Source organism: Acinonyx jubatus, chromosome C2 (genome assembly GCF_027475565.1).
Source record: "Acinonyx jubatus isolate Ajub_Pintada_27869175 chromosome C2, VMU_Ajub_asm_v1.0, whole genome shotgun sequence".
Lineage (NCBI taxonomy): Eukaryota > Metazoa > Chordata > Mammalia > Carnivora > Felidae > Acinonyx > Acinonyx jubatus.
This window is the reverse complement of record NC_069384.1, coordinates 153,255,014-153,399,192: the sequence shown is the minus strand read 5'-3', so window position 1 is coordinate 153,399,192 and position 144,179 is coordinate 153,255,014. Positions and strand designations below refer to the sequence as shown.

Sequence of the window (144,179 nt, the reverse complement as noted above, 5' to 3'; positions counted from 1 at the left end):
TATTTAAAAATGCTACTTGCTCATCGTAAAACATTCAAGCAATGGAGAAAGGATCATGGAGGGGTAAGAATTCTTCCAAATTCCAGTCGCCAGAGACAAAACAAAAAACAAAAACCAGAGATAATAACATTCTGGTAAAAATCACTTCTGATATCTCTCTATGCATATATAGAGAAAACTAGGTATGCAGGTAGAAGTTTAGAAGAATTGCCTAAAAATACGACATAAATTGTAATTAAAAGGGTTATACTTAACGTAATTATTCCTTTATTACAAAATATATGAATCTTCAAAGATTCTTTATGAAAACATTTAGGAGTTTGGAATAATGTTTGAACCATATAATTTAACTTTGGAAGATTTCTTTGGAAATCTTTACTATAAAAGGTAAAGAATTAGCAAACATACCTTTTCCTCTTACTTCCTTGACACTGCTGATTTTATTAGTACCTTATTTTAATGTTGCCAAGCTTTATAACCTTCACAGCCTTTTCTCTAACTGTGATTCCCACCGTGGTCAATTTTTTTTCTATTTTAAAACACACCATCAGCATTTCTTTTCCCTTGGCATTGCATTTATATTTGCTTTACTTTGGTTTATTGCTATTTATATTCGTTTTATTATTCTAATAATTTTCTTCATGAAGGACTCACAGTGTTAGATTTCCTGAATTCTTGCATCTTTCAAAATATTTCTTGGTTGCGTGTGTACCTGGAGAATGCCTTGGCCAGGCATCCAATTAATGAATATGCCATGTTCTCCCTCAGAACTTTATAGGTACCGCACTATTGTCTACGAGTATGAAATGTTGCTTGGGTAATGCTGAGCTCAACAAGAACCTCCCTGAATCCCTCCCAAGCACACAATTACACACTCCATAAGCCTGTCTGTAACTTTCTCTTCTGCCTCGATGCCCACCTGAGTTTTCCCTTTTGAAATACTTATAGTCTGATGATTACTCTGGAGATTACAGCATCTGTCTTTGACTTATCAAAGTCTGATGTTATTTGAAACTTATCCTTTTCCTGGACAATGTTAAAAAAATGTGCCTCCATTTCACCTTCTTTCGGTTTGTATGCGATCGTTGTGCATTTTAATTGACTCTATGTTTTAAACACAATACTAATAATCATTACAAATAAAACACAGCTAACAATACTGATTATTTTTATTGTTATTGTTATCATCAATGTTTATTCATTTTGAGGACAGAGGCAGAGAGTAAGAGAGAGAGAATCCCAAGCTGGCTCTGTCAGCCCAGAGCCTGATGTGGGGCTCGAACTCAAGAACGATGAGACCATGACCTGAGCTGAAATCAAGAGCCGAGCACTTAACTGACAGAACCACCCAGGTACCCTTGTTACCATTATTTTATACAGAGAGTATTCATTTTGGTTGGTTTCCATTGATTATTTCTATTTTTAAAAAATATTTATCTATTTTTGAGAGAGAGAGACAGACAGACAAAGAATGAGTGGTGGGGAGGGGCAGAGAGAGCGGGAGACACAGAATCCAAAGCAGGCTCCAGGCTCTGAGCCGTCAGCACAGAGCCCAACATGGGGCTTGAACCCATGAACAGTGAGATCATGACCTGGGCTGAAGTCAGATGCGTAACTGACTGAGCCACTCTGGCGCCCCAGACTGCTGATAGGGTTTTGAGCCTCCTCCTTCTCTCTTTCCTTTCAGCCCACATCTGGAGAAGATGATAAGAAAGCCTCAGGGCTCCCTCCTTGGGTGACAGTGGGACATCCAAACCACAGGAGTCCCTGCCCACAGGAGGGGACCCTCACCCGCGCTCTACCTCCTCGCCACGGTGGCACTGTGGCTCTCTGATGTCTTCTCAGGCTTGCTGGAGAAGCCTGTCGTGCTTTCCGCGGACACCTCGATTAGGTCAGCAGTCCACCTTCCCACAGCCTCTGGGTATCTTCGGTCCCCACATCTGAACTGTACCTTGGCTGCGGGCCCATATGGCCCTTCAGAGGACCATAACACTGACTTCATCAAGTTCACCATGGGGTATTTGATTGTTCTTTTTATTTATCTTTTATTTTTTTTGCTCTGCGTAGGCCATTTTTGAACCTATAGCTCGATGCTTTTATCATCAGTTTTGAAAACTTCTCAGCCATCATCTTGCCAAGTATCGCTCCTTGCAAATTCCCTGTAACCTCTCCTTTGGGATTTCATCACGTGTCAGTCTTCCTCACTTCTGTTTGACTCTTTCTCTGTATTTTCGTCCTTTTCTCTCCCATGTTTCACTTCAGACATTTCTTCTGATCTCGTTTCCAGTTCAATAATTCTTTTTTCACCAGTGTCTAAACCTGAACGTTAAGTTCTCGATTTTGCCAAATGAATTTTTCAGTGTAAGAATTTTGATTTAGTTCTGTTTAATCACTTCTAGTTTTCTTCCCCGACCCTCAATCTTGTGTTTTATCTCCTTGAATATCTCGGGATGGTTATTTTGAAGTTCCTGTGTGGGAACTTGATGGCCGTAAACCCCTGTCGGCTGTTTCGAGTACTTCTTGTTTCTCTTGGTTTCTGTTTAGCTTTCTTGCTTCATTTCTGTGTGCTTTAAATTCGCGTGTGCCCAGTGGGAGAACTGGCCCAAATTACCTAGTCTGCAGAAGTGGAATGCCGAGTCTCTGATTTATTTTATCTTCATCCCTAATGCTCAGTGACTTCATCAGAATTGAACTTGCTGATAAATATTTGCAGTCAATGCCCTCACCCCAATATTCCTCAGGATGTAATATTTCTTTATTCCAAGCAGGTTTACTTCACTATTATTATATACCATTCAATATACACACACACACAAAGGTATAAAATGGTTCTATTATATATTATCTATATTATAATTGTTAATAATATTACTCAATAATATATATTAATACTAGTGGAAGTGTACTCTATATAAAGCATACGTGGAAAGTAAATTGATAAATATTTCGTTTATTTTTTTCTTTCTCAGAATGTTAATTATGTATATATTGATTCTTCTTTGTTTTTTATTTTATCATCCCCTTAATGATCCTTTAAATATCTGCTGTTTTTCTTACTGTTTGAACGATTACCCAAGGGTAATTACCCTTGTCACCCAGGGACCTGGCTATGTTTTTTTTTTTAATTTTATTTTTTTATTTTTTAAAATTTACATCCAAATTAGTTAGCATATAGCACAACAATGATTTCAGGAGTAGATTCCTTAGTGCCCCTGACCCATTTAGCCCATCCCCCCTCCCACAACCCCTCCAGGAACCCTCAGTTTGTTCTCCATATTTATGAGTCTCTTCTGTTTTGTCCCCCTTCCTGTTTTTATATTATTTTTGTTTCCCTTCCCTTATGTTCATCTGTTTTGTCTCTTAAAGTCCTCATGTGAGTGAAGTCATATGATATTTGTCTTTCTCTGACTAATTTCACATAGCATAATACCCTCCAGTTCCATCCACGTAGTTGCAAATGGCAAGATTTCATTCTTTTTGATTGCCGAGTAATACTGCATTGTATATGTATACCACATCTTCTTTATCCATGCATCCATCAATGGACATTTGGGCTCTTTTCATACTTTGGCTATTATTGAAAGTGCTGCCATAAACATTGGGATGCATGTGTCTCTTTGAAACAGCACACCTGTATCCCTTGGATAAATGCCTAGTAGTGCAATTGCTTGGTCGTAGGTTAGTTCTATTTTTAGTTGTTTGAAGAACCTCCACACTGTTTTCCAGAGTGGCTGCACCACCTTGCATTCCCATATGTTTTTAGTTATAGATATTCAATAGCTTTCTGCTTCTGATAGGACTTGAATCTCTGTACTGTTTTCATTTCTCCTTTCCATTTCTATTGGTGTTTTACCAGCTCACTTTATCACTCCTTCTATTATCTTACAATCTCTTTTGATGCTTTAAAAAAAATTTTTTTTTAATGTTCATTCATCTTTGAGAGAGAGAGAGAAAGAGCGCAAGCGGTTGAGAGTCAGAGAGAAAGGGAGACACAGAATCAGAACCAGACTCCAGGCTCCGAGTTGTCAGCATAGAGCCCAATGTGGGGCTCCAACCCACGAACCTGAGATCATGACCTGAGCTGATGTTAGACACATAGCTGACTAAGCCACCCAGGCACCCCTGTTTTGATGCTTTTTGAACACTTAGTTTTCTTTTTGAGATCCTTTTCCATTTATTAAAACATTTTTTAAATGTTTATTTATTTTTGAGAGAGAGAGAACAAGCTGGGGAGGGGCAGAGAGAGAGGGAGACACAGAATCCGAAGCAGGCTTCAAGCACTGAGCTGTCGGCACAGAGCCCATTATGGGGCTTGAACCCATGAACCATGAGATCATGATCTGAGCTGAAGTTGGACGCTTAACCGACTGAGCCGCCCAAGCACCCCTTGAGATCCTTTGTAAAAAGAAAGTTCCATGTAATTCTTTGAGACTCTGAAGAATCATTTGCATGGCTCTTCTCTTTTTTTATGTATACTTTTGTGTTGTGTTGTCCCCCCCCCCCCTTTTTTTCTAGTTTGTTTGTTTGTTTTATGTGTGAATCTAGTCCCTTTTCATTTATGGCTCATCTTTTTGTGAGGTCACCTAGTTCTTGTATGATCAGAAACTTGTAGTAAGAGTTGAGCCAAAGATGTCTATGGCTTAGATTCAGGATTTGTGGCTTTGAACATGATGTAATTTAATCTGTCCTCTGCATTCTCCTGGGTTTAAATTTTTTTATATTTATTTATTTTTGAGAGACAGAGTGAGACAAAGTGAGAGTGAGGGAAGAGCAGAGAGAGAGCGAGACACAGGATCAGAAGCAGGCTCCAGGCTCTGAGCCATCAGCACAGAGCCGATGCGGGGCTCAAACCCACAGACCGTGAGATCATGACCTGAGCCAAAGTTGGACACTCAACTGATTGAGCTACCCAGGCGCCCCTGCATTCCCCTGGGTTTAGTTCTTCCCTTGGTTGTTGGAGGTCAATAGCTAGTGTGGAACAGAGCAAGTCCCTTTCATTCACTGATTTTCTGGGACATCATCTGGCCGTTGTTTTCTTCCTACCTGCTTTCTCTCTTGTTCTCTCTCTCAATTACTTACTTACTAATCCATTAATTACTGAAATATAGTTGACACACAGTGTTATATTAGTTTCAGGTGTACAACACAGTGATTCAACAGTTGTATACATTACTCAGTGCTCATCAGGATAAGTGTCGTCACCATCTGTCACCATACAATGTTATTGTAATATTATTGACTATATTCCCTATGCTGTACTTTTCATCCCTGTGGCTTGCTTACTTTAAACCTGGAAGTTGAATTCTCTTAACCCTCTTCACCTATTTTTTTTCCACCCTGCCCGCCCACCCTTCTGGTAACCACCAGTTTGTTCTCTGTATTTAAGAGTCTGTTTGTTTTGTTTTTTAAATTCTGTGTATAAGTGAAGTCATATGATATTCATCTTTCTCTGACTTATTTCACTCAGCAAAATACCTTCTGGGTCCATTGATGTTGTTGCAAATGGCAAGATTCCATTCCTTTTTATGGATAAGTAATTATCTATCTATCTATCTATCATCATCATCATCATCATCATCTATCTAATCTATATAGTTGATTCATCTATTGATAAACACTTGGGTTGTTTCTATATCTTGGCTACTGTAGATAATGCTGCAATAACCATAGGGGGCATATATCTTTTCGAATTAGCATTTTCATTTTTTTTTTTATAAATACTCAGCAGTGAAATTACTGGATCAATGTTATTTCTATTTTTAGTTATGTGGAGGACCTCCTTACTTTTTTCCACAGTGGTTGCACCAATTTGTATTGCCACCAGCAGTGTGTGAGTTTTCGTTTTTCTCCTTTCTCCCTTTTCACCACATCTTTGCCCACATTTATTATTTCTTTTCTTTAAAAAAAATTTTTTTTAATGTTTCTATATTTTTGAGAGAGACAGAGCATGGGCAGGGGAGGGGCAGAGAGAGAGGGAGACACAGAATCCAAAGCAGGCTCCAGGCTCTGAGCTATCAGCCCAAGCCTGATGAGGGGCTCAAACTCATAAACCACGAGATCATGACCTGAGCTGAAGTTGGACGCTCAACTCACTGAGCCACCCAGGCACCCATCTTTTCTTTTTAATACTAGCTAGCCATTTTGACTGATGTGAGGGGCTATCTCATTGTGGTTTTTAAATTTATTTAATTTTATTAAAATTTATTTTGGGGGTGCCTGGGTGGCTCAGTCAGTTAAGCGTCCAACTTCACCTGGAGTCATGATCTCATGGTTCGTTCAAGTCCCACATCTGGCTGTCTGTTGTCAGTGCAGAGCCTGCTTCAGATCTTCTGTCCCCCTCTCTGTCTGCCCCTCCTTTGCTCGTGCTCTCTCTCACTCTCTCAAAATAAATAAACATTAATTTTTTTTTTTTTTTTTGGTGGGGGGCACCTGGGTGGTTCAGTTGGTTAAGCATCTGCCTCTTGATTTTGGCTCAGGGTTGTGAGACTGACTCCCGGGTCAGGCTCCATGCTGGGTGTGGGGCCTGCTTAAGCTCCTCTCTCTCTCCCTCTTCCTCTCATGCTCTCGCTCTCCAGAAACCCCAAAATTATTATTTATTTTTATTGTTTTTTAAGTTTTTATTTTAATCGCTCTGTGCTCATCACTACAAGTGCACTCTTTAATTCCCATTACCTATTTAACCTGTCCTCCCAACCACCTCCCCTCTGGTAACCATCAGTTGGTTCTCTGTAGTTAAGAGTCTGGTTCTCTCTCTCTCTCTTTTTCCCCTTTGCTCATTGGTTTTGTTTCTTAAATTCCACATATAAGTGAAATCATATGGTATTTGTCTTTCTCTGACTGAATTATTTCACTTAGCATAATATTCTTTAGCTCCATCCACGTTGTTGCAAGTGGCAAGATTTCACTCTTTTCTATGGATGAATAATGTTCCATTATATATATATTCCATTATATATATATATATATGTGTGTATATATATATATATATATATATATATATATATAGTCCATTATACACACACACACACACACACCCCACCACACCCCACGTCTTTATCCATTTATCAGTTGATGGACACTTGGGCTGCTTTCATATCTTGGCTATTGTAAATAATGTTGCAATAAACATAAGGGTACATGTGTCCCTTTGAATTAGTATTTTTGTATCCTTTGGGTAAATACCCAGTAGTTCGATTGCTGGATTATAAGGTTGTTCTATTTTTAAGTTTTTGAGGAACCTCCATACCATTTTCCACAATGACTGCCCCAGCTTGCAATCCCATCAACAGTGCACAAGGGTTCTTTCTCTCCACATCCTGGCCAACATTTGTTGTTTCTTGTGCTTTTGATTTTAGCCATTCTGACGGGTGTGAGGTGATATCTCATTGTAGTTTTGATTTGCATTTCCCTGATGATGAATGATACTGAGCATCTCTCTGTGTGTCTGTTGGCCATCTGGATGTCTTCTTTGGAAAAGTGTCTACCCAGGTTCTCTGCCCATTTTTTAATTGTATTATTTGTGTTTTGGGGTTTTGGGTTGGATAAATTCTTTATATATTTTGGGTATAAATCCCTTATTGGGTATGCCATTTGCATATATCTTCTTCTCCCCATCAGTAGATTGTCTTTTTGTTTTCTTGGTGGTTCCAGCTGCCTACTCTTTGCTTTACCCCCGGATCTCTCATTGGGTTAGGAGTCTCAGGAAGCACAGTGGCCAGGCTTGAAAAGAGAGAATCGGTGTGCTGTTGCTGCAATGTCTAGGATTACAATTTAGGCAGCATCTAGGGTCTAGGCAGGAGCGTAGTCCAAATCTAAAGGCAGAGGTTTATTTCCTGGGCTGGTGACCAGGTGCAACTGATGGGTGTTCTATCACAGGCCTCGGCCAGTATCTCAGGGTTGGGTTTATGCTGGAGTTCTGCACGACACAGGAGCTCCTTCTGAGGGTTGAGGACCCTTGGGAAAATTCTTATTCAGGGCCAAATCAGCTCCTTGAGCTGACTTTTTCCTTACACCAGTCCTTCAAGGACCTATCCAGATTTTTTTTCTCAATAATAGCCACTTCCTACTGCAGCTTTGGGTCTTCCTATTCCCAAAGATAGGTTGTGTGACATCAGTCTCTCTAGCTGCCCTGAACAAATGCTCAAACCTTTCTGTGTTAAGAGGCTTATTGTTTATTCCTCTGGAAAGAAGGTATCTCAGCCTTAAGAGAATAAGGGAGTGATAAAGCCTATAGAACTTGAGGTTCTGATTACAGGGTTATAATGTCTAACTTCTTTCTGAGGCAGAATAATGGAAGGCCTCTGGCCTTATTGTATGTTAGTGTATTGGGTAAGAAGCTGGGATCTAGGTTCTATTACTTACCAATCGTATGAATCAGGCAGAGTATTTAGCCTTGGCTCTTTGTTTTCATCCTTGTTAAATGGGTGTGATAATAGTACCTACATCCTGGGATTATTGTAAGGATTAAATGAGCTTGTATTGTAAAGGAGGTCAGTCTTGCCTGGTACATAATAGGTGTTCAATGTACATTTGCTATTATTAGGTTTCTGGCTTTTCTTCTTACACATGGAATCCTCACATCTCCCACTCTTGTTAGAAAGGTCATCATGGAGAAGAGTCCTGGTAGAGGAATAGTTCTCATATGGGCTCTTCACTGAGGGAACGCTCCCCCATGAGGGTACTTCTCCTATGGGGATCCTAAAACAAGGAGAACTCCTCCTCCCCCAAACCCTTTCCTATCAGGATCCTTCCCTATGAGGACATTTATTCATGAGGACCTTTTCCCTTTAAGGACCCTTGCTTCATGAGGATTCTTCACATGAGGACCTTTCTTCCATGAGGGTCGTACCCCTAAAAAGGCCCTTTTCCCACGAGGACCTGTTCCATACGAGTACTAATCCTCCTAAGAGGACATATTCCCCGTTAAATATTGCCTCCATGAGGACCTTTCTCCATGAGGATCTTTACCTTAAGAAGACTGTTCCTCTCTCAGAACTCTTGCTTCTCAAAGACTCTTACCCTGAAGTGGCCTCAAGAGACCCCTTGGAAAAATTAGCACCTAACTTTTGAACAATTTCTCTTCCTGAGACCCTCTGGCCCCGTTATTAGAACTCAGTCCTTGGCCAAAAATGGCCTCTCTTGACATTGTGCACAACTGGCTGAGGGCCTTCTCTTTGTTTTGGTTATACATCTCGCTTTTGGGAGAGGACCAGTGGTGGCAGGTTGGCATGGACCAGGCCCTTAGTATGTTGATGACCCTGATTATTTTCCTCCAGCTCAGTGCACAGTGACAGGAAATGGGGTGTGTAGGCCACATGCCTATTAGCTCGGGATGCTCTGACAGCAGACTTGCTTGTGGGACATCACAGTGGTAGGGCAATAACAGGCTAAGCATTCTTCTACAGGAAGGTACATGGCATGGGTTCTATGATCTTTGTTCTCACGGAACGAATCATCTAGGGGAACCAGAAGAGTAAATTACGGAATATAAACAAAGTGGAATGAACAGGTACTGAATTCAATTCAACATTGCCTTGTTCAGTTGCACTCAATTTACTCTATTGCTTCAAATTGTGGTAATTTTAAAAGAAAAGCATAGCATCCCAAAGAGAGAAACCAGCATCTCTCAAGACCCAGGGCATTGAAAGAAGGCCAGCATGCAGGCCTTTATTTCTGGAAAAATCTGGCAGGCCCTAGTGCCAGGAATACATAATTGGTAAAGAGAAATCATGGGAGATGAGGTTAGAGAAGCATTTTAGTCTCAGATGCTGAGAGCCTGTGCTAAGGACTTTTGATGAGATTCTGTAAGCAGTGAGAATCCAGAACAGGTCCTCAGGAAGAGACTGATCCAAATCCCTTGGGAGAAAGAGAAATCTATTGGCCGTGTGCAGAATTAGAAATGTGAGAGGCTGAAAGAAAGGAGTGCATCAAAGTGCCATTGTAGGAAGCCAGGTCCCAAATGCTAAAGGCCTGATGTAGGGGTAGGAATGGAGGAGACAGATATGGAACCTTGATTAATTCCTCCTTGGTGATTAGAAGAACGAGACAGAGGCAAATCAAAGATGGCTCAACATTTCCAGCACCGGTGATTTGGAAATTAAGAATGAGTCTTACCAAATGAAGTCTCACATGGCTACCAAGACCATCAGGGGCGAACATCTTTGATCGTAGAATAATGTGAAGGGTGTGTAGGGTGGTGATGAGAACACTGGGTGGGAAATGGAACATGCACGTCCTACTTGTGCCTCTTCCACAAACTGGCTACACAACTGAGAATACAGCTGTTAGCCTCTTTTGGCTTCAGTCTCTTCAATGTTAGTGTGCATGGCTTGCTGAGTTTTTCAAGTGGCGATAGTCTGCTTTGAAGATCTGCACATTTCTCTGTCCTCCTGAAAGTGCACATTACACTTTGTTTTTCTTCTGATTGCTTGCATGTCCAGAACAGAGGAAAGACACCTGGATGAGGCATATTCACAGACTTCGCCATTCCTGTAAGGGGATCCCAGAGCCCTGAAGCTTCTCCCAGGTTCCTTTGAGGTCTCTCAGCCCAGGGACTGCCATCACATGTCTTCTCTCTTGTCCACACTTTCAGCAGGTGTGTGTGGGTGGAGCTCAAAGTTAAAAGAAACTCAAGTAAACATCTTTTTTTGCCACTTGCTGTTCAGTTGAAGCGCTTAAATTGTCAGTATTTTTCTTAGTGGTTAAACAGAACTAAAAACAAAGACAGCAGCCATTAATAACCACACTATGCCTCCTGCTTTCACCTCTAAATCAACCTCCCAACAGACATAGCAGCAATGTGGTAAGAATTACCTATATACGTAAAGTACCCCGAGTGTAATGTTCACAGTGTAATCCTCACTGGCAGGGATTCCAAAGTTGCATCACATGCAAACAAAGGGGTTATAACACAGATGAGCTGTTTTGAGCACGCATTCCAACACTTGTAGCTTCAATACCTTAAATAAAAAAAGACTTGCTTCCAGAGCCAGGACAAGACGTAGAGAGGAGTACTCAATACTGTCACATTGGGAAAGTCAATTCATTGAGTGTTATCTACTTACAATATTCCATAGTTATTGAGTTGCTGGTGACCTTGGAGATACAAAGCAGCACTCTAGAAAGAAAGGATGTCTGTTTACCAAAAGTCTCAGATAAGAGATCATTTTGCCACCCCATGTGATTGAGGAATTTTCTGTTGCATTGCATTGGAACTCACAGAAATGTCTGCATACCGGAGTGTATTGAACCCATGATAATGAAACAGAATAATGAATTTCTCCCAGTGTCTGTGCTAGATATCTATCTGAGTCCACATGACTGATTCTTGCAGTTTTCCACATTTCCATGGATATGACCCAATAACGAAGAAATCCCTATGTCATGACTGTGAAGTAGGAAATGGCGTTATCTTAAAACTTTAAGGATTTTTGACAAGAAATGGTAGAGATTAGAAGGAAGAACTGGTAAGTTCTCATTCTCTCTATTGAGAGGAATAACCTGTCTAAGAAGTTAAGAAGACCTCTGGCAACAAAATGAAACAAACAACTCAGTAAATTCCTCTTGTCTGAACTGTTAGGTCCGCAGATGAGAACTGGTTATTGGCAATTGGTGTGGGGGTGGGAAGGGAAATCTATGATCATATTAGATTTTCCAACCAACCTTGTGAGGAACAATCCAAAGAGGGCACCCCGAATGACCTGGAATGTAGATGATAAGCTGAAGGTCATGGAGACACTAGACTGGGGTTGGAGGTAGATATATGCCTGGGGGTGGGCCTCCTTGTTTGATTAGGTGGAAGGAGGGGGGAAGAGAGAAAGCTCTCCAGGGATGGAGAGAATGTTTAGCCCAAAAGATATTTCTTCCCAAGTCTACCTTGTTTTGTCCATATTCACCAAAATACCCCATACAAAAGACTGTTGTTTCTCAATAAGTTAAAACCTTTCCTTTTTCTCTTGCTATTTTCGTAAAGGTTTGAACACTAATATATTTGAACCATATAACCTTCAGCAGCACCTCAATCAACTCCTAAAGCTAAACATAGACTTCCTACTACCACATAAGAATGAGTAAACATTTTAAAACCTTCCCAATATATGTATATATAGAATCTGCAACTATTTCTAAATCTCTATCTATCTATCTATCTATCTATCATCTGTCTGTTTATAAAGTCAGTAATAAACAATGTAGGATACCAATATGGACAAATAGTTCTTTTTAAATAAATTTACTACTATTAATAGATAAATCAAAATAAAATTCAATGAAATCCAAGGGGGGTTAAGTCAATAAAATGTAAGCAGAGAATCATGAAAGAATTATCTTTCATGGACATAGGAGAGTTCTTAGAAGTAAAAAAAAAATCGGAATATTTTAAAAATCCTTAAAGAAGGATATCACATTATGACTTCTAGACTAACCCAAATAACTTACTGACTGCATATTTCATTTCCCACGAGCCTTCCTGAAAACTTGTCCAGATAACTTAGATAAAATATATACAATAAAAGGAAAAGGACTTCAGTGTTGTGAACACAGAAGGAAGATGTGTCCCAGTCCCTGGCCAGACAAATACCACAGAAGGTGAATGCTTGCTGTACCGATGGGATGGATGTGGTTTGATGATGTATCTATCTGCTCCATGAGAACTCTGCTCTCTCTAGTCTGCAGAAACCAGGGAAGTGTGGATGCATTAACCAAATGCAGCAACCCCATTCTTGGTCTGCAGATTAGCCCTTTTTGTAAGACTTTCCTTCTCTGCTCTTGTGCATCAAAACAGGTCCAGATCTGCACTGGTTTTTTTGGCCTTAAGGATGTAACATCAGAAGCGAGAAATTGTTTTTTAACGACTTAGATCCTCCTAAGGATAATCGGAGGGGTGGGGTCTAATTATTCTTAACTTCTTTGTTTTTATAAGAAGACAAAGGTTGACTAATGATTAATATGATCATATAATTTATATTCCAAACCTGGACCCTTCTGGGAACGAAAATAGGAGCTATTAATAATTGTCCTAGGACAATGGGCAAAATGGGATTAAAGGGTCCCGTCTTGTGATCAAAATAAAAACATAAATGTAGCTGGGGTTCAGTGATTTATTGCACGTTTAAAACTAAAACACGCTTAATAGCTAACACAGACATGGTCATATGATTTTTATTTTAATTCCCCCTGAGGGGGGGAAAGTACAATAGTCCATTGAAAAATGCCCAATACAGTCTTTTTATTTCTTTTTTTCTGATCCTCCCACGGTAAGATAATCATAAATAGAACTTAAATAAATCTATTATATAAAACAGTGAACACTAATGACCTTCACTGAAAGTCGATTTAGGACCCTGGTAGCTGTTGGAGGAATAATCCCGGAGCTTAGAGGAAAATGAATATATTCAAACAGTCTGAGAAGAGATCAGCTAGGTGGGGAACAGACACAGGCTATGAACTACACTTGTAACAAGACTTAAAAGAAAGACAAAAAAAAGGTAGAGTGTAAAAACAAAAATAAGGGGAAAAAAAGGATAGATGAACGTTTCCCTAAGATGGAAAACAAAACAAAAAATCCCACCAAAAAACATGAGTCGAGAGATAAGAAAATATTCACTAAGGGCCAGACTAGGTGAATGAATAGAGATCCATTCCCGAGATATGATCTAATGATATATTGGATTTTTAGGAGTAAAAAAAAAAAAAAAAATCCCAGTAAGTGTCCATGCAGAAAAAAAAAATTATTCAACAAGTATTTGTCAATTTCGGTGATGTGTTATTGTTCCAAATTTGCCCCCCTGCCTATAAGAGGATTAATACGTTCCTGCTTGTTCTATATGACTTGACACACTTCCCTGTGGGAGCAATATGCCTCCCCATTGAAGTCAGCCTTGATCAGGTGACTTTCTTTGGCTAATGGAATATAAGCTGAGGTGTTATGTGCTGTATCTGAGTAAAATATTTAAAAGTGAGATTTATATGTGGCTCTGCCATTGTCTTTTCCTGTCTCCTGAGGGGGGGAAAAGTGTTCTGGATAGGATCTGCTCTATCAACTTGGATTCTGGATAAAAAAGATATAAAGAGAGCTGTGGCTGTGGGTAGGGCCTCAGCCTAACTGCAGCTGACATGTAATGTGATTGAGAAGTCGACTTTCATTGTTTAGAGCCATTAGGTTTATTTGTTCCAGCAACATAACCAAACAAAAGCTGACTGATAAAAGTGCCTATCCTATTCAGTTTCTCTGCTTTGTGCTTGAAAGTTAGCCCCCCCCCCCCCATCCTTTCCTTCATGGAACTTACAGTTTAGTAGGTCATCCTATGAAACTTTAGATACCCAAAGATAATGGATCAATATTTACTGGGTTTTACGACAAAGGAAAAATGAATATATTCTCAAATATGTAATAACTCAGAGAATATACCATTCCTATGTTCTTATGGAAAAGCATTTAGAGACATTCATAAGAGAGCCAAAATATGAATCAAGTGTGCTCTAAAGAATGGAGAAATTTGGTTTCAATAGGACTGGTGATGAGCACTGAAAATACAGAGCCAAGTCAGTTGACTAATTCATTCAATAGATACTTATTAAATTCAGATGACCTTATTTTCCCAAAGATTTTAAGAAAATCAACCCCAAAATTATTAGAACTAATAAAAGAGTTTCCTACAGTGGCTAATTACAAAAATATCCATACAAGACATCATTTGGCTTTTTGGTATCCTTGTGGATATGATTAGGAACAAGATCTCTGTCATCAAAGTAGCAAAATTATGTAATACCCAGGAATCCAGTTAACAAGAAATGCGATACAAAGAGAACCTTACTAAGGGATATAAAGTGAATGCGAAGATTTAGTACTTCCAGGGTATTCATTTTCCCCATATTAGCCTATGCATTTAATATAAGGAAGAAATTGAGGTTCAGAGTCCTGAGTAACTTGCCTGAGGCTGCGATGCCCACAGAACGGAAGTCAGAATCTGAAGCTTGGTCTCTCAAACTGTGTTCCCCTCATGACTTTATACAGCACCAAACTACTAACAAGCAAAACATTTAAAATTTTTTTTTTCCTTTTGGAGAGAGTCGGCAGGGGAGGGGCAGAGGGAGAGGGGTGGGTGGAGAGAGAATCTTAAGCAGGTTCCACACTCAGCACGGAGCCCGACTTGGAGCTCCATCCCACGACCTTGAGAGCATGACCTGAGCAGAAATCAAGAGTAGGACGCTTAACTGACTGAGCCTCCCCAGTGCCCCCAAATCTATGGTTTTGAGTAAACATAACTTGGGACACTCAAATTCTACCAGGAACGTTGGTGTGTATGTCCCGGTGATGTGGGAGAATCATTAGCACAATTCGGGCTTTCTCAATGGTTTCTTCTCCAATAGCTGCTTCTTGTACCGATAATCTGAAGTGCGCCATCCACCTGGGTGTCGGCAGCTTTGCTAAATAAATCAATGAAAAGGATCCTTAATCAAAGTTCCAAGTGGTACTTTGACTGGATCTCCAGACTCTAATGCCCCCTCCCTGATGGATCCCAGGGCAACCACCACCTCCTCGAGGGCTTTTGCTGAATTTTTGCCCTAGTTCTTAGCATTGCTGTTTGTCATATAGCTTCAGCAGCCCCTGCAGGTGGTGAGCCATCATCCTTGCCCGCTCTTGCCTGTGGTTGCTCTTGATCTTGTGGGCTAACCTTGTCCTAATCTACATGCTCACTCTCTGCATGGTCTCTGTGTATCTAAGTGGCCTTGGTTGTGTTCCAGTACTTTTTGATATTCTGGCCCCAGAGATCAGGGTTCTGGACGCCTGGTGTTAGAAATCTGTTTTGTGCTTCTCAAACTGGAGAGCTTAGTTTTCACTGGTTTCATCTTGAGTTGAATGTAGCTCTCCCCTCACTCAATGTGGAGGCGGAGTTAGAAGAAAATATAAGTGAATATCTTTATCTCTCCCCTTCTTCTCCAATAGTTTTTTAACTGGACACATGTCCCCACTTCCCTTGCATCTAAGTTTGCCTGCGTAATTAAGTGTTGGTGCATCGTGTAGACCTAGCTCATTCACGCCCAGCACTGTCTGCTCAAGGTAAGATTCCTTCCCTTCTGAAACACTGCCTTGGAAGTAAACGTTGGTGTACTGGATCCTTTCGGGCTGGAGAGCTGGCACCACAGCGTCCACCTGTCCATTCTTTGCTGACATGTCGAGTCCGCCCTCTCCGAGATGAGCGTGTGCAGGAGCCGCTTCCTTGTCTGTCTGGGGCTTGTGCTACGTGAGTGTCTACCCTCTGATTTCTTTATTGGCTGTAGCCTTTGTGTCGACCACACTGCCCGGCTTCAGCGGACACTCAGGAGTTGTGTGCTGAGGTGCGATCACAATAGAGGACACCTTGGCAAAACTTGTCATGCTCACTCCGTCTCTTTTCTTCATGTTATATTGGTTCACAGAGACCTGCACTGGGGTCTAAATCTCGGGTCAGGGCAAGTGTCATTGCCACTTCCTGGCTGGCTTGAAAAACCCTCCATGCTGTAGCTAACGATGGGGGCAAGGTCAGAATTCATCTTCAGACCATGAAAAAAGCAGCAACAGCCACATTTTGACCATATCCTACTGGGCTCAGTAAAGGAGCTCTTTATTATGGCTTCATTAACATAGAGTCTGGCTTTGTGATTAGTAAATCATTCTCTGTATAATCCCATGCCATGCTGAATCTGATAAGTGTATCCCCCACTGAATAATAATGGTTGAGTGAGTTCTAAATTTTGAGACCTTTTAGAACATACGGTTTATTAACAAAGCAGCATAACCAAAGCTTACTTAATAATTAAAAACAGGTGGGGGCGCCTGGATGGCTCAGTGGGTTGGGCATCCGACTTCAGCTCAGGTCACGATCTCGCGGTCCGTGAGTTCGGGCCCCGCGTCGGGCTCTGGGCTGACGGCTCAGAGCCTGGAGCCTGCTTCCGATTCTGTGTCTCCCTCTCTCTCTGCCCCCCCCCCCCCCCGTTCATGCTCTGTGTCTCTCTGTCTCAAAAATAAATAAATGTTAAAAAAAATTAAAAAAAAATTAAAAACAGGCGTCTGTATTTCAAATAAAAATTTAGCTGTTTTTAAGTACCCCTAGATCAGTGCTTCCTCACTGGGTGAAACCCTAAATCTTTAAAATGCTGTTCCCTACAACAGCTATCAAAACTTCTAGTTAAATGTAAAAGCCTGAGTCTTAGTCACTCTTGGGCACAGCTTAAGCACCTAAAATTTGTGCACATGTAATTTCTTCTGTTCAAAGATCCACAGCTTTCATCAGATTCTAGAGGTCATTGACTTTAGCCAGCCTGGCAACTGCTGTGGTGTTTACCAGAGCCACAGACCTGAACAGAGCCTCACCCTGCCCCCCAGGACTCCTTCGGCAAAGGTCTCAGAAATCAGAGAAATGAAATTTTGGGGTCAGGTGATCTGGCTTTAATGACTTCTGGGGTTAGTCATTTATATCGACAAGTCCTCCCGAGAGAGAATTGGACCAAAAAGACCACGTCCAAAAAGTAAGGAGTTAAGGCCCCTATCATTTTTCAACGGGTTTATGATGACACTTTCTAATGGCTTTTCTGCCTTCAGACTCCTCCCTTACTGTGGGGACTCTGCAGTCTTGCCAGAATGAACGTTTCAAAAGTCAACACCAAAAATGTTTCTGGGACTTAACATTTGGTTTTCCCGCCCTTTTTCAGGTACACCCTGTGGTCAAGGTGGTCTGTGTTCGCCTGTCAAACTCTTGAGCATGGACTTGAGTGCCCTCCAGCACTGGCCTGCCTGAGAAACCCATTCATCCTTCCACTCCCTGCCTAGTTCCTATCTTCCTTGGACACCTTTCAGCATACCCACAGACAGATGTAGGATGCATCAGCCCGGATCCCACAGTGCCTTGTACAAGTCTTAATTAGAGCTCTCATCAGGTTTCTGTTATGGTTCATTGTCTGTCTCCCTTAGGACTCTATGACTGTTTTCTGTGCATCATTGTATCTTGAGCACATGAATGAGTGGAAAGATCACGGGGTAGTGAACTACACCTTGTTTTGATTTCATTAAATCAGGATTTGTGGAATTTTGGGGGATTGACTAAATAGAGCTCCAGGAGGGGTGGGGCCTTTTCCCTTTTCCCCAGGGACAATTGCCATGCTTGAAACATCATAGGTACCTGAAAAAGAGCATGGTTCTCTGTCAGAATTGATGGAAGACATAAAATTGTAGTAAGATTCTTTGAGTACCAAAGATGAAAGTGTTTTCAAGCACTTCTATCCTTCTAAGACCTTAATTTTCTTAGTTACATCACTATTTGATCACATACAATACATATCAGTTCATTACAATACGTCTACAAGGCTTTATCGACATTCGTTTGATTCTTTTTCATAATTGGAAGTGATGCTTTATTATGTCTTGAAAAATGGTCTATATCTCAAGGGTTTTTTTTTTTAACGTATTTAGTTTTCTTTCATTATCTCCCTTATTCATTCGGAAATGACGCGGGCCTATGCTTCCCTGAAAAAAATTTTGAATCTGCCCTAAACCTTCACAAACTACTTTTAACTAAACTTCTCATATTCAGCTAAACACTAGTGTTGTATGATCATAGTTTAAAATCCTCTTTGCCCAATCAGGGCAGCTTTTGTGATAAGAATCATTTAGGGACACGAGCACGCACGTTGAGTTGAACGTGGCCTATGAAGGAGCCACAAGAGTAAGTCACATGCTTCCTTAGTATTTTCTCCTACCCCTCCTCATTATCGTCGTGAGTGATACGCTCAGGCTGTGCAGTGGTATCCACCAATCGGCTGCAAAATGAGAAAACTGTTTTCATTTATTCTGAAGGGACTTATACTTTAATTGAGAAACCGCTGACAATTGTAAGCAAGGGAGTGAGAAAACCCAGAGTTACATTTCTGGAATGGTTATCTGGCCGTGACGTCAGGTGGACTCCCATCAGGGCCGGCCGGAATCTGTTGTGCCTCCATAATGTGGCACAGGTCTCGCTCTGGCGCAACAGCCAACACCACCTCCCCTGTCTCCTCTCTCCATTTCTCTTCTTGAACACGTCAGCGTTAAATGAACAGTTCGATATTTCCCCCAAACATGTCATACCCTCTCTTCCTGGAGTGCCCTTTTCTGCACTTGGCAATCATGTTTCAGGTTTATTTCACCTGTCACCTCTTGAGGGAGACCCCCGCTGACTTCCCCAGCCTGGACGATATCCACCGCGAAGGTGGTCGCTTTCGTCTATTCTGTCACACCATGTCACAGGCGTCTCTTGCTTGCCCTTCTCCGTGGGGGACTGTAGCCCAGCTGAGGGCAGGAGACTCGTTCATGTGGCCAGCTCAGGGCTCGCTCACGGTAGGTTCCATAAGCTGACTAGAGAATGAATGTCATGAGAGTCCAGGGAAGGCAGCCTGTCTGGATGCTAGAGAATTCGGACTTGACTTTGGAGACAGTGGGCATGTATGGACCACAGGCTGTCTGATTGTTCAGGGGTGGAGTCATGATGGCCACCACTGACTAGATGTCATGCGCAATGTGGAAAAGAACATCAAAAGTGCCAGAGGCTTTGGCCTGCTTCAGAAGACTGCATGGGCTAGGAGTGGAAATAAGGGGGGGGAAATAACTTTAGGTAGAAAACAGTGCTTTTCGAGAAGTGGAATTGAATAAATAGTGCCGCAACCATTTAAGGTAGGTTTGACTTTTTGCTACCCGAAGCTTCTTTCTTCTGTTGAACCTAAATTTTCAATGTGTAATTTTAAACACAGTTTGATACAAATTTTTCTTCTTTTCTGATTGTAGACTCCTGAATAAATGTGTTTGCTTTAAAGGGAGAAATAAAAATTTAAGAGAGTAAACAGTTGAAAAATTAAAATATGAATAATTTACATGCTGACTGTCAGTTATTTTGTTGATTGCTAAATTATGTGTTCATCGAATGCTGACTATGTTTAAAGATCTCCTTCAGTGTTATTAAGGGAAACACACTTTCGTACCTGACTTCTGTGTATAGACTTTATTTTTGTTTATATTGTTCCCACTATATTTTTTATTTTGTGAAAGAATAATGACTCTTATTTTATAAACATATATGTTTATTTCGAAAAATAAAAATGCAGTAAAATGGGGCATACGAAAAGGAAAAAATAATGATCTGAAACCCCATTACCTATGAACAACTGTTTTTAACACTTCGTAAACATAATTTCAGATATCGATATACATATAGATGGAAGGAGAGATAGAGAAAGAGATGGAGAGAGAGAGAGAGAGAGCGCTAAAAGATTAGGTTCATAAAACACATGCTATTTTTACTGAGAACATTAAGACATAATCCTTCTTTAATTTAGTAGAGATAAATTCACAACGAAATTAAAGGAACCAGTGATCTTACAATTCTCAAGTTCCTTAGACTGAGGTTTGTTTTTTTTTTTTTTACATTTTATTTATTTTTGATAGAGACAGAGCACAAGTGGGGGAGGGGCAGAGAGAGACGGAGACACAGAATCTGAAGCAGGCTCCAGGCTCTGAGCTGTCAGCACAGAGCCCGACTCGGGGCTCGAACTCACAAACCTCGAGATTATGACCTGAGCCCAAGTCAGACACTTAGCCGAAGGAGCCACCCAGGCGCCCCTAGACTGAGTTTTATGTTTAAATGAATTCGGCACCAACCACCAGTCCTTGTTTTATGCTTCTTTTCTTTTGAGTGTATTGATTGATTTCTTTGCTAGCAGAAATCTAGCCTACAGTAATTTTTGTAAGAGAGGCTCACAAGTGCTGAATTCTCTGAGTTACTGCATACTATAGCATGTCTGATTATTGCTTTTATACTTTCTACTTGAAGGTATACTTGTAGAGTATTTTTCTCTCAGAACATTTGAAGTACTTGTCCTCTGTTTTCTGGCTTTGATAGTATTGCTTTGCATAAATCTGAGATCAACTCTTGTTTTTGTTGTTGTGGTTTTGTTTTCCTACTGCAATGCTGGTTTGATATTTCCCTTTTAGCTATCATGTTTTGAACTACAACTCACATATAGAAAAATTCACAACATACAAAAGGAGACCTTATGTGCCCCTTACCCAGGTCAAGAAATAGAACATTGCTAGCATTCTCCACCGCCTTCTCTGGTTTTGCAAAATTTTTAAAAGAAAAGTGTCTTCTCAAGGAGGACTCACCTACATGTATTTTCTTAAATTTAATTAATTAATTTATTTTGAGAGAGAGAGAGAGAGAGAGACAGAGACAGAGAGAATCCAAGTAGGCGTTGTCAGCACAGAGCCCATAGCGGGGCTCAATCCCACAAACCATGAGATCGTGACCTGAGCTGAATTCGAGTCAGATGCTTAACCGACTGAGCCACTCAGGCACCCCTCTCAACTCCATGTATTTTTTACTTTTCCCAGAATTTGTGATAGTAATTCTTTACTGCCATACTGCTTTTCAATGGCTACCAGAATATTTTTGAAAAGTATTATGTCCAGCTCTTCTACTGTGAGTTGCCTTCAATGGAAGGGTTCTGAATTACATAGACCCCCATTACCAGAAGCTAACCTCCTCAAGATGACTCTGTAACCTTGTATTTCAATGATCTTGGATATGATTATGGTGTTCCTTGTTATTTCTTTGTATGTTTGTTTGTTTGTTTTGAGGGGAGGGAAAGTCATTGTGCTTTTCACTTGGAAATTCAGTTCTTTATGTCTGGAAATGTTTCTTTCTTCTTCTGTTTCTTTAGTATCTATCACCATCTCTACAATGAATGTTAAAAATCAACATCTTATAGAAGTGTTGCACATATACAGAACAGTTATCAACTTTTAAGTGTATAATGTGATGAATTTTCACAAAATGAACACATCCATGTAACAAATACTCAGTTTAAGAAATTCAACCTTTCGGAAAGCCCGGCTTGTGACTCTACCTACTCCCCACCCTCTCTAAAATTAGCCACTATTTTAACTTCTAACATGATGGATTAGCTATATTTGATTGTAAACTTTGTACAAATGGAATTACATAGTATACGGTTTTTTGTTTTACCTTATTGGACTCAACAGTACGTAAGCGAGTTCCATTCATGTTGCCGTTGTGTAGTTGTTTATTATGGGTACAGCATGGTACTCCATTGTGTGAGTATATTACAATTTATTAGCCTCTGTTTAATGGACTTTGGAATGTTTCAGGTTTGGGGCTATTGTGAGTGATGCTATTACAAACACTCTTGCCCATGTCCTCTAGTGAACATGTTTATATGTTTCTTTTGTGTGCTTTCCTAAGAGTGGGGTTGCTAGGTCATAGAATAGACCTGCATGCAACTTTACACATACTGTGAAGCAGTTTTCTAAAGTGTTCCAATTTACGCCCCCACCAAGAGCATATGCTATGAGATTTCCGGTTTTCCCACCACGTTACCTGCATGTGGTGGTCGTTCTTTTTCTCATTTTAGCCATTCTGGTGAATGGGTGTTCAACCAACTTTATTCATTTCTTTCCAGTTTGTGTTCTGGGTTTCTAAGGACATGAAGTCTGTATCCCTTAGTACAAGACCTCTTTTTTTTCTGGATCTCTGTTCTTCCATCCGTAACTTAAGCACTCCAGCCTGAATGCTGAAACAGTGGCTTATGCATTTCTAAGTGGCATGTTTCCCCTTTTCCCTCTATATCTAAAATTTTCTTTATAGGTTTCTCGAATAGTTGTGTGTGTGTGTGTGTGTGTGTGTGTGTGTGTGTATGATGATTAAGGATAATGATGTAGATTCCCTTCCAAGGAAACTCAACCTGTAGTTTCTGACTTCTTTTCTGAGACAACCTGGGGAAAACGGCAAGCAGCACCGTAGGTGGCACAGAGCACACAGAGCATTTTATTGGATCATTCTGGAAACACTAGAATCACACAGTATCATTAAATGAACTTTAGGTGAAATATTTTCTTTGATTCAAATTTGACCTGAAAAAAATTGCTGGTAAGAGCAGAGTGTCAATGTTAGAGTTTGAATCCACACTGCTGTGAATGCCTCTCGTTTTCTTTCTATGCCTCTTATAACATTGAGCACTTTGATTTTCCGAATACTGAGGTGTATAGGGCTGTGCGCAGTGTCATTTTATACCTTCTTGTTAACCTTCGCTGAGGAGCTGTGTATACAAAACACAACTAAGCTATAGAGAGAGCCCATCTGAGGCTCCAAAGAACTGTATAAAGATTATCCTACAGCTCTTTCTCAAATGGAAAGAATGCTTCCCAAAGGTAAGCAATCAATTTTCTCCTTGGCACATCGGGGAGCCCTGGGGTTGCACAATGTCTGGAGATTGCTGTTTGATTGTTCCTTGGCTGAAAATGGCTCTGGCTATTTATATTTTCCTGCATTCATGTTACTTTCAAAGCTCAATCATTTCTGCTACTGCTACTGATCAGAGTAACAACAGAGTCTACCAAGTTTTTGCTTTTTTTTTTTTTTTTACTTTTTTTTCTAAGTAGCAAAAGTTATATAGTGATCTAATTCATGCCAGTAACAAGGATTATTAGAGACTCAAGATTTCAGTAACAAGGATTATTAGTGACTCAAGATTTCATTCACAGAGGTTCCCTTTGAAGGTAATTTTGAATGATGGACTTTAAAGATGGGGAGGGCCCAGATCATAAATTGTCACTATCTTGATCTCTGTATGAAGGAAATGTCCCATTGTCTAGGACCAGAAAGGAGGTAAAACTTTTTATTAGCTATTTAGTTACTTGGATTCTAGTTCACTTTTACTTGACCTACTTATGTTGCTCTATCTTGGCCCATTAGCCAAGATGAAGAGTGGGCTCCACAGAGAGATTGATGGGTTCACTGTAGACGTGTGCATTGGTAGCATCCTCATTGCAGGGCATTGAGGTCGAAGTATCTGAGCCCTCTAACTGACGTGGGAATGTTCCCCTGAAGTATCTATGCTAAATACCCACATGAGGATTTCTTATAAGTCTTAGAGACCTGAACCAGCAGTCTTTCTTCACACCCCTCAGAGGTGGGAATGGGGCGCCCATTGGCCTGGCACTCTAACCAGTCACAGGCGGCAGAATGGATGAGGAACGTGGCCAGGCGCATTTCCTATGTAGGCCCTTCTTCATCAGGTGATATCTGTGTGTCCCATGAGTATCTCGGAAACTGACCCACATGTTTCAAAGCTGAGAGAAAGTTGCATGTCAGGATTGCCCAGACGCTGGAGTTCAAGGAAGCAAGGAGGGCTTTGTCTAGCTTTGAGTGAGCTCTGTGCGGCTTCAGGAGAGGGATGAGAACACAAACACCGGCAGCAGATCAGGCTTTGTGTGAAACATTTGTCGTGCCATCGTCTGCATTTTTGATATATGGGGTTATTGTTCACGACCTCACTGGGGGAAGCACAAAAGACAGTGCGTCTTTGGCTACTTTCCCGGAAAAACACAACCCCTTCTTCCTCCAGGGCCTGTTAACCAGGCAGCATTAGGGCTCACACATGTGACTTCCCATTCCTCTCTATTTTGTGAATGTGGGTGTAGGGGAGCCATAAAAATCTGCTGAGGGAGAAAGTATGCATCTAAACCTCTTTAATGGGTTGGTTTTATTGTGCTTTGATGAGACCTGCATGGAGCACCTGTGCCTCATTCAGTCTTTGTTTATCATATTTCTTAGTTTTCATGTTGACTACATTGTGTCTATAATAGAACAGTTAAGAAAAAAGAGACTGATATGTGACGTAGTTCTTGATAGAGTACTTGGGGGCCTTTTGGAACTGGGCCCTAGCGGAATGATAACATCCTCAGGCTGTCAAGAGCATGAAGCAGGTGAGATGGACCAGTGCCAATGTGGATCCTCTCTTAGATTGTCAGGCCACCTGTCAACAAGGTCATAGCAGACTCCAGGGGGGCATTGGCCCTCAGGAGGCCACAGGTGTGTGAGGATGGCTCTTTACTTGTGATGCTCTCTCCCTAGATGCCCATTTCCATCTGAAATGTATTTAAGCATTTTTTCCCCCTGATACCCACGACCACAGGCTGATTGAGCAGGTGAGCCCAACTTGCAGACCATAAAAAGCAGAAGAGAGGGTGCCTAAGAAATGCAAACGCCTCCTAATGAGGGCAGTGAATTAAACTCACTTTCAAAAGCCTGTGTGAATATCCCAGGGCTGTATTAAAATGTCGTCCTGTAAAAGAGACATATTTTTATACTTGGCCGAAGAAAGAAAATCTCATAGTTCTTGTGGATCTATTTTTGAATAAGTGAGTGGAGAGCAAGTGTGTTGTAGCTTCTAGCCTCTCTACTGTCACGGGTAACTGGCCTCCTTCTCTCAGGAAGGAGACAGAATTCCTTCACGGAATAGTGAATTCCCAAACAGCATGTTTCAGCAACACGTTTCAGAGAGCCCAGATCTTGCCTCTTCCCTTTGGCAGGGCACGATCTTTGCCACTCTTTCTAAAAGTAGAAGATTGATCCAGCTCAGTCATCAGGGGCAGGCGGTGGGCCAGGACCCTCTTGGGTCCCCAGCCCCGATGAATTAGGTAGCTCATTTGGAACAGCTGACAGTGGTACATGGAGAAGGGGGGGCTATGTGGGGTTCAGGCAGTCCAGACAGGTAGCCAGCGTGAGCCTCTAAGTGTGAGGAAGTTATAATGAGATCCTGAAAGGAGTTGATAGGAATATCACAGCACTGTTACAAATTTGATTATTCAACGACTCAGGCAAGCTGTAATTGTTTACTCAGATATTACCATAGAGACCTATACGGACAAGGATATAAAGCAACACTGCAGTTTATGGAAGCGTTACCCTGTCATTAAGTCTCACTTTCATCCTTTTATTTAAATTAGCTTTCACCTGTCCTTCTGAATCTTTCGAGCTTGTCTCCCCGTGCTGCCCAGATACTTCTGCCTTCAGGGGAGGTATGATAGCACACCAGACTTTATGGGTTCTGGCTACAGATGTGGACTCTGTTGGTCTGCTGTGGTCACCTTTTGGTCTCCTCAGCTTCAGATGCACACATGTCACGTGCACATGCGCAACCACCATGTGTGGGCATTCACGCACACAAAGACTCGTGTGTGCATTCCCATTCTGATTTTATTTTATTTTATTTTTAAAAAATTTTTAACGTTTATTTATTATTGAGACACAGAGATGAGCATGAGCGGGGGAGGGGCAGAGAGAGAGGGAGACACAGAATCTGAAATAGGCTCCAGGCTCTGAGCTGTCAGCACAGAGCCTGACGTGGGGCTCAAACTCGTGAACCGCAAGATCATGAGCTGAGCTGAAGTTGGATGCTTAACTGACTGAGCCACCCAGGTTGCCCCCCACCCCCCATTCTGATTTTAATTGGTATTTCCCACATTGTAAAAATGACTTGCAGGATTAGAAAGGGAAAAGATAGGCACATTAGACCTGTGTGTCATGTACATGTGAAATACACTAGAATGACATGAAATCCAGCTCTAAGAGTTTACCCATAGGCACCCCTAAACAAAATTAAAGAATAAAGCTTACACACCTGTCAGAATGGCTAATGTAAAAAAGACCAGAAGCAACAAGTGTTACAGAGGATGTGGACAAAAGGGAACCCCTGTGCACTGTTGTTGGGAATGTAAATTGGTGCAGCCACTGTGGAAGACAGTATGGAGGTTTCTCAAAAAATTAAAAATAGAACTACCCTACGATCCAGTAATTCCACTATTGGGTATGTAGTCCAAGAAAATGAAAACACTAATTTGAAAAGATATATGAATGTCTATGTTTATTGCAGCATTATTTACAATAGCCAAGGCATGGGAGTAACCAAGTGTCCATCAATGAACAAATGGCTACAGATGTGGTATACATACATAATGGAATATTGATTAGATAGAAGAATGAATCTTACCATTCACTACAACGCAGATGGACCTAGAGGGTATTATGCCAGGTGAAATAAGTCGGAGAAAGACAAATACCATACGATTTCACTTAGGTGTAGAATCTAAAAAGCAAGCAAAACAAACAAGCAAACAAAATAGGAACAGACTCATAAATACAGAAAACAAACTGGTGTGGTTTCCCCAGTGGAGGCTGGGGGGATGGGCAAACTGAGTGAAGGGGATTAAGAGGTACAGACTTCCAGTTATAAAATAAATAAGTCACAGAGATGAAAAGTATAGCCTGAGAAATGTAGTCAGTAATATGGTGATAACTTTGTATGGTTATGATTGTCACTACACTTTTCATGGTGAACATTGTGTGATGTATAGAATTGTCAAATCACTACGTTGTATACCTAAAGCTAATATAATGTTGCATGACAACTATAATTCAATTAAAAGCAAAACAAAGCAGGGGGCACCTGGGTGGCTCAGTCGGTTAGGAGTCCAACTTCGGCTCAGGTCATGATCTCGCGGTTTGTGAGTTCGAGCCCCGTGTCGGGCTCTGTGCTGATGGCTCAGAGCCGGAGCCTGCTTCGGATTCTGTGTCTCCCTCTCTCTCTGCCCCTCCCCTGCTCACGCTCTGTCTCTCTCTGTCTCAAAAATAAATAAAACATTAAAAAAACACACCAAAAAAAACCAAAGCAAAAGCTTAAAAAATGAAGGGATGAAGATATTCTTACATGTAACTTTATTTTATTGTTATTTTTTAAAATGCTTACTTATTTATTTTTCAGAGAAATAGCACAAGCGGGGAGAGGGGCAGAGAGAGAGGGAGCTCTGAGCCCAAAGCGGGACTTGATCCCATGAACCATAAGACCATGACCTGAGCCGAAATCAAGATTCTGTCGCTTAACCGACTGAGCCACCCAGGCACCCCACTTACATGCAATTTTAAACAGAAGGAATCAGTGTTGCTATCAGGAGAAGTAAAATTACATGAAAATATTGAATGTGCCAAAGGAAAAAGCTTAAATTGCTAATGGTAAAGTACAAATAAAAATATAATAATCATAAAACTTTAGGTAAAGAATTACAAAATGTACAAATTAAAAAAGGGAGAGGTTAAAAACTCAAGGAAATAGCAGGAAGCAATATTTTAAATATTGAGTAGGTAACAGAATGTAGAAAAAAATCAATAAGGAGGTTGTTGGACTCTATGTTGCATTTAGAATTGTGTCCTATCCAAGGTAAAAGTGAATGAAAATATGAATAGAAATTAATATGTATGAAAATAGTATAAGTGATAAACACTAGATCTATCTATCTATCTTTCTTTCGAATCAAACTCAATAAGAGACAAAGCTCTCATAAAGGTGATCAGGGAATTAAAAAGAAATAACTATATACTTTAAAAGGAATGATCAAAGAAATGCAATTAATAGTTATTTATGTATGTTCATATACATCTATCAGAAAAAGTAGAATTCTATAGCAATACATACCAATACAGATAAATACATGGATGAAAGAATAATTTTATGGGACAATATAAAAAGCAACAGATTATAGGAGAAATATGGAAAAACTGAATAGAACCTGAAAGACATTATGAAAAACATCTAAAAATAACCCCTGGAAAGATGTCAGACCCATATGGTTTGAGGAGTGAGCTCTTTCAAACAATTTTAGAACAAAAATTCTTGTGCCACTTGAAAATTTAAGCACAAAAAGACAAGTTTCTCCTTTCTTTTACTTATAACAACACAAGACGAATCTCTCTTAGAAATAGAAATGCAAAATGCTAACCACATGATGGCTGCATGAAATCAAATATATTACAGAAATCATGTTCTTTGAATAAGTAGGTTTTATTCCAGGAATATAATGCTGGCTCATTGATAAAAATATATGTTACGATAATCCATTACATTAGTAACAGAGAAAGGTATGACTATTCTTGATTTAAAGTTATAGTAAAATTTGGGCACTGGGGCGGCTCAGTCTGTTGAGCATCTGACTCATGATTTTGGCTTATTCCAGGGTCATGAGATCCAGCCCCGTGTAAGGCTCTATGCTGAGTGGAGAGCCTGCTTGGGATATTCTGTCTCTCTCTCTCTCTCTCTCTCTCACTCTTTCTCTGCCTCTCCCCCATTTGTGCTTTCTCTCTCAAAAACAAAACAAAACAAAATAAAGTTATAGTGACATAGGACTCGTAGAATAGTTCTTGAATGTAATAAATACATATGTGATCAAAACATATGCATCATGCTTAAAATGCAAACTTTAGAGCCATTCTCATTCCAAGTGAAGATTGTCTGCTCTCACTGCTTTAGTTGATCCAATATATAAGAAAGTGCTTTAAATTAACAGGATAAAGCATAGACATTTGTTAATATTATCTGGAAAACTGACTGTGAAGAAAAAAAGTCCCAGGGAACGAAATTATGGAGGATCAAAAGCCTTTTGTAAGCATAACTTGTAAGAAGACAAAGGATGTCAAGGTGAAAAAAATTAAACTGTTAGCATACATGGAAAATATAATCACATATTTATGTTGGTTTGGAGTAAAGAACAGACCCAGCGTCTTCAACATGATACAGTTGCTCTGTGGACTTTTTGGAACCCTCTTCAGAGTTTCTTCCGTTGTAGTATCAAACTCACTCCTCTGTTTTCGTAAGATATTGTCGATCTGGAATAATGTTAACGATAATAGTAGTAGGGACAATAATAATACCAGAGCATATCTGCATTCTAGATCAGAGTATTAACAAAAAGAAAAAGTCTGCTTTCCGATTGTTGTCTAAAGGTTACTTGAAATAGGGAGTATATGGAAATGGGTATGTGGGAGTTCTTGAAAATTTTATAATTCTTGGATCAAGCAAGACAAAATACATGCTCTGTAGAGCCTCTGTATTATTTTCTCCTCTACCCCTTCATTACCTCTCTCTCTCTCTCCCTTCCCCTCCCCCCCCCCCCCCAGACTGTTTTGAGAGGACTGCCCTTGGGTTTCATGCCCGAGGGTCCTAATGAAACCAATCACTGCATATGTAATTGGGTTACTATGCACACTCTCTCTCAGTGGTCCATATGTGGAACTTTAAGTGAGAAATTGCTTTCAATACTGAGTTAAAAAAAATTTTTTTAACATTTATTTTTGAGAGACAGAGCATGAGTAGGGGTGGTGCAGAGAGAGAGGAAGATACAGAATGCGAAGCAGGCTCCAGGCTCTGAGCTGTCAGCACAGAGCCTGACCTGTGGCTCAAACTTGTGAACCCCAAGATCATGACCTGAGCTGAAGTTGGACGCTTAAACTGACTGAGCCACCCAGGCTCCCCCAATACTGAGTTTTAAGAAAAGCTTGACTTATTTTGAAGGATGCTGTATTTTATTCATTTATTTCTTTTTCTTCCTGCTTTATCTTTTGCTTTGACAACTAGGAAGCTCAAATTGTTGGTTCGACTAGCACAACTAGGACATTAAGGACTACAAATTACTGCACCACCCTCTCTCCCATGCCGGTCTTTTATTTAGATATGTTTCTGAGTTCTGAATTTTTGTTTTTATTTCTCTTTTAGTATTGTGATATAGGTTTTAAAGTCACCTTGAATCCTAGTGCTAACTTTGCCCTGGGGAATCAGCTAGCCCAGGAACTTCCAGGGATGATTTTTAGAAGAGCATTTTTGATATAGGAAGTTGGGGCACATTTGCTTATGAGGTCAAACTTTACAGAAAAGCATCAATTTCTTGGGTGTTCTCATGTGCATATTTTATTAAAGAACAGGCTTGGAAGATAGGATGTTTATGGGAAGTAAGGAGAAATATGACAGCCAATTTAATAAGGAACAAAAATAAATTATAGAAAGTCCTTTCAGGACTCACAAAAGGCTTTTGTGTTCTGTTCTAGAGGACATACTTCATGTCTCGTTTATGTATTGCTTCACTAATAGGTGGGGAGATAAAGTACCTTGACTGGACTGTTGATATCTCTATAAAGATAATATTCATGAGTGAAGCAAATCGGATTTGCCCATTTCTCAGAATGTAGAATGTTACAGATAGAGCAATATTAGATCATAGACCATGACCTGGTCTCCAAGGCAACAGCATTCATTACCTCATTCTTTTCCTAAGTTACCCAATTTAACTGCCCTGTCCCTTTGATCACACCTCCCCCTCATTAAACACTTACCAGATCCTTTTCTGTTGCTATGTAGGCAGTATAATAGCTTTCACAGCTGCTTGCTGAATGAAATGGGGAAACACACACACACACACACACACACACACACACAGTTTGGGAGTGTGTGTGGGGAGAGAAATTTCCACAGTGTTTCAGGATCAAGGGATGCTCGTGGCAGGTATGTGTTCTATATATACACACACAGTGCATCCCCCTGGCACATTTTACCCAGAAACATGCCCTGTTTTGGCGCCCAGAGCTGCCACGTGCATCGGTTTGACGGAGTCTGGGTTCTCCTGACAGCGTGACAGGCTATTAATCACATGTGACCAAAATAGCACACAGAGGAGGGCACTACTCTTTCTTTCCTTCCCTGACTGGGGGTGGGTAATTTGCTGAAACTCCTCGTTTTTGCATCCGCTCCGGTTTCTTTGTCCTTGTGTCATCCTTCATCCTTATTGGAGGCCTTCTCGTTTACAAGCGCATCGTCTTGGGCGGGTGAGGTCACGTGGACCAACTCAGTGGAACAGAGACAACATAAAAAACAGATGCTTGTTTCACATCGACTTGTTTCCTCCTAAGACCCACTGAGAAAATCATATGGCTTCATAATTATTATCTTAACGGCTTTGTCTTACTTAGGAGGATAAAGTAGGTATTTAAGTTTTAAATTTAAGTAGGTATGTAAGTTTTACAACATTTTTAATGGCCAGGTCGTGCTGATAGTTAATACTTATCTTTGTGTGGTTTATAGATACGTGATATTGTGTACGTGCTATGTTATCGCATGCTCTATTTTGAAGTGATCGTGGATTGTTCTGTTGGAAATTTCTAATATGAGGCAGTGAGACCTTAGGGTCAAAGTCTGCTGTCACATGCTTTGCCTTGGTCAGAAATGGCTTGGGTACTTCATGTGTGCAATCTTCCGCCCATGGTGGGAGATAGCCAACCAAGGGTAGAGTTGACTTCGGGTCCCTTTAGCCCAAGGATGTAAGATTATGTTGGCTTCACCAGCCACTGTGCCTGGGGTTGGAGTACAGATATCTGGAAACGGGTCTGTGGTAGGGAGGTTATGGAAGTGGAGGCGAGATAAGGAGAGCGGAGTTCAACCGTATTCTTCAGGAGGAGTCAGCATACATTTTCTGTAAAAGGCCAGATAGGCTTTGCGGGTAATACAGCTTCTGTCGCGACTCTTCAACTCTGTTGTTGTGGTACAGAGGCAGTCACGGATCATAGGGAAACGCACGGACGTGGCTGTGCTCCAATAACATATTAGTTATAAAAATAGGCAGTTGGCCTTAAAAACCAACTGTTTTTAAGGACGGTGCCACGTAGATAGTAGTTACTAAGATGTGCGTTCAAACAAGAGGGATGGGTTGATCGACAGGTACCAAGAGGAAAAATGAGCAGAAATGGTAACAATTGACAATCAAGTGATCTTCACTGTATGCCAGTCAGTCTCCTGAGTATTTTATGTGTGTTAACTCCTTGCATTTTCATACCAGCACATCGTGAGATAAGTACTAACTTACTGGCTGCAATACATGAGGTTTTATGCCATGCTCCCAAGATCACATGGGTAATGAGTGGCAGGACTAGGATTCAAACCCAGGTTCTGAAACTCAAATCAGGCTTCAAAATTCAACTCCATTTCCAAAGGTCCATGCTCTACACCATCTCAGTTTATTACTCTGCATTATGGAGCTGGCAAGTGAGACGTGTTCAGGAGGAATTCTGGGGATGGAACGCATATGCCTACAGGACGCTGTACGTCAGCTCAGAGCAGGGGAGGTTGCATTTGAGAGACCAGAGAGGGATGGACAGGCCACACACTGACTACCCCTAGTACCCAATGGTAGTTGGGTGGGGCTGCAGAGAGACCAGTGGACAGAAGATCCCCACCATGACATCCACTTGCTTTACATAAGAGTGTAAACAACATATCTGATGTAGCGTAAGGAGTAGTAATCAATACCCTTGGACCCACCGTCCCTCTTAGAAACATGTCATTTTCAAGACCATAGAAACCCCATTGAGCCCCATTGATTTTATTCCATTGCTGTCTCCCTCTAAAAAAGCCCATTATTCTCCATTTTGATTAATATTTACCTTCCTTGTCTTTGTAGTTTTATGACAGAATGCACGCAAGCCCCACGGTACATTATGTAGTTTTATCTTTTATAAGAATGGGATTATCCCGCTTCGGTGACTTAATATTTTCTGTCAGCATGAAAACTTTGAAGTTCATACGTCTCGCTAAATGTACTTGTGATTCATTTGTTTCCATTGCTCTATAATATTCCACCGTATGACTACAATGCAGTAGCATTTTTATGCGTAGCATTCCTTGCTCAAAAATCATGAGCACCCTTAACTTTAAGAGGTCATGCTAAAACATTTTTCAAAGTGGTTGTACCAATTTACACGTCTACGGGCAGGGTCTGAGAGGTGGTGAGGCTCTCCCTCCCGGCCAGCCCTTTGCGTTGCTGCACCGGTGGATGCGAAAGAGGGTCTCGCTGTGGTTTTAACTCGCATTCCCTGCGAAGACTTGAGATTTTTGCAAGTTTTAATATCACTGCCTTAGATCCCTCCTAATTCCTCTGGGTGAACATCAAATAGACTCTTACCTAGAACCTCACCACTGGGCGTCCTTTCTCTCTCTCTGGCCGGCATTGGTTGGTGGGCACACAGCAATCCATGCACAGAAATGTCCTCTCAGGATTCAGGTGGACAAGTTGATGTCCCCACGTCCATCAGAATTCCGTTTGTCCTTCTGGGTTCTGGAGGCAGAGAGACTCCGGCTTATTCACACGCTGTTCGTACTGCAGCTCGGCAGCGGGAACTTAGGCAAAGTTACTCTGCTTCTTGGAATCGCAGTTGCTTTAGTTATAAGATGAGCACAATAGTACCTCTCTACGCAGGACGTTGCCTGTTGATTCTAGGTTTTTCCTTGTCTTGTGGGGTCTCGGGGGCTGAAAACTGTATTTTCCAGGCCCCTCTGGTTTGGATCATGCAGACCCAGAGGGCAGAGAAGCCTTTCTGCCCTCTGACTTGGCCATAGCCATGCAAACATGTAATGGGCATGATATTTGCAGTGGCTTCGTGGTAAAGGCCTGGGACCCCCTACTCCAGCGTGGTATGCGGGTGAGATCACTGGCAGGGGTTTCCTGTTATCCAAGTATTTTCTGATTTCTTCAAAGCTGGAAGTGGCTCTCACAGACCTTCACACCCCTGTCCTGCATTTAATAATCTCTGTACTAACCCCCTCTCTGCCGAAGAACCTGGAGTCCTGTCTCTGCTCCTGAGCGGTCTTTGATGGATAGACTGTACCTTCCACTGCTTTTCCACTTCGGGCCGCTGAGAAGGTTACATGAAGTTATTCACGTGGTGTGAACCTGGCACGTAGTGGGCACCTTCTAAGCACCCCCCTTTTCCTAGCTCCTTTAAGGAAGAGGAACATCTCCCACTTTGGAATAGAGACGTAGACGCATGGAAAGGGCTGGAGAAGGGTGAAAGGCCTTGCTTGGCGCAGTAGGTCAGGAGGCTGTGGATGAGCCTTCACAGAACACTGTTTCCATGACAGCCGGGCCAGGGCTGTCACACGGCTGCCTAGCACTGCGGGATCTGTGGTAAGACGCCCGCATGTCCGCAAGCCAGCTTTGTGTGCCGCTGGCCAGGCTGAGTTTCCAACAGGTGTTGTGGAATGCCACCATCCCTCCCTGGCTGTGATGATGACCTTCTTTACGGTGTTAACTCCGAAGCACATCAAAACATCCCTTCCTGGGGTTATCCTTAGATCAGACCCCTGCTAATAATTGCCAGGAAATTTCCTAAACGATTTTTTTTGAAGTTTATTTATTGATTTGAGAGAGAGAGAGAGAGAGCGCGTGCACACGCGAGTCGGGGAGAGGCGGAGAAAGAGGGAGGGAGAGAATCCCAGGCAGGCTCCGCACCGGCAGCGTGGAGCCCGACTCGGAGCTCGAACCCACAAACCGTGGGCTCGTGACCTGAGCCAAAGGCAAAAGTCAGGCGCTTAACCAACTGAGCCATCCAGGTGCCCTTGAAGAGTTTTCTAAGCTGAGTCAGTGAGTGGAAACCACCTCCCTCCACACTGTGGAAGTTTCATCTGGAAGGTACCCAGTGTGGCTCTGACCGTCTGTTCAGTTTTCTCCACTGGCTTCAAACAGGCTTCAAATAAACCACACGGTGACTGGTTGTCAATGAGAAATGCCGCCAGGAAGCTCATTTCTAAAGCTCCTTTGCTACCGTGTGTTGGCATTTTCAGAGTCCTTCATGGACAACCTCAGAAAAGCTAGGCTGCGAGTCAAATGCTGCCTGACTTCAGGGTTCTTAATCTTTGTAACTATAGGAGAAATGCTCTGCTCAGCGGTGTCATATTCTGTCCTTTAGCACTATCCAAGTGGATTCTGCTCTGCACCCCTCTCTTCCCCCAGGCTAAGCTATGTGAATCAAGCAAAGCATGCCTTGGGTGTTCTCAGGTGCCTCTCCTCCTTCGGGAGCCCCCTTCTTTTACACTTCGGAGACTCGGTGTTCTTGGGCGAATTTATGTCACTGCATCCCCTTTCCAGGGGGGTACCTACAGGTTAAGATCCATGCCCCCGGTGCGGAAAGCTACGCCTTATGTGTCATCGGCACCGTGGCCAGCAGTGGGGACAGGAATGAACCAGCTTTCCTGTTCTTGAGTCCGGTAGGAAAGTCTTTGCCGTGTGGTGTCAACTTGGTGTGGGAGGCTTGGGGAGGGTAGTGGGTTGCAGGAAATGGGCTTGACGGGTGATTTGGGAAAGCAGGGAGGCAGTCCACAGTGAAGGTGAAGAGCAGCGGGCTTTCTGTGAGATACGTGAGACTTTCCTCATCACTGGCCACGTTGGCAGCAAAAGTAGGGTGGTTCTGTCTGAGTCCAGCTGCAAGAAGGCGTCGCCCTGCAAATGCGGAGGGTTGGGTTCTGTGGAAGTCCTTGGGGCACTGTGGGGGCAGGGTCTCATGTAGGGAGGCTACATGAAGAGGAACTGGGAACACCTGGGTGGGGGAGCCATGTGTGGCCAGTCTCTCTGCTCTGGAACAAAGCGGGTTCCTCTTAGATGCATGCTATACTGACAGAGGGCAACCAGTGGCCAGAGGCCCGTTGGTGGGTCCATCTGCTTGTCTGAAGTTCCAGAAAAGCGTATTACCAGAGCCAGTTCGCGGACGTCCCCACGGGCTATCAGATCCCAGGCCAGGCAGCTCCATAGCCTCTAAGCGGCTCGAAGACCGACTCTGGGGCTGCAGACATGTTGGAGATGTGTGAGTGCCGGGCAGAGGGGGATGAAATGATTCGCCAGTTGTCACTGAACACCTGCTTTTTTCTGGGGTTGCTCTGGAGGCATGACAGAATCCCCACTGTAGGCCACCTGAGGACACAAAGTGTAAACAGTTGCGACCCAGAGGAGGGAGCGATGGTCTCCTCTGGAACTGGCTGGGAAAGAGGGCCCTGGGCATCTGGCAAGGCAGGCAGAGAGATGTCAGGGATTGGACACTTGGTTTGGAGGCATTAGAATTGGGGAACTTTTTTAGTGTGGGTCCCCTATGAGAACACCCAGAAATAGGGATTTGGGTAAGGAGTTTTCTCAGTCAATGGCCTCAGGCAGCAAAGTAAGGAAGTGGGGAAGTGAGATGGGCTGGGTGGGAAAGTCAGTAGGGGGCACGTTGATTAGGAGGCCCCTGCTGTGGGTGACTAGGGCCCAACCCTGATGAGAGGCTGTGCAAAGCACACCCAGATCTTGTCCCGTGAGGGTGAGGAAGCTGGGGTGTTTGTCCACTAACTCCAACACATTCAGCGTTGAGCTAGCTCTTAAGGCGTTAACCCCTGGCACTTCTGACCCGTTCTGAGCCTGGGCTGAACACACTCCTCTGACCAGGGGGCACCCGACATGGGAGCTGCCTGCAGATGACCAAAGAGGACTGAGAGGATGTGGGGGGAAGGCTGGGGGGGCACTTCCTGCCATGGAAGCCAATAGAAGAAATAGGGTGGGTCCTGAAGCTCCCGGTTCAGGGATGGTGGCCATGAAATGCTGTATATCCAGGGCCTCTCTTCTCTTTTCCAATCCTGTTTGCTCTCTTCAATGGAGGGAGAGAGGGTCAGATTATCCAAAGCACCCTCCTCAATTTCTTACTGATGGCAACTACACCAGAATAAAGCAGAACAGCAACAACAAAAAGTAGTCTGGTTTGTGTTAATTGGGGTATATGTGTGTGTAAAGGTATATGTTCATATGCATATAAATGGTGGGCATACATGTGTTTGTGCAACTTATGTATTTAAATATGTATAAGTTATGAGGCGCTTGGGTAGCTCAGTCAGTTGAGTGTCAACTCTTGATTTTGGCTCAGGTCATGGTTCAAGGTTTGTGGCTTCAAGCCCCGCGTCAGGCTTTGCACCAACGGTGTGGAGACTGCTTGGAATTCTCTCTCTCTCTCTCTCTCTCTCTCTCTCTCTCCACCCCCCCGCCCCTCCCACACTCTCTCTCAAAAATAAATAAATAAATAAATAAATAAATAAATAAATAAATAAATATTTAGATAACCTAAAAATCATGTGTCAGTTATGTAGTTTCTCGGTAAAAAAAAAAAAAAAAAAACACATGCTAACCAAAAAGGAGGAGTGTCATCTTTCAACATGCGTTAGGGCCCTGCTCTTTCACTTGGTAACCCTGGGCCCAGTTTACTTCTATTAAGTACAAGTCAAAAGCAATGACACCTGCTATACCTTCTGTGTTTTATCTCTGGAATTTGTTGTTTATTGCCTAGTGTTTTGAGATTACCTACTTTATGGAGTATTTACGGGGGAAACTAGTTGCATGATTTTTTTTTTTTTTTAAAGAGCCATCTTATTTCCGGGCAAAATACTTACTTCTTTTCCTCCTACCTTTTAAGGTAACAACTAATGGTGGCCTGTTTTGTATACCAGGAAGAAGATTCAAATTGTAGTAAAAGAAATAGAATACATTTGGCCTCACCTTTCAAATCCCTTTGTGGTTTTCATCATCTGTAAAATGGGGATGATACCGTCTACCTCAGAGGGCAATTGTCAATACCTAATGAGATCTAGACTCAGTCCTGAGAGGACTTCTAGACTCCAAGGTCAGTCTGGCTTCAAGGAGAGACTGAGAAGTGCCCTGATTCCAGAAACAGGCAAGAACTTTGTCCAGTGGGTGTGTTGGAGCAGGGTGTTAAGGCACTCAATAGCTTTACTCCAACTGACACAGAGCCCAAGGACACCCTAGTGCAAAGTAAAAGCACCCTGAAAGCAGTCCAAATATGTCAATTATATGACCAAAGTGTGTTCTCGAAAGAGGGAGAAAGAAGTAGGCCTGACAGAGGGTGGAAGTTGCTAGGATTGTTGGGAAGGCCCGATGCCAGAGGCCATCTTGTCTCATTCCCCTTCATCAGCATGCTGTTTTCTATGGTACTCATTGTTAATCTCGTTCTAGAAAAACTGTGGCTTCCAGAGCTACTTGCCCAGTAGTGGTGGAATAAGCATTTGAGGCCTGGTATGTTTGATGCTCAACAACACCCCCCTCTTCTTCCGTGTGGTGCTGCAGTGGGAGAAGAGAGCCTTGCATTGCCACATGCAGCGGTGGTCATTGGCACGGTGATGCCTTCTGTCCCGAATGCAGGAAACTTAGGAGGTCTGGCTTATTGGCTGAGGGTTGCAAGCACCTGCCTCACATATTTGACCACACCCTGGCAAGGACTCTGGTTTCTAGCACCCCATTACCATAGCCCTGAAATTTTCCTCTCAACCTCAGGGTTGGGTCCCACTCACCCTAATCTCTCCTTCCTGCACCCCCCATGCACACATGCCCTGGACATGCCAAATTTGGTAAAGTCTGCAAATTTGCTGTGTGATTTCATGCATCCATGCCTCTGCCTGAAAACGCCCCTCTTCACTCCTTCATTATCTTGCTCTTACTCCCTTTCTAGGACCCATATCAGTTGTCTCCTTTTCCATGAAACTTTTCTAAACCTGCTCAAACAGAATTTATAACTCCCTTCACCGCGCTGCTACGAAAACTATGCCATAAACCAAAACTATACCGTAAATCAAGTGCCATAAATGTAATTCATTGTGTTGCCTTAATTTGTCTGTCTGTCTATGGTGGAGATTATTAATACTCAGCAAATGTCTGTGTGCTCCTCTGGATTTCCCAGCCACCATTGCAGTTAGACTGGGGCCATGTGCCTGGGTCCTGCCCAGAGTGTGCCACTTCTAGGCTTGCACTTGAAATCATCCCATGTGACCCTCCTGCCGTCTCTCTGACCTTGAAGTTCATTGTCACTACAGACTTTGTAACTGCAGTGTCAAGGAAGTCCACCTAACCCACGTTTGGATGTGATGGGCACACGAAATAAACGTATTAAACCACTGAAATGCTGGGTCTGTTGGGGAAGCTGGCACTAATGACTTTGATTAATATAGCATCTGTTTTTCCTGTTACTTGTGAGGTCTTGCAGCTAAGGACCATTTTTCTATACATCTTGGCATTCTTGACATCTAGTGAAAGTAGAGTGGCTGAGAAGGGCAAGCGAGGGCATCTCATGTAAGGGTAGCTCTTCTACAGCCACAGCCTTCAAGGGACTTGGCACCATTTTGTCTTGGCTGACAGTGGGGTGAAAGGGTCCTTATGCACCTGGTGCTTGACCACCTGGGTAGGCCCTGAAGTCAGTCACTCAGGCATTGGTTGACAATTTTATCTGGTGCTTTCTGCTTCAGTTTTCAACTCCCTTCTTAGAAGGTTTTCTGCTGTGGAAAGATATTGGCAGAACACTCGGCTTTTGTGTCCAAAGTTAAAATGTAATCATTCCTGCTTCATGTTCCTTCCTTAGCTCCATCACTCTGGTTGTGAGCAGGAAAAAGGAGGCCAGTGGCCCTGTCTCCCTGCTGAGGAATATGGTCTGATGACAACCTAATGATAGGCATACAGCACAGTGTTTGTCACTAGTTTATGGCTAGAAACAGTGAGCTCATGGATGTGTGGCTGTGTGTTCTCATGGATTACAAATATCATTGACTTTGACTATATATTTTTTTATAAACCTTGAGAATTTCTCTAAAACTTTTAATTTCATAGGGCAATGGCCAAAGGATATACTATGGATGGGAGAGACAAGCAACAGTCATCTCAACTATGTGTCAAGTGTTTTATGAACACAATTTCATCACAGAGCAATCTTAGAGAGCTGTGAGTCCATTTGTTAGATGAAATACAGAGATTCAGATAGGCTTGTTAAGCATGTGCAAAAGGCCAGAGTTGGCACACATCACAGGTTGTCTAGCTGCCATGTTCTTTTCTGCCACGGTCTGTGACCTCACTGAGCTCCATTTCACTGTATGGTATCCCAGAGCATAGCCTCGGCTCCTCATTTCCTTCTGGAAGGGGTGAGCACATGTTACTTCCCTTCTCTGACCTCCATGCCTTTCCTCTTAGAAGGCTGCCCTCAGGACTGAAATGGAAGACTCGGGCCATAGAGAAAGCATTTTGTCTTTCTCCCTCCTCTCTCACTACAGCAGGGTCTGATCACCTTAGGAATCTTCTACTGCTATTCTGGATAGAAGGTGGGAAATGGAGTCTTCTGTATATTTCTCATCCCACCTAGACCAAAAATAAGTTATTTCAAGTTAACTGAAGCTCCATAGTGATTGGTCAACCAGGAGGTACCAGGTCCCTCCTACAACAGAGTCCTTACCTCTTTTCTTTGGAAAAGGAAAGTCTAAGTCCCTGGAGTTTTATCTAGGAAGAATAGTTTAGGCTTCTTTAAGATGCTGACCCATTATTGGAAAGAGTCACATTGGCTCCTGCAACAGAGCCCATGTGAAGGAAAATGAGGGAGTAAGAACCTATCCACAGCAGGAGTACTCTGGCTTCCTGTCCACCAGATTTGTGATTTTCCTATAGTCAAAATTTCTACTTGGCATGGTTGTGAAGCAAAATAAAAGGTTTCAGAGTCTGGAAGACTTGATTTCCCATCCCAGCTCAGTCACTGCCTAGCTTACTATTTGTGTATGTTGGGTAAGTCACTTTCCTTCTGTCGTCCCAGTTGTCTTACATGTGCATAACCAGTACTTTGAACAATCATGATGCTTTCAGGGTGACTTTTGTCCCCCTCCTACTTCTTTGTCTTTGTCCTCATCTTTGTTTTCTTCTTGGCTCCCATTTGTCCTTTAAAACTTTATTCATTGGGGAAAGTCTTTTCCCTACCACTTGATGAAAGCTCAGGAGTCCCCATGACTTTTGTGATCACTCTGAGGAAAGTTGCAGCTACTTTAAGTACTTTAAAGAAGAAAAAACAAATGAAAAACTACAATTGTAATTTGTGGAAAAAATATCCAGTCCTAGGTGTCGATCAATACTTCAATTCTCATGCAAATGTGAGACTTCTCTCACCTTGCTAAGACCTATTTTTGGTGGCCACCTGCCTTTTGGGAAGGAGGGTGTGATGGCCTGATTCTTCTTTCCTGTATTCACATCTTCCCTTTCCCTAGCTAATACACATGTTTTGCCCTTGCCAGGTTCAAGCTGAAAGAGAGTGGAGGGAAAAGAGTTTACGAGAAAGTTCCCCTATAACTGACAAGAGGTGCCATCCTTTCTGGCTTCTTGCTCTCTGCACCTTGCCAGAGTTTAAAGCCTACTCTCACTCTCAGATGACACTTTCATGAGCTCTTTGGAAATTGTTTTCTTGGATTCCTCTTTTCAAAATTCTTGACCCCCAAAAGATGATCTATAGCTATCTGACACTCATTTTCATCTCCCACCTGCTGGGGTCCCCTCTGGTTTTTGGACAGGATCTCTGGTGGGCAGAACCCTAAAATGACCCTCAGTGACCTTCACCCCCGTGTAATTCCTTCCCCTTTAATGTGGGTGGAGTCTGAGAATATGATGTGTGGGACTTCTATGATTGTTACATGACATGGCAAGATGAATTTGTACATGCAGTTAATGTTACCTAATCAGTTGACTTTGTACTTAGGTGCTGATTACTCAAGAAATCGGTTGACTTTGAGTTCATCAAAAGGAAGATTATTCAGGTTGGCCTGACCTAATCCCACATGCCCTCTAAATCTGGGTCAAGAGGTCAGAGACTGAGGAAGCCAAAGACAACATGTTAGAGGGGTTCTTCATTGCTGGCTTTTGAGGTGGATGAGGCCATGTGGTAAGGAATGTGGGGACCCTCTCATTGCTGACAGTGGCCCTAGCTGACAACCAGCAAGGAAATGGGGGCCGGAGTACTGGAGTAGGACTTAGAAACTGGATTTGGCCAACAACCTGAATGAGCTTGAAAGCAAACTCTTCCCCAGAGCCTCAGGAAATGAATGTAGCCCTGAGTAGAGAACCCAGTCATACCATTCCTGGACTTCTGACCTACAGAACAGTGAGCTAACACGCGAGTGATGTTTTAAGCCACTAAGTTTGTTATAATTTCTTACACAGCATTAGGCAACTCATACAGATCCTAAGAGGAGTTATGCTGGCTTTTTTAATACAGGTCATATACCTTGGGCCCATGGAAAACATTCACACATCCTTTCTCTGAGCACATCTAGGAGTACACACCTATACCATTGCACTAAACTTTAAAGGGCACTAAATCAGCTTGCCAGATCATGTTTCCTGCCCTCCATAATTTGGGGGACAAGGGTCATATTTCAGTCCACTGAGTTTCACAAACCCCAAGAGATACATATTAGACTGAGTGATCCAAGCAAAGCCATTCCTCATCAGTGAACTTGAGACTGCAGGCTTGAGTGATGGAGGGAAACCAATGTGTGATTTTATTTTCTCAGGCCATTTCAGGGACTTCTCCAGGAAGTCCCTGGTTTTACAGGGACTATAAAGTGTTGGTGTGGCCAGCTCTATCAGAGCATAGACATGAGGGAGGTTGGTTTAGGATCTTGAATTTTCCCTAGTCTAAGTGTCTTTAGTAAATTAAGAATCAGAAGGTTTTTTGTTTGTTGGTTGGTTGTTTGTTTGCAAACAGCCTGGTCTTATTTCTGTCTTCCCTAAATTTCCTGCCTTGGGGAACGGTGGCCCCCAAGTGCCTTGGAAGTTGGCTGGCAGTGAGGCATGCCCTGGTTAAATTGATGCTGATGCCCTAGAGAGTCTCAAAGAATGTTCTTGGCAGTCTAGGGAAGTTTCCTGGGGTGTTTAGAACGTAGCTTTATCTGAAGCAGTGGTTCTCAAACTTTGACCTGCAGCAGAATCACCTGAAGGCTTGTGAAACCAGAGATTACTGGACCCTGCCCACTCCCAGAGGTTCTGATTCAGTGGGCCTGGGGCAGAGCCTGATAATCTATATTTCTAAATTCCCAAGTTGCTGATGCTGCTAGTCTGGAGACCATATTTTGAATATTATTGCTCTGAAGACATATTTCTCCTGAAATCCTCTTTTCTTCCCATATCTTAACCCCTTTTTCACATCTGTGGTTTTCTGTTGGAGCCAAGCAGTGCGGAAATGATTCTCAAGAATTTCTTTAAAAAATATATAGCATTTTGTCTGGTATCTAACTTTGGCAGGCACACCTGTTGTATCTTGGTGACTTACTCACAATTTAATTTTACCATCTTGTTTTATGTTAAAAAGCAGAAAACATTAACTCCTGTTCAGGGATATTGTGATCACTGAAGAAGTTGCTATATGCAGAATAGAAAAAAAATGCATGTGGGTGTTTTTCACTGTGCTCCCCAGCCCCACCACTTGCTACAGATATTTTGGGTGGGATCTGAGAATTTGAAAACCACATGAAACACAAATTAGGAAAAATTTTTGAAAAGATTGACACTGGGGAGGTTCAATGATTGACTTCTTTGAGAAGGCATTGAGAAGACATCAGAAGATGTCAGTGAGGTTGCCATGGCACTTAGCCCGTGAAATCACCAACCTGGTATTGAGGAATGACTGCAAAGTTCCAGGAGGTCTTTTGGATTCTATATCATCAACTCCAAAGAGATCTCCCAAGACATACTCTCAAAGGGCCTTACTTCATCCTTGCACTGTCCCCCGCTGAGCTCACAGGATTCTTCTGTGGCAGATGAAAATCAAGCACTTACTTGAGCCCCCAGAAGCCATGACTTGGCTTCAAGGCAACCAGCCATCTGCAAAATGTCTAGAAAGGTAAGTGCATGCCGCCTTCTTTCTTTCTGGCCTCTAATTTATTGGCAGAGAAATGTTAAGTGGATTTTTTTAGAGAGTCACCATATTGCAGAAACAGATTGAAGCAAGATGGATTTGGGAGAATAAAGTTTGCTGTAGGACAGAATCGGGTCCTGAAAGGGAAGGCATATGGCTGATCCCCCAGCCCATACAGCCTCCCCGAGTAAAGTGAAAGCTTCTTAATTGTGAAGAGCCACAGCACTAGCAATATTTATTGAGCACTTACTTTGTGCTTGCTCTGTAGGAATAGTTTCATTCAATTTTTGACAAACATGCAGGTTAATTGCTGTAATTGTTTCATTGTTTGCAAGCGAGCAAATACAGGTAACCTTCCCAAAGTTGCACAGTTATTGAGTGGTCGAGTCGGAATTTGAAATCATGGTCAGTCAGGCTCCCAGTTACAGAAGATCTTAAAATGAGACCAGGCATTATTGATCATAAAAATTCACGAATCCTGTGTTAGGGATTTCATTGTGTCCACCCCCAAATCCATATGTTGAAGCCCTAACCCCCAACGTGATCTATTTGAAGATAGGATCTTTAAGGAGGGAATTAAGTCAGATGAGGCCATAAAAGTGGGGCCCTAATATAATAGGACTCGTGTCCCTGTAAGAAGAGGAGGAGACACAAAGGGTGTGCATGTGTGGAAGAAAGGTCAGGTGAGGACTCAGTGAGAAGGTGGCCATCTGTAAGCCAAGGAGAGAGGCCTCAGGAGAAACCAGACCAGCCCACATTTTGATCTTGGACTTTCAGCCGCCAGAACTGTGAGGAAACAATTTTCAGTTGTTTAAGCCACTCAGTCTGTGGCATTACGTCATGGCCGCCCAAGCAAACCAATACCCGCCCCCTGCCCCCCGCCCCCTTCAAAGTGGGGTATACTTTGCCATCCCTCGATTTTGGGTTTATCCAGAGGATTCACTTTGGTCGATGGAAGGCCAGCAGACCTGATGTGAGTAGAGGCTTAAACAGCATGTGGGTATTTGGGCTTGCTGCCTTGTGCCTGCACTGGTGCCGTGACAAGGACGGGTTCCATCTAGCTAGTCCTATGGGGGCAGGGGTGGGGGGAGGACATGTGGAGTAGGGCCTTGCAGCTTGAAGCAGAGCCAGCTGGCTGAAGTTGGTCTAAGCCAGGCAATGCCAACCTGCTCTAGTTTGAAGCCAAGCCACCCTAACTGACCCCTAGAGCCATGACAGTAGATGATAACTGTTTTAAGCTCCTGCATCTTGTTGGGCAGCACTACTGTCATCAAAGGCCACATGTCAATACTATGCAAAGCAGTCTACACATTCAATGCCATCCCAATCAAAATTGCACTTGCATTCTTCTCAGAGCTGGAACAAGCGATCCTAAAATTTGTATGGAACCACAAAAGACCCCAAATACCTAAAGTGGTTTGGTTTGAAGAAGAGAACCAAAGCTGGAGGCATCACAATCCAGGACTTCAGCGTCTACTACAAAGCTATAATCATCAAGACAGCATGGTACTGGCACAAAAACAGACACATAGACCAATGGAATAGAATAGAGAACCCAGAACTGGACCCACAAATTATGGCCAACTAATCCTTGACAAAGGACAAGAAAGAGTATCCTTGACAAGAGTATCCTTGACAAGAAAGAGTATCCAATGGAAAAAAGACAGTCTCTTGAGCAAATGGTGCTGGGAGAACTGGACAGCAACATGCAGAAGAATGAAAGTGGACCACTTTCTTACACCAGACACAAAAAGAAACTCAAAATGGATGAAAGACCTAAATGTGAGACAGGAAACCATCAAAACCCTACAGGAGAAAATAGGCAGCAACCTCTTTGACCTTGACCACAGCAATTTCTTACTTGACATGTTTCAGGATGCAAGGGAAATAAAAGCAAAAATGAACTACTGAGACCTCATCAAGATAAAAAGCTTCTGCACAGCAAAGGAAACAATCAGCAAAACCAAAAGGCAACTGACGAAATGGGAGAAGATATTTGCAAATGACATATTCGATAAAGGGTTAGTATCAAAAATCTGTAAAGAACTTAACCAAACTCAACACCCAAGAAACAAATAATTCAGTGAAGAAATGGGCAGAAGATATGAATAGACACTTTTCCAAAGAAGACATCCAGACGGCAAACAGACATGTGAAAAGACGCTTAACATCATTATCATCAGGGAAATACAAATCAAAGCCACACTGAGATCCTACCTCACACCAGTCAGAGTGGCTAAAATGAACAACTCAGGAAGCAATAGATGTTGGTGAGGATGTGGAGAAACAGGAACCCTCTTGCACTGTTGGTGGGGATGCAAACTGGTGCAGCCACTCTGGAAAACAGTGTGGAGGTTCCTCAAAAAATTAAACATAGATCTACCCTACGACACAGCAATAACACTACTAGGAATTTATCCAAAGGATACAGGAGTGCTGATGCATAAGGGCACATGCACCCCAATGTTTATAGCAGCACTTTCAACAATAGCCAAATTATGGAAAGAGCCCAAATGTCCATCCACTGATGAATGGATAAAGAAGATGTGGTTTATACAAACAAACAGGGTTGACAGAGGCGGTTGGGGGGAGGGAAAGATGGGTGATGGGCATTGAGGAGGGCACTTGTTAGGATGAGCACTGGGAGTTGTATGTAAGCGATGAATCACGGAATCTACTCCTGAAACCAAGAGCACACTGTATACAGTGTTAGCTAACCTGACAATAAATTATATTTAGAAAAAGGAAAAGATCAGGATAGGGAACTTGACATAATTTCTGCACAATAATTTCTCTGGCCATTTTTCAGGGGTAGGCGTGGAAGGATATTTGGTGAGAAGGTAGACAAATGATTGCTCTCATAGTTTTCTCAGCTTCCAAATTAAGAAGATCAACTACATTCCTGTAAAAATATGCACAGGGTGGAATTGAACCATTACTTTCTTGCAAGACAATATTTAAATGGAGAAAAACAAAGAGATATGCATACAGAGACAGGTATACAGAGAATGGCCTTCTTGGACTGAGTTACACTGAGCTCACATGTCCTGACTTTGTCACTAGCTATGGGTGATCTAGCACAAGTTATACAAGCTCATTGTACTTCGGCTTTTCTGTCTGTAAAATGGGAATGATAATATTATCCTTTCCACCCACAAACAATTATGTCCCCCATACATAATGTGGTCCTGCCTGCCTGAGTGGAAAAGTCTGACTCAGAGCAGGTACTGTTTATTGTGCTTCTTTATAGTCAAGGAGTCTTCGGGGGCGGAGGGGGGGGGTGCGTATGGTATGGGAGATTTGAGAGACACAGAATTCTGGGGATTGTTTTTCCTGTCTAGGTGTATGGAGACATTAGGCCAGAGGGACCAGCAGGACAGGATGAAGTCGCTTTCCTTGTTGCCTTGTGAAGTCTTAAATCCTAAGTTTGTAGCCCAATAGAGGAAGGTGGGGAATCTCAGGCCATCAGAGCTGAAAGGACCCATTGATGTATTATAGAATGTGGTTTTCTCAGCTTTGAATAATGTATAAGCTCTTACTTTGACAAGCCGGAGTCCAGATTAATACTTCAAATTCCAAGCTCCAGAATTTCCTTGTCCTGTGATGTGGAAGACATGCTTAGCCTTTTTGAGTCTTTGTTTCATTATCCATAAAAAGAGAGTAATAGTAGTGTGCCCCTTTTAGTGTAAAGGTTTCTATCGTTATGAAAATCACAGTAAACCAAGGGAAGCCAAAGCCCATGGCCCATCATCAAGCCACAGAGAAGGGCTCACAAATATGATCTTGAGATATTTAATTTCTTAACTCCAGTCTCCTTCTTCTGCAGATAAGTAAACTGAGGCTCCCTGAGGTAAGCTGAGCTTCCCGAAGTCACAGAACCATAAAGTGCCAAAGTAGGACTAGACAGGAGAAGGTTCTGGAAGTGACAGATATCTAAAGAAGAGGGATCCCCACCTGTTCAGATTTTCAGATGCACATGTAGTCTGGAGACCTAGGAGAGGAGGTAAAACTATAAATTCTTAATATTGGAAAAGATCCAGCATCTAGCTTGTTATTGTTGCAAGAACACAGGCTATAGTTACTAGCTTGGCTTAACTTGTTATACAACCAGTGACAGGAAGCTCACTGCCTACCATGTCAGTGCATATTCTGTTTGAACAACTCGTCGGAAAGCCTTTCCTTATGTTGCGCCTTGATGTAACTTCCACTTCTGGAGCTGCCCAGAGTGAGCCAGATGCTTTCTTCGCAGCATAACCTTTACGTGTTTCAAGACAAGCTACTGTGTCTCCTGCTCTGACCCTTCCGTCCACACATGCGTTTGGCAAGCGTATCAGGGTTCTTGGTAACAAATGGCAGTAAGTGGTAATAAATGGAAAACTCAAACTGACTTAAACATGGCATTTATGTATTCATGCATTCACTCACTCACCTGTTCACCTCTTTGACCATTTGTTATCGAGTGCATTTTGTGTTTCAGGCACTGTTCCAGATGTGGAGGGTAAAGCAGTTCATGTAATAGCCCCTCCTCACATGGAGCTTGCATTCTAGTGTGAGGTGATAGACGATGAAGAAATAAATATGTTCGTCTCAAGAAATAAACATGCGAGTGTTATACTTTGGGAAGAAGTGGTGTAGAGTGAAAGGCACAGAGTAGGCCAAAATGTGGGGGTTTGGGGGCACTGGGCCATTTCATTGAAAACCACAGAGGCAGGGCACAATTCAGCTCTCTCTCATCTTTCCTCTGCGTTTCTCTCAAATCTGCTTTGTGCTAAGCTAGCTGCCTTCATGCTAGCAGTTTGGCTGCTGGTGGACCGGGCTATGTGCTTTCTCATTTAAATGCAGGAGGTTGGCATTCGTTTCTCCCAGGAAACAGAAATTGTGAGCTCTGTTCAGGTAGAACCACCCCAAAATTCTGCGTCCGTGGAAAAGCCATCCACTGATTCACCTAAGCCTTGGTATATTCCCCTATGAACTTTTAGAGGATGTGCCACTAAAAATCAGAGTGTGCTCATTGTCACCCAAAGCATATGACCACCCTGCAACAGGGGAGGATGGGCTCTCTCTGATGGGGAGGGAACTATAATATCCACTACAAATACTACATGTAGGCACTCTGAGCTTACAGAGATGAACAGAATACAGCCCCTGACCGTAAGGAGGCCCCAGCTTTCATGGAAGGAGACAAATGAATAGATAACTCCATAAGAGGGAAAACCATTCCAATTGGCCCAAGACAATCATCAGCCTCAGGGTGCCATATGAGAATGGGGCCTTAAAGTGGTCTTTCTAAAATAGTCCATATTCAAGATTTCTGTTTATGTTCTTCACTCCCTTACCAGTAACAACCTTACCCACATAACTTTGCAGAGCTCTCTCATTTGTTGGGGGCCGGGGGTTAATATTTTTCCACCCCCACGTGATTTGCTTTTGCCCATGGGATATTAACAGACCCGAAGCCAGCAGAAGCATGAAACATGCTTGCACCTCTGGGCTTCCTTTCTGCGCTCTTCCATTTCCTGGCGAATCACGTTAGCCTGCTTGTCCCCTGACAGGGGAGAGGGGTAAGTCGAGCAGAATCACACCAGCTGAGCTATCCTCGTGGAACTCAGCCTCGGCCAGCTGACCCCTCATCAACCTCCAGACCCACGAGCCTCACGGATGCTTATTGAGAGTGTACCACGGGGGCTTTGTGGTTGTTTGTTACGCAGCATCCTTGCAGCCATAGCTAGCAGATGCGGGCCTGAAGGACAGTCTTTGCGGAGGTGGTGAGCGTTCTAAATTGTTTCAGTTCTCCTTTGATACGGCGAGAGGTAGGTCTGGCAGGGCTGGTCAAAGAATTTTGTATTCAGAAGTCTGCAAATCAAGAAGAGACAGGGGGAAAAGCCCACTCTTCCTAGTCTTGGCAGGTGTGGGAAGACGGGAAGTGGAGATCTGCTCAGAGGAGACAAACGGCCAGAGGAGCGGACGGGCTGTGTTTGGCACCCCTGAGTCACTTTGGTTCCCCAGAGGCATGGGTGGGGGTTGGGGGCAGAGGGTACGTGTGCTGAGAGAAAGAGCCCACTGCTCTCATAATAAGTGGAACCTCACGGGGCCTGTGGTGGAAATGTGCATGAAGAACCAAGGCAAAGGAGGATCGGGGGTGGGGACTGGCACGTGCAAAGACCGGCGTGGGGGAGAGCACCTCTAGCTGTCCCTCACGGATCGCTCGCGAGTCCCTTCTGGGCCAGGGCATAGAGGACCTTGGCCACACGGTGGCAGGGAAGGTGGGCATGTGCTGACTGATGTGGGGACCCCCTCTCCCCTCCCTCCCCTCTTCTCAGCGCAAAAGGCCATGTGAATTCTCCAGAGATTTTGCTTTACTTGGAAGAAATGGTAGGATGCGGGGCAGAGGTGGGCTGAGAATTGGCGGGGTGCCAGACGGCACACACGTTTCATTTTATTCCCCTTACAGCCTCGTCATAGTGGTGCTACCCCTGAACCATCACCAGTTCCTTGGCTCTCATATGCAGAAGGCCACCCAATCAAGCCACCCCTTCCTACCTACACTGCTTCCCCATTTGCCCATTGGTCCCAGCTACGCTGTCTCTCAGTTGAACTGGTCTAGCAGTTTCTGAACTAGTCCACCCGTGCCTCCCTACTCCCCTCCACACAGTGGTCAGAATGATCCAGCAGATGCTCTGAGGCCTACATAGGTCACTCCTGTGCACAAGCCACCCAATGGTTCTCCACGTGATCCTCCATAAGCCCACAGTCCTTATGACGGTCCATGAGGCCCTCTGTGACCTGGTCAACCTCTTGCTTCCAGTCTCATCTCCTGCCTCTGCCCATCTTCCCGCCATCTATCTACCCCAGCCTCACTGACTGTGCGATTTCTTCTTGCTGTTGCTTCAACATGATGAGCACAGGGGGGTCTTGGGTCTCTTGCACTTGTTGACTCTTTTTTGAAAATGTTTATTTATTTTTGAGAGGGTGGGGAGGGACAGAGAGAGAGTGAGACAGAGGATCTGAAGCCTCTGCGCTGACAGAAGCGAGCCAGATGCAGGACTCAAACTCACGAAGCGTGAGATCTTGACCTCAGCTGAAGTTGGACCCTTAACCGACTGAGCCACCCAGGTGCCCCACACTTGTTGACTCTTCCTGCAGTGTTCTTTCTTGAGACATCTGTGTGGCTCCCACCCTCCATTTTTCAGGTCCTGATAAGGGAAGACTTACCAATATCACTCTACTCCCGTCGTGCTTTGACTTTTTATCCTATAGTATTTTTTCTTCACCCCACTCATCAGCACTCGACATGGTCTCTTTTTTGTTTGCTCTGCCTCTAAAATGTGCTTTCTGCAAAGACAGGGACTATGTTTTGTTGTTGTGTGTTTTGTTTTGTCTTCAGGGCCTAGAACATTGCCTGGGTCACATGGGCACACAATAAATATTTGCTGAATGTTGCTCAGAGAAGTTAAGCAACTTGCCTAGGATCACCCAGTAAACCTATGGCCCACGCCCCGTTGGCACTGAGGACAATGCCCTTTTGAATCCATTTTCTTTTTCCTTTGCCTACTGCCTAGCCATCAGGACTAATAGGACCGATCAAACAAACCCCTGTGACTCTGATTTTTGTAGTGAAATAGGCTCAGTGAAGAAACATGAGGGATAATGCTCTCTTTTTGTAATCCTGGAAATCAGAGGACCGACTAACCTTTACTGCCTCTCTGTAATAAGAAATCACAAGGGCTTTCAATTTGCTGGTCCATGTTTCTGTCTGCTCAAAAATCCTTAAGTTTCATATTACTTGATATTTATCCTACATAAAAGAAAGGGAAAGGAAGGAAGGAAGGAAGGAAGGAAGGAAGGAAGGAAGGAAGGAAGAGAGAAAGAAAGAAAAGAAAAAGTCACATGGCTACTACATTTCTGCTCTGATGGGGGAAGCAGAGGGAAAGCAGCTCGTGACAGACATGCCACGCTGGTGGGCACGTCATCTTCAGGAGAGCTGTGACAATGGCAATCGCTCCAGCCCTCTGCTCTAGTCCAAGTAGGCTGAGCATAGTGACAGGCTACTGCCCTGGGCTCATTTCCACCCTTGCTTTCTGGCTCACACTCACATTGCCCTCTGGCAGTGACCATGAGGGTCAGGTGGCCTTGGCCGCATCTCTCATCTGCTTGTTGCAAAGCGTATTTTCCAGAAGTTGGCAGAGCCATATGTCTCATCCCACGTGATATTTCACAATGAAATGCTTCCACTCAGGAGCGGCATCTCTTTCCTTTCTTTGAGTCTGGATGAGCCAGTGTCTGTGGTGGTGGGAATGATGCTCTTAGACTTATGAGGCTGTCATAAAAGATGACACAGCTTTTGTCTGGCCCATTTGGGACACGCAGCCACCATACTGTGAGGGAGCCATGTGGCCACAGGAAAGGCGGCATGTAGTTGTTCCAATCACGGTCCCGGGGGAGGGCTCGGCCAACAGCCAGCATCAACCACCAGATTGTGAGGGCGAGAGTCTTCCTACAAGAAGCCCCAGCCTTTGGGTGACTCCAGCCGATACCACGTGGAACAGAGATGCTCTGTCCTCGCCAGCTTCTGCCCAGATTGTAGATTCATGAGCAATCTACAATTGTCATTGTTTTAAGCTGCCAAGTTGTGTGTGTGTGTGTGTGTGTGTGTGTGTGTGTGTTTGGGGGGGTTGTCACTCAGCAATAGATAACTGGAATGGTCTTCCCCCAATGTGAGGTCAGCAACTGTGGGACATCCCCACTGTGCCTAACCGTACATAGAGAGTACAGCCTTAAGAAGTATATGTTAAATGGAGAGACTAATCAAATTAACATTGCCTCTAAAGTGACTCGAGGCGACTTAATGAGATTTTCTTACCCTTCTCACAAACAGCGTGGCCATTACCACAGATATTATTTTGTTGGGAGAGTTCAGGGCAGATCCGGAATGGACTTGAAGGAAAGAGCTGACAAGGGAACCAGTCTTCACTCTCTGTGTTGCCGACTCATGACTTACAGCCCGTGTTGGTTGCAGGGCAGCTGAAGTCCAGCCCAGGACATTGATTCTGAGGAGGGAGCCACCAAGACTCACATCAGCTGGGATGGGGCACAGCCTGTAAAGGATGCTGGGAGGTCCACCACAATGGTGGGTTGTGAATCTGCCATGGGATACCTTCTATCCTCCTTCCTCCCCTCAACTTTCTCATCGCCCCCTCCCACCACCAAAGGAGTTCTCTCAGGAGAATGGACTGTGGATTGAAAGTCTCTGTCTAGACAGCTGGCGGTGAGAAAGAAAGAAAAATAAAACCACTTGCTGTTGTACTTAATCTTATTTGTTTGCGTCAGTAACCTCTTAAGAGCGGATAGAGCTCGGGCCTGTGTTCACACAAGCACAACCAAAGAGTGGGTGCGGAGTTTAGAACATTAGTCTGGACAATGATCTCAGTGAAGTAGCTTCTCTTCTAGTGAACAAAGTCTAAAGTTGCATTTGAAGATCGCATCTCTCCCCGGTGATGCCACCCTCCACCCCCAAATGATGCCTAACACTCCACAGTTAACCCACGCCATCAAATAGCCAGAGCAAAAACTTCATCAAGTCGGATACGAGAGAATAAAAATCACTGGTGAGGCCAAGTAAGTGGCATGCACCTGGTACAGACTTCTGTGTCACCTGGATTCTTCTGGAAGCAGGAACTGAGACAGGGTCAGGAGTGCAAGAGGTTTCGTTGGGGTCAGGGTGTAGAGTCTGTGAAAGAGGAAAGGGCGAGGAGACTGTGACCCTAGTGCAGAGCTCACAGCTTCTCGGCCAACTCAAAACGTAGCTCCCGAGCCAGGATTGTGTACAAGAGGTGTCATGAATGGACTGGGATGCCTGAGGCCCGGGACACTCACTGCACCCTGGAAAAGCATGGCCTTGGCTTAAAAACTGAGGTGGAATCAGAAGGCTGTGTAGCTGCAGGCTGTCAGATGACGGCACTCCTGGCCACCAAAAGGCAGCCTTTCTAGAAGGTATAGAGCTAGCTCAGAACCTGCCCAGCTACCACAACCTCCAACAGAGACAGCTTCTTCCTAGCTGGGGGAGCCGGGTGGGAGAGAGAGCTCTAAAAAGCCCTTACCGGGGTGCCTGGGTGGCGCAGTCGGTTAAGCGTCAGACTTCAGCCAGGTCACGATCTCGCGGTCCGTGAGTTCGAGCCCCGCGTCAGGCTCTGGGCAGATGGCTCGGAGCCTGGAGCCTGTTTCCGATTCTGTGTCTCCCTCTCTCTCTGCCCCTCCCCCGTTCATGCTCTGTCTCTCTCTGTCCCAAAAATAAATAAACGTTGAAAAAAAAAATTAAAAAAAAAAAAAAGCCCTTACCCTCCAGCAGCACCCTGCTGTGCCCTGTCCCCCCCCCTTCCCCCGAACCTTGTAGCCATTTCCTGCCAATGGGGAGGTAAGGTCGCCCATCAGAAGTCTGGGCAGCAAGGGTCTGAGCTCGCTGGGACTTGTGGCCAAGCCTTCATGAGACCGGTTTTACACATTGAAGCAGGCTGGTGGGACCAGCAGGGAGGAGCGGGGCAGACCCTTCTCCTCTCCTGGTCCTCATCCTCATTCCCTTGGGCTCACCTACTGTCAAGGGGAGCTCTAGTGGCCAGCGACTGCCAGCACCTTCCTTTTGCCCGTCAGATCTGGCCATGGGGCTGCCTCTGTAGGACAGAGGACCCCAAGGCTTGGAAGGCTCTGAAGGCAATGAAGAGTACTCACGGCCCCGGGGGCCATGGTGGCAGGAATGCGCCACGCTCACGGCCTTTCGTTTCATGACTCATTCGTCCAGGATTGGACACGAGAACCAATTCTGGGGCTGGGTGGGGCCGGCACGTCCAATCCTGTGGGATTTGTCTGAGAGATGCTTTAACGACTTTCTGCCGACCGGTGAGATCAACACGCTTTTTGCCTCTCAAGCTGAGGAAGTGCAGGGAGAAACCAGGTGAAAAGTCCAGTCCCAGCTGTAGGTCAAGGGAGTTATCCTTCTTGGTTTATCTCTAAAAAAAACAATGCCCATGCTGTTTTCCAGGACAACGGAGGGAAAAGTGACTGATGTTTCTGTGGCGTAGAGCAAGTACTGGCCGTTTGCAATCTGAGCGTGGGAATCGCAGTTTCTAACCGTGGGATCTGGGCAAGTTTTGCATTTCTCTGAACTTGTTGTTTCCATCTGTAAAATCAGATAGTTTGGAAGATAAAATGTTCCTTCCTTCCCTCTTTCCTTCCTTCCTCTTCCTCCTTCCTTCTTTCCTTCTTTCTTCTCCCTCCTTCCTTCCTTCCTGTCTTCCTTCCTTGCATTCGTCCATATACACTTAGTGAGCTGCTGTGCTGGGCACTAGGGAGACGTACGTAAACAAAACCACCGATGATTTCAAAGACCCCAGTACAAGAAAAAATCCCGACCATAGCACGTTTATGCAGTAATGAAGGTCTGTATGAGTTGAAGCAGGAGTATGGAAGAGAAGGTGATGATCTCTTGCCAAGGATCACAAAGAACATGTCTGAGCAGAAGTTTGCAAAGGGAAATGAAGATAGGTTTGCTTGTGAAATGGACCCACCGGGGCTATAGGGTCTCCTGACAACCGGACAGCCAGAGTCAGATCAGTAGGGACTGAATGAGCAAGTCGAAGGCTGTGGGGGGAACCTTGGCACATGCACAACAGGGGGCCCAGCAAAAGGGTTTGGGGCTCATGCAGCAAAGAGGGCTGGATCAGAGCCCTGGGGAGCACCAAAACTTGAGTACGTTGAGAAAGAGACACCTACCGAGGCTGGCGAGCGATGGGGAGAAACTGGATAGAATCACGTTGCTGAATGCACAACAGAGAATGCGTCTTCAAATGCTTCAGGGAGGCCAAGGTCAGGGAAAACCCAGACTGTCCGTGGAACTTAGCGATTGGGAGGTCAGTGGTGAGGAAGGGAACCGTGTGACAGTAAATGAAGGCATATGAAAAGGCTTTGAAAACTGTGACGAGACATAGGAAAAGAAATACCAGTTCCTGATGGAGGCAGGAATTAGCTACCTTAGCCTGATCAATTCAGAATGTGTGCGAGAACTTGACAGGAAATTCACCATCCCACATTTATAGCCTCTCAAGTACGTCATGTGGGTAGCAGAACACCAGCATTTTACATCGACACTTTTGCATCCTTTTCCTCATAATTAGCTTCTTGTTGGCTCTAGGAGATTGCCGGAAATATGTCACCTAGGAGCAAAAATAAAATTAGGGGCATGAGGAAGAATGAGAGAGAAACGGCAAGTTATGGGGTCATTGCTACTTAGGAATAAATAATCCTGGTGACTGGACAACAGTGCTGAGTTGTAGAATTTGTCCTCTGAAGAAAGAAGCTTTAATCTTAAAGTCTGTTTTGGATGATGCCAACAGGGAAAGGGCTTCTGGCAGAACAAAATAGATTTTTCAACTAATAGTTTTATCCGATAAAAAAGAAAAGGAAACCAATAAACTATAAGACAAGTTTGGGTGGTAAGCAGACCATGTCTAGAGGCTACAGGGGCTTTTAGTAATTCAGTGTCGATATCAGTGTTGACTGCAGGTGACTCATGGCTGCGCACAGCAAGGAGGCAGCTGGAGCGAGGGACACGGGGCCCCGAATCTATTTGAGTTGCGATAACTTCTTACAGTATCACAATTACACTTACAATTACATTATGATTCTTAACTGAGCTCCACACAAGTCTCTAGAGAGGAGTCTCATACAGCGATGTGCATTGTATCCATGGCAAATGTTCCTGAATTGGGGTTTGATCATATCTGGCACATTTCTACCTTGGCAATTTCTATTGTCTCAAAGCCATTACCTTCCTCATTCTTAGGCCTTTACGAAAGCACTGCCTTCTCAGTGAAGCCTTCTCTGACAACCCTTTATTTATTTATTTATCTTGAGAGAGAGAGAGAGAGAGACAGAGAGAGAGAGAGAGAGAGAGACAGGGAATATGAATGGGGGAAGGGCAAAGAGAGAGGGGAACAACATTTCCAAAGCAGGCTCTGTGCTTACAGAGAGCCCAAGGCAGGGCTCGAACTCATGAACCGTCTGACAACCCTTTTAAAATGGCACCTGCATCCACCCACAGCCTCTCCCTCTCCTCTGCTTTATGTTTTCTCCATAGCACTGATTACTTTATGATATATTTTACTAGAGCATTAACTGCTCAAGGCAATGATGTTCAACTATTTTGATCACTGTTAGGTCTCTAATACTAACAGAGTGCTTGGCACAAAACAGACACTCCGTGAATATTTTCCAAATGTGTGAAGGAACGGGTTTGGGCAGCCTGTCGGGTGTTTAGCTCCAGAGAGGGATCGTCAAGCTTCTAGAAAAGTACTTCCTTCAGAAAGGTCACCATCAAGTTACCGCTTGACCTTTCTTCAACAGGCTCTGTGATTCCTGCCTCTACATGTGGCGAGTAAACAGCATTGTTCAGGACTCCCGCGAGCTTTCAGAATATTCCCTCTGGGCCTTCTTCCTGCCATTGTGCAAACTTGCCCTCCTTTCAAATGCCTGGCAGGTCATGGGCTGGAACCATTCCTAGATATTTAGGACATCAGAGCCCAAAGGAGCCTGGGACCCCATCAGTCCAGGCTGTACTTCTACAGATGGAGAGCCTAGAACTCGGAAAGGATCAGTTTCCCTAACGCCATGCAGCTCATTGGGTGGGTGGGGCCTGCCCAGGAGAGGGGAGGATTGAGGCTGTGTGTTAGGGCTTCACATATATTATCACCTGCGATCTTCACAAGCAGTGTGGGTCTGGGATCACGATTGCACGTACACACTGAAAAACCCATGATCAGAAGTGTTCAATTACTTGTCCCACACTGCTCAGTTACTGAGTGTGAAAGTCAGGCTCGGCACCCAGGTTTTTTCTGATTCCAAACTCGTGCTCTGCCATCTGGATTCTCTTTGTCCTGTAATTTGTAAGGACAAAGCCCATGCTGAGTCACTGCATGAGACAGAGGGACAGTGGGTGTGTGGACACATCTTTCTTTGCTGTTGGTCACCTTTCCATTTCTGAAGATGGTTTCCCTCTTTCTTCTTGTTACGCTGGAAGAGAACTTGTCTTCTGTCTAGCGGTCAGTCCTCCATCATTTTCTTTTCTCTTTGCTCAGTCTGCATCTGCTCTTTTCTCTTCCTTGGCTTCTCCTGCCAAATCTTCAACATGCTTGGTTTTATGTATGTCCCACAAAACAAAGGAACAAACTGTCCTGTTGTCCCACATTCTTCTTTAAGACCAAGCTCACCAAAGTTGTCCCAGGCATTTATCTCCTTTTCACATCCAGCTCAGCCCTCTGAGATTCTGCCCCGCCAGTCTCAAAGGTGTTCCTGCTCCCTCTAGTCCCGTCCCCCTTCCTCTGGTAACTACCATTCCGTTGTCTGCTTCTGTACCTTCAACCGTTTGACATGCCTCATAGAAAAGGAATCGTGTAGTATTTGTCCTTCAGTGGCTGACTTATTTCACCCAGCCTCATGTCTTCCAATTCCATCAATGTTGTCACCAACGACAGAATTTCCTTCTTTTTAAAGGCTGAATTACATTCCATTGTATGATCTCATTAGTGTTCTTACCACACAAGAGAGAAAGAAAGAGGAAGGAAGGAAGGAAGGAAAGATGGAAGGAAGGAAGAAAGGAAGGAAGGAAGGAAGGAAGGAAGGAAGGAAGGAAGGAAGGAAGGAAGGAAAGATGAAAGGAAGGAAGGAAAGAAGGAAGGAAGGAAGGAAGGCACCTGGGTGGCTCAGTCGGTTCAGCGTTGGATGTCGGCTCAGGTCATGATCTCACAGTTTGTGGGTTCAAGTCTTGCATCGGGTTCTGTGCCGACAGCTCAGAGCCTGGAGCCTGTTTTGAATTCTGTGTCCCTCTCTCTCTCTGCCCCTCTCCTACTCGCACTCTGTCTCCTCTCTCTCTCTCTCTCTCTCTCTCTCAAAAATAAATGAAAGAGAGAAGGAAGGAAGGGAGGGAGGAGAAATAAAGAAAGGACAACAAAGGGATGCAAGGAAACTTTTGGGGATGATGGATTATGTTCATTACCTGGATTGTGGTGATGGTCACACAAATGTATATGTCCAAACTTACCAAATGGCATCATTCATGTGCATTTTTTTTTTGTATACCAATTATACCTCGATTAACCTGAGGAAAAATGACATACCCCTTATAAAACATGTTACCTATTTGTATTTAGTTGCAAAGATGAAAACAAAAACAAAGACAACTGTCCCTGCTAGGAGCACTAGCAACTTCTTTGTTAATAAAGAAAGGCTTCTTTAGCATTTGACACAGGGAGCTACTTTCTTGTTCTTTGAACTCTGTTCCCTTAGATTATAGGTCAACAAGCTCTCAGGCTTTCTGCATACCACTCTCCAATTTAGCAGTTCTTTGCTGTATCCCTGGAAGACTACAAGGGTGGCTTCAATGATCTCTTCTGTTCCAGTGTGCTTGCCCCTGTGCAATGCAACTTTGCTGGTCCTCAGTCAAGAGGCAGAGTTTATTTCTGCATCCATTGAATCTGGACATGGCTTCACGGTTTGCTTTAAGGAAATTAGCAGATAGGATTTCGAGAAATTAGCAAACAGAGTCTTAAAAATTGCTTGCACATTGGGGTTGTCCTCTTCTGACTGTAATTGGAACTCTGACCCCACAGTATTAGCTGCAGCTGGCCTGCTGGAGAGGTCACACGAAAGGGAACCGGCACACGCTGGCCTACCTAGTACCAGACAAGTGCGTGAGACTATTTTAGATCAGTTAAGTCCCTTTGTGTCACCAATTCACTGTAGCCATATGAATGACCACCGGTGAGACGAGCAGAAAAACCACCTGGATGAACCCAGCCCAAACTGCCAAACTGCAAACTGTATGCAAACAAAAGTCACTAAATTGTTTGGTAGCCACAGGTAGCTGATGTAATATTCTACCCAACTCTTCAATTGTTGTGTTTGTTAAAAATCTACATGTAGCTGTGACGTATCCTTCTCTCCATGTATTTCCATTAACATGCGTATTCTAACAATTCTTGAAAGAGTATCTCCAAACCAAGTATTTCTTCTGACTCCTTGATCCTAAAACCAACTGCCTACTGAAAATTGGCTATACCTTATGGAGCTCAACATTATTACATTTTATATGGAATTCACCCCTGCTGCCCCCTCCCCCGCCCCCCCACCTCTCCAGCTCTGCTTCTCTCATTTTCCCTAACTCAGAGAGTAGACAGTCTGGAGAGTGAATCTTTCTTGCCTCCTCCCATCTCTCACACTCAACATTTAATTAATCATTAAGTGCTACGAATATTCTTCCTTGATCTTTCTTAAAATTCTTCACCTGTCTTCGTCTCCCTTTTCACTACTTTAGTTCTGGCTACCATAATTGCCCACTGGTATTACCTTCAGCATCTTCTTAAATAGACTTACTCTTAACCATCTGGATGTCAACCAAATAAATCTACTCTTATCGTCTAGCTATCAATCAACCCATTCTTGAAAACAATGTACAGTCTTCAGTTTGGGGCCGTAGAATTCCAAATAAGTTCATTAAATGCTCTTTATCTGAATTCCCCCCCACCCCCCATTGTTGTCAGTTATAGGGATGGGTGTGCTAAAATCTCATGTGACAGAATTGTCTAATTCTTTGGGTAGTTCTGTCCATTTTTGGGTTTTGTATTCTAAGCTGGGGTTTTAGGTGCATACAAATTTGAAATTGTTATATTTTCCCTGTGAATTTAAGTCTTTTGTCATTCTGACATGACCCTTATCACCAATAATACTTACTGTTGTAAATTTTAAAGTTTATTTTGTGTGATACTGTTTTATGAACTGGTATTTGATCCTTATATTGTTTCTATAAATTTATCTACAAGTTTTCTTTGCCTTCATGTCTTATCTGTGTTTTTATCTCGTCTCACTATCTTTATCTTTAAACTGGTAGGGTTAGTACATTTTCATTCATAGCATTTTGATATATTTGGATTTATTTCCATACTTTTATTTCACACTTTCCATTTGTCTACCTTGGCATTTATTTCCTTTTGTATTGAATGAGGTCACCCTGCCCCATTATTCTATCGCTTTTCTGCTATTATTTTGGATGGTTTTCTTTCTATTTTTATTATTTAACTGGTTACTCTAGAAATTGTTAGTACATATTTAATGTAACAAAGTTTAAAATCAGTCAATAAGTTTGATTTCTTCCCCCCCCTGCAATGTAAGAAATTTAAAATACTTCCCAAATATGGTCTCAGAAACTTATATAATATTGTTACTTAATAACTTTTTGTATCTTATCTATATTTTATGACACAAATAGATCATTGCTATCACTGCCTTATAAGTTAAATGTTGTTAGATTTATCCACATGGTTACCATTTTCTTTGCTCACTATTTTTATTCAATATCTAACCTTCTGTTTGAAATCCTTTTTCTTTTATTTCTAAAGTAGATACTTTAGAAGCTCGTTTAAGTCCATGTCTGTTGGAGTCTAAGTCAGTTTTTGTTTGTCTCCAATTGTCTTCATTTTACTCTTATTCTTTAAATATTGCCTTGATGGTTATAAAATTCCCGGTGGGGAGCTCTTTTACCCCACACTTTAAACGGATCCCATTATTGCTGTGGGAGTCGTTCATCAGTCTAAGTGCCACGACACTGCAGGTAAGCTGTATTTCTCTGGGTACTTTGAAAGGATTTGTCTGTTACTTGGTGTTTGGTGGATTTATTACACTGTATCTCAGTGTGGGGTTCTTTTTAATTATCCTACTCAGATTAGGGATGAGAAGACTCATGCCTTTCAACAATTCTGGAAAGTTTTGAGTCATTATCTCTGTAAATATTATCCATCTACCAGCCTATTGGTTCCTTTTAAAATTTCAATTCTTCATGCCTTTGATCTCATTGCTCTATTTTTTATATCTCTTAACCTCTGGTTCATACCTTTCATCTTTGTGCTATATTGTTCTTACTTTTATTTTTTTAAAAACTTCTTGCATTCATCATCCTGTTGAGTATGAACTCTTTTCATTCTGGGACTATGTCCAGTTCAATAATTCTTGCTTCAACTGTATCTAATCTGTTAGTTGTCCTTCATTTTGAGTTTTTATTTTCATTTATTATACTTTTCATTTAAGTTCTCTTTGAATCTTTCTTTCAAATGTCTCATCCTTTTTGAGACTTATAATCTCAGTCTCTTATTTTGTTAAATGTATCACATATATTGTTTTGGATTCTAATTCTAACCATTCTAAAATCTGAAGACATTGTGTTTTACTTTCCTCATCTGGAACATGGGAGTAAAAGCAATTGCAACTCAGTGGATTTCTTTGAGGATTAAATGATTACATTTATGTAAAGGTCTTGGGATATCTTGCACAGAGTAACGTATACAAGTGTTAGCTGCATGAGTATTATTATTGCTGCTTTTATTTGAAGAACTGATTTTGTTCTTTGCTGACTAGCTCCAAGCTTTTCTCATGTGTTAAGTAATTTTTTATTATGAACTCATGTTTCTTTAAACATTGTCACTGAACAGTTAAGGCTTGTGTGTACGTAAGATGCGTTCCTCCAGGGAGGACATTGGCTTCTTCCAAGCCTTGGGGATACTCCAGTCCCAACTAGTCTAAATGAAATTATTACTTTGGTTGTTTTCATGCCACAAAGTGAATGAGTGTGAATTTCAGCCCCAAATTTGCCTTGATTGTGGCAAGGGTTGATTGTGGTTATGAAGTCTCAAGGGACACTTATTTCCCTTTCCCAAGACGATACTAAGTTCATTCTGCGTGAAGTAGGCTGTCTGCTGGTTTGCCTGGTGAGGCTTTCACTCATTAAGATCCCAGAATTTTGTGGAGGTTGCGGAGTATAGGTCCAACTCTTTGATGATCCTGTATCTTCAGAAAGAAGGGAATGACCTTGGATCATCCACTGGCTTAGGTGCTTACTTATTTTTAGAAGTTAATTTTTTTTTGAATTTGGCTAACTTTTTTTTTTTTTTTTTGGCAAAGAAGCCCTTCTTTAGAAATGTATTATGAATATCTTATCCAGAATTTGTCCAGGTTTTGAACCTGGAGATTTTTTCTATAAGGGGTTAGATAATAAATATTTTAGGCTTTGTGGGTCATATGGTCTCCTGTGTCACTACTAGCTCTGCACTTATAGCATAAAAACAGCCATAGACAGTTCACAAGCAAATGGTTATGATGGTGTTTCCATTAAGCTTTATTTACAACGGTAGGTATCAGACTGGATTTGACCCTTTGGCTTTAGTTTTTCAAGCCCTGTTCCATAACAAAACTAGCAACAGAAGCCACCAGGATAATCTTTCTGAAAATGTTGCCTCTAAGACTCCTGGAAGCCATAGCAAAAAAGGAAACCCAGGTTTCAGTCTGATTAAAAAATTACTTTCTATTTGGAGCTTAAAGTCTTTTAGGGGAAAATCCTATAGGGGCTCCTATGGGGAAAACCCATGGGAAGATACATGGGGTGTTAGGCACAATCTAGAGTCAGGATGTGGGAGAAAACCTAAATTATTTGCTTTCCATGTTCTTTCTGGTAAGATCTGTGTGGGGCTTGGGGGCTTGTAATGAATCCTGCTGGATCATAGGTACTTGGAAATTTCCAAGTTTCTTCGATCTTTCCCATTGTTTATTAATGTCTGTACAACATCGAAACATGCATGCCCTTTCTCCACTGAGAGAGCATCTTTTCATGTCTTTGATGATGATTGTGGCCAACATAATTGCTTTTTTTTAAAACTTATGTCCTCATTGTGAAGTAATGCTATGCTTTTGACGGACTCATGGAGCCTAAATAAGAACACTATTTGTCCCATGAGCTGAAAAGGGGGTAGAAATGGGGAGGTGGATGTATTTCATCATTTCCTGAAATCTGAACACGAGAAACATCCTTTTACAACAAAGGCGACTTCAATGCAATTTTTTGGAAACATGAAGTTTGCAGTTGAGCTGGCTGTGAAGTCTTATTGGCTGGGGAGAATTCAAGCATATTTTAATGTCACAGGTGCTGGAAATTGTAGGTAGGAAAGCAGAAAAAGAGTCTGAGACTACAGGTGCTAACATGTTTTTATGGAGGCCCCAGCTCTAAATGTAGTTGCTCAAAAGCCGGGCTTTTCCATTCTGTTATATGAAGCCCTCTGAAAAGCTGGCATTTCTACAGGCATCTTTGTTAGCGGTGAGCTGGGAGGGTCTGCCTGCTCAGGGGTTAATCTTCCTAATTAACAGAAGGGACACTGGCCTCGCAAAGCCTCTCAGCAGAGTGGCAGGTTTTCCCTATATTTCATTCGGGTGACTCGGAAAAGGTTGCAGGCAAACAGCACCTTTGGTTTTAAAAACCAGAGCCATGGCTTTTTCGCCATTTTTTAAAATTCGAGTTTGAGAAGACCACAGTGATGGGGATACGGACAACTTGGCGTTATTCAGACGCTTGTCCGCGGGAAGTCTGGAGCAAAGGAAAAACTGTATTCTTACACGCATCCTTCTCATTTTTCACTCCTTCATGCCTAGCTTATCCCCTTCTTTACACTTCATTTTGAAAGCCCATCTCCCTCCTCCTCCCGGTGAAAACCCACGCCATATCCCTGAGTCTGTTGTGGAAGAACAGACTGGAAGACATCTGCCTCTTGCCTTATTTTTTTGAATCCCTCTAAATGACGGAGCCAAGTCTCCACACCAGAGCTCCCGCTCCCTGAGCAAACCAAATGGTGGCTGTTGGCGGCATATTGACAGCTTGTTAATGGCGGAATCCTTGACAGTGTGACAACCTGTGTGGGCTGCCTCGGGAAGCCAAGTCCACCCCCGCACAAACCCCAGTAATTAACAGGTGGGGAGAAATAGCAGCTAACTGCTGCCGAGGAGGGGAAAAAATACTCAACTGAATGAATTATGTATGATAAAAAAATAACTCCAGTCTTGTCATCTTTCCTAGTTCTCGTTAGTGGCGCCGACGGGAAAATGCTTTGACTTTGGCGTCGCAGGAGCCCGGATTGGAACCCAAGCTGGGCCACCTACCAGCTGTGTGACTTTGGGGACATCCTCTCCCTGAATCCCAATTTGTGAACAGCAACGTGGTCAGATACCACTTGAGAAGGAGCCATGGTAGAGGTCACATACCGGCGTTCCATTGTTAGAGTCTCTTTTTACGGTGATGGATTTGCCAGCTTGTTCTTGTGGTTCTGTGAAGTTTGGTATTGTGAGGCTCCGCTGTTTTTCAGCGCGTTAAGTTGGAAATAGCTATGTCTTCTTGACGGATTGGGCCTTTTATCATTAGAAAGTGGCCCCCTTTATCCCTGAGAGTCGTGCTTTTTTGTCTTAAAATTATTTTGTGTGATGTGATTTTATGTGATGGTAGATCAGCGCATATGTGTGGCTACAGTCCATTTATTTACAATATTTCTGTGCCCCCCTGTTTCTCGGGACTGGGGGTGAAGGATGAAGGGCGAAGAGAAAATGGCGGGCTCCGGCTGGTTGTTGCTTGGTCGAGGCATTCGTCCTGCCTGGACGGGCCTCCCAGATGCCCTTTCTTTCCTGGCTCCTTGGAGCCCCAAATATATTGATACACATTCTCTGAGAGAAAGAGTCTTGGAGGCTGCATGTGGTAGCAACATCATGCACCAGTTTCTGAACATTTCCCTCCCAGCTGTGAGCGATACTAGAAAGGATGTAGAGGACATTTCTCAAACCTTAGATCTGTAGTTTCTGGTATATTTCCAAGGGCTAAACTTAATTTAGAAGACATCCAAGATTGTTTAAAATGACGGTTTTCAAGCTTTCTTGGGTCTCAGATGCCTCTGTCAATGTGATGAAAGCTATGGACTTTCTCCTCGGGGGAAAAAACACGAACACAGCATTTTCGAACCATTTCATCCCGTCCTCTGCACCTCATAAAGTTCCAGAGGCTCCGGATAAAGGAAACGTTATTCAAATGCTCATGTTATGAAAATTAATGGATACAAGGCAAGATGCAAAATTTAAATACATGCAAACGTATTCGTCAGAATGGTAGACTGTGTACCCTTGGCAGAAAGTATGCTGACTACTCTGGTCTGAGGTTGGATCAGATGTACCAGGAAGCCCGTGCCCTGAGCCAGCACTGCCTGTGAACACCTGGGGACACCACTGCCTGAGGAAACCTGAGCTGGGGACTACACAGAAAGGTCTAGAACCAGTGACTCCTATGGCTTCAGCTGAGACACCCAGAAACATCTTCCAGAGGGGGGCCTCCATCACCCAGGGCATGCCCGAGCCCCCCACTGAAGAGAATCCTAATTGAAGATAAGCTGAGGAGAAAATATCCCCCAAGCTGGAGAAACGCCACCAGGAGGGACAGTCAGCAGGTGTCAGAAAATGGAAGCATCGATGCCCGAGAAAGCAGGAGAAATAAAGGCAGCTGAAAAAACTACCTGAATATATGTGGGTTTAAATGTTCAAAGTTAAAAAGTGGTAGAAGCCATACAAATGGAGATAATGGAAGAAGACAGATAAATCTGAAGTAAAGAAGTAGCTAGTTTGGACATGAAAAATATTACCATGGGTGAGAGGGAAACTTTAAGGATAGTTTAAACAGGAGATGAGGCATGACTAAAGAGTGAATAAATGAAAAGCAATAATTACCAGAGGGAATCATCCAGAATACAGTAGAGAGGGATGCAGAGTTGGAAACTATGGAAGAGAAGCTGAAGAATGGAGAAGGGCGCGTGAGATTTCACCCTGGACACGGCATAATGAAACTACAATATTCAGGCATAAAGAGTAACTCTGAGAGTTACCAGGAAGAAACGACAGATGCTTAGCAGAGTCACGGTCAGACAAAAGCCAGGATGCATCATCAGTAATGCTTCCAGGAAATAAAAAAGAAAGAAAGAAAAAGATCTCCAAGGCACCGAGGCAAAATTGTGTGTGTACGTATATCTTACTAATGTCAGTGATGGGAAAAAAAAAGCACCACAAAAAACCCAAAAACCTAAACCCAAACCCACAAAACCAGCACCTGTGGGAAAATATGAGCAAGAGTTGAGTCTATTCTGGTTGGTAAAATTACGAGTGACTGTTATTTTTATCTTAATCTTTCAGTGGTGTTCACATATCCCACAATAAACGTGATTTACTTATGTAATAAAAATAAATATTAAAAAAACAATAATCTGCGTTGAAAAGAGAAGAAAAGTATGTCCGCGTCTGTTCAAATTAAGCCCATTCTTTAAGGATTAGCTCCAATGACACTTCATCCATGAGGCCTTCCTGTGTTCTGTCACCCCTGTGGGACCGACTCATCCATTAACATAGGAAGCACAGTGCCCAAGGCCATAACCATATTTTATTTTTAAATCCTCTTAAAGTTGAAACAAGGTCATCTGGGTGGCTGAGTTGGTTAAATGTCTGACTCTTGATTTCCGCTCAGGTTACGATCTCATGGTTTGTGAGTTCAAGGCCCACATCAGGCTCTGGGGTGACAGTGCGGAGCACGTTTGGGATTCTCTCTCTTCTTCTCTCTCTGCCCCCACCTCAGTTTCATTCTCTCTCAAAATAAATAAATAAATAAACTTAAAAAAAATCAGAGCAAAAAGCTGAATATGATAACAATTAACATATAACAATCAATATAGACTGGATTATATTATATATTTATTTTTATACCAATTCAGTGGTAAAATATAATTTAAGTATATATGTTTTAATGAGGAAGAGACCCCATGAAGGCAGAAGTACCCAGGGCCCATGGAGGTCACAAAACAGCTCTCCATTTCTGACTTCCTGTCTTAATTTTGGTTTCCCAGAGGCACAGCCTGAGGTAAGCCACCACAGGAAGTTTATTTGGGAAATGATCTTAGCAAGCAGAAGTGAGGGAGCAGAGAGAGAGGAACAGGGAGTGAAGAAAAGTCAATAGAAGCATGTGTTCTCAAAGTCACTGTTGCAGGCTCCAGGGTTTAGTTTCGCTAGACCTCTGTTCCTGAAGACAGACAGAATACTTCTCAGTATTCCCCACCTGAAGGATATAGGTGGGCCAGGGTATTTATCTACTGACTGATGTCCTTCAGTTTTGAGCATTGTCCCTGAGGCTGTTTGCTCCCTTTCATGGGGCTTATATAAATGCATGGGGCTTATATAAATGCTGGAGGAGAGAACATCAAGTGCTTGTTCAAGGTGACACACGGTTAGCATGAGAGCAAGATTGTAGGCTATCTCTGCCTGACTTCTTTCACTTAGCATAATACCCTCTAGCTCCAGCCATGTTGTCGCAAATGGCAAGATCTCATTCTTTATTTGGCTGAGGACATAACATTGTATGTCAATTATGCTTCAATTAAAAAAAATAGATTGCATGTCTAAACACAGCTGAAGTGGAAACTCAAGGGGGCCAAGGTGATGAGACTCAAAACAACAAAAGTGTCTGCTATGGTTCCTCTGGAATCAATCTCACATTAACTCCGTGTTCCTGTGCTGTCTTCTTTATACACCTGTAAGAACTCGTTTTATATTCATCCATGTTGTATGCATCCCACAGTTCCTTTTGTACTGGAAGTATCAACCTCTTGAAGTCATGAGCAGTGCTCATGGCACAGAACCTTGCACCTAGTAGGTACTTGGAACATATTATCGATTTAAGTTAACTAAGGCAGTCCTGGCCCAGGATTTGGGAGAACCAAATTCCAGTCCCCACCCTGTGACTAACATGCTGGGTGATGTTGGGCAACCCCTCCGTCCCCTTGGATCTCATGGCTCCATCTATGAAATGAGGAGCATGTACAGGATCCTCTCCAAGGACCCCTCTGGATCTGTTTGATTATTCCCATCCATGCCACCGCACTGACCATGAAGGATGGTCCAAGTACACTCTAAGCCCAGTGCTAGTTGCCGGGATTATGGAGGTAAATGCCGTACGATCTTACTGTGCAAGAATGAAGTGGTCCTTCCAGGAGAGAGATAGATGAAGAGTTATAGCACATTACAGTGTGACAGAAGTAAGCACAGAGGGCTGAGGACACACAGCAGGATTTGCAATCCAACCTGGGACGCGTCAGGAGGAACTCTGGCAGGGATGACGGTGGAGGGGACTCTTTAAGGATAGGTGATGAGTAATGGAGATGTGGGGGAAGGACAGGGGAGGCTGCTCCCTGCAGCACTAGTCCGGGGAACGGAGGCATCTTTCTCAAGGCTGGAGACTGCTTGCGCAGGACAGAAAAGAGATGTTTCTAAGGCTCTGAATTTTGGGCTCGCGCTAGTCCCATACCTCATTGTGCCTTTCCCAGGGCAGTTGTTCGCTACTGTCACATACAAGTTTTAATGTGTGTGCCAGCCCAAAGATTAGGAAAGGAGAACTAGTTACATCGACAAACTACAGCTTCCAAGGTGGGAGACAAGACACATTTTTCTATGTTTGCTGGGAGAGGAGACTCACCTTCACTTTATTTTATATTTATTATTAAGCAGCACTGTGGAAATGGATTTTAAAAAAAAAGCAGTCACAGACTAATGGAGAGAAGAGGATATATTAGCCACTAGACAGGTCTTCAGTCAATTTATATGTGTTCAATCAGTCCAGTGTTCCCTTCTTTGATAATAATGAGTACATTTCTTTCCAGAAGTCAAAGTCTCTGTTATTTTCTCCCTATTTATGGTGATCAGGTATTTGTGTTACTCCAGGTAAGATACCCTGGAAATGGCTTGTAGAAGCAGCCCTTCATGCTAAGTGCACCGTGGGAAAGATGCATTATAGAAACTCCAGTCCTCGGGATATAACTGCTGACATTTTCCCCTTCCTGCTCGGCATGAGTATGAGATCACCCCATAATTTTACCTCATGGAGTCATTTGCTGCTTTAGGAAGAAATGCTCTTTGCTGATAAACATCCCTCTGCACATAAATGTCATGCTGAAAAGGTTTCTCTTTTTGGAGAAATGGCCAAAAGCCCCCGATTTCAATAACTTGCTTCGTTACCAAACAGGAGTGAGTGATAAAACTTGCCGTAAGTAGGGGCTGGAGCACACAGCCTTCCCAACGGTTCCCTGAAAGAAGAAGCAGGAGAATGCTGGAGGGAGATGGGATTATTTGCACAGAAGCTCATTTCTTACAAGAGTTGGGTTCAGAATCTGCAATGTGATGTTGATTGCAGGTATGAACACTGATTCATCGTCACTGATGCCAGTTCTGGACATGTAGTAATTGCTCAAGACTAAATCTGGCTGCCACTATTTGTCAATTGTACCGTGGAATTTTTTAGTCTTAGTACAAGCTGACTCAATAACCTTATAATGGAGGGGAATAGAATGAAGCAAAATCTTTCTGTTGAGACTCCACAAAGTGCACTGGTTATTTCATTATTTTTTTTGCTAATGACCAGCCTAAGTATTTTACATATGATATCAATTAAATTAACACACGTTAATGAAAAACATGGAGTGAGTCATTTACTGTGAGGATTAAAAAATCGTATTATGCCGCCTTCACCGCAATATCAAGAAATCAGGCATTTCATTATCCAAAGTTTGTAGATGAGCAAATGAGGCTCAGAGAATTTAAATCAATTGCCTAAGGTTATACAACTTGTAAATGACAATGCTGGGATCTGAACCTGCATTTGTCTGACTCCAAAGCTCATATTTAGGACCTCACAGATCATACTGAGGTATCATACTCATACTGAGTAGTCACACAGTAAATACTTATAAACCTGACCTTTTATGGAACTAATGACAGCAGACTCATTGAGGATGAACCCATGGCGTGAGGGAGTTACTATCCTCAGAATATCACTCTTCCTATTCATTGATTAACTTTATCAAACACCTCTTAAGTCTATATCCCTTCATTACAATACATTATGAGATTCAGGGTCCCTGGACTGCCTAGAAGGGAAAACAGAAAAGCAGAGAAATAATTATAATGCAGTAGCCTGTAGACCATTTCAGATATAGTTTTGGTCATCCCCAAAACTTAGCTTCTTGAAACACTAATTCTATTGTGATCTCTCATGCTACTATGGGCTGCTGGACTCAACTTGGATTCCCTCATGTTTTTGCACATGGGTGGTGGTTGAGATTGTGGTCATCTGGTCATTTGGGGGCTTCTTTATTTCCGTGCCTGGTTCCTGAGATGGCTGGGTTAGCTGGGAGCTGATCTGACAGATACCTCTTTCTTCGCATGAATTCTCTACATGGCTCTCTACATGGCTAGCTTGGGATTCCTCATAGCACAAACTCCATGACACAATGGATTTCTTCCTGGAGCGAACCCTCCAAGAGACAAAGTTGGAAGCTGCAAAGCTCTTTTGAACTAAGCTGCAGAAATCAGTGTCACCTTGGTTGCCATTTTGTTGGTTACAAACAAGTCTCGAGTCTGGCTTTGATTCAAGAGGTAAGGCTCTGCAGGAGCATGGCTACTGAGGGCCATAATTGATTGGCAGGGCAGGTGGGGGGCATCTTTGGAGACTACTAGCTACTGCATGCTATGTATGTATGATACATGTATGTATCAAGTGCTTTGAGAATCCCATAGACGCCCAGGCCAACTTCTCCAGGGCAGTAGAAGCTCAGCCTGAGAAGACATGTGACAAAGGTAAAATAGTTCTTATATGCCAAGGTGTACCAAGATGAGAGTTGCGTATTAGAAAGACCGTGCTGGTGGCAGCGTGGAGGGTAGATTTCAGAAGGCAAAATGGAGTCAGGGAAACTGTTGAGTTGGGATGAGGAAGAGAGTCTAGTTGCCAGAATCCATCTTCCTTAGGAGAAGGAAGCGCCTGTGAGTTTATGTTATAAACTGGTTCGCTGAAAAGGATGAAGGGGAGGAAGGACATAGAAGGGCAAAAGACCAGGGGGCTTCTGAATTGAGCAATTCCATGGAAGGTAGTGCTGTTCATGTGGTAGCGAAAACAGAAGCAGGGAGTGCTGATACGTCCAGTCTTGACCTTATTTGATTCTGAGACATGTGCAGGAAAATCAGACGGAGACATGCTATGTGCTGCATTGTAGTGCACACCATTGGTGCCTTGCCCTTGATTTCCTTTACTGGGCCAGTGCATACCCTCCTTAGCAGCAGTGACAGCTAGCTGCTAACCACTCACACTTGCACCCTTAGTCTAGAGATTTCCCTCACCTAGAATTGCCTGGGAGTTTACACCCACTCCCTGGAGACAACCTGCAGCCAATGATGGACTAATACAGGGATGAAAATGATCATTCCCCTTGCTACCAGGTGGGACCTCCTGTGATGCCATATGCTCCCAGGCTCCCTGGGAGTTCATCTGGGGTCCATCTTTACACAGCTTCTGCCCTGCCCCCACTTGCTACTCCCAATCCTCTTTCTCTCTCAGGAAGTCACTTGAACTAGAACCTCACAGAGCTCCACCTCAGGAAGCCTAAGGAAACCTGACGAGGCCTTTAGATGATATACCCCATGGTAGGTTATTTGGAGGCAATGTAAGTTCTTTTGTGGTGAAAATCTTTTCTAAACAATAGTAGGGCCTTCTTGCAAAATGGAGTAAGAATCACGAGACATAGAGCATTTAAACACGGGTGTGGACGTGGAGCTCATAGTAGAGTGCATGAACTCGGAATTCTGGAACAAGACTACCTGGTTTTAATCCCAGCTCCACCATTTGTGAGCTATATCATCTTCTGTGTCTCAGTTTCCCTCTCTGTAAAATGGGGAGAATAGGGGAGCCTTGATGGCTTAGTTGGTTGAGTGTCTGACTTTGGCTCAGGTCATGATCTCGCGGTTCATGAGCTCAAGCCCCACGTCAGGCTCTGTGCTAACAGCTGAGAACCTGGGGCCTGCTTCGGATTCTGTGTCTCCCTCTCTCTCTGCCCCTCCCCTGCTCATACTTTGTCTCCCTCTCTCTCAAAAATAAACAAAACGTTAAACAAATTTTATAAAATGGGGAGAATAATAGTTTCTATACAAAAAAGTTATTGTGAAGATTTAATGAATTATCATATCTAAAATGCACAAGTACCACGAGAAAAATTTTATCCATTGGGGTGCCTGGGTGGTTCAGTTGTTTGAGCATCCAACTCCTGATCTTGGCTTAGATCTCACAGTTTGTGAGATCTCACTGTCAGTGCAGAGCCTGCTTGGTGTTCTCGCTCCCCCTCTCTCTGCCTCTCCCCACTCGCTCACGTACACTCTCTGTCTCAAAATAAATAAATAAACGTTAGCAAAAGAAGAATAAAGTGAAATTTTATCTATTGTGTTCACTGCTGTATCGTTAGTACGTAGAACAAGACCTGTTGCATCCTAGATTCTCAATAAATAATTGTTGAGTGAATACACGTAAAGCCATTAGAAGAACACCTGGCACAATTTCACTCTTAGAAGTTTAGCCAAAATATATATTCACAATAATATAAGCCAACGTAACTAAAAGATTGCTAATTACAGAAGTAGAAATAGTTTGTCTGAACTAGCAAAGGATTTGAAAAATATATGCAAATATATCTATATGTATACATATACACATATAATTATTTAAAAAAACATAAATTGTGGTTCATTCAGACAATGGAATACCATGCAGTCACTAAAAAAAAATGAGGTACCTTGAAGTGTACAGGTATGGAAGGATCATCAACATATACTGTGAAAAAGGAAGGAGCAGAAAAAAGCAAAGTACAGTGCATGTAGTATGTTATCATTTGAGGAAGAATACATACATGTACATGTACTACACACAGACACGTGCGCGCACACACACACACGCACACACACAATCTATGGTAGGATTGACCAGAATTACCCCTGGGGAAGGAATCAGGAACGGGAAGGAGACTAAAGGTACACGCTGTTGATTTTTGTTTTTATGCAAGGCAAGTGTATCCTATTTAGAAACTAATCAAACAATTCACATTTTTTAAAAGACAGAATTGATATTAACTAAGACTTGGCTGCCTAGGGGCAGGTGAGAGGGTGGGTGGATTTTCAAATGTCTTAAGAACCACAGGGGATCTTGCTCAAAGTGCATGTGTGGACAACGGACTAAGATAGCATTTTTCTGCACAAGGGGGCGCCAAGCCCTTTACCTGGTAAATCCCCTGTGAATTGACCTCTAAAGATTGATTACAGCTCAGCCTTCCACTCCTCTGGCTTGGAAAATTAGATTGAATACCATTATTAATTTTGATTACCAGACCTGAAGTCTCTGTAAGCTCACTTGGCAGGCAGACAGCCTCTAGCCTTTCTTAAGCTTTGCCTTCAAAATCTGCTTTCTTCGGGGGATGGAGTTGAGGGTAGGCCAGATGTGCCTACTATGTGCCAGCCCCCCACCCCCACCCTGTGCTGGGTAATTGAATTGTACGTCCCATTACTTGGTTCTCTCACCTCCTCTCTGAGTGGGCATCATTATCTTAACTTAAGTAGGAAATAGGCTTAGGTTAAGTGACTTGCCCCTGGACTTATAAGAGTATATAAGAAAAGAGGAAGCATGTGGCAGGTGCCATCAACTCCACTTGAGCTCATGAATTATTAATATTTTGTTTGAATGAGGAAACACACAAGAGACCTATAAAAAACTCCAAGAAGGGGAAAGATGTTGGCTTGCCAAAAATGTTCCTGACTACAACGAAAAAGGTGCTTTCCTCCAGTAGAACACCTTCCCTTGATTCCCTGCCTGCTTGAAGGAGCACATGACTTCAGAAGTGAGATGTGGCACTCCAGTGAATCTCCATGGTACTGAGGGCACCAGGCCCTGCCATGCCGACTACAGAATCATAGCACTTTTTTAAGGTGGAGCAGCCTTAGATATCATCACAACTTGGGCAAGTCACTCTTATTCCATAGATGAGGTCACTGTGACCTGCGGAGGGGGAGAGAGCTATTCAGATCACACAGGGGTATGGTGCCAGTTAGGGCCACATTCTAAGTCTTTGGATGCTTATTCTAGTGTCTTTTTTTCCCCCAGTTGTTTCTACAGCTGGATCCCAAAACTTTATAGATCCCAAAACTCTTGGATATAGTCTCACAGACCCTGAAATGGACCCTTTATTTATTCTGGGTCCCTTCCTTTTTGAATCCCCATTTTCTTCATTGGTGACTAAGCCTGTGAGTATGGAAGGGACCTATCAATTTTTATAAGTATAATTTTTTAGGTGCTAATTTTGATAAACAGTGATTTCCAGCTCTCTTCAAAGTATGTTACAAGTATCTGCTGAGAAGGGGCTGACTCTTTTATTTGTTTTGGCCCTTCTAGACTCCGTTCTGTTCCAGGCATGCAGTAGGAACTCATCCTGGCTTACCTAGGTGAGTAATGATCTGGCATCCATTTAAAAGACCTGCACAGAATCCAGGAATACTGTCACAGTGATGCATGTATTGCTAGTAGAATATCAAACATGAACCTGGGCACCACCATTTGGAAAGTGGTATTGCTTCTGTGGTAGGCAGAGTTGAGAAGATGGCCCCCAAGAGTCCCATCTCTTAGTGTCTTCCATGGATACTCCCTTCCCTTAGATTGTGAGCAGGACCTATGAGTATTGTGGATGCCAGCCCCGTGGTCACGTTACATCATATGGCAAAGGTGATGAGATTTTAAAGATATAATCAAGGTCCCTAATTAGTTTGACTTTTGTGTTAATCAAAGGGATATTATCTGGGTGGGCCTGACCTAATTAAGTGAGCGCTTTCGAAGAGGGCTTAGGCCTTCCCTGAAGTTAGAAGGATTCTCCTACTGGCTTTGGGTTGTCCAACCTCAGGAAAATGGATCTTGCCAACATTCATGTGAGTTTGGAAGAAGACCCTAAGCTTCAGATGAGCCCCAGCCAACCCTTGTGTACAGCCTTATGAGACCCCAAGCGGAGAACTCAATCAAGCTGTGCCCAGACATCTACCCTACAGAAACTGTGGGATAATAAATGGGTTTTGAGCTGTTAAATGCATAACCCATTATACAGCCCAGAGAACTAATTAAGCTCCTATGATTGTGGAAGGGATCTAGACCCCATCTTGGATGATCCTCCAGTTGCCCTACACATAATTTCTCCCATTTTTTGTTCCTCTACTTGAATTGCATATATTTTTCTCATGTGACGATATTCAAGGACAAGACTAATATAACTTTAGGCACGTTTGTATAGTATTTTAAAAGTCACTTAATTTCCTTGTGACTCCTTTCAATCATCTTTGAAGCAGAAGTGATTCTGTGGTTACATGTCAGCTGGCCCATTAGGAAGCACTCACTGGGAAGTCGGGCTGGTGGGAAGCTTCTGCAAACAGAACTATAATCTATGAACTTTTTGGATGTATAAGAACATGTGGTGATTGGAAAGAGAAGTGGATTTGTAGTCCAAATAGCAACATTTACATTCTTATGCTACTATTTTGAACGGCCATGTGACCTTAGGCAAGGCATTCAACTTTCCTGATTCTCAGTTTTTTTGCATCTATAGAGAAAGGGGTGATAATAGGTTGATGGCAAGGACTAAATGAGCTATTGCATTTGACCCATATTATCATCTTTAGGTTTGTTTCTTTTTAATCTTGTCCAGGTCAGTTCCTCTCTTATGGACTGTGCAGTGTCCTCAGCCTCTTGATCACTTGGATACTTCTAGTAACACTGAAAGGAAGCTCTGCAAATGGGATTGTATTGGGAATGGGAAATTGTCAGGTGACAAGGACCAGGAAAAAATTCCCATTTCCATTCAGAGCAAAATGTCACCTTATTCTGTTTCAGTAAAGAATAAAGGAATTTGGACAAAATGTCAGTTTTCCTCTGAACTAATTTGGGAATTATAATTACATGCACAGTGTCAGTTGAGTGCATGAATATTCATAATTAAAAATGAAATTGTCATTTTTTCAGATTGTGAAAATGAACAGAAATCCCCAGGGCTGTCCAGGGCCAGAAGAGCTGTTCATTTTAAGAAAAATTCTTTAAGATATGGAAGCAAAATAACCCCACACAAATTACCTATCATCTATCTATCTATCTATCTATCTGTCTGTCTATCTGTCTACTATATAGAGAGAATATTGTGATGGATGCCAGCTGAGGGTTAGGGAAACACTGTTAGACCAGTAGTGTTGCCTCCACCCTCTCTGCATGGCTCACTATCAGAGGACACAGGAGGTGTTCACCTAGGGAGGAAAAAAGATTGGAAGACAAGTCCTGGTTACTCACTCCCCAATCCCACTCCACCACCCTGCTGCTGGCCAGCCCTTTAGCCTACACACACATTTTGTTTTCCAGAAATGTTGAACCTCTACCTGTTCAAAGTTCAATACAAGGGGACAGGCATACATTAAATAGGTACAATAGAGTATGATATATACACAGAAAGAGAACAGGGTGCTCTTGGGGGTTTAGCTTTTAGTTACGAGTTACTATATCCATGTTATAAATGAGCAAACTGGGACCAGGAGATGCTAGTTCTTGGTGACATATTAGAAAATGTATTCCCTTAGAATCTTAATGTGTATTTCCTACTTGAAGAGTCTTTTCAGGATATTTCCTTATATTTAGCACCAATAGAGACCCAGGCTGCTGCACAGGGGGCAAGGACAGGATGTAGGTCTGAGGTCTGGGTTAGGTGGCCTTGGGTAAGGCTCTGATTTCTGGATCCTCATTCTTGCTGGGACTAGATGACCATTAAGAGGATTCTTCTAGCTCTATATTCTGTGGCTGTTATTCCTCTCCCTCTTACGTTCCAGTTTTCCAGACATTGTGAAGTTGCTGTAGTTCATTTCTCTGGGCCCAACAGAGAAATCACTTAGGGGAGAAAATGAGTTGTGTCAGAATCTTTAGCCTTAAGGAAAAAAAAAAAGAATCTTTAGCTTTAAATAATCTGCTCTGCTTTCTGCTCAAATCCAGGGAAGGTATGTTTCTGCTTTTCCATTGTAAGATGGGGGAACTGCTAAGGTGACCTGTTCTAGATTATTGACCTTAATTGAGATACATCTTCCTTGATCGAGAAGGTAGAGAGATTTAACAGCCTAGCAGCTCTGCAGTTTCTCCCAGATGCCTTGGGAAGCATGAATTTCTTTTCTTTCTTTTGTATTCCCTTGCTTCTTTAGAGTTAATGGTTTCTTCCTGTAACAGTGCCATGATTGACTTTCCTGGACACCACCCACATCCATTATCCCTGTTGCAGTGCCTTAATTGAAATGACATCTTAGAATTATTTCTTTAAAATTCATTGTTTAATTCAGTAAATTTAGTATTAATTAACGCCAACTGCCCTGATGTTTTGGTCCCCCATTTGTCACTCTCTCAGCGCATGGAGCAGTACAGGAAATAATAGGTCTATTTGATTTTACAGGACTTACTTTACTTTACAATTCAGATTTACTAGTGTAGCAGGAATGGGAATTCAAAATGGTATTTTGTAATGATCATGCACTTGGAAAAGAGAAAGGGAAAGAAGAGAGGAGGAGGGGAGGAGGAGGAGGAAGATTGGTTGCCAGATGCCACTCATCAGGGAGAGAATTTTGATGCTGGGATCAAGACAAGGGTATGGTGGCTGTCAGTCAGGGGCTCTTAGGGTGACCTCAGATAGCCATATACTTCAAAAGCCTTGTTCCATTAGTATAACATTCAAAATGAGCTGTGTGTGTGTGTGTGTGTGTGTGTGTGCGTGTGTGCAAATATAGTTAACTCTATTTTCCAGCCCTGTGGGAAAATGGTATGTGTATTTCATCAGAGAATGTCATAACAGAATAATCATGCATCTTGTTAAAATAATACAAATTTCATAAGAATTGGGCTATGCTGGGAATGTAATTTTGAGTCTTAGTGGTTAAATATGGACTTATGTTGGGTTCTCCCAGACGACTCTGAGTTTAGGATTCAATAGCAAGTAGCTTGCTTGAGGGGTGATCAAAAGAAGCACCCAAAGGCGAGGCATAAGAGGGAAGACAGCTCAAAGCGTGCATGATTTCTGCTCAGTTGCCATGCAGGCAACTGGGGCTCAGCCTTGCTGGAAAGCTTGGGAGAACGGTGCAGAGGGCACCTCTGGGGGGTAAGGAAACAGTATTCTCTAGACTCCATCTGTTCCCTGAGGGCTGTTTCCAGGGGTACTAACCCCTGGTACTTCTAGCCTGCCTGGTGCCTGTGGGCGAAAAGAAAGCCCCCGGGCAGAGAGGAACAGGTACTTGCTTTAGGGTGCGAAAGTTTTGAACTGAAGAATGAGTGTCAAAGGAATAGAGAGGCAGCACTATTAGTGTCTTTTGTGTTGAATAATTCATGTGTAGTCAGGCTCAAATGTTGTCTGAGGTTAGAATTGGAGGCTTTCAGATACCGGGACAGACGACTTGGGGGTCAAGATTATCATGAGGGGTACCAGTACGCATTAAAATACTTCTCAGCCTGGTACAGTTTATCTATGTGGTCAGTGTTCTGCCCAGCTCCCCTTTACTGGCTCAGTACAGCCATATCTGGCTGCCATGTTGGCTGCTAATAACTTATAGCTGTTCCCCTTCTCCAGAAGATTGCCCTTAGCTGATGAGATTCACCTGTCCAAGGAGGTTATACGCCGTGAGGGTACCTCCCAGCCCATGACTCAGAGTCCTGACTTAGTCCTGTATATCATCCAAGTGGATTGCTTATTCTACCTACAACATCAATCATCCATTTATACCCTAAGTTGTATTGATGCCCTGTCTGTGCCTCTTGGCTTCATACACCACAATGTTTGGCTACTCTATGAAAATGTCTCTTTATTACGCTATAATAGTAGGTTCATAATCCTTAAGAAGACTACCAGACACCTAGCAGAGTAGGTGGGTAGATGGAATTCATGTGTCTGTATTTGGACCCAGAGTAGGTGATATTAATACACCCCAAGCCAGGACAGAAGGCAGTGAACATCGTTTTACATGAGGAAAATCTTATTATCCCATTTTAAAGATAAGGAAACCGAAGCCCGGTTATTTCACTAACTTGCACAAGCTCACACAACTTGCCAAAGTGTAGATTTGGGGATTTAAATAAGGCCTTTAGAGTATCAAGGGTAAATGGATGTAGCCAATGCAACGTTGGAGATGGGCTCTGATTCTTCCTGGCTGTATTGGTCATGTGATCTCAGATCACATAAGTGCGTCCCAGTAATGCTTTCTGATTGGCAGGCCTGATGGATACATATCAGTGGAGAGTCCCAGGACTCCTTGCTCGTAGAGATTGATCACTCCGACTCTCATGCTGAGTTCGATCAAATCTTCTCTATTTATAACTTAGAAGGGGATCATAATGTCTTGGGGCCAGTGTAATTCATGCCCTAATCATCAGTAAAGTATTGAGAAAGATTCCTTTACCCGAGGGCCTGTTGAACAACCACTGTCAGGCAAGAAACAGCATCTCCATGTGAGACTTCTGTGCTTCTGAACCAGGTGGGCTATAACAACACAGGGCCTGCAGATTGTTTTAAAAAGTGATTCTGTTTGCTCTATACTTTTTACCTTTCATTTAAATTCTGCAAACATTCGCTAAACACCTACCAAGCTCCAGGTCCCACACTAGGCTCAGGGGAGGCTACAAAGATCAAGAAGATGCCTTGCCTTCATGCTTGTAGAGAAGACTGGCAAATAAATAACGAAGCATTGTACGTGGTAGAAAAAATTAAGGGCTAATTAGTCATTCCTGCATCCAGCTGTGTGAGCCCAGAAGGGCAAGTGGTTAGTTCTGACTGCAGGGGATTTGGAAGTGACATTGAAGGATGAGCCCAATGTTGATAGACAAGGAAAGGGGCTGGATCCATTAACCGTGGCAGGCAACAATAGAAAAGGGGAAACAACGGTTTTTAAACTGGTTTCTTACAGTAGAGCTAATCTGTAAGTTACTGTGTGTAGATTGTGTGTGTGTGTGTGTGTGTGTGTGTGTGTGTGTCTGTGTGTGTGTGTAGGAAAGATTCAGTGAGATGCAAGGGAGAGAAATATCTCAGACCTGGCAGAACTCCAGCCACAGATGAATTATTATGTTTATCACAGGTTTCCCATGACTTAGTCTGAAAGGGCCAGCCTCCCACCCGCATGTCATAGACCAAAAGCCATGACAGCATGATCGTATTAATATTTCTGATCATTTGCACAACTTATCATGTGGCAATTATCTGGACCTAATATGTCCTGATGCAGTTTGGTCGTTGGGCAGCTGAAATAGACTGCCTGCGTTTGTTTTAACAGACCCAGGCTGTGTTTATGTGGAGCAGAGAAATAATTTTTTCCCATTAAAATGATTTACAAGAACTGTCAGTCTGCACTTCTGCAGGTTCATTTTAAAGGGATTTGGTAGGATTTTGTTTGTTAGCGGGAGTGGAAGAAAACAATATTGCCCTAGTTTTCACCGCAGGGACTAATGGGAAGTGACAGCCCAGAGGCAGGCTGAAAAGGTGACAGCAGAACTAGCTCAGTACAAAATGAGGAGGAGAATGATATTTATTGAACACCTGCTATGTTCCAGGCACAGTTCTAAGCATGTGTTATGGATTGTTTCATGAATAGCATAAAGATCAAATGGAATTATGCATGTGAAAGTGCTTTATAACATGCTCTACACATGTAAGGCATAATTAATATTTCCCTTTATTGTAAAGCCTCCTAAGATTTATCTGAGACCGTTCCCTGCTTTCTGTTACCAGATGTTAATTTATGTCGAAGCAGCAGCTGATCAGTTTTCTCTTACTTGTAACATCTATGTGGGAAAAAGTGATGGCAGGAGCAGGTGGATGGACTCATGGGACAATGGAAATGTGTTCTGGAAGGGGTCTTTGTTTAGATGCTTTTCAGTTCCTCCTTGACTTTGACGTTATGAGCTGCTGGTGCACCAGTCAATGGTGCCATCAGAGGTGAACAGTCACTTCCTCCCTGCCATGTGACTACATCCAGTGCTGGAGAGGGGGTAATGGTAGGGGAGTGGACTTGCTCTTCTAGTCTCCTGGTCCCCTATTCACCTTGTTTGACCCACCTCCAGATTCTTTTTAGTGAGTTCGAAGGCCATATCCCCTACTTTTGGAGACATTATGATGAAACGCTATGTCCAATTTCATTAGACATTCCAGCCCTGTTAGACCTCGGCAGTGTCTACACATAAAAGGTCTGCTGGCCGAGAGATGGCTAATGGAAACAGACCACCCATTTCATAGCTTAAAGGGGCTGCTCTGGAACCAGAAGTGATTAAATTATTTTCCTGCTAGGGAGAAAATGGCTGAGATTGTAGCATTTTGAACTCCTAGGATTAAAATGTGCCTCAGAGACAGTCTTTTACCACATCCTTCCCCAAAATAAAAGCACAAGGCTTAATGCATAGTGGAAGCACAAAAAGGGACACTTGAAGAACCAGAGGCAATGCTATTGCTCTACTTCCATTTTGCATCAGCTTCTTTTACTATGTGTCTTGAAAAGTCTTCAGTGGCTCCCACTGTTTAGAGTCCAGTCTATATTTCTAAGTATAGCGTCAAGATGCCTTATTAAATGTCTCTACCAAGTCCCCCAGCAGTACCTCTCTCTCAAGGATTCTCAAGTACCCTGCGCTGTAGCAAAATTGTATTTTTCTAGATTCCCAGGAGGTCCCATGGCTTCTGTTTTCTATGTTTATTTTAACATTCTCAGTGCCTACGATGTCTTCTCCTTCTTGGTACATCCAAAGCCCATCCTTCTTTTCAGTTCCCACTTAACTAGCACCCATCCATGAGGTCTTTTCAGCTCCCTCCTTTCCTGCCTCCAAGTGGTAATGGTCTGTCTTCTTTCAAAATGATTCAATCTTATAACACTTTGCTGAAAGCATTTCACCATCATTATGGCAGGCTTCATATTATGGAGTATTTGATTCTTATTTATGTATGTATCATCTTCTTCTTATAAGTAATATGTTACTACTCACTGATCTTTCAAGACCATTCTTAAAGAAGCAAAAGCTTTCCACAATTCTGCTTTACTGGACCTGAGTTATATCTCATGATCATTTAGGACCCTGTGTGATACTATATTATAATATCATGACTGAGTCATAGTAGAGATAAAGAGAGAAGATGCCTTTGAGTCAGACCCAGGTATGAGTCCCAATTCTGCCATTTCCCACCTCAGTGATATGGGACCAGTTATCTAACCTTTTGGAACCTCAGTTTCTCCTCTACAAATGAAGACAATCACACTTCACATAGTTAGCATAGTAGCTTGAATGTGGCCCCTCACACCCACCAAAAAATATGTCTATATCTTAATCCATGGAACCTGTGGATGTTATCTTATTTGAAAAAGGGTCTTCACAAATGTACTTAAGAATCTTGAAATAAGGAGACCATCCTGGGTGATTCAGGTGTGCCCCAAATCCAATGACAAGTGTACTTATAAGAAACACACAGAAGAGAGGTCAGACATAAAGGAGAAGGCAATGGGAACACGGAGGCAGAAATTGGAGTAATGTGGCCACAAGCCCAGAAAGCTAGCAACCAGCATAACCTAGAAGAAGCATGGCACGGATTCTCTCTTAGAGCCTCTATAGGGAATACAGCCCTGATGACACTTTGGTTTTGGACTTCTGGCTCTAGAATCCTGAAAGATCAGGTTTCTGTGGGTTTTAAACCATCCATTTTGTGGTAGTGTTTATGGCAGTCCTAGAAAACTAATACAGTTTTTATTATGTTGTTTTGCTGTCTATCCTATAAACCTGGGAGTGTCTCAAGGTCAGGGACTGTCTCGCGTCCTTTCCCAAACCACACACCCCTGGTTCTAGCTCAGTGCTTGGAGCATTCATATGTTGTTGATAAATTGTACAGAGCGTATTTTCTGATTAGCCCTCCAACAGACCCTGTGGAGTTGAGATTGTTGTCACTAAAAAGGAAAGAAAACTTGGAAGAAAAAAAAAGAATTTTTTAAAGATTTAAAGAAGAAAATCCCTGCACTTTGAGAATTTATGCTCCCACGTGTTTTTTTCTAATCCATTTATTATCAGTCCCAAAGAGTCAGGACAGTCTTAATGTATAATTTAGATCAGAGACAATGGAATTTCTCTCATTATCCTACAGTCGTCAATTTGCATTTATCAGGTGCCTATTTTGTGCAGAGGCTTGTGCAGCATTAGGCTCTCATAGTATCTGCATTTTAGTTTCTTGACTGATTACCAAGCTCTAATTCCTATTACTCACACATAGTATGCTCACCCTATTCCACCCTCCTCAATTGGGGATAGGACTTTGTCCATGGTGCTGAATGGACATGCATATTAAAACAACCAGAGCCAGCACAGTCACTGTATACAAAATATGTATGCACAACAACAGAAAGGTATTTCATTATAGTAAGATTTTTTTTAACATAAAGAAGGAATTATATAACTCTTCAACTGTCTCATTTATTCATCTTTTATCCAAATATTTATTGATCCAGTTCTCTGTACCGGATACTCTCCTAGGTGCTAGAGAAAATGTCCCCTGTGCTGAAGGTGGCCTCAGTCTAGTGGGGGAGACAAGGGCACACTTATAATGGAGAAAAGCTGACAGACTGGATTACCAGGAATAGCGGACCATAGCCAAAGAAGCATAAACATCTGGCATGTGTTATGTTTTCATTCATTTGTTCATGTCTTCACTCATTCATTCCTTTATTCAACATTAATCACTCTATAGAGTAGTAAGCTTTCAGCTTTTATGGGGCATTGAGCCCTGGCAGCCAGAGGTCATTTTCTCATGAAGTACTTTCTGTTATGGTTGGACGTTTGGCATTGAAGGTAACTCATTCTGTTACAGTTCCAAGCTTCTAGACTTCCGTGACATAAAGTGAAAGAAATAGAGAGAACAAGGCAAAAGAAGGAAAGGGGATTAGCAGCTACTATGAAATGCTAGATCCCCTATTTATGTTATTTCATCTAATCTTCCCAAGAAGTCTATGGAATCTGGTAGTATTGTCGATATAGCTTTAACAGTAAGATAGAAGATAGTAAGGAAGATTAAACATATTTCTCAAGGTCACATAGATAGCAAATGGAGGAGTTGAGGTTACAACAATGCCTGTCTGAATTCAAAGCCTAACAATACTCTGAAATCTCCCCATATTTACAATAAGACTGAGGGTACATTTTATGTACTGTGATGCAGGGGAGGCTGGGGTTTAGGAAGGTCATTCTCACACCTTAATTACAAACCCCCTTTGATATGTGTACAGGGTGATGTCTTTGTGAGTTGTGACATACTGAGACCACTGTAGATGCTGCCAAATAACTGGAATGTCCCTAAAAGTGCTGGCTTGAAGGAGAGGATTGACTGTTAGCTTTTTCTCTAGGAGAGGACCTGGTATCAATCTCTAGGCTCAGTGACAGCTGTCCTAAGTTGTAACTCTTTTTGGTTTTTACTGAAATAACTCATCATGATGTTCTATTTGTCACTTGTCAAGGAAATCAATATAGTCTAGACTTGTTACCTTGCCAAGATCTGTATCGAACAATTTATGGTCAAAGGCAAGTTTAGCAACAGAGCAGGAGGGGCAGAGATGATGAAAGAATTTGGGTATCCCTGTAAAACACTGAGGTTCCAGTACCTTCCTCCAATGGTGCGGGTAGGGGGGGATGTTGAAATATCCTTAGTGAAACTAAGGAAGGGAAGACATTTACAACAAGAAGGGATCTGAGAAGAGGAAACATGTTTTGTTTAAAATAGGGACAATCATATTTGGTTGGCAGTGAGTATCGTTGAGATACTTAATATTATATACTCTAGCATAGAGCCTGACACAAAGCAGATAGTGAATGACTGGTAGCCATTATAGAAGCCAGGAAGGAAGAAAGAGAAAAAGACCATGAGTAAAAATAACATCCACAGCAACAGCACAGAAATCTTCAGTGTCAGGAGTGAAAAGAAGCAACTTGTCAACATGAAGGGTAGAAATGGTGTGTTTCATGTCCTTTGGTCATTAAGGTATTTCATTCATTCAAACAGTTATCAAGCAGCAAACACTGCCGTGTGCCAGAGAAATGGAAATGAAGGAGAAATGGTGTTGCCCTGCAGGGCCTCAGAATCTACTTGAAGAGACAGCTGTAAACACAATCGCACTCTAGGTTGATGGAGGCTGGAGGACAGGTGGGAAAGGCACAGTGGCAGAAGCCGTTTACATTCCATGAGCACAGGGTTCACAGGCCTGTTTGTTTCATGGCCATCATAGTAACATACATGGCAAATACTCAACAATGCCAGTTAAATGAAGACATTTTGGATGAAAAAATGAGGAAATCTGCCAGGAGGGTGATGGAAGGCTTCATGGAGACAAAAATGTTTGAGCAAAATACTTGTTGCTTGAGTGTTAAGTTTTTTGCAGCAGATGAGTGTGTGTGTGTGTGTGTGTGTGTGTGTGTGTGTGTGTGTGTAGTGGGAAGTGGGGTAAGGGGAGAGAGTTGGAAAATCAGTAGAGAAAGTGTGTGAAAGACACAGGAGCATGAAACGGCCGGGACCACTAGGAAGCACTTGGGTATGGCTAGAGTGTCGGGAGCACTGGAAGGTGAGGCTGGCATGGCAGACAGTGGAAAATTAAAATTTGATACAATTCTACTGGTTCATTCACTTTTTCGCTTCAGAAGTATTTATTGAGTGTTTATCATGTGCTGGGGGCTGTCACAGGCCTTGGAGATACAACACTGACCAAACAAAGCAAAAATCCTTGGCTCATGGAGTGTACATGGATAGACAGTACGAAGCATTTAAAAGGATATGCAGTATGTTCAATTGTAACTAGTATTATGGAGAAAAGTAAATCCTGGAAGGCAGGTGCAGAGGGCTGAGGAGGTGTGTGGAAGAACTGTAGGTGGGTCCGAGTGGTTGCATAGCCTGCCATTCTTTGCCTTGGGACATGAATTTGCAAAGCCAGACCACATTTCCTCTCAGGTGCTATGACTTCACCTGAACTTGTGGCTTCCGTATGAAGTCTGATCCCTGGGGTTCATAATTGCACTGGGTATTTTATTTTATTTTATTTTATTTTATTTTATTTTATTGAGAGAGAGAAAGCGTGAGCAGGGGAGAGGGCCAGGGAGAGAATCTGAAGCAGGCTGCACACTCAGAGCAGAGCCAGATGTGGGGCTCAATCCCATGAGTCTGGGATCATGACCTGAGCCAAATGAAGACTTGGACACTCAACCAACTGAGCCACCTGAGCACCCCTGCACTGGGAATTTTGTAAGATTTCCTGGACCTCTGTAGCCAGCCTACATATAATATCATAAGCAGTTGGTGGAAAAAAAAGAATAGTTGAGTTATTACTAATGGTGACTCAAAGACACTGTCATCCATGTCCTGGAACAAGTGTCAATACACATAAACACTTCTACTGAGGCTCCCGTGTCGGCTTAATTGAACATTGAGTTTTCCTCATCTTTTAAAAAAGAATGAGTGGTGTTTCTTCTGTTCCTGCTCTGGCACAGGAAAGCCTTGGTTGTGTTCTCCAGATAGTCTGCTGGCAACAGATTTGGGGGTGCAATATCTCTAAACTCCTTGCTTGCTATAATTGCTTTAGCATCAAATCCTTATATGAGGAAAGAAGTGAAACAGCTAGATTATTATTATTTTTTTGGTTAGTTTCCTTAAGTGTTTTTGGGTCAAAGTAGGGGATAAATAAATGAGAGCCCATTGAATAGGATTTCTGTCTGATCTGCCCTTGGATGTACAGTGAGAAGTTTCAGGTTGGCGAATGGAAATAGAAATTGCATTTTATGTATGTAGTGTGTAAATCGGGCTATTTTCTCATTTTCGTAATTGCAGGTAGTGATGTCCAGTGACATAAACTTAACTCTGCATGTTCTTCAAAGGGCCTTCCAAGTCCAGCCACTCTGCATTGTTCTTTGGGCTCCCAAATACTACAGGGGTGGGCTCCATTTTCCTCATCCTTCCACAATACCGTGACAAGAATGGGACTGGCAATGCCTTTGGGGTTCTTAGCTTCCCTCCACCTCCTGACTCCCCATCACCCCATCTTCCCTGCGTTTCAATACTTCCCTTACTGGCTTTTTTCCCTGAGCCTGCTCAAGCTTATCCCATATTTTAAGAAAGAAAGAAAGAAAGAAAGAAAGAAAGAAAGAAAGAAAGAAAGAAAGAAAGAAAGAAAGAAAGAAAGAAAGAAGGAAGGAAGGAAGGAAGGAAGGAAGGAAGGAAGGAAGGAAGGAAAGAAAGAAAGAAAGAAAGAAAGAAAGGAGAAAGAGAGAAAGAAAGAGAAAGGAAGAAAGAGAAAGAGAGAAAGAAAGAGAGAAAGAAAGAAAGAAAGAAAGAGAGAAAGAAAGAAAGAGAAAGAAAGAAAGAAAGAGAAAGGAAGAAAGAAAGAAAGAAAGAGAAAGAAAGAAAGAAAGAGAAAGAAAGAAAGAGAAAGAAAGAAAGAAAGAGAAAGAAAGAAAGAAAGAAAGAGAAAGAAAGAAAGAAAGAGAGAAAGAAAGAAAGAAAGAGAAAGAAAGGAAGAAAGAAAGAAAGAGAAAGAAAGAAAGAAAGAAAGAAAGAAAGAAAGAAAGAAAGAAAGAGGGAGGGAGGGAAGGAGGGAGGAAGGAAAGGGAAAAGAAAGAAGAAAAGAGAAGAAAGAGGAAAAGAGAGAGGAAGGAAGGAAAGAAAAGAAAAAGAGAAAGAAACCTTTTAACTGCCATCTTCCACCAAAGCCATATCTTTCTCTTCCCCGTGACAATAAAACTTCTTGAGGGTTGTTTCCTACCACACTATAGCCTGTGTTCAGCAGTGTTTCTCCCACTGCACATTCTACAGAGATTGTTCCTGGTGGAGATGTCAGAGGCTCCTAGGTGTTTTAAGGAAGTTGTCATTTTCTTCCTTGGTAGAATTGACACAGCCAACGGGTTGCCTCCTCCTTTGCTGTTTGGTACATCCTCACTCTGCTCTCCCCCTGCTGCTCCCTGGCGACTCCTAACCCTTATGGTTTCCTCTCCTCTTCATTGTCCTATTCCCGTCCTCCCTGCTCTTACACCCCCTGCCACTTCAATTACTGCCTTTAATCGTTATGCCAATAATGATTAGATCCATATCTACAGCCTAAATGTGTCCCCTAATCCAAGATTCACTCACTTATTTGCTTGCTGATCATCTCCACAGTGGCCCCTGCTTCATTCAGCAATTGTGTGGCTATGTTCACATGGGAAGGATTGCTCCTTTTGTTTTTTAAATTTTTTATTACTGAAGCATAGTTGACATACAACGTTATATTAGCTTCAGGTGTGCAACATAGTGATTTGATAAGTTGATACGTTACAATCTGCTCACAAGTATAGTCACCATCTGTCACCATATAATGCCATTACAACATTATTGACTACATTCCCTATGTTGTATGGCTTTTTTGCTTTTTAACTGGAAGTTTTTACCTCTTAATCCATTTTGCCTATTTTGCCTACCCTGCCCCCCACCACTCCTCTGGCGACCATGATTTTGTTCTATTGTTGTTTGGTTGGTTGGTTGGTTGGTTGGGTTTTTAGAGCCCACATACAAGTGAAGTCATTATGGTATTTGTCTTTCTCTGTCTGACTTATTTCACTTAGCATTATACCCTCTAGGTTCATCCATGTTCCACAATCCCAGCTTCCAATTTATCCTAATAAATATAATATATATTATTATATAATATATAATATTATAATATATTAATAGAATTAATATAATTAATTAATAATATAATATAATATATAATATAATTATAATATAATATATAATATATAATTAATATAATATAATATATATATTATATATTATATAATATATTCTAGGCTATACAGATATCCAACCTGACTCCTATCACCTCCAGAAGTCTTTCACAATGTAACCACGTGTTCCTCAGTTTGCAGAGGTCATCTGCTTGCACATGGAGCCATGAGTCCCTGGAACTTCACCCTCCATGCTGACCGTTGGTTCCTTGTGGCAGAGACTGCCTAACTTTTCACCAAATCTATTTTTTCGGGAATGGGGGGTGCATATTTAGGCCACAGTTACCAAACTGCTTTGTAGCGACTGAATGGCTTGTGATATAAACACTTTCCAGACCTGACCTGTAGAAGCTTCCTTCGGGATTTTCCATTTCTTCTGTTTGTCTCCCTATGGCCAAATGGAGAGGACTCAGGGGCCTTTGGGAAGGATGGAGACAAAAACAACTGCAGATTGTCTCTTTTGTTCTGACTCTAATTGAACTTTTCATATCAAGAAATAAGCATATCGTAGTAAGCCAGAAAAATCAGGGCTTTGGATGTTAAAGAATGTAGTCTATCTTAATTAATATACATTTATTTGATAACAGTTAATGATTACATAGCACTTGACATGCCCGATCACTTTCTTTCTGAACTCATTTCATGTTCTCAAAAACTAGATAAGGTATGCATGGATTATTAACACTCTTTCAAAGATGAGGAAACAGGCGAGAGGGGTTAAGTCACTTGATTATGAGCATACAGCTAATAACTGGCAGAGCTGGGATTTGAACCTACATTATTTGCCTCCAGAGTACATGCTCTTAACCACCACATACAGATTCAAAAGAGATGTGTAGAAGACAGAATAATGGCCCCCAAAGATGTCTATGGGCTAATCCCCATAGCCTATGGATATGTTCCTTTATATGACAAGAGCGACCGAGGGTGTGATTAAGGATCTTGAGATGGGGAGATTATCCTGGATTATCTAGATAGTCTTCCATAATCATAAGCGTCCTTAAAAGTTGAAGAGGGAGGTCAAAGTGAAGGTCAGAATGATACAATGTGGGAAGGACTCAACCTCCTGTTGCTGCCTCTGAAGTTGGAAAGGGACCACATGCCAAAGAAGGCAGGCAACTTCTAGAAGCCAGAAAGAGCATGGAAACAGATTCTCCCTGGAACTCCTAGGAGAAACACAGCCATGCTGACATCTTGATTTTAGCCCATTGAGACCAGTATCAAGTTTATGACCTATAGAACTGTAAAAGAATAAATTATGCTGCCTTAAGCTACTGAATTTGTGGCAATTTGTTACAGCAGCATTAGGAAACCAATATAAAATGTAACAGAGGAAAATGTTCTCTTGCCATGGGTAACATTCACATATCTCACAAGTTTCTGAAAAGCAGGCTTGCCATTACGATAATCCTACTCAATTAGAAGACTGTCAATACCTACTGTGCCCCATTTCTTTTGTTTTTGACTCAGTCATTTTCATTTTTTCCATTTAATTATTTGTAAAATTTACATGTGAGGAATGAATAATCATAAACATTGAAATTTTGTTAAAAACGTTCACATAGTGATTTTATTTTAAATAAATACACACGCTCAATAATCTTTATTTTTAATATTGTGTGTTGAGCTACTAACAACTCCTCAACCAATTGTTACCTGCTATTAAAAGTCTTATGCTATGTCATGAATTAGCCACATAAAAGCCAGCACATGAAGAATGCTGTGATTTTTTTTATGTCAGTCACAGTATTAAGAAACTTAAGCAGCCAGAATTTGAATCCACAAGGAAAGTATCCCCCAGACTTCAACTACAAAGGTCATAATGATTCTGTCCTCCCCCAACACCACCAAATGCCTCCCTCCTTTATTCTTCCACACCCAACTAAACATCCCTTTCTACTGCTGGTTTTTATCTACATGTCTATTAATCTTTCTTAATATTCTCAGTAATGTTAATGACATTGTTTTCTTTGTGACTATGTAAAATACAGCTTTGGGAATCTGAGAAATAAAAGATGAATATCGATCCTGATGGGAAAGATGAAGAAAACTGCCAAGATCATGTGGTTAGTTAGAGCTGGAGTTGGGGTCCAAACCCAGCCACAGGCTCTGGTGCCGTGCCCGGCCACCACATGGCACTGCCTGTGCCTGCACACTCTGGCAGGTCAGATGGGCATCTGCTTCCAGATGTCTTCCTGAGATCAGAGATCATTGTTTCTAATCAGCAGATTTTTCAACCAAGGATGCTGAGGACCATATGGGCAAAATCACTTACCCAAGGCCATGTTACTGCAGCCTAAGGGCACAGAATCTAATTCTTTCTATTACACTGCACTGAGTTGGCTGGAGTTTGGTTAGAAAGGCATAGAGTCAGACAGAACTTATCTCACAATTGCATTAATCTTTTAGTGCAAAACCAAGAAGTGACCAGGGCATCCTGGAAGGACCTGCTCAACCCCATCTCTAGATTAGACATACTTTTACTTAGCTGCAGTTCTGGGAGGTGAGGTTGAATGTTGCTTATGAGCTTTGCAAGTGCCCTGGAAACCTAGGGAAACCACCGGTTGATGGTTCATTTATTCATTCTTTAATGAAAATACATTTAAGCCCTTAGGCATTGAGGACACAACAGGGAACAAGACATAGCCCTCTTGAAAAGCAGCCTGTAAATAAAATATTCTTATTTCTTTATTTTCGTGGTGGTGAAGGCGCAACCATGAAGACAGACATTCCTAGGTTTACATTCTGGCCCTGCTGCTCATTAGCTGTGTGAATTTGGACAAAGTTCTTAAAAACTCTCAGAACCCACAAAACCTCTGATTCCTTTGAAAATGAGAGCAATATTATCTAACTGAATTGTTGTGAGGTTTAAGTAAAATGTGACATCTCAAGAACGTAGCCCAAAATAGGATTTCAGTAAGTGATAAGTAGCTACATCAAAACCTGGGTATGATATGTTCTGCAAAACAGTCATGTCCAAAGTGCTGGGGAGCTGGGGAGGCAGGGAAAATTCTTTCTGGCCTCAGTCAGAGTAAAAAGAATCTTTAGAGTCAATGAGTTTTAGCATGACTCTTCGAAGATTAAATGATCGTAAACCCATTTTGCAAAATCTTAGAAACGTGGGATTTGTGGTTGAGTTACATTTGACGGTGGGTACGACAGGAGGAAAGTATGGGAGAAAAGTCCTGAGTCCGGGGACTCCTGAAAAATCACAGCCCTCTGCGTTTTGGTCCCTCCCTTGCTCTGCCAGTAAGAAGAAAACATTTATCTTTCCCAAGCACTGGCTTCTTGTTTACACACTGAGTCCATTTTTTTTTCTCCATGCTTTTTGGCATATGTCATTGAATCCTTACAACAACTCTGAAAATAGAGATTCTACTGACTTTTGTAGATGAGGGAGAATAAGTGACTTACCTGTTTGAACTCAGGACTGTGGACTATCCATGAAATGATGAAAGTAAATACAACTCCAATTCTTTGGGGCTGTTTTTTTTTTTTTTGGTTTTGGGGGCGTTTTTTTGGTCACTGGGGCAACTTTAGATTTGTATCTGCAGTTGGGCTTGAGGACCTCTGACCAGACAGCCTCTTCTTTGCAAGAGCAGCAGGGACCTGTTACGATGGAATCTGGCTTTATGTAGGGCTACACAGGGACAATCTTACTCTTCTGATCTCCTAACGCATTATCTTTGCTTGACACAGCATGGCCCAGAGTGGTGAGCTCTGGAGTATATGTGAGCAGTGTGTTCCTGAGCTTGTAGGGTGAAGATCTCGTGGGACTATGCAGAGACCTTCACCACTCAGACACCCCCCACTGTCTTTCCCACTAAGGGTGAAATAGCCTGCAGACAAAGCACACTTTCATATTCATGGGTCATAGCACAACCCAACGTACGCAACACTTTTTTCCTTGGCCATAGGACGTAACAATAACAAAAAGTCCTCGGTGAGGTGTCATTGTCAGGACTTTGGAGTCCAATGAAAGGGATATGTGATGCACATTTTGCATTATTTATATTACATTATTTACCTTTTACAGTCGTCCACTGAGTGCTTACTGTGTGCCCAGCTCGCTGGGTATATGAATATGAAGAAGATGCGATCGCTGCCCTCAAAATCTCAGTCTATCTCTCAGTAGGCAGAAGACACATTATACTGAGCCGTGTCGAATTGTTGATACTTGGCCATTTCTGACTTCCAAAACAACAGACATTTCATGTGATTCCATGTCCTGCGTGTAAGAGGTGAGGTAGGGAAGTGATTGCAGCCCTTTGGCTCACACTCATTGCCAGACTGAGTCCTACCGTGTGCTGGGAACTTTGTGTCAACCATTTCACTTAGTCTGTACAACAACCAGCAGAAGTGGGCATTAGAGTTATTCCCAGAAAGATCAAGGTCTGCTAGTAATAAGTGTAATAAGTGTTGTCTGGGTCAGAGTTCCACCCGACACTGAAGCATATGCTCTCCATGTCTCAGTCTTATTACCTGTAAAATGACAGAAAAGCTAGCATTTTCCTTCCAGTATTTTGCAGTCACATTGAACTTTATTATGAAATGACACCAGTTTAAACAGCACATCTAAATCCTCCCAAATCTGTATATAATGAAAGCATAAGAAAAGTACACTTTTGAGGGAAAATTAATATTGCACTTTTGGAGAAAAAACCCTAGATATATGCAAACCCTAATTTTATTTTTGGTTGGTTAAAGAAGGAATGATTCACAGCACTACATAGGGGTAGAAAAATTCAGAGGCCTCACGATGTAGAGCAAGATTGCTAACAATAGCAAATGGACCGATCGATAGTGAATCCATTTTAGAGAGCTCACTCATGGAGAATATTGATATCCAACTTGGTCATTCTGCCTGTGAAATAAACAGACACCTCTTCTCTCTGCAAGGAAAACCACACACAGGAGCCAGGGTAATGTTTCTAAACAATTAATTGGATTATTATCAAGGCTTAATGGATTGGTTCAATATATTCACACAAAACTGTCAAGAGAATTGGGGTAGCAGTTTCCTTGGAGGTGTCATCAAAATATGTGACAGGATGTAGGAGTTTTAAATTATGATTACTTTTTAGAGCATTCTGTGTGCACCATTTACATTATAAATAGGGCCTGTTTGAAAGCCATTGACTTGGTCTTTGGCTTTGTTTCAACTAGCAGATACGGTAGATATTCTGGCATACTCAGTTTGCTAAGGAATATGATATAGCTATGTAAGCTGTAAGTGAAAACGTCAAAACTTCCCTGTTCTTATATTCACACAAAATGTTTGTAATGCAAGGGTCTGTGCCAGCAGTATGAGAAAGACCCTATAAAGCATGTGTCAGGTCAACCTAGCCGCTGGGAATAGACAGATATTGTCTTTGTGGGGAAGGAACGAAGAAGAGGAATATCATAATGTCTGACTTGCCCTCAGGAATAATCTGTCCTAGATATGGACCAAAAAAAAAGTTGCCAATTTAAACATTTCTTCCTTTGAGAAGCCACAGATATAGAGGTAAGATTACGGTTCAGTGAAAATTAATTGGTTACTCTGAACATATAGGTATTTCACACACTTTGCCTCGTTAGTCCTTGAGGCAACCCCTTGAAATGAGCCAGTATGACGTTTGAGACAATCGTGTTTTAAAGCAATTGTGTGGCACTCCCAAGGTCATATCATTAGATAGGAAAGTGGCATGATCTGCACTTGGGTCTTCGGATTTCAGTCTCTTTTCTCTGCATACATTATTCTTATTTCAACCTATTGTTTGAAAGGGTGACCACAGACTAATGTTCAAATGAATATGAGAAACTAGGAAACTCATTTTCTGTCCAGGTTAGGGTTTAGGATGTGAGTGTTTCTTCCCTAATAGGGCCCCCACATCCAGTGCTCCAGTGTCTCAATGCACAGGTGAGCAGAAAGTTCTACCTATTGCCTTGTTATCATTAATGTAGCTCCATGTTCTTACTCTGGATTTTGGATGGTGCTGTGCTGACTTAGCCTGCTGAGCTGGGGTTTCAACATAGTCCTCCTGGCCAGTGCTGGTTCTGTAGACAAGTTGAGGGAAGCCCAAAGGAGTCAGCGTCTTGGACACGGGACAACATTGCCTTCAGTATTGGACTTGGTCCAAAGAGAACCACACCCAGGACTTAGATGAAACTCCAAGAGCATAGCCCTTTTAGGCACCTTTACTGGGTTTTGGCAACATGTTCTGAGAGAGATCTCTTTGATGGAGGTTGGTCACAGTTCTTTTTTGTACACATTAATTTCAAGATTTCAGCTCTTTTAAGTCATAGGCATGTTCCCAAGAAATGTAGGCCAGAACAGGCTCTAGTATCCGCTCTTTGAGAGGGCCAGAATAACTATATCCCTTCTTAGCCTGATTGGCTTGAAGGGACTGACCCATTGACATTTCTGCTGATGCTGATGCAGAAATAAAAAAGAAATCAAGATTTTTTGGCATAGTAGAAAAGAGATATAAGTAAAACATAAGTGAAATAAAAACTGATCTACGCTTTCAAACAGAACTGTCTTATGATCCCATTGTCTTGTCTTAATATCGGTTTCTTAGTCTGTCCATTCATCTGTCTGGGCTTCTATAAAGCCCTAGAATCACTGACAGTCGAATAGTAATGAACATTCATAGGGTGCTGATTGTGGTATCTAAACACAATTTCCCACTAAATGGAACCAGAATTCCCCAGACACAGTTGATTCCAGGTTTGGAACAGAAGATATAGATGGTGAGCCTTAGCATTATGTTGTAATAGAAAGTGAGAAACTACTGGAGACTAATGAGATCATGTAAAACAAAACTGGGGGGGGGGGCAATTTAAGGGCGCTCCTACTGGCCCAACATGGAGCAATTGGATCATCCAAATGAATAATGACTGCCCTGGATTGAAGCACATCAAATACATAAAAATCATGAGTTCTAAATAACACTAAAAACAAAAACCGATTTAAAAAAATCTCATTTGCCATCATAGGAGTTTACTGACACCAACTCATTACTCTTAAATTTGTTATTAAGAGGAAATAAACCTTTACTCAGGCTTTTCTACACAAATTCTACTTCAGATTAACATTATTGATGAAGGAGATTTCTCTAGAGAAGGATCCCTGCTAGTACTTACAGAAGGACTGATGGAATCAGAGAAATCAGCATTTGCAATGAATTAATAGATTTACGTGATTAGGTAAGAAGCCATTAGAAGGTTGATGAGGGATTGTATGAAGAGGCACCAGGCTGACTACACATGCCTCCTGATCAATCTTAGCATCATGAAATGGAAAAAATACGAGTCATTATGTGGCTCATGATAAGGTATAAAATGAATATTCAGCATTACCTATGAAGTATTTTTCTTTGTAGGTTTCGTTTTAATCACCTGGTGCTTTTCATGACAGTTAGATCCCTGTCCCCATCACTCATCCCCCGCTCCCCCCACCTCTCCTCTGGTAACCATCATTTTGTCCTCTATAGTTAAGAGTCTGTGTCTTGTTTTTGTTCTCTTTCTTGTTTCCTTTTGCTCATTTGTTTTGTTTTTTAAATTACACATATGGGTGAAATCGTGTGGTATTTGTCTTTTTATGACTTGTTTCATTTAGCATTCTTCTCTGTAGCTCACCTATGAAGTGTTCTTGACTAAAAATAAAACCCCAAAGTCAATCAGGCCTCTGTATCAAACTACCAGCTTGTAGGAAATTTAGGAGATAGACGAATGGTTTAAAAGATACCACAAAAATAAAAAACTTTTGGGGGATAGATGACTTTATTTCCCTGCAAATCAATGCCATAAAAAGGAAGGGTGAAGATTGTTGGAGAGTCAAGAAGATTTAAGAGACTGTGCTAGACAGTTTGCAGTAATGGTCATTTTTTAAAATATGATTTTGCATCTCATCCTGTCAAGAGGTGGAGTTTATTGTTCTACCTTTTGAATGTGGGTTGGCCTTATGGCTTGTCTTGAAAAATAGTACATTGCAGGATTGATAGTATGCAGTATGCAAGCTGTGAAGACCTGCACCCGAAGGAGACTTGTAGCTTCCGTCCTTGCATGCTTGGAGCCCTAAGACTGTCTCATGACAAAGCTCAGGCTAGTTTCCTGGAGGAGAGTAAATGTGGAGAGACAGACCCAGCCAATAGCCAACACTAATCTCCAGACATGATGGGGCCCTCCTGGATCATCTAGTCTTAACTAAAGCAATCAGCTGACTGCTGCCACATAAAGGCCCTGGCAAGACCAGCCAGAAGGACCACTCGGCTGACCCCACATCAGATTGTTGATCTGTGGAATGAGGGGCTAATAAATTATTCTTGTTGTAAGCCACTACATTTTGAGGTGGTTGTTATGCAGTAACAGATTGCTGGAGCAGAGTCCTAACAACTAAATGCCATGTGTGGACACTACTTGGATCTACATTCAAACAAATCAACGGAAAAAGGATCCTTTGGGACAAATAAGGACGTTTGAGCATGGATTGCATATTCAATGGTGCAATTTTGTTTCATCGTGTAAACAAAGAATGATTTAGATATGCATACCGTAGGTTTATCATGGAAATGACTTCATAGATGGCATTTGTTTCAAAATGACCAAGCAAAGAAAAAGGTCGGGAGGGTGGGTGAGAAGAAATTAGTAAAATATTGCTAATTATTGAAGCTGAGTGATATGTTGATGCTAGTTTTTATACTCTTCTCTCAATTTCTGATTTTGTTTTAAATCTTTCCTGCATGAATGCTTTCTTGAAAAAAAGAAAATATCAATTGTCCTTTGTGGCTTCTCCACAAACGTTCATCTCTCTGCTTGAGCGGTGGTTGGCTCCTCTGGAAATATCTCTGGGCAAAGCCAGTTGCAGGGTGTGTTAACTGTGGCGTCAATGCAGTTTGGGAGCCATTAAGACGCGGTAGTGGATAAGGCCAAGGTCTAGTAACTGTGAGTGGGTGGCCCAATGCTCTGCAATGCAGAGGACAGGTACCTCTCACCGACTCTGCCAGACTTCTGCCCGCACCTCTCTCATTGCCCGTCCCCAACCTCCATTCTCACCTGTGGTAGAAACACACAGCTGTTTCAGTTTTGTTATGGCAGGTTCTCCTTTGTCTCTGGGCAGAGCTCTTCCCTACCTCCAGCTCCTCATCCACATCTTCTTCCCAAACATGGTATCTGTGTGGTTTGGCTTCATAGTCCTGACCAGTCCTGGGGACAGGAGAGGACGGGGCAGGAGAGGGTGTCAGTGTGGGTTACTTTGTTGTTGGTTTACCTCCAACTTCTTGTCCTTTTTGCAGCTTAAGCTGAAATGCCGGAACTCCAGCGGCAAATGTCAGCTCCTTCACTTCACCTCCAACCCAGTGTTATCCTAACCAGTGGCCCCAGTACCCCTCTGTACCAAGCTCTGATGTGTCTCTATATGCCTCACCCCACAGCAGAGGGAAACCACTACATTTGAGAGCGAGGGACATTCTGAGAGTGAGGGACAAGAAATCAGGGAAAGCTTCGTGGAGGAAGCTGCATATGAGGAGGGACTTGTGATGAAAGATAGATGTGATTTCCATGCGGAAGGATAGAGGGAAGGGTGGGGGGAAGACTTCCATGCAGTAGGAACTGCTGGTTCCATATTCACTTGAGCAGGAATACTGAAGACCTTCACATGGGACCTGTCCCCAAACCTGACAGCCCCATTACCCATGTGCCTTTTATTTAAAAAGAGGTTTTATTTGACATGGCAGGAAAAAACATAATGTGACCTATATTCAGTCTGATTCCTACAGACAGACAAGCTACTTGTTAGCTAGGTGACAATCTAGCTGTCCCATGTGGCGAACGTCCTTACACCTGCTAATTGAGCAGAGGAAGAAGCAGCCGCAGCAAACCTCTGTCTAAAGGTACAACAGCCGTGAGTCTGGATCGTGTCACGTAAGCAAAAGCAGGCTTGACGAGTCCGTCGAAGGGAGGTTTTACATGCACGGAGGGTGGAGAGAGAGTCTCTGTTATGGCGGTGGTGTGGCCGAGCATAATCACGTCCAAGAAAAGACTATCCTGAGGGGGTTATCCCACCCCAGGAAAGAAGCCACCTAGAGCCTGGCTTTCTCAAAAAGGAAAAAAAGAAAAGAGTGCAACCCACCCCCTACTTCTTACAGATTTTGAACAGAGGGCCTCCACTTACTGAAAGCCTGCCACCAGCCATGCTCTATGATGGACGCTCCACATACCTGGTCATATTTAGTCCTCACCACAGCCTGCACTGCTTGTGTTAGTTGCTTGTACTTAAAGATGAGCCATTTGAAGGTAGAGAGAATATATAACTGTCCCCAGTCTTCTCTAGTCGTCTACCGCTTTCTAGATACAAAATGGATTCTGAGCTGAGCCATCTTAGAAAAGTCAGAGAACATATTTACTTGATTAAAATCTGTAAAATCTAGAGGGGCTATCCCAAATTTTTGAGCCATCTCAACAAGGAAGAAGTCGTTATTAGGCCCGACTGAGGAGGGTTGATTTGGTTGCAGTGTATAAATTCATCCAGGTTTTAACTGAAATGTACTATAGTATCGTATCTAAGTTTTTGGAAAAAGATTACTTCTTTCAACATATATAAAGCTCACATATATGTATGTGTAAAAGATAATGCAGGGACACGAAAATTTAAAGCTGGCTGCATTTCTTACTAAATGAATCCTAAGAATAATTGAGTAAACTTTGGAAAAAAGATTCTTACTTTTGGCTCACCTGTGGGTCAGGTTACTGTAGAAGGAAGAGTGGCTTTTGAACTAGAGGAAGCTGAGATTCAATTCTAGCCCACGTCCCTTATCAACAGTGGTGCTTTGACATTAATATCTCTGAGTCTTGGTTTCCTTATCTGTCAAATAAAAATAATGATGTTTGTAGCCCATGAAGGAAGAAATTAGATTATAGAGTAAAGCTTCCAATGCAGGGCCTGACAGAGAATTTTCCTCCCTTAGAATGGAAGTATATGCTTGTGTATGTATTGTATCCAGCCCGTGTCCTAGGCATTCTTTTTACAATTCTGTACGGTCTAATCACCATTAGTAAAAACAAGGTTATTGCCAATGAGGTGAGATGGAGACGTCGATAAGATGGTATTTTATGGAAGGTGTTGACTCCCACTGCCGGACTTATGATAAAAGCAGTGAACATTTCTGGGGAGCAGCTACTCATGATGCCCCAGCCTTTAGTCCGTTTTCATGCATCAGAAAGTTGGTTTGTGTTTTCCTCGTCTAGTGTCCCTTCCAGGAAGCCATAACAATGCAAGGTAGAGGACGGCTGCATGGCTGTCACCTGTATTGATGGGCAGAGAAGCACAGGGATAAATGTGTCACTTACTATATGTCCCATTCTTTCTCTTGTTGATGTCATTTTTTATGATAATCCTTTTCCAAACTTCTCCTCTGACTTTCTCTCAAGAAGGAGCCAAAGAAAACACATATGGCCCTGCCTATTTTTTAAAAATGCTTTATTTGCTTCTGATGCTTCTTATTATAATGCCATTGAATTTTGACTAAGACCTTCAGCTCTATTTCGTTGGACCTCTACTACATGTTTTACTTCCTTTAATACTGTGGTTTAAAATAGTGTAAACCTTCATTTCTGTATGTTTTCTTTACTTATTAGTCTTTTTCTCCTACAAGGTCTGACTCTCTTCCATGCCAACAACAGCGGCAGCTTCTCCTTAACTTGAGATCTCCCCATATTCCAGAAAATAGATCCTGTGAATTCTGCTCAACACTTCCCACTCAGCATTATCTGACTAGACTACCTAGGAAAACCTAAATCCTTAACTGCCCCCTTCACTGTGAGATTCCTAAAAAAAGATCTTTGCAAAACTTAGGCAAAGCTTGCAAGGCGATGTGTAACCTTACTGTTACCCAAGGACATGGTCTCACACTCCACTCCAGAGGTCCTGGGAGTTAGGGCCTTGCCTACCCCACTTGATATCTTCACTTAACTCTGGATTCCCCTCAAGTGCAAAATTCGAGACGACTCAGAGCATGCCCACAGGCAACAGAGGAAAAAGAGAAAGATATATAGACAACAAGCACAAGAGAGTTTCCCCTTATGGTCTAGAGAGGAATGGCTTAGGGCACTCAACCCAAGTTTTTTCAGGGGTGAATGAGGGGGGAAGGGGCCTTGCCCTTAGTACAAAGAAGTTGCATTCCTGATCATGCATGATGTTTTTTCTATATCCTTTGGAAGCTCCACTTCTAGAAAACATGATTCACAGAGCAACAACATACTTAACCCCTAGGCCCAGCCTGTGACATGTTAAAGGAGGGAATGGGTAAAAAGAAGGAGGCTTCCCGCCTCCTAGAGGCCAATAGCCATCATCCCTGCTTAACTGCAACCTGATTTTGAGCTTTGGTATTATACTCAATCTCTTCGTTACAATAGCCTGATCACAAAATATTGACTTTACTTTTTGGTTTCATGATTAAGCTGTGTTCTTAGAAAGTTTTTGGTCCGGGTCTGGAAAGTTTTAATACAAATGGCTAAGTGGTTTTCAGATTAATCTGTGAATCTTGAATAGGAGTTTCTAAAATATGTTTGGATTGATAATTATATGTGCATTATACAGTCTAAATTTCAAAACAATCATGAAGTAATTTATTTGTGCAATGAACATTTTTTTGAGTCACCGCTCTATACCGAGTCAGGTACTAAGAGCCTGAAATAGAAATATGCTTGGGGCCTATTGCATGGTTGATGCTCTTGCCAACCCTGGGAATTAGGGGATCAACGGTTCATAACATCACTAGATGAGAATCGTATGGAGGTTCGTGCATTTGCCTGAGGTCCCCCAGTCGTAAATTATGGAGCTGAGAGAAGTCTATGACTTCTCTCATTCAGTATACTGGATTATAATCAGTGCCCTAAGTGATTGTCCTCCAGTTTCTTAAAGTACTATGGCGTAATTGTGACTTGAAATCTATAGTTTCTCTTCCTTGAAATGAGTCTGTCGTTGGAGTTCTATGATCATGGTGGATGGGGCCCGGGCAGCTCTCGTTCTCTTTCTCCTGGCAAAGAGACAGCTGAAAATCATAACTAAAATAGCTCTGGGGCGCCCGGGTGGCTCAGTTGGTTAAGCGTCTGACTTCAGCTCAGGTCATGATGTCACAGTTTGAGAGTCTGAGTCCCGCATCGGGCTCTGTGCTGACAGCTCATAGCCTGGAACCTGTTCAGATTCTGTGTCTCCCTCTCCCTCTGTCCCGCCCCCACTCTCACTTTGTCTCACTCTGTTTCTCAAAAATAAGTAACTATAAAAAAAAATTAAATAGTTCTGATTCCTGCAATGTGACTATTCCTGTTTGTCACTGTTCGTACCACCTGGGCTTTGGAAGGAAGGGAGGAAAGGACGGGAGAAGAAAAGGAAACAAAAGGGAAGAGACTAGGAATCAGGAGACTTACTTTCTAACCCTGGTTCACATGGGTGATTAGCTATTTGGTACTGAATATGCTATTTTATCTTCTCTGGACTTCAGTCTCCTCATCCACCAAGTGGGTTGAACTGAGCATTTTTAATGCCCCTCTGCTGCTTATATTCCATGACTCTAAGAGAGGGACAGTAAAGGAGGGGAGGAGATAAAGGATAGACAGAGACGAGTGGGGCTTCAGCGAAGAACAGAGGATCCTCTGCGTTGCCATTTTTCTTCTTTCAAAGAATCCCTTGTACTTTATTGGAGCACGTGTGGCTTCTAGAAGCAGTCTGGCATTATCTTGTTAAGTTGAAAATTCACACGTTCTGAAACCCAGCAATCCCCCTTTTGGGTTATAGCATGAGAAATCATTCACATGCACACCAGGAGACACGTCTAAGAATGTTCATAGTACTGACGTGGAAGGAAAGACTTGGAAACCACCTACATGCCCGTCAAAAGGAGAGTCGATGAATGAATTGTCCCAAAGGAAGTGATAACAATGCCTGCTGTTTGCCATCGTGACCTAATTGGCTGAATTTGTTCATGCTGCAAACATGTACCATGTGGGTTTTTGTTTTGTTTTGTGTTTTTGTTTTTTGCCTGTTACTGTGTCCTCTTTGGGTGCTGAAACACATCGCTATGGCTAATGCACATTCCTGCCCATGTAGCATTCCAATATCTTATTTCTTTTTTCTCACAGTATGGACACACCAGTCCAATAAGTCAATTTTCTCATTGAATTATGGAAATGGCATAATAGCATATCAATAGATTCTCTGATGGCTCCTCCAGTAAAACTATGAAATGCATTGTGTTTTTTCCTTAACAAATTTTGTTTTAACTTGCCTTCTTTCATTTCCATCTACTTTATGCCTCTATGTATTTATCTCTTCTGGACACATTCACATAGATGGAGCCCTATGTGGCCTTTTGTTTCTTTCACTTAGGACTCATGTCTCCAAGGTTCATCCAAGTTGTAGCACATGCTAGTACTTTATTCCTTTTCGTGACTGGCTCATATGTCATTACATGGATATGCCATATTTTGTTAATCCGTTCATTAGTCGATGGCCGTTTATTTCCATTTTTGGTTATTATGAATAATGCTGCTACAGATATTTGTGTCCAATATTTTGTGGATTTGTGTTTTTAATTCTCTTGGACATATACATAGGCATAGAAGAACTAGGTCGTGTAGTAACTGTATGTTTAATTCTTTGAGAAACTGGCAAATTATTTTCTAAAATAGTCGCACCATTTTAGAACCCTACCAGAAATATATAAGGGATCCAACTCCCCCTATGTTCTCTAACACTTGCTATTGTCTGGCTGGCTATTACAGCCTAGTGGGTGTAAAATGGTATCTTATTATAGTTTTGATTTACATTTCTCAAATGGCTAATGATGTTGACTATCTTTTCATATGCTTATCAGACACTTAAAAAGTCTTCTTTGGAGAAATGTTTCTTCACCTCCTTTGCCCATTCTAACTGGATTATTTGTCTTGCTGTTGTTGACTTGTTTTTATAGAGGTCTTTATATATTGAGTTACATATGAATTCTTTATATATTCTACGTCTTTATCAAACATATGATTTGCAAGTACTTTCTCTCATTCAGTGGGGGTCTTTTTTCACTTCCTGGGAGTCCCTCAAAACACACATATTTTAAATTTTAAGTAAATCTGGTTTATTTATTTTTTCTTTTTGTTGCTTATGCTTTTGGTGTTATATTTAGGAAACCATTGCCTAACTTTTGGTCATGATTACTCCTAGGTTTTCTTCTAAGAATTTAATAATCTGAGTTCTTATATTTAGTCTATAATTAATTCCGAGTTAATTTGTACATGTGGTATAAAGTAGGGGAATGACTTCAATCTTTTGCATGTCGGTATCCAGTACCATTTGTTAAAAAGACTGTTCTTTTCTCACATAACTGTCTTGGCACCTTTGCTGAATTACACTTGACCATTAACGTAATGGTTTTTTTCCAGATCCTCCATTGCATTCCGTTGATCTATATATCGATCCTTCTGCCAGGGCTTCACTGTTATAATTATTGCTACTTTGTGATAAGTTTTGAAATCAGAAACTGTAATCCTTCAATTTTGGTTTTCTTAAGATTTTTTTTGTTACTCTGAATCCCTTGCATTGCCATATGAAATTATGCGCTATTTGAACCAATATATTAAATTATTAAGAATATTATGAAGTTGCATTATACATGCCCTTACTGAGCATGAATTCTTCTAAGTTTACACATAAATAAAAAAAAAAGAGGAAGAAAAGAGATTCCCCCACCACGTCGTTTAGTGACCACACTATGTGTTGAGATGAAAGATGTGAATCTGAGGTCCTAGCCGTTGTTCATAGATCTCATACGCTACTCAAAGTTTGAACATTTTACCGAGATACGTACTTCCAACGTTTAAGGTTGCAGGGAGTATTTTAAGGATTAATTTTGAAGATGCAAAATTTGTACCAGTGTGCTTACATTAGAACCTAATTCCTATTGGATAATAACTTTCCCACAAGCTTCCTGAAGGTCCTTTATAGCTTTTTATATTACATTGGGGAGTTGTGGTCATCCTACTAGTCTTCTACTTCTACTCTACTGCTGTTTATACAATCTTAGCTCTAAGATCAGTGCAGGTTAGTGGAATCCATTGCTTAATAAAGACCTCAAACTGGGTGAGAAGAGTCTTAGTCCCAGTTCCTGAAGTAAATGAACACACAAAAAATAAGGAGGAAGAAAGAAGATTATATAATGGGTTACGGTGGTAGGACCCATCAGGAAATATAGGGAACAAAGGAAGGTTGAATGACAACCTGGGAACTTACTACATGTGTAGCTGGTTTTGTGCAGACTCCAGGTCACATAGTTTTGCTCCAAGCCATGGAGGCACTTGGAGTCACACCACTTTTAGTGAAGACACGAAGTAGATTCCACAATAGCTTTTCTGAAACTTTTATCTTGCCAATTTCATACCATAACTGGTTTTGGTCTGAAGATGGAAAGGAGTATCAACCAAGTGCTGCTGCCATACTTCATACTTTTCAAGAGATTTGATCACCAATATTGACATGCTACCAAAGGCACGTGAAGCTCCCTGGTGAACAGGGTTGCAATCTGAAAGTTAGGTCTCTATAAAAAGCTGAAGGGTGTATTTTTCTAAATCCTCTATGTTGACGGCTACATAATTTTCTATGTAGACTTATTATACAAAAAGAAACCCCCATTTCCTTCAGTCATTGTAGGGAAAAAAACCATCAATATTTGAACGTAACCCAGCCACAGTCATTAGATCATTTTGTTCAGATTTTGGGTCACTCTATGGTGTATCTACCCCTGTCAACACTAGTTTTAGGCTTGTTGCCTAAGTTTGGAATTATTGAATTTAAACATTAGATCTAGGACAAACCTCAACATGAAAAGTCTCTTGCAAGATGGCATCTAGGCTACACCTGACTACTTTTGGTAATAAGTAGCTTATTAATGACCAAAGCCATTCATTTTCCTTTTGTAGGGACTCTAAGCAATGAACAAAATGCAGCTTGCAAATGCAAAAGCAAAATGCAACTTGCAAATGCAAAATGCAAATGACCTCAATGTAACTTTCAATCACTAGTTTATTTATACTGGCTAGATACTTATCTTCTAGATATTCAAGACAGCCATGATCTTCCTGCAGGATCTCATTTCTATCCTAACTAAATGTCACTCTCTTATTTAAGCATTAGTAAATTTTTAATTTTTTAAAGCAAAATTTAACCCCTTATAACTGAAACCTAAATTCCCATGAAAGTTGTAGGCATAACCCAGTCACACATTTATAATGCTAACATTTTCATCTAAAAAACAAAAACCAAAACAAATCAAACAAACAACAACAACAACAACAAAACAGGTCTTCAGATAAATCCAGGCAAGTTATTTTCATCCCTTGATAATAGATTGCAATGTCTTGTTGATTTCATTTTCTGATGTGACAAAATGTGATCTCCACCTTTTCACTGCATGGAGTTGGAGGGATTGACTGTGCTCCCGGATTTGCAGACCCATGAACAGAGGATCCTGGCTTCTGGAACTTCATTCATCACAGGGAGTAGAAAGTTATAGTTTCACTTTGGCTCTGTTCCTGATGTGATTATAATTTCATTTCCACTCCAACCTTTTTATCAAAAGTGATGGATCTCAGAGATATGCAAGCCTACCCTTATCGTCTATGCAAGTTAAGAGAAACAGCTGGGCTCATAAACCCTATTCTTCCTTAACCACTCCTTTTGTCATGTTTCAGCCCATTTAACCTTCTAGCATGTATGCACATTGTAGTCACACAATTACAAGAGCTAAAGCAACATAACAATTATAGAGCTATATCATGGCAAAGCAACTCAAGAGCTCAGTGACTCTATTAAAATTTTAAAGAAGTTAATCCTCTGGGAAGTGTTCCCATTAATTAAACAAAGGTGAAAGAAAATGGGTTTTATATTTATTCTCTGCAAGGAAGAAGGTGGGCCATAGCCTGAATGCAAAGGAGCTGTATGATCACAGGTAAATGCATGCACTTGAAGGGTGACAATTTCAGGCTGTTTACCTGCAAGGCAGTCTGGGCCAATATTTGCTCAGTCTTTCCTTGAAAAGAGAGGATTTTGGTCAGATAAGTTTTCTAGAAGTGCATGAGGATTTAATCCAAATCTTTGCTGCAGCATAGGAAACAAGCATAGGAGACAAACCTCAATTGATGTTGAGTTCAGTGATGGTACATCACGGGATATATCGAAGAGTAGAAAATTGGTGGCCATAACAAAATTAGAGACTTTGGGTCTCCTACTCCCTGCCCTCACAGCGTCTATCCCATCTAAGAACATAAATGCTGTGCATTCAACTTGTGCATTTATGGGGTAATTGTGCATTTATGGGATATACAATGGAGGAACCTGTTGTGCATGGTTTTCCAAACATACTTGTAAACAAAACCCTTTGCCAAGGTATACCATACATCGACCAGATCCTGTGTGGATCCCAGAGAGGCACAAAGTAGGGCTATTGGCTAAGAGTGTATTAGATGCTTAAGACCCTTGAGTCTGGGGACTAACTGTGCTGGAAGGAACAAAAACGATGGAGTCACACTACAGGAAGATTGTCTTTCCTCCAGTGGCCATTATGACCAAGGAGCCTTGTAGATGACCACTAAAAGGTTGACAAGTTCAGATTTGAAAAGCAACTTGGGTATTTATGTTGTATCTCTTGATAGTTAAACTTTCTGTATTTATATCTGCTGGTCACGCAGGGACTAAGTAGTGAGCAGGGTAAAACTTGGGCATTTTAGAAGTGCCTACAAATTGTAGAAAGGTTTCAAGAGAGAAAAATGATTTATTTTTCTATTTAACATTGGTATCTGTAAAGAGGAAATGTGTGTTCTACTGGTTGTAAGATCAAAGACATAGGACCAAAAGAAATTTGGAAAGTGAAGGGAAAAGGTTAATGAGGGAGAAAAGTTGATGGAAACTATTTTAGTTTAAGTTCCCTAAAAATAGCCCGAGACAGGAATTCTTATACAATTGATTTATTGAGGTGGTGACTTCAGATGGAAATTGTAAGGAAATGAGGGAAGCAGGATATGACAAGGTAGAAGCTAGGTGAGGATGTAAGTATAGTTGAAATGTGGCCTCAACCTGACGTATGATGAAAGCCACCACAAAGACGGCTCTCCTTTAGACAAGGACACTGGCCTTTGTTCCTCTGTATCAGCCAGTCGTTGGCTGAAGAGACCTAAGTGCTTTGGGAGCAAGTTCAACACTTGCATAGTCACCAAGAGAGAAAGCAGGATGGCAGTTCAGGAAATAAATGTGTGTGCAATCCTGGAGGGAAGAGGATTCTAGATTGAACTGACATTTATTACAAGACAGTTACCTGTGAACTGCTCTCTACTACCATGAATGCATTTTAAGGAGAAGAAAACTGAGGCTTGGAAAAGTTACGTAGCCAGGAAAGTGGAGGAATAAGAAAGTGATGCTGGGTGCTTGGGTTTCCAGCCCTGGGATCTTGGCACCATGCCTCATCATAGGTATCAGTAAGAGCATATGTGCAGGGAGAGGGCTACCTGTGTGAATTAAGGGTAGAGGAATGTGAAGGTCAGGGTTGACCTGGATCTATAGAGAGAAGCGAAATTAATGCCCATCGGTAGAAATCAGCATAGAGCTGAAGAAGCTGTATATGCCACTGACGCCTTTATAGGAGGCAGAACTCACCTCTGTGCTTCTGAATCATGATATCGATATTTGTATTTTTGTAGACGAAGGGCTTGGTATAATATAGATTCTAGAAAACTGACCAGAATCCCCAAATACTTCTTATGTACCACTGAAAACCAATAACAACAATATAAAACATGGCTTAGCTGCTTTATGGAACTGATAAGATGCCTACTCAGAAAGCCACCCTTGAAGCTGTCTTTGAGGCTTCACCAAGTTCTGCTCTCAAGTCCAGAGTAAATATTCTTCTGTGTGACCCTGGGAGCTGTGCCTTGGACAATGCTTTCCTCATTGACTAGAATTGACCCCTTAACCTTTCCAGTGGTACATTCTGTACAAGAGTGGTTCCATGTGACATTTATGAGTGTTCTGGGGACGGGAGGAAAGGGGGAGAGTAATCATGTGGCTAAGTAAATACGGGAGAAAAAGAATTAAACTAAGTTGACTGGATTTCTCTAACCGGCTTTTTGTAAGTGACTTAACCATACATCCAAACATGCTCTATGAATGAGTATCCAACGGGGGGAATCTGGGGTGTAAGATTTCCCAAATACACTTGAAAACAGAATCCTTTTGCCAAGGTTCTTGGTAAGAATAGTGTTCTGCTACATCAGCACCATGAGAACTCTTCTGTGAGGTTGCTGCTACATGACCTGCTCTCGGGGTTAGCACTTGGTTCTCTCTCTCCCTGGGTAAGGTCAGCACCTCCTGTTGTAGTCTGTCATTTACACCACTGAGTGAGTATGTTGAATAGAGTCTTTGAGAGGAAGTTTTATTCTGGGGGGGTGGGCGGGTAGACACCCCAAGGTCCAAAGGATGGGGGAGCCTAGGGTAGCCAGTGAAGGAGACTTACTTATACCTGCTTTACTTGCTCAAGTCTCTGAGAACAGAAAACACCTCTGAGTTGCAAGCATCTCAATTCAATTTTTAGACAGGATGAAAAAGCACAAAGCAGTGAATCGCCACTCTCTTCTGCTTTAAAATCAGACCAAACAAAGACATTAGAATGGGTTGTCAGACAAGATTTCTATTTCAATCATCTATCCAATGGTATTAGTTAGGAGGTGGGTTGGAGGTCCACATGGCCGAATTAATCAGAAAGTGTGATCAAGCAGGAAGGAAACCCAGGCACTGATTCCAGTGAAAAGATCTCATGGTAGTAGAGGCTGAAATCAAGTGGTGGGGGCCTGAAAGAATAACTGGGTTTTAACACTCTTGGGAAGCCTTATGGGATCAAAGAGTGGTCTACAAAGTGGGAAGATTTAGTACCGAAAGACCCATTGCAAACCCTGCAAAAAGAAAGTCATAGATTCATTACAATCCATTGCCATCTAGAACACATAGCAATAGCAAAAGCCTTTCTAATGTGTATTTAACATACTGGTTGAGAAAGATGCCCTCATTCGGGCTGGTTGCCAGTTACCTAAGGCTTCCTGAGAGAAGTGGGGACCCCTTTACATTCGTTTGCTTTCAGTGTCCTGCAGTGCTAAGTGCATTCTTAGCGACTATTTGGATTCAACCAACCCAACACTCACAAATAGACAATTGGCTGCAATATTTCTGCAAAGTGTAGATTCAAGAGGATTCTAATAATGCAAACAGGGTAAACGATAACATCCTGGTGAGATGACATGGCTTCTACTTCTTACCCGATTTGGTAGTTTTAAAATAATTTATTCCTATTTTTTCAATTTTCTAGAACAATTGGAACTTTATACATTGAGTGTGGAGACGAATTATTACAAGGGCCATGCAGAAAATTTTGGAAATTGGAAATCAGAAAATTTTGGAAATTACTAGGAGAGGAGAGAGACCATCAGATTTGGAGTTAGATGCGTGTTTACACGAGGCTCTGTTTTAACTGCTAGATGGGTGACCTAGGACAAATTAAACAGCTTCAGAGCAGGTCAATTTTCTCATCTGTAAAATAGGGGCAGTGGTTTGAAGGGTTAAAGGAGATAAAGTTTGAAAGCATCCAGCTTGGTTTTTGACACAGTTGGTGTGCAAATTAGTTTCTTTGTTTTCTTCTTCGGTCAGTCCTACTGAACATTATGAGATGTTTGTTTCTCTAATCCAGTATTAGGTAGGCAAAGTAAAATAAATCTCAGGATCATATTTGTAATTTTCTGTGTTTATTTTTTTTTCTTATTTCATTTGAAACCGGAATGGAGGCTAACAGTCATCATCAAATGTATCTTTTGTACGGGGGTTAGACATAAAGAAAAGGGTTAATAAGCTTATGTCCTTGAAGCCATTAGTAATTGCCGGTAGAGAGTTAGCATGTGTAGCACATTTTTATTAATACTAACACATGTACAACATTTGCTGTGGGAAGAGAGTTAGGAATTTGAGTCTGTGATAACGTGATTTATATATTTCTCATATATATTTGGTCTTCCTCCAGGGTTCCAGACTCCTAGTTCCCCCAAACCCTTGGAATTTCTTGTGATAAGAGCCATAAAGATGTATTTTTTAATGTTAATGTAGTAGCCTTGGGATAGCCCTTAGGTAACAAAAAGACTGAAGCTGGTTGCCCAGAGAACCAACCGTGATTAGAGGGCTAGAACTTTCAGTCCCATCCCCTGACCCATCCAGGGAGTGGAGAGGGGCTGGAGATTGAATTCAATTGCCCCTGACCAGTGATTTAATCGCTAATGCCTATGTCATGGAGCCTCCATACAAACCCCAAAGGAGAGGATTTGAGAGCTTCCACATTGGTGAATACGTGGGACTGGTGGGAGAGTGGGGCCCTGGAAAAAGCGTGGAAGCTCTGTGCCCTTTCTGCATACCTGACCCTGAGCATCTCTTTGTCCGGCTCCCTGAGTTACATTCTATTATAATAAACAGGAAATTTAGTAAGGAAAATGTTTCTCTGGTTCTGTGAGCTGCTGTAGCAAATTAGTTATACCCAAGGAGGGAGTCTTGGGAACCTCTCATTTAAAGCCAGGATGTCAGAAGCACAGGTGACAACCTGAGCTTTTGAACAATGTCTCAAGTGGGTTGGGGGGGGGGGAGTTTTATAGGACTGAACCGTTAATCTGTGCAATGAGATGCTCTCTCTGAGTAGATAGTGTCAGAAGTGAGTTTTATTGTAGGACACCCAGCTGGGGTCCTCAGATTTGTTCATTGGTTTTGATAAGGGACTAGAAGGCAAGCTAAGGGCCAAGCGCAAGCTAGCACGCCCCTTCCCCCCACCTATCCCCCCCCCCCCCCCGCCGTGGGGCATGTGTGACATTCCTCAGGCGCTCCTGGCTACCCAAGAACAAAGGAAAATACGGAATACAAAGGGTTAAACTGATAGTCTCCATTAGTTTACAAATATCATAGTACAATGAGAAAAAAAGGACAATCTTACCAATAGCATAATGTCCAGGGACTCCCTACTGTCTTAATGCTTTGCTAGAGGGAAGAACGACTTGAGGTTGACATTAGCTAGGCCTCCAGTAACCTGTGAGTCTTCAGCATTTGGAAATCCCTTTAAGAAATTTCATCTTGACTTTATCTCTCCCATTTCCGTAGTATATAACCAGTCACTCTTCACCGCCCCAGTGCAGATCTTTCTGTCCATGGGTCCTGCCCTATACTTTAATAAAACCACCTGTTTTGCACGAAGGACATATTCAAGAATTCTTTCTTGGCTGTCAGCTCCGAACCCCCACCCCCAACATTAGAAAACCTCATCAGTTTGGGGATGTCCCGCCCTCAACATTAGAATTGGTGCCAGAACCTGTTTTGGCTCTCAGGTTGCATTCTTTAGAAGCAAAAGTCAACATAAGCAAGAATTTAGGGCTGTCTGGTTTATAGAGGACATCTCCACCAAAAAGAAAAGGAAAAAACAAAAACAAAAAAAGGAAAGAGAAGAAAACAAAAACAAAAATCTCCCCCAACCAACCAACCAAACAGGAGAAAACTCCCAAAAGTCGAAAGAAAGGGAGCTAAGCAGGATTGGAAGGGGAAGGGGCTGAGCAAGTTAAAGCCTTAACCTTGGTTTTACCCAGAGGGGCTCTGGAAACAGAAACAGTACCACAAATTCATGTGCCCTCAAGGCAAACAGATTGGCTGTTGACCACTAAATAAAGCATGAGTCATTTTCTGCTTCACTGGGGGCAAGCCTGTCAGCAGGGGAGAATATTCTAGAAAGGCAGCCACTGTGCATTGACACCCAGCAGCTGAGGGATTGGTACCAAGGCCTGTTAAATGGGGCTGTGGATGGGGTACACAGTGACCTATCCACCATGAGATGAACAGATTCAGGTTTTCTGGAGAACATTTTTGCTGTCTTAGGGCAGATACCAGCAACATAATGTTAGGTATTTGTCTACCAATAGTAGGTGTTCTTTTTATACCCTGGAGTAATGCTGTCCAATAAAAATATAACATGGACCATACACATAATTTAAAATCTACTAGTGGCCCCATTAAAAAAACAAAGTGAAGCAGGTTAAATTAAGGTTAATAATATAGTTCGTTTTACGCCAATCCAAATATTACTGTATTGCTATGTGATTAATATAAAAATGATTCATGACATTTTACATTCCTTTCCTGTTCTAAGTCTTTGACATCTGGACAGCTCCAGGGTCTAGAGGGGTAGTTGATTTCAAAGGAGTCAGCTTGTCAGATCTTAATCAAACAAGAAGTCCTGTGTTTGCTCTTTGTGCACTGCATACACTTTGAGGGCATGGATTGTATCCTGAAGATAAGAGTGTATCTTCTAGAAGTGGGGAAATCGTGGACTCGGTAGCTGGGTAAACTTGGATTTAAATCCTCCTTCTACCACTACTGATTTGGCTAATGTATTTAAGGTTAATCTTTCTTAATCTCTTGCTTCTTCCAATGGGAAATAGGATAATGTTTCCATGGCAGGGTTGAGAACTGGAGACATGTGTAGCCTAGAAGACGTGTTCAGTTAGCTATCCATTATCCTAGCCTCATATTGCTAATGGAGCGTGTGTCCCACATGGAGAAGATACACAGATATTCCTTTCATCTATTTTCTCTTTGTGTTCTCCATTTCCCCTTTCCTTGCCTCTTTCTCTCTTTTTCTCATCAGAGCATTTTTTCTCATTCCCCTTTCTTTACTGCTGTGTAGCTTTTCATGCACAAATTTGAAACATTCTTGAAAGTATTGTTTTGAGGCTAGTTTCCTTAAAAACAAAGATGTTCAAAGACTAAAGCTACCATAGAGGTTCAAGTGTAACTTTACTTTAGAATTGAAAACACCTATTTTAATCCTTCCTTCCTCCCTCCCTCCTTCCTTCCTCCTCTTTATCTACTAACTCCTCCCAGTAGGCTGAGAGTCCTCACTCTGAAATTCTTGAGTTTTGATATTTTGCTATTTTTGTAGGACAGAACCATTAAGTCTATATATTAACAGAAGAAAGATGAGCTCCACTTATCTTTTCACCACAACAAGCCATTGATTTGTCCTGTGACTAATATGGTAGAAAGATTATGATGTTTTGCTGTTTTTTCTGTTTTTTCCCACATTGTTATTATCTAACAGATGGCATTCTGATTATGTAATCATTATAATGAATATTATTAATAATGTAACTGACTGATGTTAGCCTTCTTTCCTTTGCTAACATTGAAAGAGTCCTAAAATATTTCCAGTTTGGTTCACAGACTTCTTTTGAAATTAGTTTATTCACTACATGACTAATCACTCTGGAGAAGAGAAACAGACAAATCATCTCTGAGCTGTATGCAACCAGTAGCTGTCCTACATAAATAGAAGCCTTTATATACACCGTCAATGTGCCCACACTTCACAGATAATCTAAAGTAATACATGTTTTCTCTATCGCACAGAGAAGTGCTGTCTAATAGAAATATAATAGGACTGCATGCAATTTTAAATTTTCTAGTAGCCACATTGAAAAGTAAAAACAAGGGTGAAATTAATTTAGCGATATATTTAACCCAGTAAAGAAGAGCTTTTCTCAATACATATGACCAATGACAACCACTAGGTTTCCTCAGGAGCAAAATGAAAATTGCATGCCAAGTAGATTGCAGAAGTCAAGCTCCATTACAGCGAACAACACTTGACCGACAACTTCTCTAACTCTGAACACGATGGTCAAAGTAAGATTTGGCCTATGCTAATTAGGGTGGTCAAGTTCAGATAAGTCTAACATCTGGAGTTTGTGTAGGAGGGTAGAAAGTCATGCTTGGACAAGGAACGAGCTAGTTAATGATCATATTTAAAGGTCATCCATTTACTTTTCCAATAGCCTAATGACATTTATCCTAAGTTACATAAGAAATGTTATAAAATGTCACAGATCCATGTAGCACTGACATATGGAGGGGTTGGATCCTAAGATTGGTCTGTACAAGACTGTGACTGTATATTGCTGTTGATAATATAATTAGGGGAAACTTTCTGAGAGAACAGAAGCTGCAGGTTGCTGTCAACATTTTGACAGCTCTATTCAATACTCTAAACTTCTGGAGAACCTAAAGATCCCAGAGTAGGAAAATTTGTTAGTAGAGTAGGAAAATAATTGTTGTGGTCCATTAAAATGTGGTATACAATAAGGGAGCACAGAGTGGCCCTGTAAGGTCTTATACTAGAGGATGACACAGGTACAAGGCAAGGGATGACTTTGGGTGGGGGCACATTATTGGTGTATTCACCCTCTTAATATTTGACATGACTATAAAATAAAAAAGAATGAGTTTTCCTGTGTAACATATTAGTTGTATTACTTAATAGATAAACTCCCTTAGGTACTAGCAAGTATGAAGAATGTTAAGGAAATTCAAGAAGAAGGTCAAAGTTGAGAAGGAAAAAGGTAAAAAAGTAATGGTCACATGGCCAGTTGGAAAACACGACTATTAAGTTAGAACCAATAATACAAAGAAGAGGTGCAAAATGGCCAACCAGTAAATGTGGACACTTTTTGTGACAATCTATTATCCAGTTCATATTCTTTTGCAGTATCACTTGTTTCCATAGTTTGAAAACGAGAAATATGATATCTCCAGCTTTGTTCTTTCTCACGATTGTTTTGGTTATTTTGAGCCTTTCTTGGTTCTATACAAATCTTAAGATTTTTTTTTCTATTTCTGTGAAAAAAGACATTGGGATTTTGGTAGAGATTATGTTGAATCTGTAGATCATGTTGGGTAGCATGGACATTTTAACAATATTCATTCTTCTGATCCAGGAACAAGGGCTATCTTTCCATTCAGCTGTGTCTTTTTCAATTTCTTTCATCAGTTTTCTAGTTTCAGTGTACAGATACATCACCTCTGGATAAATTTATTCCTAAATATTTTATTGTTCTTGAGCCTATTGTGAATGAGATTTTTTAAAATTTCTTTTTCAGATATTTCATTGTTAGTGTGTAGAAATGCAACTGATTTTTGCCTGTTGACTTTGTATCTTGTAACTTCATTGAATTCATTGGTTCTAACCTTTTTTTTTGATGGAATCTTTAGGATTTTCTCTCTAGAGCATCATACCACCTTTAAACAAAGACAATTTTACTTCTTCCTTTCTGATTTGAATGCTTTTTTATTTACTTTTGTTGCCTGATTACGAAGGCTTGGCCTTCTGGTACTATGTTGAATAGGAGTGATTAAAAGAAACAATTAGCAAAGAGAGAAGGTAACCTATGGAATGGGAGAAAATATGTGCAAATCATATATCTGATAAGAAGTTAACATCTAAAATATATAAAGAACCCACACACTCAATAGCAAAAAAATTAGCAATCCAATTAAAAAATGGAAAGAGGAAATGAATAGACATTTTTTTCCAAAGGAGACATACAAATGGCCAACAGGTACATGAAAAAATGCTCAACATCAGCAATCATCAGGAAAATGCAAATCAACCACAATGAAATATCACCTCATACATGTTAGAAAAGGTACCATTAAAACAAACAAACAAACAAACAAACAGAGATAAGTGTTGGCAAGACTGTGGAGAGAAATGAACCCTTGTGCACTATTGGTGGGAATGTAAATTTGTGCAGCCACTATGAAAACAGTATGCAAGCTCTTCAAAAAATGAAAAATAGGAGTATCAAATGATCCAACAATTCTGCTTCTAGGTGTATATCTAAAAGAAATTAGAATCTTGAAGAGATGTCTGCACCCCATATTCATTCCAGGCTTATTCACATGAACTAAGATGTGAAATCCACGTAAATGTTCAACTGATTGTAACTGAAAAAGAAGTGATAAATCAATGACGAGATGCTGTATATGTAATATACAGCCATAAGAAAGAAGAAAATCCTACCATTTATGACCACATGGAGAGAACTTGAGGATATTATGCTAAATGAGGTACACCAGACAGAGAAAGACAAATATTATATGACATCATTTACATATGGAATTAACCCCCCCAAAAAAACACCCCAAACATATATAAAAAGCCTGGAATGGAGGTTTCCAGGGGCTAGGAGGTGGGGGAAATGGGGAGGTGTTGGTCAAAGGATGCAACCTTCCATTTATAAGATGAATGAATTCTGGGGATAGTGTACAACATGGGGATTTTAGTTAATAATACTGTATTATATATTTGAAAGTTGCTATGAGAATAGATCTTAAATGTTCTCACCACAAAAAAAGAAATGGTAATCATGTAACATGATGGAGGTGTTAGCTAATGTTAGAGTGGTAATCACTTTGCAGTATGCAAGTGTATCAAGTCGACACAGCTGTATACCCCAAACTTACAGTGTGATATGTCGATTATCTTTTAATAAACCTGGGGGGAAAATCTCTGACAAAGAATCTAAACTGCTTCCACTTAGAAGCTTTAGGATTATAAGCCCAGAATTGTGACTGCTGAGGAGTTACACTGCCTACTAGTCCAAGAATTGGAGCAGATAGAGCAAGTTATATGACAAGCCTTGGTCAAATTAATGCCCCCTCTCTTTACAGCGGACATAACTGTTTTGTTTCCATTATGACTCATATAACTAATTTCTTGGGGAAGATGGGGTTAGGGAAAATGCATCCTGGGAAAAGCATTACCATCAGAGTCTAGACAATTAGAGAGTTTGATTCTGCCTTTGATTCTGTTATTTATTGGCTTAGCAAAGTTTAACCAAATCGCCTTGTTTCTCTGGGTATCTTACCCCACAGCAAGCTGCTTTGTGTTTATTCAGCAGGATTCTGAGTGAAAGAACAGAACACAAAGACTGTTGAGACCTGCGCTCAGCCCTGGCACTCTGATCACTTCTACTGTATTTTATTGGCCAAACCAAGGCCCAAGACCAGGACAGATTCAAGGTGAGGGAAAATAGACCACATTGCACATGATTAGACCACATTGCAAAAGGGGCATGGCCTCAGAGGGAGGTGGACAATTGCAGCCATCGTGTAGTTTAGCGCACAAGCCACGGTAGACTGACTTGGAGGGTTGCACTGCCATAGGCCTTAGTATGTGAGCGTCGTTTCTCTCTAAAATCTTCTCACACTGTGGATGTCACTTTTAAGTTTTTTTTGGAGCTGGGGATAGGCAGCAGATTTGTGAGACTGTCAACAGGGCAGATAATGGTATACTAATGTCTCCAACTGCACCCTGAACCTTCCAGTCATGTGATCAAAAAGGCTAGTATTTCTTGTCTTGACTTTCGTAACAAGATATATCAAAACCGTTTTCTTCTTGGGCACCTGGGTGGCTCAGTTGGTTAAGCATTCTGACTCTTGGTTTCTGCTCAGGTCATGATCTCACGGTTTGTGAGTTCGAGCCCCACATAGGGCTCTGCACGATCAATGAAGAGCCTGCCTGGGATTGTCTTTCTCCTTCTCTGTCTGCTCCTCCCCTGCTCATTCATTCTCTCTCTCTCTCTCTCTCTCTCTCTCTCTCTCTCAATAAATAAATAAATAAACAAACAAACAAATCAAACCTACTTTCTTCTTGGGGTATCTTTTTCCTTGCTGAGCCAGAACAGCACGGAAAGCAGTCAAGACTAATCGTTTCTCCCTGCCAGGGATCCTGGCATCTAGGTGCCAGAGTTAAGACTGGTGATCAAGGAGTTTTCAGTTTATTGGCATAGCTCTACCTAAGATAAGGAGCACTGGATTCATTATTTATGCTTTATGCCTTTGGGCACCTAATTCCAAGGAAAGAGGCACCATGGCAAGTGGAAATGGAAAAGACAGGGACTGTTGATGAAATAGGCTAAGGTTCCATCTACTCCTTGCTAGTTACTTTGTAGTCCCAGGCAGGCTGCTGCCACCTTGAGTCACAGGTAGGCTCGCATTTTAGGCTGGATCAGGGGAAGAGGGAGCCGGCATAGTCCAGGCATCTGTAAGAAAAACTCATTCCAGGGAAACTGAAGACCAGGCTCTCAGGGTTGGCTTTTGGTGATGATTTTGTTCTAGGAGGCAGTGACTGGCAAGTACAGAGCTCGCTGTCTGTACTTAGATTTGCCTTATTGCCTGGGGCCTATGTACTCAGAGCTAAGTTCCAGGGAGGGGAGCCTCCAAGTAAAATTTTGAGAGTTTTTCTCACCTGCCAGCAAGACTTTGGAGTTTCTTGGAGTACTGGTATCTCCTAAATAGGAGGGCGCACAAGGGAGATGGGCTTCAGATGACAGGACAGAGCAAGAATCGTGGAGGGAGTTCTGGAGGACAGGGAGGAATGGAGAAGATACCAGTGTTTTCCTACAAGATGCCAGCAGCAGAGCAAGGCCTCCTGGGGACCCTGTCAACAGACAGCAGTGAGGGCATCCAGAGGGATGACGTAGGAATAAGGCAGCACACATGAGATGCTCTCTAGGGGCTAATTTGCAGTAGAGCTTTTGTTGGGTGAGGACATCCTTCAAGCCAGCCAGCACAACTAGTGTTAAAGCCGGAGAAATACAGGTTCTGGATGAGTATGTCATGCCAGGGAAGTAATTATTGAGCTCCTGCCACATGAAAGAATCACAGTGGGACCTTGGATGGTAGCTTGGGGCAAGTCATGGAACAGGGCTGTTCCAGCAAAGCTTCAAGGTGCAACGTGGGCACAGGGCTTGAAGGGTGAATAGGAGTTCACCCAGAAGAAGAGGCTGTAAATGTGCCTAACTGTGCATGTGCATGTGCCTGTGTGCTTCCTCTGTCCTATTTTGTGCCTCCATCCCTCACTTTGGATTATTCATGATTCACAGGGCAGTGGTGAGAAGACAATGTATATGTAAAAATTTCTTTGCAAATGATAAGGTGCTAAAAAGGTCGTTTAGTGATGATAGAAAGCAGTACCATGAAAACCTTAGGAGCTTTTTAGCACATCAAGTCCATGGTAATTGCTGACATTACCTAAGAGCTTAATATGTCCCAGGCCCTGTTCTGCAAACTTCATATGCATTAGTTCCATTTAGTCCTCGCAATATTGCTTTCCTGTAAGTACTGATATTCCTCATTCCCATTTTATAGATGAGGAAATAGAGGGCCAGAAAGTCTTAGAGGGTCACACTGCTGGTAAGTGGTGGACTGGGTGGCTCCAACAAGACACCTCTATCTCTCACGGTTGTAAAGGCTGTGACGTCCAAGGTCAAGGCGCTGGCTGATTCAGTTTCTGATGAGAGCTTCCTTGCTAGCCTGCAGATGGGCCCCACCCACCTCCCTGTGTCCTCACATGGCTCTCCAGTGTTTCTTCCCACAAGGACAACAGTTCTATAGGATCAACCAGCCTCCCCACCCCATGACCTTATTCAACCCCAACTAACCCCTGATAGGTCTCAACTTCCAAACACGGTCATACTGGGGTCCAGGCTGCCCACGTATGAATTTGGGGAGAACACAGTTCAATCTAGAACACTGCTTGACATAAGGATTCTAGCTATTATAATTCATTGATTATTGATCATTCATTGATTATTACTGCATGCCCAGAGTTCTTCTAAGTACTGCAGGTATTGAACTGAGCAAAGCAAAGCTTCTCTTCTCAAGGAGCTAACTGTATCCTCTGTCCTAATGGTGGATACAGATAGCGAACACATAAATATCATGTCAGGTTGTGAGAAATGCCAAGGAGCAAAAGTAAAGCAGGCAAACAGCAGAGAGGGAGACAGGATGATTTTGGCTAGAGTGGCTAGGGCAAATATCTCTCATAACGTGATCATGAAGGCTCAAAATTTTAGCCTGTCTGGAGGAAGAACATTTAGGGCAGAGGGCTACATGCAAAGGCCCTGGGATGGGAACGTATTAGAGTGTTCACAGGTCATATGTCAGCCAATGTGGATAAAAGGAGTGAGCAAGGACAAGAGTGGGAGAGGTATCAGAGACATCACAGGGATGGGACCATACATGACCTTGTGGTGGAGTATTTTTACTCTGAATGGTAAGGGAAGCACTGGAAGGCTTAGAGGGAAGGAGTTACATATCCGGACATGTTTGTTTGTTTGTTTCTTTAAAGGACCATTTGAAGGAAGATACAGGGATGCTGAGGTAGAGCAGGGAGGTCTGTTGGGAGGTTATTATAAGAACCCAAGAGAGAGATGATGGTAGTTCAGGCTCAGAGTAATATTGTTGGAAGTGGGGAGAAATAGAAAGATTCCAGGTATATATTCTGAAATTCTGAATATAGAGACAACAGGGTCAGGTGAAGGATAAGAGGAAAAGAAAGGAATTAAGGCTGGCTCTAAGGTTTTGGATGAAGGCAAGCATGAAATTTCAGTTTCTGAGGTAGGGCTGATGGATTAGAAGTCTGATTAAGACATAGAGAACTAGGTCTTGGAAATATACTATTCCAAATGTTTTTTATAGTATTTTTTAAAAAGTTTATTTATTTATTTTGAGAGAGACAGCAACAGGGCAAGTGGGGGAGGGGCAGAGAGAGAGAGAGAGAGAGAGAGAGAGAGGAAGAGAGAGAGAATCCCAAGCAGGCTCCATGCTGTAGGGCTGAAACTCACAAAACCACGAGATCATGACCTGAACTGAAACCAAGAATCGGTCGCTTAGCCGACTGAGCCACCCAGGCGCCCCCAAAATGTTTCTTAGCTCTGGACTTGGAGATGATAAGTAAGCAGCTAGAAATAAGGGTCTGGAGTTCAGGGGAGAAATTGGGGCTGGATATTTAAATGTCTATTTGCCTATAGATGGCACTGAGTTAATGAGATTAAATGAAATACTTGACTTTAATTATACTACTGTATTTCCATCAGTGATTTCTTTTCACTTCTCCCTTAGTACGATTTAGTAGATGGCTATTTTTTTTTTTAAGTGTCTGTGGTTAGAAAAGAGAGGAAATCCAAGGCCAGAGCTCTGGGTCATTCTAGTATTTAGAAATCTGGAACACAAGAAGTAGCTGGCTAATGAGACTGAGAAGAAACAGCCAGTGAATGAGAATGAGAACCAAGAATTAAAAAAGAGGGTATTTGAAGGAGGAGAGCTTACTGATCAGCTGTGTTATATGTTGCGGGTAAGGTGAGTAACATGATGTCTGAGAGCTGGCATATGAGGTCATTATCAAGGTCATTGGTGGCCTTGATAAGAGAGTTTTTGTGGAGAGGATAAGAAGGGAGATTGAGAAAGTAGCCAAACCTTAGAAGAATTTTGCTGTGAAAGAAAGGAGAAAATGGGTTAGGTACTGGAGAAGATTGGGAGGCTAACGGAAAGGCTTATTTTTAATACAGACGATGTTAACTAGAATATTTCAATATTGAGGAGAATTACTGAATGAGATAGAGACAGAGAAACACGAGAGCGTGCGAGCGCTTATATTGTAGCAGAGAAGATGGACACTGGAAAATTGATTCCTTGAGTAGGTACCTGGGAGGGAGTGGAGTCTAGCACAGAGAGGCAGACCTCATCTTAGACTAAAGCGCAAATCTCTTTTCTATGTAAGAGGAGAAAGGAAGATTATATCGATATGGATGCAGGTGGACTGACAGACATCATCGTAGCAAGTGGAAGTTTCATTTGCTTGCTTCTATTCTCGTAATGAAATAATCATTGAAGTCATTGGTGGAGATTATGGGCATGGAAGGAGGTGTGGGAAGCTGGAGTACGAATAAGGAGCGAAAGGAATTTCTGGACAGCGGGGAGGGAAATTGTATAGAGGATGTCGGGGGGCTGCTGGGAAGCTCTAATGGCCTCTAGGTTTGCATGAAACCAGTCAACATCCGTCATGAGAGTTTTCTCCTGATGTATCAAGACGCTAAGTTAAGATTCAGATACAAAACAGTTAAAGGCAGATACTACATGACCTCACTTAAATGTGGAATGTAAAGAAAAAAAATCCAAACTCAGAAAAATATAGTCAATGATATTGTTGTAGTTTTGTATGGTGACAGATGGTAGCTATCCCTGTGGTGAGCACAGCATAACATACAGAGGAGTTAAGTCACTCTGTTGTATACCTGAAGCTAATATAATATTTTGTGTAAACTATACTCAAATATGAAAGTCTTAAAAAGAAAGGGTAAGATTGTAGTTGCTAGAGGTAGGAGTCTGGGGTGAGGGGATTGGGTGAAGGTGACCAAAAGGGATGCACTTAGTGTTGTAAAAGAAATAAGTCCTGGGGATGTAACGTACCACATGGAGACTATAGTTATGTTATGTGGTATAGTTGAAAGTTGCTAAGCAAGTAGATCCTAATTGTTGCCTTCACACGCACAAAAAAATTGTAATTTCTAACTGAAGTGACAGGTCTTAACTAAACTTATTGTGGTAATCATTTTGCAATATATGCACATGCCAAGTCATGCTCCACACCTTCAATGTATAGTGTCGCATTGTGTATCAGTTCTATCTAAATAAAACTGGAAGAACAATCAAGTAGTCAAAAAATTAGGCTCAACTGGTAAGAGTTTTCCCTTTTTAATCATCTGAATATAGTGGAAGGAGATAGTAGCAAGGTAACTAAATGTAGTCAAAAGAACATTGATAATCACCAATAATATTTCAGAAGTAGAATGAATAATTTCAGCTTTGGGAAGATATTATTTGCTGTAATTGATATTTTTGTCTAGTGGTAGGCCTGTGTTAGGTGACAGGAGGTGGCCAGAAACCCTCTTTCTAAACTTTTTTGATAACAATTTATAATAGTTTAGTTGTCATCCTAGTGATGGATATGGTTTAACATCTTTTTTTTAATATGAAATTTATTGTCAAATTGGTTTCCATACAACACCCAGTGCTCATCCCAACAGGTGCCCTCCTCAATGCCCATCACCCACCCTCCCCTCCCTCCCACCCCCATCAACCCTCAGTTTATTCTCAGTTTTTAAGAGTCTCTTATGGTTTGCCTCCCTCCCTCTCTAACTTTTTTTTCCCCTTCCCCTCCCCCATGGTCTTCTGTTAAGTTTCTCAGGATCCACATAAGAGTGAAACCATATGGTATCTGTCTTTCTCTGCCTGACTTATTTCACTTAGAATAATACCCTCCAATTCCATCCATGTTGCTACAAATGGCCAGATTTCATTCTTTCTCATTGCCAAGTAGTATCCCATTGTATATATTAACCACATCTTCTTTATCCATTCGTCAATTGATGGACATTTAGGCTCTTTCCATAATTTGGCTATTGTTGAAAGTGCAGCTATAAACATTGAGGTACAAGTGCCCCTGTGCATCAGCACTCCTGTATCCCTTGGGTAAATTCCTAGCAGTGCTATTGCTGGGTCATAGGGTAGGTCTATTTTTAATTTTTTGAGGAACCTCCACAGCATTTTCCAGAGCGGCTGCACCAGTTTGCATTCCCACCAACAGTGCAAGAGGGTTCCCGTTTCTCCACATCCTCGCCAGCATCTATAGTCTCCTGATATGTTCATTTCAGCCACTCTGACTGGTGTGAGGTGATATCTCAGTGTGGTTATGATTTGTATTTCCCTGATGAGGAGTGACGTTGAGCATTTTTCATGTGCCTGTTGGCCATCTGGATGTCTTCTTTAGAGAAGTGTCTATTCATGTCTTCTGCCCATTTCTTCACTGGATTATTTGTTTTTCGGGTGTGGAGTTTTGGATATGTGTTGAGTACATGCCATGAGTTCCTTAGGCACTGGGGGTACAGATGAATACAATATCTAAGGAGTGACGTGAGTGTGCAGGCTACAGCACGGTAAACACAGTAGATGAGATCAGCACAGATGCCATCTGGTGGAAACTAGCACAACGGATTTGATACTCTTGAGACAATGGTTGTAGGGCTGAGTGGTATAAGTAGGAGACACCAAGTGAGAAATGTTAGGATAGAAGAGTCAGTAAGAGAATTTCCCCATTCAGGTAATGGCATGAACAAGGGTCTGAAGGCTTTCAAGAATGAGGTCAGCTCAGAGAATTCAGGGTATGATAGTTTATGGTTGGAATGCAGAGTGCCATAACTAAGTGATGGCATGGTAGCCTGAAGAGGAAATGGGGTTGAGATAATGAAGAGTTTCCATATGTTGGATCAAAGAGTTTGGATTATCCTAAGGGCAGTGGTTGGTCACTAAAGGATTTTAGGCATGAAAATGATATGGTCTGACAGATTTGTATCTCAGAAACTTTGTGCAATGTGGAAACTACACTGAAGATGGAGATAAGACTAAGCAGAAGATAAGTTCGGAAGGTTCTGAAATGTTCCAACTGGGACATGATCTACTCAAGGGTCTTTTCGAAATGAGTAGAAGGGAAGAGACAGATTGCCCAGATGTGTCATAGGGAGAATCAACAGCACTAATGCATATAGTGGCAGAGCTGGAAGAAAGACAGCCATTCAGGGGTCCTGGCTCAGGCTGACTGGGGCAACAGGTCTGTTCACCAAGCAGAGTGTAAAGGTGGGCTCCATTTTGATAATGCTAGGTGTGGCACAGGATTCTACGTGTTCCTCAAATCTCTTTCCTTTTCTTCCTGGGCACAGCAAGACCGTTTCTCATTTTCTCTCGCACCGGGTAGGACTATATTACTGAACTTAGGTCAGTGGACTACTGTGAGCAGTGATGTCTGCCCCTTCCAGACTTGACCCATCATGTGGGATCTTCCACGCATTTTCTCTTTCCCATCAGCTCTGCTAGATGTAATGGATTCACTGGAGGACTTTGTGCTTAGGGGATAGTTAAGTCACTGAATGGGAGTAATCTGAGTCCTTAAATGACTGTATAGGGTGGAGAGACTCCTCTCCCCCACCAGCCCTGCGTTGGACTGTGATATGAGTGAGGAAAACAAAAACAAAAACACCTTATAATCTTATACTATTAAGATTTGGGGGTTATTTATTTTATCTCACCATGACTAATAAACTTGGATTGAGGTGTAGATGGGAGAACCAAGGAACTATTAAGTGTGGTTCTGGGCTAACACTCAAAGATCATGAGATAAGAATGAGGCTTAATAGGTTTCTTTCTTCTCCACCCCCTTCCCACAGGTCACCTCTGCACTCCTGCTTGAGTTCTTTCTCTCGGTGAACTCTATGGATGTGTTCTCAGTCATTGAAGTCCGCTTGTCCCCTGTCGTCCACATTCACAGTCATTGATTCTGTCAGCTTCGCCTCCTTCATTCTTGTGTATATACTTCCATGGTCTTCATTCCTGTGTGCCTTCTCTCATCCGTTATCTGTTGGAGGGGGCATGGTCCTGCATGTGATAGGATGCTTAGTGCTCCACTCGCCTCACTGGATGTGAGTGGCACATCCTCTCTAGTTATGGTGACCAGAAACATCTCCAGATATTGCCAAACATCTAGGGGGCAAAATTGCCCCCTCCCCCCAGTTAAGACTTAAGAGGACTTTGAGTGCTTAGATTTAAGACTGACTTAGAGGACAAGGATGGGAGAGTTATCACTTCTGATGGCTCAAGAAGCAAACAGATTTCAATAACACAATAAAAGTTCAATGTTACACGTTTGACAGTGCATGCATCACTGGAATAAGTGGGGGTTTGTTGTTGTTGTTTGTTTGTTTGTTAGTAACCTTTCATGGCAATCATTTTCCTGGAGTCAACGACACTGATTAGGATACATGTGTTCCAATATATTTGTCAAAAATATTTCTCCTTTACACACCCCCACTCCGCATTCCCACCTGGATTTGCTGGTAATCTCAGCTGTAGGAAGCACAGAGTGGATCCACTGCTGGAATAATTACCAAGCTCAGCCTAGGCAAGCAGTGGCTGAGGGTTGAAATTGTAATTGTGGTCTCACAAGGTGTGCCCACATGCCTGGTGCTAGATGGCCTGTGTCTTTTATGCCTCTGAAAAATCATGTTTTCTTGTATTTCTCTTGACCAGTGGGGAGATTGCAGTTGGAAAAGGAAAGAAGCTAAAACTCTATGGAGTTAATTAACTAACACTGAATTTGAAGCTCAGTCTGGGGAAGTAATCCTACCTACTTTACTTCACCTGGGCTGCCCTCTAATTGCCTTGCCTGTACTTACAATGTCCTCATTTCATTGAAGCTTGAGTCAATTCTTCAAGGTGCTCCAGTAAGGAAATATTGCCAATATTGCTGAAAGGGATTGTCTGTTGAACCACACAAAATAACTTCTGGAATAAAGTTTCAGTGAGTTGGGGGCACTAACTTTCTCATATTTTTTATTTTATTTTGTTTTATTTTATTTACTCATTTTGAGAGAGAGAGAAAGAGAGAGCACGCACAAGTACAGGAGTGGCAGAGAGAGAGGGAGAGAGAGAGAATCCCAAGCAGGCTCTGTGTTGTCAGCATAATGCCTGATGTGGGGCTCGAACCCACGAACTGTGAGCTCATGACCTTAGCCGAAATCGAGAGTTGGATGCTTGACTGACAGAGCCACCCAGGTGCCCCTCTCGTATTTTTTTAAATAGGAAACATAAGAACTCTTGGGTTTCTAACTCATGAGTTGACTACATGGGGAATGCCTTTAATGATTCCCTCGCTAAGTTTGGTAGGAGGGAGCTTCAGCCTGGCCCCTCAGCAGCATCTCCTGGCATCACCCTGTACCTCACCCAAGCCAAGTTCCTTATTTCCTGTACCTTGGAATGGCTGTGCTTTATTCACATGCCTTGTCTTCTGTTGTGTTGGTCTCCCCTGAATACCCTTCCCACTCGTCCTCCTGGTGAATTTCACTCATCATGAAGAAACTTCCTGTGCTTCCTCCTCACTGAAGAACCACTGAGGCCCCACATGGTTGCCTCCTTCCTCAATTTCCCTTGTCCCAGAGCTTGGTAACATACTGTCTTGGAATTACCATATAACGTCTTTTTTCTAACACTGGGTTATGAGCTCTGAAGGTGGGCACCATCTTTTGTTTCCCTTTGTATTTCCATCTACCGTTGTAGCCTCAGATGGTATTGTCATCCATGAGGAACTATGTTTCTCGAGAGAGAGGGCAAGGTGAAGTGATCCAGTAGCAAAGAGCAGGGGAGAGCTCTAAATCTATTTTGAATGACCTTCCAGAGAAGAATGCTGTAGCCATATGCCGTTACTGACTCAACCACTGCGTGACGCATGTGTTGGCTGACTTAACTAGAAATCCCCATACGCCGAGCATCAGACCAAGCCAGTTCCACCATTGACTTCTTTCAGCAGGTTTGAGTCTGCCCTTGGGGCTCTGTTGGTAACTTCAGTTGTGCATAGTTGCTGGGGAACACAGAAGCGCAGAGAGAAAATGAGATCTGGACATACGATGTTTCAGGAGACATTTTATTTTTTTACTGTTTCCTTTTTCTTTCTTTCTTTCTTTCTTTTTTTTTTTTTTTTTATTAACGATGCTCTGAAAATTCCTAGGAGTCTAGCTGAGCGCAAATGGCAGGTCTCACTTATGGTCATGCTTCTGTGTGCACAAGGTCCGTAAATACCCACCCGAAGTCCCCTCGACTCATTCTGGCAGCTCTTTCCTTCCCTGGGTTCAGGAGTAATTCCGCCAGCGAGGACAGAAAACTGCGGCTAATAACTGTAGCCCTGGGCCAGTGACCTTTACCGGGAATCATCTGTTACTGTGACGTGAGCCAGCGTGTGCTGTGTGGAAAAGGCTGCATATAAACGTGTTGGGGAGGAAGGGGAGAGCAGGGCGAAGACAACGCACCAAACTGGGGTGAGGTTGAAGCAGGATGTTTGCCCCGTGGATCTGGTGGGTTTCAGGTCCTGATTTCCTGGACCAGGTGGACGAGGGAAAAAGAATCAAAAGGGCAATGTACCCTCCTCCCCACCGCCTGCCACACTACTGGCCCATCCCAGTGTTCCCAGCACACTCCTTGGCTTTTTTTTCTATAAACAATCTCTGAATCATCTGCTACTCAAAGAAGGAGGAGGAAAAGCAAAATCAAATTAAACACAAATCCAAAGGCTGAACTGTTGATAAAAAGCCTCGGCCCTGTGAGCTCAGAGGTGGCTTTAGGCTTTAGGTATGTGTGTGCACACGTGTGTTAGGCTTCTTAGACATTTAAAATGCAAAATTAGGTATAAAAATGAACATTTACTTAAAAAAATTTTTTTAACATTTATTTTTGAGAGAGAGAGAGAGAGACAGAACACCAGCAGAGGGGAGGCAGAGAGAGAGGGAGACACAGAATCAGAAGCAGGCTCCAGGCTCTGAGCTGTCAGCAGAGAGCCCCGCATGGGGCTCGAACCCACGAACCGTGAGATCGTGACCTGAGTCGAAGTCAGACACTTAACTGATGGAGCAACCCCGGTGCCCTGAATATTCACTTTTAATGCAAAAATAACTCATACAAATTACAACTTTAAAGTGCTGGAAAATGCCACAGATAAAGCCCAGAATGTATACATTTTGTCAATTACCTACCGATTGTTATTATTAACTTTCACACCCATTATATATTTATGTATGTACATCTAGACAGATACATACTGAAATACTTGTGTGGATCATTCTATGCAAGTATACACAATTATTCTTAAATTAAGACATGACTAATTACAAGTAGATACATTAAAACTGTTGCTAGGGGCGCCTGGGTGGCTCAGTCGGTTAAGCGTCCGGCTTTGGCTCAGGTCATGATTTCACAGTTCATGGGATCGAGCCCCGCATCGGGCTCTGTGCTGACAGCTCAGAGCCCGGAGCCTGTTTCAGATTCTGTGTCTCCCTCTCTCTATGCCCCTCCCCACTCCCACTCTGTCTCAAAAATAAATAAACATTAAAAAAAAAATTAAAAAAAAACTGTTGCCACATCGTATTGAGGTCCCTAATTATGTAATCAAGTCTCATAAGACACCCAGTGACATAGAGATGAAAAAGTGCAGGCAGTTTGTTGTTGGAACATTTTTTTCTTCAGGTGGCTTTGCTGCCTCAGAGGCCATCTTGTGGGTCTTTTTGTCTGGGACCCCAGAGTTTGTCCCAAGTCTCGGAAATGCTCAGATCAAGTTTGATGCACTGGGACGCAGAGAGTCTGAAACTTGACATTGTGCTGTGTCTGTCATCGGTTGTACAGGACTGTACCTTACAAACCCAGAGATGTGGTTTGATACATTCTACTTTGCATGATTGCCATCAATTAAAAAATGCCTTTATAAGTGTGTAAGGTACTTTATCAAGTCTTTCCTGACAGGAGAATTTTTTTTTTTCATTTTGCCTTGGGATTAATTAAAATGAAGTCCTTTGCTTACAAATTTACATGTCTGTTGCCTGGAAGAAGTTTCCACAGACTAGCCCCTGCTTCCACACATTTTAAACTTCGTTTTCCTCCATTGCCTACGCGCTTCTGACACTAAGAGTTTCGGGTCATGTTTGTACTAAGCTTTCACCTCAAGTTCTGCCATGACGCCGGGTGAGTCAGCACAATTGTAGGAGTATTCCTGGAAGTTATTCCCACCTTCCTACAGCAATGACTTAACTGCTCACGAGAAGGACTGTGAGCCACATAAATATGTTCCACTTGACCCAAACAAAACGTATGCCCTTCCTTAGGCAAACTAAAAATACAGATGGCCGCTCTAATGTCAGTCCACATGACAGAGCAGAGGCAGAAGTTTTAAGCAGTTGTGTTTTAAACTTCTAAACTTTCACAAATTTTGCAAAACCTTAACGTCTTGTGAGCACATTGCTATAGCTCCTGCTAGCGTCTTGGAGGTGTCCCGTGCCAGTGATGGTCTCTCAAGTTTAAGTTTCATTATTGTCATTACAGACCCTCCCTGGTTTGAGCTAGAAGTCCATGGGTTATCTGACTTGCTGGTTATAGCTTTGAGAGAGTTTCCCTTCCTCCATCCATCCATCCATCCATCCATCCATCCATCCAGGCATTATGTCTTTCCACTTATTTTTCATTCATTTGATTATCTAGCATTATGCTTATATACTGTAATAGTATATACTGGTGTCCAGTATGTGATGGGACAGGCAGACAAAGAGACAAAAGCCCACACCTAAGTCCAGAGATTCCTCTTCACCAGTTCCTATTATTGTGGTTACTTTGAAAGAAGCAAAGAAAATTATTTGTTGCCTCCTCTCTGGTTTGACAGGTGTTTTCAAAGTGGCCACAAGGTGCAGGATGCCTTCCTGCTCTCCTTCCTGATTTTTTCTGTGAGGTTAAGCAGGCTTGCACTTAACCTTGTCCTCCCTGCTGGTGACTCCTATTTGACCAGCCATCTCACTCCTCAGAAACTCTGATACACTGGGCAGACCCAGATGCTTTGACAGAAAGAGAAGAAGAACCTTGTTGTCTTTTAAGGATCTCCAAGTAAGACTTCTTGACCACAAGTGGTGCCTCTATCACACCACTCCATGTCATGGGTGCCTGGGACTTCCCATGAGGGACTCATTCTATTCTCAGAGGTCTATCACTCACATATGAAAGATTTTCCTTTTCTCCTTTGACCTTGGGCCAGTCACTTACCTCAATGAACTTCAGGCTCTGCATCTATAAAATCTGGGTACAAAGAGGGAAAAATGATAGACTATCGGTAGTGTGCTTGGCAAATAAGCTGTGAATACAAGTAATTTCCTTTCCGTTAGGACCTAAGTGTTCAGGACAGGAGCATTCTGAAAGAAGGTGCAGAAAAGGTTTCCTCTTCACAGTGAGGACATAGAGGCTGTATGTGGAAACCCCCATCTGGCTGGCTATTTAGTTTGTGACAAATCTTTTAGTGAATCTGCTTATTTAAAATATATTGCTGGATGGGGTACCTGGGTAGCTCAGTCAGTTAAGTGTCCGACTTCAGCTCAAGTCATGATTTGATGGTTCATCAGTTCAAGCCCCGCATCAGGCCCTGTGCTGACAGCTCACAGCCTGGAGCCTGCTTCCGATTCTGTGTCTCCCTCTCTCTCTGCCCCTCCCCCCACTAACGCTCTGTCTCTCTCTCTCAAAAATAAATGTTTATATATATATATATGTGTGTGTGTGTGTGTGTGTATGGCTGGAAATTAAAGTTTATCTGAAGAAAAGGAAAATGGACAAGTTGGTAAAGTTCTTTCATCCATGTCCTTGCTTCTGGCACCAATCCAGGCACATGGAATTGTCCATATATCAGAAATACAGAAAGAAAATACACTTATTCCCCATTTTGCATTTTTTGTTGTATACCAAATCACCTATAATGTTGCTGTTAGGGCAGATTGTATGATATTTGTGGTCCATATTGCACCAAAGGGAGGGATATTAATTTTCATTTGGGCTGGATCTGAAAACTGCTATGCACACACTGAGTGACATCTCATTTTTCCTGATAATGATGTTGATATGTCCCTGGAATACCCATATGCTCAGCATTTGCTGTTTTGAACTTGTTCTTCATTAATTATGGCTATGCAGAAGCTGCCAGAAATTAAGTTCTATGGAGGGTTTAAATTTGAGCTCAGAAATGGGTGAAGTTTATACATAGATGAAGAAACAGACTCGAAGAGGTAAAGTTTGTACAACGAGAAAGTAGCAGAGCTGGCAAATTAACCCTGTTGGTCTGACCCTAAAGTTTGGTTGGTGTCCCCATGACACCACATGGCTTCCTGTCCCTGAGGAGCTGATGAGTAGAGACAGTTCCCTGGTCTTTGCATGGAGAGAAACACGGATGGGAATTTTGCAAGTTGCTGCTTCACAAGCAAAAATGTCATTTCCTCTATTTCAAAGTTTCATCTGAGAGTACAGAAGGGATGGGATTTTTAAAAAATTGTGCATAACCCTTCATCTAAATTTCTGGTATCCAAGATTATTAGCTTCTACTTTAGTTTGCCTAACATTTGGGGAAGTAGAGAAAGGGAAGGATTTCAATGAAAGATGTGGAACAAAGGTCACACTACCTTTCTTTTGGAGGATCCTGCACTTTCTTGTGTCATTTTTGTATACATGACTTCAGTCTGTTGGCTAACATTTTTCATAAAGGGCCACATAGTAAGTCCTTGGAGCAGTGTCATTTTCACAGCACTCTGATGTAGATGAAAATCTGTTGAATATATTAATATATACATTTGAATATACGTATTTTGAAAATATATTTGAAAATCTGTCAAAATATATATATTTGAATATATATTTTGAAATATATTAAATACATTAATATAAACATGCTAAGCACTTAAAAAATGTCTTCCCCCATCTCTTCCTCTTCTTTTTTCTTTTTAAGTTTATTTATTTATTTTGAGAGAGACAGACAGTGCGAGTGGGGGAGGGGCAGAGAGAGAGGGAGACAGAGAATCCCAAGCAGGTTCTGCACTGTCACCATGGAGCCTGATGTGGGGCTCAAACTCATGAAACTGTGAGATCGTGACCTGAGCTGAAACCAAGAGTTGGATGTTCAACCAACTGAGCCACCCAGGCACCCATCTTCCTCTTCTTTCTTCCTCTTTTCCTTTTCTTGTAGGGGTTAAGAGCATTGGCTTTAGAATTAAAAGCCTAATTTCAGCTGATTGACATTGGGTCAATTACCTAATCTCTCTAAATCTTGGTGTTTGATCTGAAAAATGGACATTGTGATTACAATCACTCACAGGGTTGTTAGAGAAGTGAAATAAGTTAATGCATGAAAACCATTCACACTCATGCTTGGTGCTCAGTAGGTGCTCAACAAACACCACCCCCCCCTTCAACTTTTCTTCATTTTCTTCATCACATAAATAGTTCTTCAGGTACTGTTTCTGGTTTTATATTTTCCCTAAGCCTGAGGCAGCCTTTGCATCCTTAGTGTGTGTCTCAGTCATTCTTTCCCAAGATGTGAATTTTCTCAACAGTCTCTAACATAGTGTTTGTGGCCCGTATGTGCATAATGTCCCATGGCTAAGTGCTTGTTCAAAGGTAGAAGCCCTTAAGGGTATGTCTCTTAGGGCCTTGACACATATTCTGGACAGAGCCTCTCCTGGATGTTATAGCTTAAAAATCCTTTGATTCATGAACCAGACATTCTGATGATCCTTTATTGAACCTGAATCGGTTTATTAGTTCAAAAAAATCTACAGCACATCTACTATCATTCTGATTCAGTAAGGTTACACAAACACACACATGACTACTCTGTCCCTACAAGAATGAGAAAAAAATTCCTGAAGAGTTTGTTTTTCTTTGAAACCACATTGATGGTCCTGGTATGAGTGGTACAGTGAACATGCATGAAATGACAGGTCCAGAAAAAATTTGATTGAGGGACCCTAATTCCTGATAGGATTGTTTATAAAAGCTTCATACAAGCTTCCCAGGGGGAAGACCTCAAGTTACTGGGCAACCATGCTCCTCTCAGGACCAGCCATGTCTCATTTCCATCAGTGACACATGAAAACAGAAGGGCAAGCAGACGGGAATGTTCACACACAAATAAGGGCACTGGGGAGGTTGGCAAGCTCATCCTTCCCCTCCTGCAGCTCCTGCTTCTGTCTTTAACATATCAATTGGATCAAGCTCCAGTCTTTCTTTGATCCTCCGGACATCCTGCTTACTATTGTTTATTTAGCTTATGATTCTTCTGCCCCCAAGGTAAATCTTCATACTGTATAGATCAATAGGCTATGGGGGCCTTAATTAAAGCTACAGGATAAAATTGATCCTGGAAACGAAATTCCTCCAGTATCTGGGAGAAAAGGAAATGCTATTTCTCACCGAGGTTTTGTCACTGTCTCACACTGTCACTTTTGGAATTGGTTGAAACATTGGGTCTCCTGTGGTAGATTTCTGAGACATAGATTAGAAACATGGGTAGACATGTGAAGAAGAACGAGGTCCAAGGCTTTTGGATAGTTAAGTGTCTCTCTAGGGAATCAATATCTGGTGTGTTTGGTGGGTGTTAATAAAAAGCCTGAATGCTTATTTGAACTGAAAAAAAAAATCTTGATTTTAGGTCCTATCTCACATACAGAGAGACAAAATTGCAGAGGCATTTGTGAACATAGTATATAAGGGTTTTGATTTCACTAATTTAACTACCTCTAGTAGATTTTAAAGAAGTCCCTTGAATGAGCTCTTTATCCTCTGCCCCCGTGATGGGAACTGTCCCCAATCATGGTACTGAAATAGCTACAAGGAGTAGCATTGAGCCACCAAGCTCCTCAGGCTCCTTGCTGATGATCAAAGATGTGAGGTCAACGAGGGGAGCCATGAGTTACTGACAGAAATTGCAGCTAGCCGTTGTCGTTATAAAGTACAGTGGACTTAAGTTTTTGTTCTACCATTCACTAGCTTTGTAACTAACAACTTACTTAGTTTTTGTGAACCATTACGTGCCCATGATTAAATTGGTTAACATGGGTATCAAATGAGATTTGTATGTGAGAATTCCTAGCATGGTATTTGCAGTATTTTTCATGTTTATTGGATGCTATTCCATCCACTGACCTTCGGCTATTTGAGCCCAATATTCCCAGGAGCTGTTGCTCTTCTTGATGCTGATGGGGAATCAACCTGATTGGTATTCCTTCTTGATCAAAAAAGAATATCCAGCTGTTTCTGCTATTTTCACACACCTGTGGCATTCAGCATGATTTAGGGAGAAAGTACTATTGATGCACGCCCTTTCAATGTGATCCACAGAGTAGGAAGAGAATAACAGTCTTATTCCCCTGAACTTGATGGAATTAGTATTCTAGAATCCACAAATGGGGAGATGGGGGTATCATAAGGGAAATAATAAAAACAATGGCCACACAAACAAAAGAGTAGACATTTGTGTAATTGAAAGTTCAGGTTTTATGCACCTTGAAGTCTTTTATTTTTTCCTTAGGTTTAGTTAAATATTTAAGTTTTCCAATCCGATGATTGGAGAAAAGTTAATGTGAACACATATTATAGGGTACATTTTAAACCCCTATGTTCTCCTGAGTCCTTGGGGTTACATAGAATCACACTGAAACTCTTTAAACTGTATTCTCTGCTGCACAGGATAGTAGACATGTCATTCCAGAAAGGCAAAAATTAAAATACTCTTGGAAGAATACACTTCTTGGTGCGAGTTTCAAATTTGGAAAGAGAGAAGTGAAGTTAGTTAGGGTATAAACATTGTTTACAGAATTTAAAAGGACTTAAGCACACATACAATGTAAACCCCATTTCCTGCAGCTTACACAACTCTGCTGTATTGTTTAGCCCTACGAAGTAATGAGAAATCCTTCATAAAGTAAGTCCACATCTATGGCTGAAATAATATTGCAGTTTGAGCTGACACCCACCTTTTTATTTGCACTTAATCTTTGGCAAAAATAGTACTTATTTCTGGTGACATTCAGATAATGAATGTTCAAGGGATTTACAATAATTTGATGTATATGTTGTAGTTATGGAAATATGCTGAATGTTTCTTTGGGGTGTGTGTGTGTGTGTGTGTGTGTGTGTGTGTGTGTGTGTGTATGAGAGACAGAGAGAGAGAGAAAGAGAGGGAGGGAGTGCATATGTGCGTGTGTATGAGGGTGCATGAGTATGAGAATATAGATCATGAAATGAACACCTAACTAAAAAGCAGAATCCTACTTTTAGTCCTAGCTTTTACCTATTAGCTATATGACTTTGGGCAAGGCCCTTAAGTTTCTGACTTTCAGATTCTTTATGTATATATTTGTGATATTATGACTGTTTATCCTTCAGCGTTAATGGAAAGACACAAGTGGCTACGTAAGAAAGTTCCTTATAGATTATAAAGTACCACCCCAAATTAAAATATTTTAGGTAATGGATACATTTGTGCACATCAAGAATGGAAAACCACATTAATATTTGAATACAATACCCGACATGTTCCATAAACTCCGTTGCTCAGGTATAGCACTTCACTGACAACTTCCAATCTCGTAGTCTGGCCCGATAACAAGATCAAGGGATACCTCTAGTTATCGCAACTGAGCATAAATTTGAGAAGAACCAAGTAGTGTCATTCAGAACACACACTGATAGCTAAGGTGCTTTCATCCTTGTGCATCTACAGAAGTTTCCCCAGACCTACTTGGAATCATTCCATTTTGTACATGGGGCATCTAGGGATGTGTAGAGCCCCGGGTACATTCAGAGTCAAGGCCACCAACCAGCTTGAAGAAGAGCAGTTGGGTGGTCACACAGACAATGTACTGTATCCTGCGCCCTCCGAATTTGTTCATTGGTTTGGTCCATCTGGTCTTGGCTCACAAGGGTTCCTGGTTAATGAAGCTTTAAATAAACATAACCCAGGGGGAAATACATGAATCACACACCAGAAGAAAGCATTGAGGTATAATCTTACTTGCTGACTTCCAAATTAAAATGAGAAAATAGTGCTTCTTTCTGGTAAGGAAAAATATGATTACCAGTTAATTAGAAGAGAATATAATACATTCAGACAGAAGAACTTGTCTCCACCTCTGACTGTTTGGGGCCATAAAAAGTCATTTATGCATTCTGGAACGTCAGTTTCCTCACCTATAAATAGGGATAAAGATTGCTGCCACAGAGTAGAAGCTTAACACTTTTTTGATGCTTAGATGGTAGACTTCATGGCTGGGTGACTAATCAGAGATATCTTTCTTTTCTCTCTGTTTCGCATCTCTAAAAAGGGGGTACTGAGTATGGTAATGCCTAAGTTTCATCAGGCTTTAGCTTTAGTATAGGATTGTGCCAGGTCTTGAGGTTACCTCATTTGACAAATGAGAGATGCCCCGTAATTCCATAAAATGCATCCTCTGACTACTTACCAAATCTTTGTCTCTTTAATATGGTTCCTACAAAAGGGAGGGTTGTGTGGTCAATGAAAAGTAGACTTTACTGCAATCCAGGAATATGGCCTAGCTTTTTGGGGAAACAGCTAAGGGTAGCTCCTGTTGGCCCATGTGAATTGTTTGAATACTCAGTGTATTCATTCTCTGCCATGCTGCAGGAGGCGGCTTCCGGGGCTGGGGGCCCCCTGACTGAGAGGGCACATAGCTGGATTGGGAATTGATTTGAAGGTAATGAAACTTCCGTCTCATCAGGCACTTTCAAAAGAGTTTGCAGAGTCAATAGGTGACAGGGCTTTAATTAAAAATGAAAGGAGAAATTGAAGCCTGGCTACAGCATCTGAAAGGAAAGATGACCTTTGGGATCAGGAGAAATATTGTCAGCATCCCAAGACAGAAAGAAGCTGTTGAATTCTATTGAACTCAAGTAATTTAAACATATAAACGACAACAACAACTGGGAGAGAAACTCATGGGCTGACATACCACCATCCAATTATTCTCTTCCTTCCATCTGGAAGAGATCACATTTTCACCGTACAGCCGAGTGTGGAGAGATAACACGTGGGGATGAAGGTGAGGTCCACAGGCTCTAATCACTGGTGGCATGATCATGGTATGGCATGTGCATGGCACAGCAGGCCTTGAGACCACTGCCACTAGAGGTGGCTTAACGTAAGTCTGGGGCGAGCTCTCCTTATGAACCACGGTAACTTGGTATGAGGTCCTTGGATTGGATCAGAAGAATAGAGAACACAGACCTCTCCTCTGTTTACATCCTGTCATTCCCTGGTTCATTATACAAACACTTAGTTGGTGCCAGTACTGGGAAATTTGGTACTCTGGAAATGCTGGAGAGCCATCAAGATGAATAAACCAGGTCTCTTTCCTCTAGGAGGCTACATTATAGTAGGGGAGAATGACAATAAATGTCCAATTATGATGCAAAGTGGAAGGAAATAAGCAGAGGCACACGCATCATACCTAGAAGAAGAGAGAAGAGTTATAGAGAAATAAATGACATCCTTGGAGCTTTTACTCTGTGTCTTGAACCATGTCAGACATTTTTTTAATGTCTTTTACAGTCATGAACAATTCTGAAAGGGAGATAAAATGTTCCTTATTTTACTGTTGAGTTAATCAAGGCTCGGGAGTTTAAGGAAGTTGCTCAAGGTCATACAGTAAACCTGAAAGCCAGGTAGAAAGCTTTAAAGCTTGTATATCCATGAGTTCCCCACAGCAACCATTCTCCAGTGACCAAATGGGAGGAATAATTGCTTTGTTGGTCAATTTCAGTGAGGAGCGTTAAGCAAAGGGCTTATTGATTTCAGTTACAGTAGGCTGGTAGCCTTGAGTGCCTTGATTTGAACCCCAAACTCTTTGAGACCCTGCCTATATGCATCTCCCATGCCTTTGCTATCCTCAAGATGGTCCTGGAGGTTCTATGCCATAGAAAGGAGGTGTGACTGGTGACAGATGATTGATTTTCTGGCTTCATATCCCTTGTCCTCCCAAAGTAGCCTGTCATTTCCACCTGTCAGGCAGACTGACTGGAAAATGTGGGATGACAGGTACTGGGAACCAGGTACCACTTATTTTCTAGGGTGATCTGGTTTCAGTGTTTGCTTTACATAGCAGCCCTCTTCTCAATTAGTCTTCAGGATCTACAATGACAGTCTTCCCTTCTTCTCTGCTTGGTGCAAACATTGAATATGCATCAGGGAGAATCTTTACCTTCAGTTTCCATAGCACTTTAGAAATATATCTCTCTGGCTGCTTCTTTATTCCTATCATGTCCTCCTCAATACCTCTGTGTGGTTAAACACATAGATTTCTTTTCCAATTTTTCCATAGATTTTCAGTTTCCATTTTTTTTTTGGTTCTTTGGACAATAAGAATTGTCATAAATACCATTTTCAAACTTTGGATGACCAATTTACAATATTCAGGAAACAATGTTTATTTTCCAGAATGTGTTTTCGAACTCATGACAAGGGGTGGAGAGGGAGGGCTAGAAAAGGGGGTGGTAGTGACAACTTTACTCATTTTTCTGTAGTGGGATCTGAATTTTCATCCTGCCTAAGACTGCTTGACATGAACATTCAAGTCTTATGTTTTCCCTATACTCAGAAAAGGTATTTACTAACAATCTATTATTGAGTGCTTACCAAGTGGGTTATGTAGTCGTAATCTTTCCACATCTTGAACTGTAGACTTGTATATCTATATGTTGGCTCAGCATCTCCACTGGGTGTCTGTGGACACCCTGAAGTTAACATACAGAACAGAGCTTTGGATTCCCCTCTTCAAGGTTCTCTTCCCCCCACCCACAGTATGATTCTCCCCGGTACTCCTCACTTCAGCAAAAGACATCTTCAGTTTCCTACTTGCTCAGGTAGAAAATGTAGAGGTCATCCACTACATTTTTTTTATCTCACTCCCCACATCCAATCTATCAGAAAACGATGTCGACATTACCTTCAAAATATATCCCTGGTCCTACCCTTCTCACCTTGTCCAGCACATTCCATCTTAATTCAAAACACCATCATCTCTTACCAGCATTATTGCTACAGCCTGATAAAATTGCACTGCTTTCTTCCTTGTCACACTAAAATTCATTGCTAAAGAGATCTCTTATACTCCCTATCGTTATTGAGGAAAGATTAAGTATCTTTCACAAAGCCCTACTGATTCGGCTCCTGGCTTCTTCTGACCTTCATGCCCTTCTGCCTTTTCTTTTCTGTGCTTTTAGCCACCCTGTCTTTCTTTTTGAACTTCTAACACACTGAACTTATTCTTGACCCGGGGTTTTTGCATACCCTGTACCTTTTGCATGGAAAGCTCTGCCACTGTTTACAATGGTTACCACTTAGTCTCTATTCTAAAGTGCTTTGTCTGAAATGTCTTCCTCAACCATCCAAATTCGAGTGTCATCTTCCTGCCCTCATCATGCTCCTGTTTCCCTACAACCTGAAATTATCTTGTTTATCTTGCCTGTTCATTTCTTATTTCCTCTGTTAGAATGTAATGTAAATGTCTCGAGGGAAGAGACAATCTTATGTTTGGTTAATGCTGAATCCGCACACCTAGGGGCAGATAGTATAGAGTTGGCAGTCAACAAGTATTCATGAGCTTTCATGACCTGGTGTAATCAAGCAGTTTACTACATGTGTGATTTTAAGTAGAGGGGAGAGTTGGATGGGGCAGAAAAATATTTGATAACATATTGGCCAAAATTGTCAAAATTTGATGAACACTGAAGAGAAAACCATAGTCCAGGATGCTCAGGAAACCCCAACAGAGGTAGTATCACACACGATCACACTTAGGCACATGCTATTCAAAATGCTGAAAATCAAAAATAAAGGGGAAAACCACAAAAAGAAATCATAAAGAATTTTAAAAGAATAATCAGAAGGGAAGACGTGAGTTACAGATGATACACTCATTTTCTTTTACTTCGTGACATCTCACCCCAAACCTAGAGTCTTAGAACAATACTCATTTACTAGCTCCCAATTCTGTATTGCAGACTACATGACTCGACTTGGAAGAATTCTTTGCTCAGGATGAAATGGAGGTGCTGGCTGGTTGCACTCTCATCCGGAGTTTGGCGGTCCTCTCCCAAGCTCATTCTTGATATCGGCAGAATTTAACTTTTTGTGGTTGTAGGAACCTCATTTGCTGCCTCTCGGCTGGGGGATGCTCTAGGCTCCTAGAAGCCGCTTGCACTCCTCATCATTAAGCTCCCTCCATTTTCAAGTAAGCAATGGTGTGCTGAATCTTTCTGAGGCTTCAAATGTCTCTGACTCCCCCTTCTGCTACTGCCTTCAAAAACCTCTGTGCTTTGAAGAGGCTCGCCTGGTTGGGTTGAGACCACCTGATAATTTTAAGGTAAACTGATTTTTTACTTTAATTACATATGCAAAATCCCTTCATAGCCACTCCTAGATTAATATTTGGTAGAATAATCAAGGAATGGAAATCTTAGGTGGGAGCAGATCTTTAGATGTCTGCTGACCATAGATGTCTACTTCTCATCAGAAATAATGTCATTCAGAAGACAATGAAACAACATAAGGAAGCTTGGTTTCTAAGAGCCCCAAATCAGAAACAACTCATCCAGAGAGAGGACAAACAAATATGGTAGTTCTATTCACTATGGCTTGATTCAACAATAAAAATAATCTAATATTGAAAAAAATTGAGGGTAGGACCAGAAGAGAAAGTTCAGACGTAGGATGAATAAGTTCATTGGGTGACAGGAGGTCAAGGAACTGAATTTATCTCTAAGAAACTGATGGTTCAGCAAGAATTGTGACATGAGCAAGCGGTGAAGCTAATGCCTAAAATTATCAAGGAATGGAGTATTTGGCAAGGGAGTTTGTAGGTGATATAACAAAGGAGAGTAGTTGGTTATAGTATGAGGATGTGAGAATCTCCTTCCATTGCTGAATGTAGATGTAAACCCTAGGTCTCATAGGGTCTCATAGACAACCTCTATTTGGAACGCCTTATGGGATGTGAACCTACAACTGAAGTTTTTTGTCAACCCAATATATCTTCCTGGAGAGAAAATTGTTTCCCAGCATCCGATCTGGTCTGGTGCCATCTTTCTCTGTGTGCTAGGTATCCATACGTTAAGTCCAATTTCATTGCCGTGAAATTTCATTTCATGGGATGGTTTCCGGTTTCCCTCTGTAACCATGAAAGTTCCTGTGTTTTTGTGGTTTCTTATGTTGCTTCATCTCATGTCCCCATTCTCTTCCTGCCCAAATTTCACTTATCCGGAACCTTAAAAAAGATTTTTTATTCTTCAGGGTGTAGTAGAAGCCTTTCTCCGCTAGGGTTATTCTCCTTTAACCTCAGATTACTTCCTCTTATCACATCTGATTTTGACAGTAAAGAATATCATTTCAAGAGGAATTGGATTTAAAGTCTATATTTTAAAAAGCCTACATGACCCCAAGACTTACGATTCTATTTGTGCCTCTCTCTCCTTGCCGGATGAAAAGGAGCTTAATCTTTATTCTGTTCCTATAAATAATATTCAGAACCAGTGAAATCTGATCCCCATTTTTTTCTGCATATCATCAAATATGCCTTAATCTCATACCAGATATCTATGTGTCTTCTTTCTCTAGGTATCTCCCAGTTAAAAAAAAAATTCCAATCGAACACTTTGTTGAAAAAATGAAGTTGCAGAATAAGTTTGGCCGGGGAACTTTGGCTGCATCGTTACTTAACATATCTCATAAGGCCCAGCTTACTCACAGATAGAAACAGAGCCCTTTCTTTGCTTCAAACACAGGGAATACACACTGACAGTCCTTCAATTACTTCTCCCTTATTTCTGTTTTATACATCTCAGCAGAATTCCCAAAGTCACACTTGAGAAGAAATCCCCAGAGTGGCGTTTTCTTTTAGCAAGCCCTCAGGAAGAACTCACTGGTTCCAAATCAATACAGTAGTAAAATACCAGCAGGAAGTGTATTAGCGGTATATTTAGAAGCCTTATTGGAAGCTGGATAATGAGATCCTGAACTCACACCTGCCCCCTTGGTTTCAGGAGGAAAGGAACACCTCAGCCTTGCTTGTAATTAGGCGTAATTGTTTCCTTGCAACAAAATAATCAGAGTAATTTAACCAGTGATCTGTTTTTGTTTTTGATAATTCAGTCTGCTTGCCACTGTGATGGGGTGAGGTCTGGCAAGGGGAGGACCAGTAAGTTGAGGCGTCTCATGTTCTGAAACTCC

At 42.0% G+C, this 144,179-nt stretch overlaps 1 long non-coding RNA gene across 2 annotated transcripts; it reads left to right on the top strand.

Annotated features, from left to right (window-relative positions):
• The first annotated feature begins 30,788 nt into the window (after window positions 1-30,788).
• LOC128315343 (uncharacterized) lies at window positions 30,789-120,902 on the top strand. 2 transcript variants are annotated; one of them, XR_008298098.1, is made up of 4 exons: window positions 30,789-31,191; window positions 75,379-75,428; window positions 118,606-118,726; window positions 120,857-120,902. It is a non-coding gene; the product is annotated as an uncharacterized LOC128315343 (long non-coding RNA). The 2 variants fall into 2 exon arrangements; XR_008298097.1 differs by lacking the exon at window positions 120,857-120,902 and having other exon boundaries at window positions 118,606-119,256.
• The last annotated feature ends 23,277 nt before the right edge of the window (window positions 120,903-144,179 follow it).